At 48.6% G+C, this 120,415-nt stretch overlaps 2 protein-coding genes and 1 pseudogene across 3 annotated transcripts; 2 read left to right on the top strand and 1 right to left on the bottom strand.

Annotated features, from left to right (window-relative positions):
- Positions 1–21,209: 21,209 nt before the first annotated feature.
- LOC148505651 (uncharacterized) lies at positions 21,210–100,240 on the bottom strand (annotated as a pseudogene).
- LOC148505652 (uncharacterized) lies at positions 35,594–45,848 on the top strand. Of its 2 annotated transcripts, XM_088447918.1 has the most exons (5): positions 35,594–35,808; positions 36,534–36,642; positions 37,824–37,908; positions 38,516–38,639; positions 43,357–45,848. In XM_088447918.1, the coding sequence occupies exons 4-5, from the start codon at positions 38,555–38,557 to the stop codon at positions 45,459–45,461; spliced, it is 2,190 nt and encodes a 729-aa protein (XP_088304044.1). In that variant the 5' UTR covers positions 35,594–35,808; positions 36,534–36,642; positions 37,824–37,908; positions 38,516–38,554; the 3' UTR covers positions 45,462–45,848. The 2 variants fall into 2 exon arrangements, with proteins under 2 accessions (XP_088304044.1, XP_088304043.1); XM_088447917.1 differs by lacking the exon at positions 36,534–36,642.
- Positions 100,241–100,445: 205 nt separating the features above from the next.
- On the top strand, positions 100,446–115,942 carry CLP1 (cleavage factor polyribonucleotide kinase subunit 1). The gene is made up of 3 exons (XM_088447946.1): positions 100,446–100,628; positions 106,902–107,561; positions 115,174–115,942. Exons 2-3 carry the CDS (start codon positions 106,911–106,913, stop codon positions 115,846–115,848), a joined length of 1,326 nt encoding a protein of 441 aa, XP_088304072.1. The 5' UTR covers positions 100,446–100,628; positions 106,902–106,910; the 3' UTR covers positions 115,849–115,942.
- The last annotated feature ends 4,473 nt before the right edge of the window (positions 115,943–120,415 follow it).

Below are 120,415 nucleotides of genomic sequence, written 5' to 3'. Positions count from 1 at the left end.
AAGGCAGTGCTCCCCAAACACGTTCTAAGGCAGTGCTTCCCAAACACGTTCTAAGGCTGTGCATCCCAAACACGTTCTAAGGCAGTGCATCCCAAACACGTTCTAAGGCAGTGCATCCCAAACACGTTCTAAGGCAGTGCATCCCAAACACGTTCTAAGGCAGTGCACCCCAAACACGTTCTAAGGCAGTGCATCCCAAACACGTTCTAAGGCAGTGCATCCCAAACACGTTCTAAGGCAGTGCACCCCAAACACGTTCTAAGGCAGTGCTTCCCAAACATGTTCTAAGGCTGTGCTCCCCAAACACGCTCTAAGGCAGTGCTCCCCAAACACGTTCTAAGACAGTGCTCCCAAAACACGCTCTAAGGCAGTTCTCCCCAAACACGTTCTAAGGCAGTGCTTCCCAAACACGTTCTAAGGCAGTGCTTCCCAAACACGTTCTAAGGCTGTGCTTCCCAAACACGTTCTAAGGCAGTGCTTCCCAAACACGTTCTAAGGCTGTGCTTCCCAAACACGTTCTAAGGCAGTGCTTCCCAAACACGTTCTAAGGCTGTGCATCCCAAACACGTTCTAAGGCAGTGCTTCCCAAACACGTTCTAAGACAGTGCTCCCCAAACACGCTCTAAGGCAGTGCTCCCCAAACACGTTCTAAGACAGTGCTCCCAAAACACGCTCTAAGGCAGTTCTCCCCAAACACGTTCTAAGACAGTGCTCCCCAAACACGTTCTAAGACAGTGCTCCCCAAACACGTTCTAAGGCAGTGCTTCCCAAACACGTTCTAAGGCAGTGCTTCCCAAACACGTTCTAAGGCTGTGCTTCCCAAACACGTTCTAAGGCAGTGCTTCCCAAACATGTTCTAAGGCTGTGCTTCCCAAACACGTTCTAAGGCAGTGCTTCCCAAATATGTTCTAAGACAGTGCTTCCCAAACACGTTCTAAGGCAGTGCTCCCCAAACATGTTCTAAGACAGTGCTCCCCAAACACGCTCTAAGGCAGTGCTCCCCAAACATGTTCTAAGACAGTGCTCCCAAAATACGCTCTAAGGCAGTTCTCCCCAAACATGTTCTAAGGCAGTGCTTCCCAAACATGTTCTAAGGTATTTCTTCCCAAACATGTTCTAAGGCAGTGCTTCCCAAACATGTTCTAAGGCAGTGCTTCCCAAACATGTTCTAAGGCAGTGCATCCCAAACATGTTCTAAGGCAGTGCACCCCAAACATGTTCTAAGGCAGTGCACCCCAAACATGTTCTAAGGCAGTGCTTCCCAAACACGTTCTAAGGCAGTGCACCCCAAACATGTTCTAAGACAGTGCATCCCAAACATTTTCTAAGGCAGTGCACCCCAAACACGTTCTAAGGCAGTGCATCCCAAACACGTTCTAAGGCAGTGCACCCCAAACATGTTCCAAGGCAGTGCTTCCCAAACACGTTCTAAGGCAGTGCACCCCAAACATGTTCTAAGGCAGTGCACCCCAAACATGTTCTAAGGCAGTGCACCCCAAACATGTTCTAAGGCAGTGCTTCCCAAACACGTTCTAAGGCAGTGCACCCCAAACACGTTCTAAGGCAGTGCATCCCAAACACGTTCTAAGGCAGTGCTTCCCAAACACGTTCTAAGGCAGTGCATCCCAAACACGTTCTAAGGCAGTGCTTCCCAAACACGTTCTAAGGCAGTGCACCCCAAACACGTTCTAAGGCTGTGCTTCCCAAACACGTTCTAAGGCAGTGCTTCCCAAACACGTTCTAAGGCTGTGCATCCCAATCACGTTCTAAGGCAGTGCTTCCCAAACACGTTCTACGGCAGTGCATCCCAAACACGTTCTAAGGCAGTGCTTCCCAAACACGTTCTAAGGCAGTGCTCCCCAAACACGTTCTAAGGCAGTGCTTCCCAAACACGTTCTAAGGCAGTGCTTCCCAAACACGTTCTAAGGCTGTGCTTCCCAAACACGTTCTAAGGCAGTGTTTCCCAAACACGTTCTAAGGCAGTGCTTCCCAAACACGTTCTAAGGCAGTGCATCCCAAACATGTTCTAAGACAGTGCTTCCCAAATATGTTCTAAGACAGTGCTTCCCAAATATGTTCTAAGACAGTGCTTCCCAAACATGTTCTAAGACAGTGCTCCCCAAACATGTTCTAAGGCAGTGCTCCCCAAACACGCTCTAAGGCAGTGCTCCCCAAACATGTTCTAAGACAGTGCTCCCAAAACACGCTCTAAGGCAGTGCATCCCAAACACGTTCTAAGGTATTTCTTCCCAAACATGTTCTAAGGCAGTGCTTCCCAAACACGTTCTAAGGCAGTGCTTCCCAAACACGTTCTAAGGTATTGATTCCCAAACACGTTCTAAGGCAGTGCTTCCCAAACACGTTCTAAGGCAGTGCTTCCCAAACATGTTCTAAGGCAGTGCATCCCAAACATGTTCTAAGGCAGTGCACCCCAAACACGTTCTAAGGCAGTGCTTCCCAAACACGTTCTAAGGCAGTGCTTCCCAAACACGTTCTAAGGCAGTGCATCCCAAACACGTTCTAAGGCAGTGCACCCCAAACACGTTCAAAGGCAGTGCATCCCAAACACGTTCTAAGGCAGTGCACCCCAAACACGGTCAAAGGCAGTGCACCCCACTCTAAGGCAGTGCTTCCCAAACACGTTCTAAGGCAGTGTTTCCCAAACACGTTCTAAGGCAGTGCTTCCCAAACACGTTCTAAGGCAGTGCATCCCAAACATGTTCTAAGACAGTGCTTCCCAAATATGTTCTAAGACAGTGCTTCCCAAATATGTTCTAAGACAGTGCTTCCCAAACATGTTCTAAGACAGTGCTCCCCAAACATGTTCTAAGGCAGTGCTCCCCAAACACGCTCTAAGGCAGTGCTCCCCAAACATGTTCTAAGACAGTGCTCCCAAAACACGCTCTAAGGCAGTGCATCCCAAACACGTTCTAAGGCAGTGCTTCCCAAACATTTTCTAAGGCAGTGCTTCCCAAACACGTTCTAAGGCAGTGCTTCTCAAACACGTTCTAAGGCTGTGCTTCCCAAACACGTTCTAAGGCAGTGCTTCCCAAATATGTTCTAAGACAGTGCTTCCCAAACACGTTCTAAGGCAGTGCTCCCCAAACATGTTCTAAGACAGTGCTCCCCAAACACGCTCTAAGGCAGTGCTCCCAAAATACGCTCTAAGGCAGTTCTCCCCAAACATGTTCTAAGGCAGTGCTTCCCAAACATGTTCTAAGGTATTTCTTCCCAAACATGTTCTAAGGCAGTGCTTCCCAAACACGTTCTAAGGCAGTGCTTCCCAAACATGTTCTAAGGCAGTGCATCCCAAACATGTTCTAAGGCAGTGCACCCCAAACATGTTCTAAGGCAGTGCACCCCAAACATGTTCTAAGGCAGTGCTTCCCAAACACGTCCTAAGGCAGTGCTCCCCAAACACGTTCTAAGGCAGTGCTCCCCAAACACGCTCTAAGGCAGTGCTCCCCATACATGTTCAAAGACAGTGCTTCCCAAACACGCTCTAAGGCAGTGCTTCCCAAACACGTTCTAAGGCAGTGCTTCCCAAACACGTTCTAAGGCAGTGCATCCCAAACACTTTCTAAGGCAGTGCATCCCAATCACGTTCTAAGGCAGTGCTCCCCAAACACGCTCTAAGGCAGTGCTTCCCAAACATGTTCTAACTTCTAAGGCAGTGCATCCCAAACACGTTCTAAGGCAGTGCTCCCCAACACGCTCTAAGGCAGTGCTTCCCAAACACGTCCTAAGGCAGTGCACCCCAAACACGTCCTAAGGCAGTGCACCCCAAACACGTCCTAAGGCAGTGCACCCCAAACACGTTCTAAGGCAGTGCTTCCCAAACATGTTCTAAAGCTATGTTTCCCAAACATGTTCTAAGGCTGTGCTTCCCAAACATGTTCTAAGGCTGTGCTTCCCAAACATGTTCTAAGGCAGTGCTTCCCAAATATGTTCTAAGGCAGTGCTACCCAAATATGTTCTAAGACAGTGCATCCCAAATATGTTCTAAGGCAGTGCATCCCAAACACGTTCTAAGGCAGTGCTTCCCAAACACGTTCTAAGGCAGTGCATCCCAAACACGTTCTAAGGCAGTGCATCCCAAACACGTTCTAAGGCATTGCTTCCCAAACACGTTCTAAGGCAGTGCTTCCCAAACACGTTCTAAGGCAGTGCTTCCCAAACACGTTCTAAGGCAGTGCTTCCCAAACACGTTCTAAGGCAGTGCTCCCCAAACACGCTCTAAGGCAGTGCTTCCCAAACACGTTCTAAGGCAGTGTTTCCCAAACACGTTCTAAGGCAGTGCTTCCCAAACACGTTCTAAGGCAGTGCATCCCAAACATGTTCTAAGACAGTGCTTCCCAAATATGTTCTAAGACAGTGCTTCCCAAATATGTTCTAAGACAGTGCTTCCCAAACATGTTCTAAGACAGTGCTCCCCAAACACGTTCTAAGGCAGTGCTCCCCAAACACGCTCTAAGGCAGTGCTCCCCAAACACGTTCTAAGACAGTGCTCCCAAAACACGCTCTAAGGCAGTTCTCCCCAAACACGTTCTAAGGCAGTGCTTCCCAAACATGTTCTAAGGCAGTGCTTCCCAAACACGTTCTAAGGCAGTGCTTCCCAAACACGTTCTAAGGCTGTGCTTCCCAAACACGTTCTAAGGCAGTGCTTCCCAAATATGTTCTAAGGCAGTGTTTCCCAAACACGTTCTAAGGCAGTGCTCCCCAAACATGTTCTAAGACAGTGCTCCCCAATCACGCTCTAAGGCAGTGCTCCCAAAATACGCTCTAAGGCAGTTCTCCCCAAACATGTTCTAAGGCAGTGCTTCCCAAACATGTTCTAAGGTATTTCTTCCCAAACATGTTCTAAGGCAGTGCTTCCCAAACACGTTCTAAGGCAGTGCTTCCCAAACATGTTCTAAGGCAGTGCATCCCAAACATATGCTAAGGCAGTGCACCCCAAACATGTTCTAAGGCAGTGCACCCCAAACATGTTCTAAGGCAGTGCTTCCCAAACATGTTCTAAGGCAGTGCACCCCAAACATGTTCTAAGGCAGTGCATCCCAAACATTTTCTAAAGCAGTGCACCCCAAACCCGTTCTAAGGCAGTGCATCCCAAACACGTTCTAAGGCAGTGCTTCCCAAGCACATTCTAAGGCTTTGCATCCCAAACACGTTCTAAGGCAGTGCTTCCCAAACACGTTCTAAGGCAGTGCATCCCAAACACGTTCTACGGCAGTGCTTCCCAAACACGTTCTAAGGCAGTGCACCCCAAACACGTTCTAAGGCTGTGCTTCCCAAACACGTTCTAAGGCTGTGCTTCCCAAGCACGTTCTAAGGCAGTGCTTCCCAAACACGTTCTAAGGCTGTGCATCCCAAACACGTTCCAAGGCAGTGCTTCCCAAACACGTTCTAAGGCAGTGTTTGGTAAGGCAGTGCTTCCCAAACACGTTCTAAGGCAGTGCATCCCAAACACGTTCTAAGGCAGTGCTTCCCAAACACGTTCTAAGGCAGTGCACCCCAAACACGTTCTAAGGCTGTGCTTCCCAAACACGTTCTAAGGCTGTGCTTCCCAAACACGTTCTAAGGCAGTGCTTCCCAAACACGTTCTAAGGCAGTGCTTCCCAAACACGTTCTAAGGCTGTGCATCCCAAACACGTTCTAAGGCAGTGCTTCCCAAACACGTTCTAAGGCAGTGCTTCCCAAACATGTTCTAAGGCAGTGCATCCCAAACATGTTCTAAGGCAGTGCTTCCCAAACATGTTCTAAGGCAGTGCATCCCAAACATGTTCTAAGGCAGTGCATCCCAAACATGTTCTAAGGCTGTGTTTCCCAAACATGTGCTAAGGCTGTGCTTTCCAAACATGTTCTAAGGCTGTGCTTTCCAAACATGTTCTAAGGCTGTGCTTCCCAAACATGTTCTAAGGCAGTGCTTCCCAAATATGTTCTAAGGCAGTGCTTCCCAAACATGTTCTAAGGCAGTGCTTCCCAAATATGTTCTAAGGCAGTGCATCCCAAATATGTTCTAAGGCAGTGCATCCCAAATATGTTCTAATGCAGTGCTTCCCAAACACGTTCTAAGGCAGTGCATCCCAAACACGTTCTAAGGCAGTGCATCCCAAACACGTTCTAAGGCATTGCTTCCCAAACACGTTCTAAGGCAGTGCTTCCCAAACACGTTCTAAGGCAGTGCTTCCCAAACACGTTCTAAGGCAGTGCTTCCCAAACACGTTCTAACGCAGTGCTCCCCAAACACGCTCTAAGGCAGTGCTTCCCAAACACGTTCTAAGGCAGTGTTTCCCAAACACGTTCTAAGGCAGTGCTTCCCAAACACGTTCTAAGGCAGTGCTCCCAAACACGTTCTAAGACAGTGCACCCCAAACACGTTCTAAGGCTGTGCTTCCCAAACACGTTCTAAGGCAGTGCTCCCAAACACGTTCTAAGACAGTGCACCCCAAACACGTTCTAAGGCTGTACTTCCCAAACACGTTCTAAGGCTGTGCTTCCCAAACACGTTCTAAGACAGTGCTCCCCAAACACGTTCTAAGGCAGTGCTCCCCAAACATGTTCTAAGGCAGTGCTCCCCAAACACGCTCTAAGGCAGTGCTCCCCAAACATGTTCTAAGGCTGTGCTCCCAAAACACGCTCTAAGGCAGTTCTCCTCAAACATGTTCTAAGGCAGTGCTTCCCAAACATGTTCTAAGGTATTGCTTCCCAAACATGTTCTAAGGCAGTGCTTCCCAAACACGTTCTAAGGCTGTGCTTCCCAAACACGTTCTAATGCAGTGCTTCCCAAATATGTTCTAAGACAGTGCTTCCCAAACACGTTCTAAGGCAGTGCTCCCCAAACATGTTCTAAGACAGTGCTCCCCAAACACGCTCTAAGGCAGTGCTCCCCAAACAGGTTCTAAGACAGTGCTCCCAAAACACGCTCTAAGGCAGTTCTCCCCAAACATGTTCTAAGACAGTGCTCCCCAAACACGCTCTAAGGCAGTGCTCCCCAAACATGTTCTAAGGCTGTGCTCCCAAAACACGCTCTAAGGCAGTTCTCCTCAAACATGTTCTAAGGCAGTGCTTCCCAAACATGTTCTAAGGTATTGCTTCCCAAACATGTTCTAAGGCAGTGCTTCCCAAACACGTTCTAAGGCTGTGCTTCCCAAACACGTTCTAATGCAGTGCTTCCCAAATATGTTCTAAGACAGTGCTTCCCAAACACGTTCTAAGGCAGTGCTCCCCAAACATGTTCTAAGACAGTGCTCCCCAAACACGCTCTAAGGCAGTGCTCCCCAAACATGTTCTAAGACAGTGCTCCCAAAACACGCTCTAAGGCAGTTCTCCCCAAACATGTTCTAAGGCAGTGCTTCCCAAACACGTTCTAAGGTATTTCTTCCCAAACACGTTCTAAGGCAGTGCTTCCCAAACACGTTCTAAGGCAGTGCTTCCCAAACATGTTCTAAGGCAGTGCATCCCAAACATGTTCTAAGGCAGTGCATCCCAAACATGTTCTAAGGCTGTGTTTCCCAAACATGTTCTAAGGCTGTGCTTTCCAAACATGTTCTAAGGATGTGCTTCCCAAACATGTTCTAAGGCAGTGCTTCCCAAATATGTTCTAAGGCAGTGCTTCCCAAACATGTTCTAAGGCAGTGCTTCCCAAATATGTTCTAAGGCAGTGCATCCCAAACACAATCTAAGGCAGTGCTTCCCAAACATGTTCTAAGGCAGTGCTTCCCAAACACGTTCTAAGGCAGTGCTTCCCAAACACGTTCTAAGGCAGTGCTCCCAAACACGTTCTAAGACAGTGCACCCCAAACACGTTCTAAGGCTGTGCTTCCCAAACACGTTCTAAGGCTGTGCTTCCCAAACACGTTCTAAGACAGTGCTCCCCAAACACGTTCTAAGGCAGTGCTCCCCAAACATGTTCTAAGGCAGTGCTCCCCAAACACGCTCTAAGGCAGTGCTCCCCAAACATGTTCTAAGGCTGTGCTCCCAAAACACGCTCTAAGGCAGTTCTCCTCAAACATGTTCTAAGGCAGTGCTTCCCAAACATGTTCTAAGGTATTGCTTCCCAAACATGTTCTAAGGCAGTGCTTCCCAAACACGTTCTAAGGCTGTGCTTCCCAAACACGTTCTAATGCAGTGCTTCCCAAATATGTTCTAAGACAGTGCTTCCCAAACACGTTCTAAGGCAGTGCTCCCCAAACATGTTCTAAGACAGTGCTCCCCAAACACGCTCTAAGGCAGTGCTCCCCAAACATGTTCTAAGACAGTGCTCCCAAAACACGCTCTAAGGCAGTTCTCCCCAAACATGTTCTAAGACAGTGCTCCCCAAACACGCTCTAAGGCAGTGCTCCCCAAACATGTTCTAAGGCTGTGCTCCCAAAACACGCTCTAAGGCAGTTCTCCTCAAACATGTTCTAAGGCAGTGCTTCCCAAACATGTTCTAAGGTATTGCTTCCCAAACATGTTCTAAGGCAGTGCTTCCCAAACACGTTCTAAGGCTGTGCTTCCCAAACACGTTCTAATGCAGTGCTTCCCAAATATGTTCTAAGACAGTGCTTCCCAAACACGTTCTAAGGCAGTGCTCCCCAAACATGTTCTAAGACAGTGCTCCCCAAACACGCTCTAAGGCAGTGCTCCCCAAACATGTTCTAAGACAGTGCTCCCAAAACACGCTCTAAGGCAGTTCTCCCCAAACATGTTCTAAGGCAGTGCTTCCCAAACACGTTCTAAGGTATTTCTTCCCAAACACGTTCTAAGGCAGTGCTTCCCAAACACGTTCTAAGGCAGTGCTTCCCAAACATGTTCTAAGGCAGTGCATCCCAAACATGTTCTAAGGCAGTGCATCCCAAACATGTTCTAAGGCTGTGTTTCCCAAACATGTTCTAAGGCTGTGCTTTCCAAACATGTTCTAAGGATGTGCTTCCCAAACATGTTCTAAGGCAGTGCTTCCCAAATATGTTCTAAGGCAGTGCTTCCCAAACATGTTCTAAGGCAGTGCTTCCCAAATATGTTCTAAGGCAGTGCATCCCAAACACAATCTAAGGCAGTGCTTCCCAAACATGTTCTAAGGCAGTGCTTCCCAAACATGTTCTAAGGCAGTGCTTCCCAAACACGTTCTAAGGCAGTGCTTCCCAAACACGTTCTAAGGCTGTGCTTCCCAAACACGTTCTAAGGCAGTGCTTCCCAAATATGTTCTAAGACAGTGCTTCGAAAACACATTCTAAGGCAGTGCTCCCCAAACATTTTCTAAGACAGTGCTCCCCAAACACGCTCTAAGGCAGTGCTCCCAAAATATGCTCTAAGGCAGATCTCCCCAAACATGTTCTAAGGCAGTGCTTCCCAAACATGTTCTAAGGTATTTCTTCCCAAACATGTTCTAAGGCAGTGCTTTCCAAACACGTTCTAAGGCAGTGCTTCCCAAACATGTTCTAAGGCAGTGCATCCCAAACATGTTCTAAGGCAGTGCACCCCAAACATGTTCTAAGGCAGTGCACCCCAAACATGTTCTAAGGCAGTGCTTCCCAAACACTTTCTAAGGCAGTGCACCCCAAACATGTTCTAAGGCAGTGCACTCCAAACCCGTTCTAAGGCAGTGCATCCCAAACACGTTCTATGGCAGTGCTTCCCAAACACGTTCTAAGGCTGTGCATCCCAAACACGTTCTAAGGCAGTGCTTCCCAAACACGTTCTAAGGCAGTGCACCCCAAACACATTCTAAGGCTGTGCTTCCCAAACACGTTCTAAGGCTGTGCTTCCCAAACACGTTCTAAGGCAGTGCTTCCCAAACACGTTCTAAGGCTGTGCATCCCAAACACGTTCTAAGGCAGTGCTTCCCAAACACGTTCTAAGGCAGTGCATCCCAAACACGTTCTAAGGCAGTGCTTCCCAAACACGTTCTAAGGCAGTGCACCCCAAACACGTTCTAAGGCAGTGCTTCCCAAACACGTTCTAAGGCTGTGCATCCCAAACACGTTCTAAGGCAGTGCTTCCCAAACACGTTCTAAGGCAGTGCATCCCAAACACGTTCTAAGGCAGTGCATCCCAAACACGTTCTAAGGCAGTGCTTCCCAAACACGTTCTAAGGCTGTGCATCCCAAACACGTTCTAAGGCTGTGCTTCCCAAACACGTTCTAAGGCAGTGCATCCCAAACACGTTCTAAGGCAGTGCTTCCCAAACACGTTCTAAGGCAGTGCACCCCAAACACGCTCTAAGGCAGTGCTCCCCAACATGTTCTAATGCAGTGCTCCCAAAACACGCTCTAAGGCAGTTCTCCCCAAACATGTTCTAAGGCAGTGCTTCCCAAACATGTTCTAAGGTAGTGCTTCCCAAACACGTTCTAAGGCAGTGCTTCCCAAATACGTTCTAAGGCTGTGCTTCCCAAACACGTTCTAAGGCAGTGCTTCCCAAATATGTTCTAAGACAGTGCTTCCCAAACACGTTCTAAGGCAGTGCTCCCCAAACATGTTCTAAGACAGTGCTCCCCAAACACGCTCTAAGGCAGTGCTCCCCAAACATGTTCTAAGACAGTGCTCCCAAAACACGCTCTAAGGCAGTTCTCCCCAAACATGTTCTAAGACAGTGCTTCCCAACCATGTTCTAAGGTATTTCTTCCCAAACACGTTCTAAGGCAGTGCATCCCAAACACGTTCTAAGGCAGTGCACCCCAAACATGTTCTAAGGCAGTGCACCCCAAACACGTTCTAAGGCAGTGCTTCCCAAACACGTTCTAAGGCTGTGCATCCCAAACACAATCTAAGGCAGTGCATCCCAAACATGTTCTAAGGCAGTGCACCCCAAACATGTTCTAAGGCAGTGCATCCCAAACACGTTCTAAGGCAGTGCTTCCCAAACACGTTCTAAGGCTGTGCATCCCAAACACGTTCTAAGGCAGTGCTTCCCAAACATGTTCTAAGACAGTGCTCCCCAAACACGCTCTAAGGCAGTGCTCCCCAAACATGTTCTAAGACAGTGCTCCCCAAACACGCTCTAAGGCAGTTCTCCCCAAACACGTTCTAAGGCAGTGCTTCCCAAACACGTTCTAAGGCAGTGCTTCCCAAACACGTTCTAAGGCTGTGCTTCCCAAACACGTTCTAAGGCAGTGCTTCCCAAACACGTTCTAAGGCTGTGCTTCCCAAACACGTTCTAAGGCAGTGCTTCCCAAATATGTTCTAAGGCAGTGCTTCCCAAACACGTTCTAAGGCAGTGCTCCCCAAACATGTTCTAAGACAGTGCTCCCCAAACACGCTCTAAGGCAGTGCTCCTCAAACATGTTCTAAGACAGTGCTCCCAAAATACGCTCTAAGGCAGTTCTCCCCAAACATGTTCTAAGGCAGTGCTTCCCAAACATGTTCTAAGGTATTTCTTCCCAAACATGTTCTAAGGCAGTGCTTCCCAAACACGTTCTAAGGCAGTGCTTCCCAAACATGTTCTAAGGCAGTGCATCCCAAACATGTTCTAAGGCAGTGCACCCCAAACATGTTCTAAGGCAGTGCACCCCAAACATGTTCTAAGGCAGTGCTTCCCAAACACGTTCTAAGGCAGTGCACCCCAAACATGTTCTAAGGCAGTGCATCCCAAACATTTGCTAAGGCAGTGCACCCCAAACACGTTCTAAGGCAGTGCATCCCAAACACGTTCTAAGGCAGTGCTTCCCAAACACGTTCTAAGGCTGTGCATCCCAAACACGTTCTAAGGCAGTGCTTCCCAAACACGTTCTAAGGCAGTGCATCCCAAACACGTTCTAAGGCAGTGCTTCCCAAACACGTTCTAAGGCAGTGCACCCCAAACACGTTCTAAGGCTGTGCTTCCCAAACACGTTCTAAGGCTGTGCTTCCCAAACACGTTCTAAGGCAGTGCTTCCCAAACACGTTCTAAGGCTGTGCATCCCAATCACGTTCTAAGGCAGTGCTTCCCAAACACGTTCTAAGGCAGTGCACCCCAAACACGTTCTAAGGCAGTGCTTCCCAAACACGTTCTAAGGCTGTGCATCCCAAACACGTTCTAAGGCAGTGCTTCCCAAACATGTTCTAAGGCAGTGCTCCCCAAACACGCTCTAAGGCAGTGCTCCCCAAACACGTTCTAAGACAGTGCTCCCCAAACACGCTCTAAGGCAGTTCTCCCCAAACACGTTCTAAGGCAGTGCTTCCCAAACACGTTCTAAGGCAGTGCTTCCCAAACACGTTCTAAGGCTGTGCTTCCCAAACACGTTCTAAGGCAGTGCTTCCCAAACACGTTCTAAGGCTGTGCTTCCCAAACACGTTCTAAGGCAGTGCTTCCCAAATATGTTCTAAGACAGTGCTTCCCAAACACGTTCTAAGGCAGTGCTCCCCAAACATTGTCTAAGACAGTGCTCCCCAAACACGTTCTAAGGCAGTGCTCCCCAAACATGTTCTAAGACAGTGCTCCCCAAACACGCTCTAAGGCAGTGCTCCCCAAACATGTTCTAAGACAGTGCTCCCAAAATACGCTCTAAGGCAGTTCTCCCCAAACATGTTCTAAGGCAGTGCTTCCCAAATATGTTCTAAGGTATTTCTTCCCAAACACGTTCTAAGGCAGTGCTTCCCAAACACGTTCTAAGGCAGTGCTTCCCAAACACGTTCTAAGGCAGTGCACCCCAAACATGTTCTAAGGCAGTGCACCCCAAACATGTTCTAAGGCAGTGCACCCCAAACATGTTCCAAGGCAGTGCTTCCCAAACACGTTCTAAGGCAGTGCACCCCAAACATGTTCTAAGGCAGTGCACCCCAAACATGTTCTAAGGCAGTGCACCCCAAACATGTTCTAAGGCAGTGCTTCCCAAACACGTTCTAAGGCAGTGCACCCCAAACACGTTCTAAGGCAGTGCATCCCAAACACGTTCTAAGGCAGTGCTTCCCAAACACGTTCTAAGGCAGTGCATCCCAAACACGTTCTAAGGCAGTGCTTCCCAAACACGTTCTAAGGCAGTGCACCCCAAACACGTTCTAAGGCTGTGCTTCCCAAACACGTTCTAAGGCAGTGCTTCCCAAACACGTTCTAAGGCTGTGCATCCCAATCACGTTCTAAGGCAGTGCTTCCCAAACACGTTCTACGGCAGTGCATCCCAAACACGTTCTAAGACAGTGCTTCCCAAACACGTTCTAAGGCAGTGCTCCCCAAACACGTTCTAAGGCAGTGCTTCCCAAACACGTTCTAAGGCTGTGCATCCCAAACACGTTCTAAGGCAGTGCATCCCAAACACGTTCTAAGGCAGTGCATCCCAAACACGTTCTAAGGCAGTGCATCCCAAACACGTTCTAAGGCAGTGCACCCCAAACACGTTCTAAGGCAGTGCATCCCAAACACGTTCTAAGGCAGTGCATCCCAAACACGTTCTAAGGCAGTGCACCCCAAACACGTTCTAAGGCAGTGCTTCCCAAACATGTTCTAAGGCTGTGCTCCCCAAACACGCTCTAAGGCAGTGCTCCCCAAACACGTTCTAAGACAGTGCTCCCAAAACACGCTCTAAGGCAGTTCTCCCCAAACACGTTCTAAGGCAGTGCTTCCCAAACACGTTCTAAGGCAGTGCTTCCCAAACACGTTCTAAGGCTGTGCTTCCCAAACACGTTCTAAGGCAGTGCTTCCCAAACACGTTCTAAGGCTGTGCTTCCCAAACACGTTCTAAGGCAGTGCTTCCCAAACACGTTCTAAGGCTGTGCATCCCAAACACGTTCTAAGGCAGTGCTTCCCAAACACGTTCTAAGACAGTGCTCCCCAAACACGCTCTAAGGCAGTGCTCCCCAAACACGTTCTAAGACAGTGCTCCCAAAACACGCTCTAAGGCAGTTCTCCCCAAACACGTTCTAAGACAGTGCTCCCCAAACACGTTCTAAGACAGTGCTCCCCAAACACGTTCTAAGGCAGTGCTTCCCAAACACGTTCTAAGGCAGTGCTTCCCAAACACGTTCTAAGGCTGTGCTTCCCAAACACGTTCTAAGGCAGTGCTTCCCAAACATGTTCTAAGGCTGTGCTTCCCAAACACGTTCTAAGGCAGTGCTTCCCAAATATGTTCTAAGACAGTGCTTCCCAAACACGTTCTAAGGCAGTGCTCCCCAAACATGTTCTAAGACAGTGCTCCCCAAACACGCTCTAAGGCAGTGCTCCCCAAACATGTTCTAAGACAGTGCTCCCAAAATACGCTCTAAGGCAGTTCTCCCCAAACATGTTCTAAGGCAGTGCTTCCCAAACATGTTCTAAGGTATTTCTTCCCAAACATGTTCTAAGGCAGTGCTTCCCAAACATGTTCTAAGGCAGTGCTTCCCAAACATGTTCTAAGGCAGTGCATCCCAAACATGTTCTAAGGCAGTGCACCCCAAACATGTTCTAAGGCAGTGCACCCCAAACATGTTCTAAGGCAGTGCTTCCCAAACACGTTCTAAGGCAGTGCACCCCAAACATGTTCTAAGACAGTGCATCCCAAACATTTTCTAAGGCAGTGCACCCCAAACACGTTCTAAGGCAGTGCATCCCAAACACGTTCTAAGGCAGTGCACCCCAAACATGTTCCAAGGCAGTGCTTCCCAAACACGTTCTAAGGCAGTGCACCCCAAACATGTTCTAAGGCAGTGCACCCCAAACATGTTCTAAGGCAGTGCACCCCAAACATGTTCTAAGGCAGTGCTTCCCAAACACGTTCTAAGGCAGTGCACCCCAAACACGTTCTAAGGCAGTGCATCCCAAACACGTTCTAAGGCAGTGCTTCCCAAACACGTTCTAAGGCAGTGCATCCCAAACACGTTCTAAGGCAGTGCTTCCCAAACACGTTCTAAGGCAGTGCACCCCAAACACGTTCTAAGGCTGTGCTTCCCAAACACGTTCTAAGGCAGTGCTTCCCAAACACGTTCTAAGGCTGTGCATCCCAATCACGTTCTAAGGCAGTGCTTCCCAAACACGTTCTACGGCAGTGCATCCCAAACACGTTCTAAGGCAGTGCTTCCCAAACACGTTCTAAGGCAGTGCTCCCCAAACACGTTCTAAGGCAGTGCTTCCCAAACACGTTCTAAGGCTGTGCATCCCAAACACGTTCTAAGGCAGTGCATCCCAAACACGTTCTAAGGCAGTGCATCCCAAACACGTTCTAAGGCAGTGCATCCCAAACACGTTCTAAGGCAGTGCACCCCAAACACGTTCTAAGGCAGTGCATCCCAAACACGTTCTAAGGCAGTGCATCCCAAACACGTTCTAAGGCAGTGCACCCCAAACACGTTCTAAGGCAGTGCTTCCCAAACACGTTCTAAGGCTGTGCTCCCCAAACACGCTCTAAGGCAGTGCTCCCCAAACACGTTCTAAGACAGTGCTCCCAAAACACGCTCTAAGGCAGTTCTCCCCAAACACGTTCTAAGGCAGTGCTTCCCAAACACGTTCTAAGGCAGTGCTTCCCAAACACGTTCTAAGGCTGTGCTTCCCAAACACGTTCTAAGGCAGTGCTTCCCAAACACGTTCTAAGGCTGTGCTTCCCAAACACGTTCTAAGGCAGTGCTTCCCAAACACGTTCTAAGGCTGTGCATCCCAAACACGTTCTAAGGCAGTGCTTCCCAAACACGTTCTAAGGCAGTGCTCCCCAAACACGCTCTAAGGCAGTGCTCCCCAAACACGTTCTAAGACAGTGCTCCCAAAACACGCTCTAAGGCAGTTCTCCCCAAACACGTTCTAAGACAGTGCTCCCCAAACACGTTCTAAGACAGTGCTCCCCAAACACGTTCTAAGGCAGTGCTTCCCAAACACGTTCTAAGGCAGTGCTTCCCAAACACGTTCTAAGGCTGTGCTTCCCAAACACGTTCTAAGGCAGTGCTTCCCAAACACGTTCTAAGGCTGTGCTTCCCAAACACGTTCTAAGGCAGTGCTTCCCAAATATGTTCTAAGACAGTGCTTCCCAAACACGTTCTAAGGCAGTGCTCCCCAAACACGTTCTAAGACAGTGCTCCCCAAACACGCTCTAAGGCAGTGCTCCCCAAACATGTTCTAAGACAGTGCTCCCAAAATACGCTCTAAGGCAGTTCTCCCCAAACATGTTCTAAGGCAGTGCTTCCCAAACATGTTCTAAGGTATTTCTTCCCAAACATGTTCTAAGGCAGTGCTTCCCAAACACGTTCTAAGGCAGTGCTTCCCAAACATGTTCTAAGGCAGTGCATCCCAAACATGTTCTAAGGCAGTGCACCCCAAACATGTTCTAAGGCAGTGCACCCCAAACATGTTCTAAGGCAGTGCTTCCCAAACACGTTCTAAGGCAGTGCACCCCAAACATGTTCTAAGACAGTGCATCCCAAACATTTTCTAAGGCAGTGCACCCCAAACACGTTCTAAGGCAGTGCATCCCAAACACGTTCTAAGGCAGTGCTTCCCAAACACGTTCTAAGGCTGTGCATCCCAAACACGTTCTAAGGCAGTGCTTCCCAAACACGTTCTAAGGCAGTGCATCCCAAACACGTTCTAAGGCAGTGCTTCCCAAACACGTTCTAAGGCAGTGCACCCCAAACACGTTCTAAGGCTGTGCTTCCCAAACACGTTCTTAGGCTGTGCTTCCCAAACACGTTCTAAGGCAGTGCTTCCCAAACACGTTCTAAGGCTGTGCATCCCAATCACGTTCTAAGGCAGTGCTTCCCAAACACGTTCTAAGGCAGTGCATCCCAAACACGTTCTAAGGTAGTGCTTCCCAAACACGTTCTAAGGCAGTGCACCCCAAACACGTTCTAAGGCAGTGCTTCCCAAACACGTTCTAAGGCTGTGCATCCCAAACACGTTCTAAGGCAGTGCTTCCCAAACACGTTCTAAGGCAGTGCATCCCAAACACGTTCTAAGGCAGTGCATCCCAAACACGTTCTAAGGCAGTGCTTCCCAAACACGTTCTAAGGCAGTGCTTCCCCAACACGTTCTAAGGCAGTGCTTCCCCAACACGTTCTAAGGCAGTGCATCCCAAACACGTTCTAAGGCAGTGCTTCCCAAACACGTTCTAAGGCAGTGCACCCCAAACACGTTCTAAGGCTGTGCTTCCCAAACACGTTCTAAGGCTGTGCTTCCCAAACACGTTCTAAGGCAGTGCTTCCCAAACACGTTCTAAGGCTGTGCATCCCAAACACGTTCTAAGGCAGTGCTTCCCAAACACGTTCTAAGGCAGTGCACCCCAAACACGTTCTAAGGCTGTGCACCCCAAACACTTTCTAAGGCAGTGCTTCCCAAACACGTTCTAAGGCTGTGCTTCCCAAACAAGTTCTAAGGCAGTGCTTCCCAAACACGTTCTAAGGCTGTGCATCCCAAACACGTTCTAAGGCAGTGCTTCCCAAACACGTTCTAAGGCAGTACATCCCAAACACGTTCTAAGGCAGTGCTTCCCAAACACGTTCTAAGGCAGTGCACCCCAAACACGTTCTAAGGCAGTGCTTCCCAAACACGTTCTAAGGCTGTGCATCCCAAACACGTTCTAAGGCAGTGCTTCCCAAACACGTTCTAAGGCAGTGCATCCCAAACACGTTCTAAGGCAGTGCATCCCAAACACGTTCTAAGGCTGTGCTTCCCAAACACGTTCTAAGGCAGTGCTTCCCAAACACGTCCTAAGGTAGTGCTTCCCAAACACGTTCTAAGGCAGTGCTTCCCAAACACGTTCTAAGGCTGTGCTTCCCAAACACGTTCTAAGGCAGTGCATCCCAAACACGTTCTAAGGCAGTGCTTCCCAAACACGTTCTAAGGCAGTGCACCCCAAACACGTTCTAAGGCTGTGCTTCCCAAACACGTTCTAAGGCTGTGCTTCCCAAACACGTTCTAAGGCAGTGCTTCCCAAACACGTTCTAAGGCTGTGCATCCCAAACACGTTCTAAGGCAGTGCTTCCCAAACACGTTCTAAGGCAGTGCATCCCAAACACGTTCTAAGGCAGTGCATCCCAAACACGTTCTAAGGCTGTGCTTCCCAAACACGTTCTAAGGCAGTGCTTCCCAAACACGTCCTAAGGTAGTGCTTCCCAAACACGTTCTAAGGCTGTGCTTCCCAAACAAGTTCTAAGGCAGTGCTTCCCAAACACGTTCTAATGCTGTGCATCCCAAACACGTTCTAAGGCAGTGCTTCCCAAACACGTTCTAAGGCTGTGCATCCCAAACACGTTCTAAGGCAGTGCTTCCCAAACACGTTCTAAGGCAGTGCATCCCAAACACGTTCTAAGGCAGTGCATCCCAAACACGTTCTAAGGCTGTGCTTCCCAAACACGTTCTAAGGCAGTGCTTCCCAAACACGTCCTAAGGTAGTGCTTCCCAAACACGTTCTAAGGCAGTGCTTCCCAAACACGTTCTAAGGCTGTGCTTCCCAAACACGTTCTAAGGCAGTGCATCCCAAACACGTTCTAAGGCAGTGCTTCCCAAACACGTTCTAAGGCAGTGCACCCCAAACACGTTCTAAGGCAGTGCACCCCAAACACGTTCTAAGGCAGTGCACCCCAAACACGTTCTAAGGCAGTGCACCCCAAACACGTTCTAAGGCAGTGGTTTCAAAAACTTTCTCGAAGCACGGCGCCCCAGAGTTTCAGCATTTGTGTCACAGCACCCCCAGGCCAATAGTTTCTTATTGATAAATTCAGCAAACATTATTAAATTGTGCTTATATTTCTCCCTTAGGTCCAGTTATGTGGTGGCCTCCTCACACTCAATGTCATCTCCCTGGCATCTTTCTTGCATGTAAAGTTGGTCAGGGCTACACCCTTTGTATTACAGCCACGGTCTCTATATTCCTTGCAAAGCTAAACCCCCTTCTTCAGTTTCTATTTGGTTTTTGAATATGTAATCCTCTGTATCATGTTCGTACTACCTGTTGAGCGCCTTGATTCCTTTAGCAGAAATAGCGCTATAAAAATAAAAATTATTATTATTATTATAATAAATTCATGGTTGAATTTATTTCCAATCCTTCTAGTGCAGGCACTTGGCCTATATAGTCTTTTTGTGAGGTTAACAAACTTCCATTTTATGAAAAACTGCTTTTGCCTTTTAATATTTGCTTTTTGTATATTAATGTGGTCACCCCGACAAGCCCTTGGGAATCTGATCCATAGTATTTTTTGCTATAAAATACACATACGTAATTATATAGTCTGTAGTAGAACTTTTTTTTTTTATATATATATATATATATATATATATATTTTATAAAAATTACATACACCTTATTGTACACAAATGTATCTATATTTATTACGGAGTTGGATGCACTTTTATAATATGAAGAATTATTGTACACAAATGACATTATACAGATTGCAGAACTGTTTATTATGGAAATGTCTTACAATTTCAGAATAAATTAATGACATTTATAATATAATAATATATAAATTAAAATTCCAAACAATGTAATGTCATATAATTGTTAAATGATGAATTACAATTGATGCAAGGTCTATATATTCACCTGTAGCTTGTAGTTACAAAGCACCTGATGGATAGGCCCCTCTTTCTCCACCTTTCTGCTTTATACTATCCTGGTATAAATAATAATAATAATGTTATGTGCAGCCTTTGAAGTGCTTTTTGATAGGAGCCACTGAGGGATCCGCGGGGGCGGTCTCTTTATAGCTATTTATGTTGCCACTTTTGGCAACTGGATAAAGTTTCTCCATCTGTCAAAAATAGCCCATCTTATTTATGATCGCAGTGATTTTTTAATGAAATGCCATCAAATTAGGTTTATCTTCTACACTAGCATATCTGATTATCTGGGATGTATCACATTTATATGCATTTACTATGCATAAAGCAGCATTTTGGACTCACTGTCTTTGTAGATACGAGCTCCGAATATACCCCATTGCAGATATGAAGAAAGGTTGTTCCTTTTACTGTACACACAGAAGGAGCTCCTGCTACATAGAAATTTGTAGCTCACCTGAAGTTTATGGTCACTGACCATGTAAGTACACTCTGGAAAGATGGTCACCGCTATGGATGGCATCGACCATCGATAGTTAGCCATAATCAATGGTTAACTGTCAATGGATTTGCCATCAATGGCAGACAGCCAATGGTTCTCCGCCATCGATGGATGCGTGGGAGCCGATAGATTATTTTTTTCTTGACGGACGGTGCCCCACCTCCGGCACCCACTAAGCCCCACCCCCATTTTTGATTGTCCCTGCTGTGCCTCCAGGGGTGGTGGCCATCTAGGCGTGCAAACCATCAATAGTTCACCATAGATGGTTTTGTTGCCATCAATGGTAATCCCTGATGGACCCATCATTGGACACCCAACAGATGGTCATCCCTAGTCATCGGACATTGGCCAGAGGATCTTAATCATGATTACCAATGGTTATAAATTTCTGTTTTGTTAATGTTATGTCTCAACAGATGTTCAGATAACTAACTTTTTTCCGACCAAGTAGGTACTATACCAGTGTGTGCAGACTGTTCACATCCCTATGGTTACATCACAATAACTCTGCGTTCATCCTGTGGTTGTATTCTTCATATTGGAGCCGGTGTGGTGGCACCACACAAAAATATACAAGTAATTTTTGACCCTCCTGTTTATAATATATACAGTGCAGTGCAGAGTATCCGTGTAGCATATGCGACAAGAGTAATTTCTCAATAACGCTATACAGGGAACAGATCACATCACTTACCACACACATTGATCACAAGGTTGTTTAAAGAAGGAATAGGGGATGCTCTAAATAGGTTGTTCTAAAAGATCTGGAGAAGCAGTAGTACTTGTTCATGACATGGTCACCACTTTAACTTGCCAGAGAAACTTCAGCTACTATGAAATCTGCCTGGCTCAAGTGAGTAAATAAAATATTGTGTCCACCAGGAGATTAGAAAACAGCTGCAGTGCTGACTGTAACTCAACCACGCCAATTCTCATTAAAAATGTACTGACACTTTTGCTGTCGGTAATCCAAGAAAGTGCCCAAGTCCTCTGAAAAGCTCTGAACTCAGCCTAAAGCTTACAAAAGACCAAGGAGTCAGACACGATTATCAAATCTCCCTGCTGCCTGGTTGGCATAATTTATTCACCAACTACAGCCAAGCAGCGGAGATATGAAAAAGTGGTTCAAGAGGAAGTGTTGCAATGTTGGCAAGTTACAGTGGCACCCATGTAATTCTAAATAACCAAAAAATTTTATCGATTGTCGATCTTTGCAGATTCCTTCTGCTAAACTGCTTAAGTTGCAAACTTGGCGTAACTGGCAAAAAAAATACAGTTCTCCCACACAAGTTACGATTTATTCTGGGAGTGACTCAACTGGTGTTTCGGTAGATTCGACTTCCAGGCAAAACTTTTCTTGCAAACGGCGCACAAAAACTGCTTCACTCCCATGTGAACTCTCTGATGTCTATTGAGTGATGACTTCATAGTAAAACATTTCCCACTAACAGAGCACAAGCAAAACATTTTCCACACTCAAAGCAGCAATGTGGCTTCTCTCCAGTGTGGTTTTTCTGGTGGCTGACGAGTGCCCAAGCTACAGATAAAACACTTGCCACACTCCGTACAAGGGTACGATTTCTCTCCGGTGTGAATTCTCTGGTGTCTGACTAAAACTGACCTAGAGACAAGGCACTTCCCACATTCATAGCACATATATGGCTTCTCACCAGTGTGAACTCTCTGGTGCTGGACCAGACTAATGTTACTTATGAAACACTTTCCACATTCGGTGCAACAGTGCGGCTTCTCTCCTTTGTGAATTTTCTGGTGACTGACAAGATTAGATGTCCTCTTAAAACATTTCCCACATTCGGGCAAGAATATGGCTTCTCTCTAATATGTATTTTCTGGTGAGTAAGGAGGGATGAGTTATTGGTGAAACATTTACCGCACTCGGAGCACGAATAGGGCTTCTCCCCCCTGTGAATTCTCTGGTGTTTAACGAGCTCTGACCTTCAGACAAAAGACTTCCCGCACTCAGAGCAAGGATACAGACACTCTCTGGTGTGAATCCTCTGATGTACCACAAGTTCTGAGTTACTGATAAAGCATTTGCCACACTCTGAGCAGGAATAGGGCCTCTCGCCTGTGTGGATTCTTTGGTGGCAAACGAGATTCGCCTTTTTCATAAAACACTTGCCGCATTCCTTGCAGGCGTACGGTTTTTCTCCCCCGTGAATTTTCTTATGACCAATGAAGGTGGAGTTACTGGCGAAAGCTTTCCCACACTCGAGACAGGAGTAGGGTTTCTCACCAGTATGGATTTTATTATGCTTCATGAGATTGGTCTTCCACGTAAATCGCTTCCCACAGACAGAGCAGGAAAATGGCTTCTCTCCTGTGTGTACCAGCTGATGTGTATTGAGCACTGACTTCTGGGTAAAACATTTCCCACATACTGCACACAAAAATTTCTTCTCTCTCATAAGGCTTTTCCTGTTGTCAGAGCCGGCAATGGCTATATTCTGTCTGTGAATTTCCTGATGCTTAGTAAAGTTGTATTTGTCAGCAAAAACCATTTGGCACTCAGAGCAAATATAAATCCTGCCTGTAATAATACTGGTTTGATTCAGGGGCACTGATATATTATGTATCTTTTCATCACAGCTTCCACCATTTTTAAAGTCTTCCTTGTTTCTTGTTGGTGTATTATGGTCTAGTATACTATGTTCCAAAGTATGGGCAAATTCAGAGTGAACACTTCCTTCACATGAGATGGATTCCTCCTTAGTATGAGTAGATGTATACTGTGTATGCTATGTGGGTGTATACATGTCAGTGTGTGTGAGGTCTCCTCCATCACATGAGACTGATTCCTCCTTAATATGATTAGATGTATACTGTGTATGATATGTGGGTGTATAAGTGTCAGTGTGTGTGAGGTCTCCTCCATCACATGAGACTGATTCCTCCTTAATATGAGTAGATGTATACTGTGTATGATCTGTGGGTGTATACATGTCAGTGTGTGTGAGGTCTCCTCCATCACATGAGACTGATTCCTCCTTAGTATGAGTAGATGTATACTGTGTATGATATGTGGGTGTATACATGTCAGTATGTGTGAGGTCTCCTCCATCACATGAGACTGATTCCTCCTTAGTATGAGTAGATGTATACTGTGTATGATATGTGGGTGTATACATGTCAGTATGTGTGAGGTCTCCTCCATCACATGAGACTGATTCCTCCTTAGTATGAGTAGATGTATACTGTGTATGATCTGTGGGTGTATACATGTCAGTGTGTGTGAGGTCTCCTCCATCACATGAGACTGATTCCTCCTTAGTATGAGTAGATGTATACTGTGTATGATCTGTGGGTGTATACATGTCAGTGTGTTTGAGTTCTCCTCCATCACATGAGACTGATTCCTCCTTAGTATGAGTAGATGTATACTGTGTATGATATGTGGGTGTATACATGTCAGTGTGTGTGAGGTCTCCTCCATCACATGAGACTGATTCCTCCTTAGTATGAGTAGATGTATATTGTGTATGATATGTGGGTGTATACATGTCAGTGTGTATGATGTCTCCTCCATCACATGAGACTGATTCCTCCTTAGTATGAGTAGATGTATACTGTGTATGATATGTGGGTGCATAAATGTCAGTGTGTGTGAGGTCTCCTCCATCACATGAGACTGATTCCTCCTTAGTATGAGTAGATGTATACTGTGTATGATATGTGGGTGTATACATGTCAGTGTGTGTGAGGTCTTCTCCATCACGTGAGGCTGATTCCTCCTTAGTATGAGTAGATGTATACTGTGTATGATATGTGGGAGTATAATTGTCAGTGTGTGTGAGGTCTTCTCCATCACGTGAGGCTGATTCCTCCTTAGTATGAGTAGATGTATACGGTGTATGATATGTGGGTGTATACATGTCAGTGTGTGTGAGGTTTCCTCCATCACGTGAGGCTGATTCCTCCTTAGTATGAGTAGATGTATACTGTGTTTGATATGTGGATGTATAAATGTCAGTGTGTGTGAGGTCTCCTCCATCACATGATACTGATTCCTCCTTAATATACGTAGATGTATACTGTGTATGATATAAGGGTGTAGAGATGTCAGTGAGATTTCCTCTCACGCATGAAGTCGGTTTCTCAGTAACATTCCCTATCTCTATACCACTGTGAGCCTCAGTCTTACTGTCCAGTGAAGAAATAGGAGTGCGGGATCCTCCAGGTAGTTTTGTATCCTCAGTGAGAGCTGTTGAAAATAAATACATTGTGGTTAGAGGATAAAGGCATGGGAATAATAAAGTGAAGAAAAGGGTCCTCTGAGTGACATTTATTTGCAGAGAACAGAGGGCCTGATTCACACCCGCTCGCGAGCGCTGTGCGCTCGCAAGTGGGTCGATGGTAGCCCAGTGCGCATGACGGAGCCGGTTCCGTCGTGCGCATGCGCGAGACCCGGATAGCGATGGGGAAGCCGTCGGTCCGGGTCTCGCTACAAAGGGGGCGTGCTGTTGATGTTGAGTGACAGCACACCCCCTTTGAGGGGTGGGCCGGGGGTGTGTCTGCCCAGACGGAGGCGTTCCCATGGGAACGCCTACTGTCTGGGGCTGGCCCCACTGACATCACAAGTGATGTCAGTGGGAGTGCTCTGAGCTCTGATAGAGCCAAAAGCACTGTTGGGCTTGCGGAAACGAGACCCTACCGCAAGGGTCTCATCGCAAACCCGATGGTCGCGACGGCCTTGACCATCGCGACCATCATCATGGACGCTCGCATAAGCTGTGGGTGGTAACCCTCAGCTATGCGAGCGGCCAAGAGGCCGCACCATTAAAAAAAAAAAAAAACGCCCTGATTCACGGCGGGCGCTCGTTCAGAGCGTCCGGCTCTGAATCAGGCCCTCTGTAGTTACACACAGTGATGGTGTCTCCCGCATACACACAGACAGGACTGTGATTACCCCTCCTCTTACCCAGTGATGTGAGGGCCCAGAGATTCTCCATCATCACGTCCTTGTACAGACCCCCCCAATGTCCTCCCACTCCGCTGTGGAGAATTGACAGTGAGAGTGTTGCACCTGGTAATTCACATAACATGTTGTGTAACATTGAAATACACTTAGAACACAGATCATCAATATCCTTGCAGACAATGGTTAAACCTACACAAGTACTAATGGTTCTTTTTAACTGCTTTTGCCTTTAACCAAATTAGCCATACTCTCCTTCTCTGACCGTGTCTTAGTGCATATCCTAGGAAAGCATAGTCACTTCTTTTAAAGAAAGAACCCTTTAACAGACAGAAAAGGGTCTACTGTGATAATATAATCCCTAGGCTACCTGTAACCATTTGCTATAAGTACTATCTAGCAGGATGTACAGTATATCAACACTTTGTGCAATTCCAGTTACTCAGTGTAATTATGGGGTGTGTTTCATTAGATCAACAGTAAATAGACAATGTCTAGTTAGTCAATGGGTCGACAGGTACAAAAAGTCAACAAACACAAGGTTTACATGGGGGTAGGTCAACAGGTACAAAGGTCGACAGGGTCAAAAAGGTCAACCTTGGAATGGTCAACACAAAAATGGTTGGCTCTTTTTTAGTTTTGTAACCCTAATCTTTATCCTAACCCTGCCCTTGGTACCGACCCCTAACCGTCCCTCCTAGTGCCTAAGCCTAATCAATGGTGTAAGTGCTTAACCCTAACCGTACTTTCTAGTGCCTAACCCTCCAGTAAGTTCCTGACCCTCCCTCTTAGTGCCTAACCCTAACCATCCCTCCTAGTGCCTAACCCTCCAGTAAGTTCCTGACCCTCCCTCTTAGTGCCTAACCCTAACCATCCCTCCTAGTGCCTAACCCTCCAGTAAGTTCCTGACCCTCCCTCTTAGTGCCTAACCCTAACCTTCCCTCCTAGTGCCTAACCCTAACCATCCCTCCAAGTGCCTAACCCTAACCGTCCCTCCTAGAGCCTAACCCTAACCGTCCCTCCTAGTGCCTAACCCTAACCGTCCCTCCTAGTGCCTAACCCTAACCATCTCTCTTAGTGCCTAACCCTAACCATCCCTCCTAGTGCCTAACCCTAACCGTCCCTCCTAGTGCCTATCCATAACCATCAATCCTAGTGCCTAACCCTAACCATCCCTCCTAGTGCCTAACCCTAACCGTCCCTCCTAATGCCTAACCATAACCATCAATCCTAGTGCCTAACCCTAACCGTCCCTCCTAGTGCCTAACCCTAACCGTCCCTCCTAGTGCCTAACCCTAACCGTCCCTCCTAGTGCCTAACCATAACCATCCCTCCTAGTGCCTAACCCTAACCGTCCCTCCTAGTGCCTAACCATAACCATCCCTCCTAGTGGCTAACCCTCCCTTCTAATGCCTAACTCTAACCCTTAAGTAAGAGCATAGCCCTAACCGTCCTTCTTAGTGCCTAACCTTAATCCTCCTTCTTAGTGCCTAACCGTCCCTCTTAGAGTCTAACCCTAACCCACCGACAAGTGCCTAATCCTAAAAAAAACAAGTGTCGACCAATCCAAAGGCGGCTTTTTTGTATCTGTTGACCTACATTCATGTCAACCTTTTGAGAGTCGACCTTTTGTACATATCGACCCACCCACTATCGACCATCTGGTATCGACCTATTGGTTGTCGACCAATTTTACTGTCGATCTTTCAACCAGGACCCTTAATTATAAAGGCAGAATTGCTCAATAAAAAAGGCCCCTTATGGGTTCTTCCATCAAAAACTGAAAATTCAGATTTGAGTGGAATATGGTAAATGAATCACAGTCCCCAAGGAACACGTATGTGGGGTCCAGTGTTCACAATCTCTGGTGAGTCCAGACAACCTCACATACACATTCACTGCTGCTCAGGGGTAGCATGAAAAGTCAGCATTCAGAATGCCGGCACGGACATTAGGTAGAATGCCGGCATGGACATTAGGTAGAATGCCGGCATGGACATTAGGGCGACAAGCAATATATGGACGTTCACAAATGGTGACATGGTTCAAATGTCGACACCAACGTACAGATTTTTTTTTTCCCCCCATATTTTTGCCTAACCCCCCCAAAAAATGTGCTGTCGACATTCTGGTGTCGACACCTAAACTGACAACATTATGAACACGTAAGCATTTTAACCATGTGGACATTTGTGAATGTCATCTTTTTTTTGTTGACTTTATGCCTATGTTGACATTCTGACCGGTTACCCCGCTGCACGGCCCACTCCTGCTGATCATTGGGCAGTGAAAGTCCTGTGGTGTCTTCCGCAATCCCCTCACTTCTGGCAACATTATCTTGTTTTCCAGAGAACACCCACTGGTTGTAGGATGGCAGCGGAAGTTATGGATATTCCGAACGCTGGATCCTTTGGGGACCCGGCTCCACTCAGAACAGCCCACACAAACCCGATTTGGTTTTACGGACTGAATTAACCTTTAATGCAGTAGAAGCTTTATTGTTTTTTCTTATATAATCCAGAGTATTAAAAACGTCACTAGTTTACTGCAAACCTGACTGGGGTGGGACAGTCATCACAGAATATAGCGTATGGTGCTGAGAACACAGACAGCTATTATACAGCACCAAGGCGTCTATTTACTAAGCAGTGTTAGGAGACAGAGTGAAAAGTGATAAGGTACCAGCCAATCAGCTCCTAACTGTCATCGCACAGGCTGTGTTTGAAAAATGACAGTTAGGAGCTGATTGGCTGATACCTTATCACTTTTCACTCTGGGCCTGATTCAGAGCCGAACGCTCTGACCAGAGCGCTCACTCTGAATCAGGGCCCTCCTACCTGTTCTTGGAGCGGCCTCATGGACGCTCACATAGCTGTGGGTTACCACCCACAGCTGTAGCAAGCGTCCATGATGATGGTCGCGATGGTCAAGACCATCGCGACCATCGGACTTGCGATGAGACCCTGCGGTAGGGTCTCGCTGCCGCAAGCCCTGGAGTGATTTTGGCTCTATCAGAGCCAAAATCACTCCCACTGACATCACTACTGATGTCAGTGGGGCCGGACTCAGACGGTAGGCGTTCCCATGGGAACGCCTCCGTCTGGCAGCCATGCCCCCGGCACGCCCACCAAAGGGGGCGTGCTGTCAGTCACCATCGACAGCACGCCCCCTTTGGTGCGAGACCCCGAGCGACGGATTCCTCGTCGCTCGCCGGGTCTCGCGCATGCGCACGACGGAGCTCTCTCCGTCGTGCGCATGCGCATTCGGGCACCATCGACCCGCTTGCGAGCGTCCTGCGCTCGTGAGCGGGTCCGAATCAGGCCCTCTGTCTCCTAACACTGCTTAGTAAATAGACCCCTCAGTTATATACATATATAAACTGCACAATCGTTACATTTGATATAAGAGACGGCGGCATCATTACTGATGTTACCGTATTCACAGAACGTCCTGTAGCATTTATATGATTCTCTATTCACCTCTACTAATTATTCTGTAACTAGAGAGCTGTAATGTAATGTGACTGTGCAGCCCCCTGCGTACCAATTACAGGTGTATAAGGGAAATTCATGCTGCCACAAAGGAGACGGACAAGGCCCCATAGAGCAGGCCTGACCAACCTGTGGCTCTCCAGCTGTTGTGAAACTACAAGTCCCAACATGCCTTGCCACAGTTTTGCTGTTAGGGAATGCTAAAACTCTGGCAAGGCATGCTGGGACTTGTAGTTTCACAACAGCTGGAGAGCCACAACTTGGCCAGGACTGTCATAGAGCTTACAATCAAGCATGGGAACCACAGAGCAGCCAGCATTAGATCTGCATTGTTATACATTATGCCATGAAAAAGTTCTCTCCCCAACGCCACAGTGTTCATAAAGGAATAGAAATTAATGTATAATGCTATTTAGGTATAGGAATATTTTAGACAGGTGCTCCGTCGTGCGCATGCGCCAGACGCGACGAGCGAAGGAAAGTCCTTCGCTCGTTGTGTCCGATCAAAGGGGGCGTGCTGTCAATGTTGATTGACAGCACGCCCCCTTTGGTGGGCGTGCCGGGGGCGTGCCTCCCTGACGGGGGCGTTCCCACGGGAACGCCTCCCGTCAGAAGCCGGCCCACTGACATCACTAGTGATGTCAGTGGGAGTGATTTGGGCTCTGATAGAGCCAAAATCACTCCGGAGCTTGCGGTTGAAAACCTCAACCGCAGGCTCCGGCTCGCAAATTCGATGGTCGCGATACCATCACAATGCACGCTCGTATAGCCTGTGGGTGGTGACCCACAGCTATACGAGCGTCCAGGAGGACGCTCCATGAAAATGGAGCCCGGCCCTCATTCAGAGCGTGCGCTCTGCTCAGAGCGTACGGCTCTGAATGAGGGCCTTAGTCCCCAGGTTGCAGCACACATCGTTGCCCATGCATCCGCAGGAGCTGAGAGGCACACGCTGCCCCTAGAGGGGACATTTGGAGATACAACTGGACATCTGGAGGACATAGTTTAACTGTGCCTGATACCAGATAAACTGTCCATAAAATAGAAATTATACCTCCTGCTAGGAGTGGGATCTATAATGATTTCCAGGAGCCTCTGATTTATATGGGATGTAGTTGGCATCCCGGCACCAGTATCCCTACCGCCGGAATCTCGAAGGTAAGTATTGGGGTATTAGGGGGTGGTTAGCGTTAGGTAGCGGGGTTAGGGTTAGGCACCCCAAAGGGGGAGGTTAGGATTAGGGTGCAGGGAGGGGGAGGTTAGTCTTAGGCACTAGGGGAGAGGTTAGGTTTAGGCATCGGGGAGGGATTGTTAGGTTTAGGGTGCGGGGAGGGGGGAGGTTAGATTTAGGCACTAGGGGAGGAGGTCAGGTTTAGGCATTGGGGAGGGAGTGTTAGGTTTAGGCACTAGGGGAGGAGGTTAGGTTTAGGGATCAGGGAGGTAGTGTTAGGATTAGGGTGCGGGGAGGGGGAGGTTAGGGTTAGGCCCTAGGGGGTGGTTAGGGTTAGGCACGCCGGAGGGTGTGTTAGGATTAGGGTGCAGGGAGGGGGAGGTTAGTCTTAGGCACTAGGGGAGAGGTTAGGTTTAGGCATCGGGGAGGGAGTATTAGGTTTAGGCACTAGGGGGGAGGTTAGGTTTAGGCATCGGGGAGGTAGTGTTAGGATTAGGGTGCGGGGAGGGGTAGGTTAGGCTTAGGCACTAGGGGGAGGTTAGGTTTAGGCATTGGGGAGGGAGTGTTAGTTTAGGCACTAGGGGGGAGGTTAGGTTTAGGCATCGGGGAGGTAGTGTTAGGATTAGGGTGCGGGGAGGGGGAGGTTAGGCTTAGGCACTAGAAGGGGAGGTTAGGTTTAGGCATCAGGGAGGTAGTGTTAGGTTTAGGGTGTGGGGAGGGGGAGGTTAGGTTTAGGCATTGGGGAGGGGGAGGTTAGATTTAGGCACTGGAGAGGAGGTTAGGTTTAGGCATCAGGGAGGGATTGTTAGGTTTAGGGTGTGGGGAGGGGGAGGTTAGATTTAGGCACTAGGGGAGGAGGTTAGGTTTAGGCATTGGGGAGGGAGTGTTAGGTTTAGGCACTAGGGGAGGAGGTTAGGTTTAGGGATCGGGGAGGTAGTGTTAGGATTAGGGTGCGGGGAGAGGGAGGTTAGGGTTAGGACCTAGGGGGTGGTTAGGGTTAGGCACCCTGGAGGGTGTGTTAGGATTAGGGTGCAGGGAGGGGGAGGTTAGTCTTAGGCACTAGGGGGGGAGGTTAGGTTTAGGCATCGGGGAGGGAGTGTTAGGTTTAGGGTGCGGGGAGGGGGAGGTTAGATTTAGGCACTACAGGGGGAGGTTAGGTTTAGGCATCGGGGAGGGATTGTTTGGTTTAGGGTGCGGGGAGGGGGAGGTTAGATTTAGGCACTAGGGGAGGAGGTTAGGTTTAGGCATTGGGGAGGGAGTGTTAGGTTTAGGCACTAGGGGGGGAGGTTAGGTTTAGGCATCGGGGAGGTAGTGTTAGGATTAGGGTGCGGGGAGGGGGAGGTTAGGGTTAGGCACCTGGGAGGGAGGATTAGGGCAGGGGTTAAGGTTAGGAATCACTTACCTTTCTTCAATATGGGTGTCAGGATGCCGCTGTCGGTATTCTGATCAGAGGCATCCCGACAGCCAGGATTTCATACCCAACCCGATTTATATAAATATGTTATTAGTTAATAAAATTTGTAAAACTTTTAATATAGAATCTGCATCTTATGGTCTCTCTGCAGCCAGGCCTATTTGCAGCAGGCTTCCATTGCGGAAACTGGACTAGTCTCCCAGCCTGTTGTCACATTTTTTAAGCAGTTTATTGGAAAGTTCCAACATACAATATAACAGTATAAACATAATGAAACAGAAAATAAATGGGGTTACAATAAAACGTGTTAAAACACATAAAAGAGACAAGCGAGCAGAAAACTCCCACGCCAGTTACACGCATATAAGTTATGGTAGAAAATGGATCAATCCCTTTTTGTAGATAATGGGATGAGGAAGGAAGAGGTGGGGGAGACTAGGGCGACGAGGGGCGGATAAAGCTATGGGGGAAATCAGAGGGAAGGGAATAACAGAGAAAAGGTAAGGCGGAGTAAGCCCCACCACATTATCTGTTCAATACATCCTTAGACTGCAGGGGATACATCCAACATGGCGTCGGGGGTCTCAGTTCATAGCTGGAAATTACATTGTAATATGTCTTGGAGTGGTTTTGAGTTCTTTCCCCGCACATCTTTCCCAATCTAATGGTCAGACTGAAAGGGTCAGCCGATCTCTAGAGCAATACCTTGGATGTTACATTTGCCATTCCCATAACAATGAGTTACTTCCATGGCCAAGTTACGTCCATTGGCAGAGGTTACTTATCTCAATGTCCCATAATCTACATCAGGTATATCTGCTTCTTTTGGTGCATGGCCAACATCCCAAAGCCACGTCTTTTCCAGGTATGTTACAGTGTGTGACCCCGCAAATTAGGAATGTGTGGACTACAGTAGGTAAAAATAAATTTGGGAGGGGATCGGTATGAAATACCGCCGGACGCATGGAAGACCGGCAGAGAAGATCCCGACAGGTAAGTATTTTCCTATTTACTAACCTAACCCCCCCCCTAAGGGATGCCTAACCCTAAACTCCCCCCAAGTGTCTAACCCCCCTGTAAGTGCCTAAACCTAACCCTCCCTTCTCCGCAGCCTAAACCTAAGTCTCCCGGGGGGGTGCCTAACCTCCCACCGGGGGTGCCTAACCCCGGCTTCCCCTAGCCTAACCCTCCCGGGTAAGTGCCTAAGTCCCCCCCAGGAGCCCCTAACCTAACTCTCCCCCCCGCGTGGCTATACGCGCCTGGCTTACCTTTGATCGGTATGCCGGGTGTCGGGCTCCCGGCGTAATTAAAATGACAGGCGTCGGGATTTCGACGTCTGTCATTAGACCCTTGCCGGGATTAGACAATCAGGATGCCAATGGTTGGCATTTAGACCATCGGCATCTCAACTGCATACCGTCGGGAGGGCTCTCTCAGGTAGAATTACAAGTCATATGTTTTTTTTGTTGACCGCAACAAAAGAATATTTGCATTCAAAGTTGGCAACAGAGTGTTAGAGGTATAATTACTAAAGTGCGGGTTTATAGAACTGGAGGTAATAGCTAGAATCTGAATGGCTTTGCAGGAAGCGAGCACAGGAAGCATAGCAATAGACGCCGGGAGAGGCGCCGAGGGGTCCTATCGAGGGACCCATCAAGCACACTGGCTGTGCTGTTCAGCTGACTGATGTAAAGGGACTGGGAACATGATGATGATGTATGGAGAGTAAGCACAGATAGCAGGGCAGAGGAGGAGGTGGTGCACCCACCTAGTCATAGAGACACACCACATCTAGTTTTCAGGATTACAGTGACCCAATTGCATTTTTATGAAAGCTCCTGACACATCGGTCACCATCAGTGGATTCAGTTTCAGGTGCTGACAGCTGCATCCTTGTTACTAGTCTCTCACCATTGAATTGATTCAGTGAGTGCATTTATTCCCTCTGATAACATCCTGGATAATAGGCATGGATCTTATACAAGAAAGGAGCACAAGTGCCGTGTACATGGTGGGACGATAATCCATTTAACTCTTGAGGACCTGGGCAATTCCAGGCTAAATGGACTCCTAATCCAAAGTCCTGGCAGCTTAAGTATCAGCAGTTGGTAACAAGCATCTTTGAATGTATGAGACCGTTTGCCATCTCAGTGGTCTCAGCACCCCGGGGTGGTTACAACTCTTATAAGTATACATATGCAAGTTTAACAGTAAATACAAAATATATCCAGATATTCCACAGGTCAGTATTTAAGAACCTGTGTGGAAGCGGGTGGCATTTCCATGCTATCTTTGATGAGAATGGTTGGCTGTAAATCTAAAGCTGGGCACACACTGGGCGATAAGTGGGCCGTTCCATCGAACGGTCGATATATAGCGAGCGCGTCGGCAGGTGTGTACTCCATTATGTCTGTGAACGACGTCGTCGACTGCGCAGCACAGCAGATGGCCGATATATCGGGATGCGGTCAGGATCCCACCGGGCGCTATCCCACCCGCAGATTTCCCGACGCTCACATCCCGATATAGGACTAAAGATAGGCGTTGAAATCCCGACGCCTATCATTAGCCCCACTACTAAATCCCGATACCCGGCTTACCGAACGAAGGTAAGCCGGGTGTCTTAGCTTGTAGCCGCGCGGGGGGTAGGGTTAGTTTTAGGGACCACCGGGGGGACTTAGCGTTAGGCACCCCCCTGGGAGGGCTAGAGTAGGGAAAGGGGGGTTTAGGGTTAGGCACCACCCGGGAAATTTAAGGTGCAGGGGTTAGGTTTAGGCACTAACAGGGGGAGGTTAGGGTTAGGCACTAGGGGGGGAGGTTAGGGTTAGGCACTAAGGGGGGGGGTTAGGGTTAGGCACTAGGGGGGGAGGTTAGGGTTAGGCACCACTAAGGGAGGGTTAGGGTAGGGAGAGGGGAGGGTTAGAGTACTTACCGGCTGTAGTCGGGATTTCGACCCATCGGGCTGCCGCTGTCGGTATTTGATCCGCCGGCATTACATACCGATTCCGATATATCTGCAGATATATCAGTGGATCTGCTGGTGTGTATGGGGACCTGCCAATTGCCCGTACATATGCAGCAGGGACCCGGCGGTGAGTGATATGCAATTACCAATCATCAAATAAGTCGTCCGTCGACCTAGTCTGTACCCAGCAATACATTTGCTCCAGGACTCCGGCCCTCATTCAGAGTCGATCGCAAGCACTCTGAATGAGGGCGGGCACTTCTTGTTTTGAAGTGCTGCCTCCAGGTCGCAAGCTAAGCTGTGGGTTACCACCCACAGCTTAGCTTGAGATCAGGGTGATGGTCGCGATGGTCATCACCATCGTGACCATCAGGGCTTACGACCAGACCCTAAGGTTGGGTCTGGGCTCTCGTAAGCCCCAGGGAACTTCCTGCTCTGTTTGAGCAGGAAGTTCCCCACTGACATCTTCAATGATGTCAGTGGAGCCGCCCCAAACGGCAAGCGTTCCGACTGGAACGCCTCCGTTTGGCCGGGCACGCCCCCGGCCCGCCCAGCAAAAGGGGCGAGCTGTCACTCAACATCGACAGCTCGCCCCGTCTGCTACGAGACCCCTAGCAACGGAGCGCCCGTCGCTAGCCGGGTCTCGCGCATGCGCACGACGGAGCCGGCTCCGTCGTGCGCATGCTCTGTGGGGATCATCGGCGCTTGCGACTGGGTCTGAATGAGACCCTCCTTCCGGGAACAGTCAATTTGTCATCTATGTGGGTTTTTTATTGTTGTTATTTAATGCTGGGAATGCAATAAATGAAGACAGAAGAGGGCACCTAGGTGAGGAATAGAGGGGTGAAAGAAGGTTGGTCTTAGGGAGTGTTTATTTACATAAAATATATCACCAGTATCTGTGTCGATTTATTCGCCAGCGTTTTTTTTTTTCTAAGGTGATCTACAGGCTCTGGATAGCAGGGCACGTCGGCACTTTTAGCAGTTCTAGAAAGTAAATAACGAGGGGAAGGGATTGTGGAAATAAAGTCGAGGTGCCGGCGTGCTCTGGCAGCCATGGGTTACAGCTCTACACAAAATCGGGACTGGCTCGCCAGGGTAATTGGTGGGATCCGCTGCCAGCCCCGGTTTATTCCAGCAACAACGTATAGAGGCGCCCTGCTGACACCGATACGCTGACACCGCCAGCGTATCTCTTTCCTCTATCGCCTCACGATCCGGATCACAAGCTAGATCAAGTGCCGTTATGAAAAAGACGCAGCCCTTGTCAGCAATTACTGTCATCCACCACGGGCGCCAGTGCCAGGGGCGGCTAGTTGTGACACGGGCCGAGGCTCAACCCCGGCGGCCTTAGCAGTGTCGCGGGCTGGTATTACCTGTCCTGTTAGCCATTCAATGTGTTTAATAAATGTGTTTCATTCCAAATAGTTTTCCAAATTATATTCAAAGTGCTGCTTATGACATCTCTGTCCTGGTGGTTACCTTTCCCAGGACTCAGTCTGCTTCCCTACCCCATACAATGTGATTGTTCACATATACAATAATCAGCATCCACTCTACTTTCTACTACTTCTGTCTGAGCAGGAAGTTGTTAATAAGGAATGGTCTGTGCGTTCCACGCTGACTTCCGGCCTGTGCGTTCCACGCTGACTTCTGGACGCGGTTACCAGCTAGGATCCGGGCCAGACAACAGCGGGCTGCGAACGGGGAACTCACACCTGGGCCTACGTAATTAGCTCCTCTGTGGCTGGACCGTATAAGGGAGCGGAGCACGCCAGCCGAAAGTCCGTTGGAACGCACAGGCAGGTGGAACGCATAACCAGGAAGTGCTTTGTTGACAACTTCCGGTTCAGGCTCACATGGAATCAAGGCGATGCATATGAGGCTGCATGTCACTGCACTGCTGATATAAACTGTAAGTAACGCCAGGTAATGACCTGTATTACAGGCTGTCACTATGGGTCTGGGTTCCACACAGTGCAGGTGGAGCAGACTCTGGTGTCTCAGGACAGGGTGGGATTTACTCTCTCTGATTATATAACTTACTGGAATAATGCCCAGCAGTCCAGGTTGCCCACAAAGTAGCTGCTGTCTTTTTAAACTAGCACCAAAGTGGGCATTCCTAGCTGAAGTAACCCTTGTTTATGAGTGAAATAATCTGGTCATGGCTATCACCCTATTAGGGCGTGGCCGTCCACCTTTTCTCAAGTGCATCAGGGTCCTGTATTTACCAAGACAGGACGGTATTATTTACCTGGGCGTGTTGAAGTTGTGCTGGGAAAAAAAGCCCCCCCACCCTTAGTCCATAGAACTCGCATACTAGTTTTCATTAGGGATGTGCAGGCTCGGATAGGTTTGAGTTTGTACGTTGAGTTGGGATTTTTCCCTCCAAAAAAACGGAACTCAGAAAGAGGCAAAACGTCATCTTGCATGGACGAACATCATCATTCCTGGACAAGAGTTCGTTCATGCAAGATGACAAAAGTCCGGGAATGATGATGTTCGTCCATGCAAGATGACGTTTTGCCTCTTTCTGAGTTCCGTTTTTTTGGAGGGAAAAATCCCAACTCAACGTGCAAACTCGAACCTATCCGAGCCTGCACATCCCTAGTTTTCATACATTTATTTGGATTAAAACAGGCATGGCCACGCACCCAGGATTTGACCACGTCTCCTCCAATACCCAGGCCCATCATTGCTCTCTACAGCCCTGGACAGAGGCACCTAGAAGAGAGGAAAGGGCCAGAAGGTGTGTAGACCTATGCGCCAGCCCCTGATTGTTTGGCAAAAGCTCTTGTCCTATCACACAGATGTACACAGACTTATTTCACACTTTCAGGGGAGTCCGTAAAACGTGTAAGGGGGGAAATTAATTTTCAGGATGCTTGGAGTCTGCTAGGAAGAAGTTGGCGGAAGCTGAGGGCAGTTACAGCAGGGCAGCTGGTGTTAAAGCAGAAGAAGTGCAATAAAAACATAGAGGTCTATGTACTAAGCCTTGGAATGTGATAAAGTGGAGAGAAAGTACCAACCAAACAGCTCCTAATTGTCACCTTATAGGCTGTGTTTGAAAATTGACAGGAGTTGATTGGTTGGTACTTTATCCCCATCCACACAGGGGCGTATCTATAATGGGTGCAGGGTGTGCGGGGAACACGGGCCCCTGGGTCCAGGGGGGCCCCGCACCGCACACCCTGCACCCATAGAATTACTTACCTCTACGGAGTCCCACGTCGGCGCGGGGGCCCGGCGCTATAAAGGCGACTGGAAAATGGCCACCACGGCCATTTTCCCATCGTTTGCGCATGCGCAGTACAGGGTAAATGGCCGTCGCGGTGACCAGGCGTTCCTCTATAGACTCTAGGCGCACTCTAGTGCCCAGAGTATATAACTTCGGCGCTGGCTGCGCACAGCTCAGTGCACTGCCAGCCGCCGTCCAGAGAGGAGGGGTCCCGTGTCGGAGACTGCACACAGGCCCCCTCCTCTCTAGAAACACCCCTGCATCCACATTAACTCTCTTCAAGGGACGAACCTAAATTAACAACAGAGGTGCTGGGTTTACAAATATACTGGTGGATGTGATGAGTCGAATTTTAAAATCTGGGGTTAGATTTAAGGGAGTAAGTTTTAGGAAAAGAGGAGCAGAAGTAAGGGGGACCTTATTGCTAGCCAAAAAATATAATTGTCGGTGGTGGATGTTAGTGAAAGTGGAATAATTCTGCATCCTTAGAGATTATCAGCTGTGTCCTGACTGGATGGTATATTTGGGTTTAGTTGATGACAAAATGGTCTTTAGTTCCCGGGTTTTGACCCAATGGCCACGAACTTTGGTAAGTCTAGTGTAGGATGCATTCCACATGGCCAAATATAAATAATCAGTGCTGCCTTTAGCTTCTGTTACTGTTTCCTTATCAAGTTTTATTCTATCTCTAGATTGAGCTGTGAGGTCCCATGAAGGTGGAAACTGTCTACAAGAAAGAGTCCTGGGTACACCAGCATTCAGCTGCTGACTGGAGAGGTGACTGTTGGGAATGGGACATTATACAGTAATACCGGGGGATGTGTCTGGGTGATGACTGGAGAGGTGACTGCTGGGAATGGGACATTATACAGTAACACCAGGGGATGTGTCTGGGTGATGACTGGAGAGGTGACTGCTGGGAATGGGACATTATACAGTAACACCAGGGGATGTGTCTGGGTGATGACTGGGGAGGTGACTGCTGGGAATGGGACATTATACAGTAACACCAGGGGATGTGTCTGGGTGATGACTGGAGAGGTGACTGCTGGGAATGGGACATTATACAGTAACACCAGGGGATGTGTCTGGGTGATGACTGGGGAGGTAACTGCTGGGAATGGGACATTATACAGTAACACCAGGGGATGTGTCTGGGTGATGACTGGAGAGGTGACTGCTGGGAATGGGACATTATACAGTAACACCGGGGGACGCGTCTGGGTGATGACTGGAGAGGTGACTGCTGGGAATGGGACATTATACAGTAACACAAGGTGATGCGTCTGGGTGATGACTGGAGAGGTGACTGCTGGGAATGGGACATTATACAGTAACACCAGGGGATGTGTCTGGATGATGACTGTATCATTGTGTGTGTCAGGTTCCTATAAGGTGTGAGGACGTTGCTGTCTATTTCTCCATGGAGGAGTGGGAGTATATAGAAGGACACAGGGGTCTGTACAAGGACGTGATGATGGAGAATCACCAGCCCCTCACATCACTGGGTAAGTAGAGCTTTACTACAATTGACAATGTTGAAAATGTATTGTGTATGCCCTGAATCGCAGGTGTTTCCTTATTTTATTGTCTGAAATTTGGATTTGTTTAAATTGATGTTCTTTGTATTTTTTCAAACTAGTTTTATTTATAGTCACAGGTAAAATACAATTACAGTCAAATATGACATCTAAATCTAAACAATGATGCAGAAGATGATGATAAAGTGAAGAGTGATGGGCCTGTGAAAAAGGTTACATAGGATGGGGTTCGACCTATGTGTTCATATTTAGATTGTTAGAGATGCCCCTGTCATTGGAGTTTGGGATTCACTTTGTATGTGAGAGAGTAGTTAGTGCCAGATTGAGGCCTTGATAATTCTCCTCATCAGACCTCGACTAGGAGGCTTTGAATGGGTGCTTGAACAAACAGATATGATATAGTCTTTAGGACTATACAGGACAGAGTGCTGGAATCTCAACAGGTATAATCTATTGATGCTACTGTAGTAGGTGGTAGAGTTAGTATGCACTAGAATACATGACACTGGAAGCTGAGTCAGATGCAGACGCACTTTGTAACGTAGGACACTGGAAGCTTGGTGAAATGGGATGCTCTTTGTAAACACAAGGTATTGGAACAGAGTGGAGTTAAATGCCGATATTAGAACAGAACTAGGAGCCACTGCAGCCAGGAGACTGTTCTCAGGGAGAAGAGAGCTGTTATGACAATGAACTGGACACAGGAGATGGTTTAAATAAGTCACTCCTGGTGCCTATTTGCAGACCAGGTCATGTGAGCGCAGCTGCTGGAATCTGACTGGCAGATAGTCATGTGGACAAATCCAAGATGGCCACGCCCATGCTCCGCCACGGGAACTGACAGGAGGGTAAACAGCAGGCACACAACCGTAGTTCCAGCGCAGGTCTCAGAAATGCTAGAAGCAAACAGGATTGACAAAGAGGGCAGTGATGTATCACTGCCGGACCCTGTATATGGGGCTTAGACCCCGATGTGTGACAGTACTCCCCCTCTTACGAGTGGCCACCGGAAACTGTGGGTGAAGTTTAGCTGGAAACTTCTGATGACATTTTTTAACCAATCCTGGAGCATGAACATTGGAGTCATTGATCCTAGACCTCTCCTCTGGAACTTAGCCCTTCCAATCGACCAAATGCTGGAGATAACCGTGTCTAAATGTGTCCTTGACTTCATATTCTTCTCCGTGTTGGGTCTGGAGCTTTGGGGAACCTTGCATTACAGATTAGAACCAGTTCAGAACTGAGGGTTTTAGAAGAGAAGTGTGGACTAATTTTGGTACCTGGAGATATGGCAGCAACTCTTAACTTATCGTATACTGGGTTAATTACTTTAATGATACTGAATGGTCCAATGAAGTGGGCTGAAAACTTCATGGATGGTACCCTCAGTCGTAGATTATGAGAAGACAGCCAGACTGTCTCCTGGTCATAGAGTAGGAAAAGCTCGTTATTTATTTTGGCATGTATCTTATAACATTGGGAAGCCTGTGCCAATTTTTTTTTTATCAGAACTGACTCGGGAGCTGGAACAGTTGTTCCTGGCAATGGAGTGAATGCTGGTACCCTGAGGTGTAGACTATACACAATGTTAAACGGAGTTGAAGCAGAGGATGGTGATTGTTATGTGCAAATTCGGCCTAAAGAAGTAAATTTGACTAATCATCTTGAGATGAAGAGACCTATAACCGAAGATAGGTCAAGTTTTAATTAACTAATTTGGTCTTGGAGAAGTTGAGTTTAATCTGCAGAGCTTTTACACAACGATTCCCAAAATCTGGCTACAAACTGGACAATTTGATCTGATACAATTTTTTCTGGGCACCCATTAAGATGGAATATATATACGTGACAAAGAGTTGGGCTAATACTGGTGCTGATGGAAGACCATGAAGAGGAACACAGTGGGCCATCTTTGAGAATTAATCCACTATGCCCCTAATAGTGGTAAATTTATTTAGAGGCAGGTAAGCCAGTAACAAAATCCATTGATATTTGAGACCAGGGGGTACGGAACTGGCAGAGGTAGACGTTGATATACTGGAACTTGTATGGAACTTTTGTGCCGAGCACATCTTGAGTAAGTGTGGGCCACCAGTAATTCCGGAGAATAAATACTAAAATACTGAGCCCACTGAAGTAACTTCTTGCACATATTCTCAAGAATTAATCCTTCCCCTGAGGAAGGATGATGACCTGGACCGTAGCAGCAATTCATAAAGGATTGATTATTATGGGATGCTGCTTGAATACTGCAGAATTGTCTTCCTCCATCATAGAACACCACAAGGGGTCAGCTTTTCGATTCTTGGATCCCAGATGGAATGTCACTTGGATATCAAATCATGAGAAGAATAATTACCATCGGGCTTGACGCAGATTCATGCAAAAATTGTGCTGATTTGAGATAGAGTGGATTTTTATGGTCTGTGTAACGTGTCATTGGATGTCGGGCGAATGCCTTCACTCTTTGAGTGTCAGTTTCATAGCAAGCAATTATTTGTCTCCGGTGGCATAGTTTTTCTCGCAGTAATTTTATGCGAAAAGAGCCCACAGGGATGCAACTGCCCAACTAGTGGTCTTTGAGAGAGGACCGCCCTTGCTCCACTGAGGATGTGTTTGCCATTCCGTTCTTTCTGTAGGTAATGTCTGGCTGATTGAGAATAGGAGCTGAAATAAAAGTCTGTTTCATTTGATGGAAGGTGGTCTGGACTTCTTTGGACTATTTTGCTGGATTTGGCCCCTTGAGATGATGTGTCCAGACAGGCTACAGTTTAAAAAAGCCTGCAGGCGAAACGCGCGTCCCACACTTGGCGGTCTCGGCGGTTCACTACAGGACCTCCAGTCTGCATTTGAAGCCAATGGGTCGCATGCTTATATGGCACTTCCGGTCTGGTACCTCCTCTCTCCACTGCACATGATTTGTGTGGGACCAGCAAAAGCCGCGCTGCAAAGTCTCCGACAAAAGCACTCGGACTGCAGAGATGGGTGGCGTAGTGCTCACAGGGAGTCTTCAGTGCAGCACATACACCAGATGCAGATGACTGATGATCGGAACAGTCAGAGATTTTTCATGTCAGACCATCCAATCATCGCTGATTGGTCGCGGCCATACACTATCTGCCATTAATTACATCATGTATGCCCGGCTTAAGGAAGAGCTAATAATCATGTAGAATTGGTACAATAATGAAGCATAATGGATGGTATATTGAGGATTGCTGCAGGGATTCATGATGAAGAATTGAGGTACATTATAATGCTGGAAGGAGCGTTTTTAATATTGATGCAGAATGAAAGGGTTAACAAGGATTGATGCAGCGATTAGTGATGCAGGATTGGAGGGGTTACTAATGATGAAGCATAGAGGGGTTAATGACGATTGTTGCATGAGATAATGATAAAGACCCGGGGTACATGATAGTGCGTGAAGGATAGGTTACTTTGTTTGGGAGTTAATGATGACTAGTGTTCTGTGACTGTGTACACTCTGGTCTGTATCTTTGTTGCGTCAGCTGAGTGTGCTAGAAGCACCAGAACAGAGTGACACCCCAGGCATAAAAGAGGAACTGCACGGGCGTTGACAGGTGCAGGGTGCTAGAATGAACACTAGATAGATGACTATGTAGGTTATTTATTATGGTTATAATAACGTTGGAGGTAGTTTAATGACCAGATGTCGATTTTAGGGGACATAGTAATTGGGGGATGATGAGGTGGAGAATAGGGTTTGAGTGGGCAATGATTATGCTGAGCAGGCTGCTGACATTGTGTGATAATGGGGCACACCGTGATAACCGGAAATAAGAGAGAAGGAAGCTATGTGAAAAGTAAGGTAATTCTCTGTATGTGCAGGAATATATGTGGCTCTCTGTGGTTCCAGTTTCCATTTTAATGCCATGGCAGTCATGATATATGTATGAACTCCCTGGGCAGTAGCAAGGATGTCCGTGTTCAGGCTCGCAAGGGTAAGCGGATGTGTGTTGCCAGAAGTAACAAAGGAACATTGTACAAGTGACGACCTCCTAGAAAACCAGGCTTCAGCAGGCACCTCCTGCAAGTCGTCAGGGGCGTCATCTTTTCATAACTGTACCAGAAGTTATCTCCTGGATGTGACCTCTGCTGATGCTCAGTATGGAAGCAAAATCTTTCCAACAGCTATTCAATAAAAAAAAACTTTGTTTTCTTGTCTCTATTCCGTTGACTAGGGAGTTAGCTATGGCTACCGTGGAGTATTTCAAGGAAATTAAAATAATGGTAACATTTTGACTATTTCTTTTGCATGATGTACTTGCCTTCGGCAGGAAAATACTCCATAGCCATTTGAGAGTTACACAGCATTGGACTGCACTGTTTTAGTTTACACAGGGGACAGTCTATACGGGTCTGTGTATTGTGCTGCGGTAGTGAGGAAACTGGTTGGGGGTGAGATAGGAAAGTAGACCAAGATGGCAGCTGTCCGTGTCTTGCCATAGACGACACCTCCTCCTGCTTCAGCCAATAGCACCTGTAGCTGGTGGTACCACAGACTACAACCTGTCCTATCATAGACTACACCTCCCTCAGCCTATAGCAGATACCACAAACTACAAGAAGCCTTGGGCAGCAATGTCACTTCCAGGAGTCTTTGCTCCTCTTTTATTCCCATGTTTGTATCATCTAACCATAATGTATTTATCTCCTACAGGTCTGACAGAAAATACAGAAATACCTGGAGGATCCCACACCCCAATTTCTTCCCTGGATTGTATGACTGACGATCACAGTGTTGTTGTAGATATCCAGACTTCAAAATCCTCATCAGCAGATGAACAGAACATGATCAACTGTCTGGAGAATGTTACTGAAAAACCAACTTCATGTGATGGAGGAGACCTCACTGACACTTATACACCCACAGATCATACACAGTATACATCTACTCCTACTAAGGAGGAACCAGTCTCACGTGATGGAGGAGACCTCACAGATCATACACAGTATACATCTACTCATATTAAGGAGGAATCTGTCTCATGTGATGGAGGAGACCTCACAGATCATACACAGTATACATCTACTCATATTAAGGAGGAATCTGTCTCATGTGATGGAGGAGACCTTACAGACACTGACAGTTATACACCCACAGATCATACACAGTATACATCTACTCATACTAAGGATGAATCAGTCTCATGTGATGGAGGTGACCTCACAGACACTGACAATTATACACCCACATATACACAGTATACATTTACTCATATTAAGGAGGAATCGGTCTCATGTGATGGAGGAGACCTCATAGACACAGTAATTTATACACCCACAGATCATACACAGTATACATCTACTCATATTAAGGAGGAATCTGTCTCATCTGAGGAAGAAACTCATCATGAAATTGATGGACAAAATACACTGAATTCCTGTTCTGATCTTGGAAATGGCTACAATCTAGGAAAATCATTTGCATGTGCCGTATGTGGGAAAAGTTTCACCCAGAGCTCAGTACTCAAAAGACACCAGAGAATTCACACAGGGGAGAAGCCATTTTCCTGTTCTGTATGTAAGAAAAGTTTTACTTGGAAGGCCACTCTCAGTGAACATATGAAATGTCACACGGGGGTGAAACCATATTCTTGTCCAGATTGTGGGACTTCCTTTTACAAGAAATCAGATCTTGTGCGGCACGAGAGAAGTCACACGGGAGAGAAGCCGTATTCTTGCCCCGAATGCGGCAAGTGCTTCATCCGTAACTCAAACCTAATGAATCATCGGAGAATTCACACATGTGATCAGTCCTATGCTTGCTCTATATGTGGGAAAATGTTCAAAAGCCACTCCTATCTGGTGCTACATGAGCGGTTTCACACTGGCGAGACGCCATATTCCTGTACGGAGTGCGGCAGATGCTTTACCCGTAACTCCAATCTAATGAAACACCAGCGAATTCACACCAGTCCGAAATCCTATTCTTGCGCCCTGTGCGGGAAATGTTTTGACAGTAACTCCTATCTTGTTGTTCACATGCGATTTCACACGGGGGAAAAGCCGTATTCCTGCTCTGAGTGCGGCAAGTGCTGTTTCACCAGCTCCGAACTCGTCGTACACCAGAGAAGTCACACTGGCGAGAAACCCTACTCCTGCCCGGAGTGCGGGAAATGCTTCAGTAGTAGCTCGAGACTCCTTACGCACGAGAGGGTTCACAGGGGAGAGAAACCCTACTCCTGTCCCGACTGTGGTAAATGCTTCAGCAGTTACTCCTATCTCGTCACCCATCAGGTAATTCACACAGGAGAGAAGCCGTTCTCCTGCTCCGAGTGCGGGAAGTGCTTTACGCGCAAGTCTGCCATGGTTAAACACCAGAGAATTCACACAGGGGTGAAACCCTACTCGTGTGAAGACTGCGAAAAATGTTTCAGCAGGAGGTCGAATCTTGTTAGACATCAGCTGGTTCACGTTGGGGTGAGGCCATTTTCTTGCTACGAATGCGGGAAATGCTTTATTAACGACTCAGAGTTTGTTAAACACCAGGAAATTCACTCCGGGAAGGGATCCTATTCTTGCTCCGAGTGCGGGAAGAGCTTCAACAGCAGCACCTACCTCGTCCGGCACCAGAGAATTCACACCGGAGAAAACACGTTCCCTTGCTCCGAGTGCGGAAAGTATTTTATCAACAACTCTGATCTCATTTCGCACCAGAGAAGTCACACAGGGGAGAGGCCATACTGCTGCGCCGAGTGCGGGAAATGTTTTTCGCGTAAGACGTCTCTCGTCAGACATCAGAACGTTCATGTCCCGAAATAGCTCGAATGTTTTTGGAACCATGACTAACCCACATCGGAAGGGAGTGTGAGAAATATTTTTGGCAAAAAGAATGGTTTAAATGAAGGGGTGTTTTATTTATATGGTCCTATCCAGTGAAGTGGAAAATGTAAAATAAATGGAATGTGACAACTTTTTGGAATCGAAGTGGCGGTGTTGCGTACCACCGTCTACCAGGCCACGCCGGCCACTGGTCTCACCCACGAAACTTTTGGAAGCTGTTTGTATTTGCTGTTTTACGGTAAAGCTTTTTTGCCACTTTATAGAATCCAAAATCATTACTGCTGTAGAATGGTTCTGTGCAATAACGATTTTATTTTTGATATCAACAAAACTTGTACATATACACCGTCTGGAGGTAATAATAAAACAGAGGGTTATCGTGTGCATTTTACATTTATTTTTGTTTTACAAAGGATTACAGTACTTTGGCTTTGATTCCGATACGTACGCAATGGCGATATTTACACAGTTGAGGCACTATCGGTAAACGGCCCATGCATCCGAGTTGCACAGCGCATGCGTCGAGGTGCTTTACCGTAGTCACTCGCATCCTCTATTTACTGGCAGTGCGATTGACAGTCCGAGAGCGTTTCGGGGAGGTAACAGGAAGTGGAGGCTCAAAACGCAGGCGTGTCGCTACTGTTTCATGCAAGTGTTAGCCTGCGTCTGCGATCTCGTACGCAATAAAAATGGCTCCGGCGTCTCAGTTCCTGCAGACATTCTGCGCGACCACCAGGTCACTCAGAAGGCCGATAATTGATCTACGATTGATGTTGCAGCTGCTCGGAATTGCATACACGCAGGTGGGGCGTCTCAATACATTTCTCCGCCTCTGCGACGTTCGCATATTTGTGCCCAGTCGCTGCGTAGGGGATTGCAGCTGTAATGGCATTAACGTGTATCTTTGAATCAGGCCCTTTATTAAGATCTATGTGTCCTGCCAACACTGCAGTAAGGTGTCCAGGATTCATGTGATCCGGTCTCTGCATCGGGGCTATGAGAAGAAAATATTTTACTTGGCTTCGATGATAAAAAGGTGCAGGACTCCCCTCAGTGGACATCTCTGGTATAACACACATCATGTATCCTGCAATTATTGCAAAATGCCTGATTATAGGATGTGGGTATTGTGTGTCCGAAATGTGAAATCCAGTGGTTATGGCTATGGGTCTGTGCTTCCCACAAATACAGCTACTTTGCCTGTGCTTTGAATCAGCCACTGTGTGTTAGTGTTTATATTAACAGATAATGCAGAATGTGAATTTGTCTGGGGTGCATTTCAACTAAAGACTGCACTGGACTTGGTTATTCTTTTATGGGAATGTCCTTTTACGGGTACCATATCAAACGGACATTCCCATATCAACGTCACTATTGATAATTATTATATTTTATTTTAATATATCGCTATTATTTTGCATATTTTCTTTTTTTTTTACATTTGTAATTATACCTGTCTATATGCTCTTCCCCCTGATGAAGTTCTATGCTGTGTAGAATGAAACGCATTGGAGCTTGTATGCTTTTATTTTGCCCTGCTTCTCTGGATCTGCTTCTGGACCTTAAGACCTTTGGACTTGTCTTCCTCATATTGGGAGTCAAATCTGGATATCCATAGAGATTTAGATAAGTCAGATATCAACTGATATTATGCACACGGGTATAATAGCCTGTATTGCTAACGTGTAGGCTTTAGATGGCAAATCAGGATACTGCAATCGCCTGGAGAAAACTTAACTGTGAATGCACCCTACTTTCCATAAATTAGGATTTCTCATTCGATTCTCATAATCCCCATTTTTCGTTTTGGTTTGTTTTAAAAAGGAGCCGGAAGACATTCAACGATTTGTTGACTTTTGGCCACCTGGTTGCCCCATACGTGAATCAAGTAGGTGAGGCCCCACTCCTTCTATTCACTGAAAAGAATAGTGAGATGTCCTCAAAGCGTATTGCCCTGGCAGATTCTATTTATCCAGTCCTCATTAGTAGATCTCCATAGACCTTTATTGAATAGGTTTGCAGTACAGATTAGTTGGCTGTAGTATGGCTCTGCTTCAGGAGATGGGAGGTGGTTCCGGCAGGAAGAACTGCTTGGGGTAACATACTCTTTTTCAGAGCCTACGCGGTATTTTTGCTAAAGTGAGAGTTTTTAGAAGTGAAGCTGTTGCCCATAGCAACCAATCAGATTCTAGCTATTGTCTTGTAGAAGGTGCTAGTTACATGTTTAGAAGAATCTGGTTGCTATGGGCAACATCTCCACTTCTAAAAACTCTTCTCTTTAGTAAATATACCCCAAGGTGTCCATCTTCGGAGGGGAGCTTTTTAATTTGTTTTATTTAAGAGTAAATGTGTGATTTAGCCCCCAAAAACATAACATCGATGTTGATCAATGTAGATCAATTTAAAATCATCCTTTAGTATATATAATTACCCCTGGGGGTGTTATATCAAAGCTTGGAGAGAGACAAGGTACCAACCAATAAGCTTCTAGCTGTAATTTTACAGTCTGTGTTTGAAAAATGACAGGAGAGTATTGGTTGATACTTTCCACTTTCTCTCCAAACTTTGATACATCTCCCCCATTATTCTTAATGTAGAATTAGACGGACATAGTCAAGACACGAAACGCACATGAAAAAGTGGAGATAGCGTAGTGATGTGGCTTGATGCTGTTAGTAGTATATGCTAAAGTGACATTACCCTATTTGTAAGCAATAAAACACTAATGATATTTTTAGATAAGGGACAATAGCATCTGGATACTGTTAAAACCTTGATTAGTTTGCCATTAGTTTTGAAGCCAAAGCCAGGCCTATGGTTTGATTTACTCTAGGCTTTGGATATAGCTTGGAGCAGATTGCATTTTATGGCTTAGACAAATTTTAGGAAGTTTTAAGGGGTAAAAGTTAAAAGGCTAAAGGATTTTTCCAGCACCAGTCTAAATTTTTAGGCACCGGCACCCTTAGGCTTAATCGGCAGAACTCTGGGTGTCCACGGCAATGGAATATTCCCCCCCAATATCGGTGCAGAAGATTCTCTCCCCATGTCACACAGTGCATTGTGGGAAATCAGAAAGCTAAACTGATGTTACCTTTGTTAACGGAGTCTCTGGATAGAAGTTCCTTCGCTCAATCGGGGTATCTTGTCTTTTTTTTTTTTTTACTATTTATTAAAACCGATTGGTCTCCAATAACACAACCTTTTTAAACGTCAAACTGTCCGGCCGCGCCTTCACTCTTTTATTTGTACAAGGAATGTTAATTACGGAATTAAATGAAACTCACCCTATCCCGTGTTGTTATAGATAAATGGTGATGCGATTGAGCGCTACACCTATGTATGTGCTGTGTATTGTTATTGTGATATCTATGGTATGTGTCGCAAATGATAACGTTGATGACGTATATATATGGTGAAATCAATCCAAATTTATTGGGTCACAGTGCCCTAAGAACTTATCGACCAAAGTGATAAAATGTCAGTCACGTTGGTATAACGATGTGTTGCGATCACTAAGTCATAGGGAAACAAATGATGACTTGTAGTATAACTGTCTTGAGTGAGTGAGTCAGGGGGCTTAGAGCTGCCTACTGTTGATATGTGTCAACTTGGAGGGCGGGGGTCTTCTTTAGCCACTTAACTGACAAATGTTTTCATCAAAACTGCACATAAGTTGTCCGTTTAAAAAAATAATAATTAAATTAAGTTTAAAAACTTTTTAAAAAAAATTTATTTAAATATTTTATTTAAAAAAAAAAAATACCTAAGGGGGTGTTTTTGCACAAACCCCTCCCTCAACTCCCGTGTCCTTAGACCCCCATTGAAATTTCACTTCCCACCCAACATGCAAAATAGTCCCCCCAGTGTAAAAAAAATCACAAGCAATATATCCGCCCCCTAGTGGTAATAAGTCCACTGGCAGAGCCCCTAACCTTACCCCAGGTTAGCACCCACCATGTATCCTTATATATGGTTATACATTTTTTATATATTTATATCTCCCCCCCCCCAGGCAAAAAAATATATTTTACCATTAATCATAACCCTCCCCCTCCTTGATGCAGAGTGCAAAAGAGCATGGTGCAGGGGGATTGATTAGCCCCCACCTGCTGCGGCTGATCGGTGCTCGTAGCAGAACAGTGTTCCCCTCCTCGCACTTTAACTGTAGGCGAATGCGCCCCCGGGTGCAGTTCTGGGTGCGATTCTGGAAGTGATGTTGGTGGTCACAGACTGCCACGTCCTTGCCAGATGAAGCACTTCTGGCTCCGGTTGCATTACATACAACCACGCCAACTAAGTGGCTAGGGAGCACCTAATCCATACAGATTCGCTCAACATCTGCCGTACGTCCCCCTTTGAATGCTGCTATGTAGCTTGGGTGAGGGCTTCCCTGCTCAGGGTGGATGCTGTGGCGTCCTGCAGTTTCTAAGTACTTATTGCCAAGAGCACGGCGGTTGATTGTCGACAGTTGATGGTACTGGAGCTATAGTGCTCTGTATGTCCAGCGTTGCCCTTGTATATCTAGTGATGGGAGAATACAGCCAGTGGGGGATATATCTCGCCATAAGTCTGTGTTGCTGACATGGTACTTGATTCTCTTATGTGAGGATCAATACAGATGATTGTATAGAGTTCAGTATATGTCCAGTTATGGTTGAGGTGTGCCCCGTTCTGGGGGAATATGCAGCCAGAGTGGAGCAGGGAGAGCGCTGATGTGCTCTCTATACAATGTCCATCAGAGCTGCATTATCTCCCAGTGTGGTCTCTAGTGGTAAAACAAATGCTGCATAGCTGCTGGTGGGTCCAGCTACCATGACCTGCTCTTCTTCATCAGGATGTGGTCTATTCCGTCTAGGGTAAAGTGCTGTAATGCAGCGATGCGAGCACTGGTCCACTCACTACCCAGTTCCCATCTGAGGTAAAATGTTGTAGTGCAGCAGGGAGAGCTCTGGTTCACTGTCTAACAGCTTCCCCCAATGTATTGTCAGCTCACATAATGGAGTCTCTGGCAGGTAGTCAAGGGGTGTAATGCTGCTGGTGGGTCCAGCCACTGTGTCTACATAATCTCATCTTCACTCCAAAATTCTTTGAATTTAGGCAATTGTATTGTAGTTACTTGGTATCCTGTGTCAGCAAGAGCCAGATGGCCACTCCGTTGACTTTAATTTTAAGGATAGGGCTTCTGTCAACATAACTAGACCACCACTCTATTATCAAGACCTACTGTAGACGGGACCCCTGAGGGGCATTCCTCAGCCTCTGGGTCTTGGCGTTTAAAGGCTTGGATCTCTGGCACATCTTTTGCACATTGGCCGGCCTTGTGTAGCAAATTGGTCATCTTACCTGCGTAGTATGGATAGCTAGCTTTGGATTCTGAAATCCTGTTTGTGACGCCAAAATCGATTGCGTACCACGGGGTGTTGGCGTGGGCACATATAAGTTAGGAATAGATTGTACCTTACAGTAGAGATGGGAACTCCACTGGATCTTTATTTCTCCTGGCAACAACTCCACTGGCTTGTCCTTCTCCGACTGTAGCTGAAAGGCCCTTACAGTAAAATGCCTTAAGCCATGTATCCACTAGCCGATATAATGAATGATATCGTTCAATCGGTCATTATAGTGGCCAGTGGATATGCCATCAACGACCAGCGATGTGCGCTCCCGTTGGTCGTTGATGTCGCTCATCGCCCGAACCTGCTGTCCAGCCTGATGATAGTCAGGTTGTGCAGGTCCGGGGATGAGGGAGGGAGCCGGCACTGAACAATATCGTTAATGATATCGTTCAGTGTGTGTTCTCAATGTCGATAAGGACATTGAGCACACCACTGCTGGGGACACACTACACGATATCGCTTATGGAGCGATATGTAGTGGAAATGGGACATAAACGTGACAACCTTGATAAGCAGAATAATCTGGCAAATTGATTAAATGGTATAAGAGAGCGTGGGGCCGGGTAAAAGGTATGCACAAAAATAATAATCAGCATACAAATTATGTGGGACTTCACAAAATATAGATTTGTAATTAAGTAGAAAATAAGTACCACTATGCAATTAAACCCACAAACATGAGATAATGATATGTGGCAGTTTCTTAGCAATACTAAGATGAATAACCAATAATCCAAGCTGCTTGCGGCATCTTTATAATGAAAATATGAGATATGGTAAGAACTTACCTTTGTTATCTCTATTTCTACGAAGTCCATAGGGTTCCACAGGATACCTTGGGGTATAGGTGATGATGTCAGGCATCTGGCACCATAGAGTTAAGTTTTCAGCCTCCCAGGATGCATCAGGGTCCCCCTCCTATACCCCGCCCCCGAGCCAGGGCATCTCAGTTACGTACCAAGCCATAGGCCAGGGGAGGAGAAGGAAGAGAGAGAAGAAAGATCTGGACACACACAAGAATCACATTCTCACCAGAGGGAGACGGAAACACCGGTGACCAGAGTAAAGCCCATCTGCAGCACAGGTGCGACAGGGCGGGAGTCCTGTGGAACCCTATGGACTTCGTAGAAACAGAGATAACAAAGGTAAGTTCTTACCATAGCTCATATTTTCTACATCAGGGTCCATAGGGTATCCACAGGATACGTTGGGGATGTACCAAAGCAGTATCCTTTAAGGGTGGGGACGCTCCTGTGCTGACCGGAGAATCCGCCGCCCGAACGGAAGCATCCTGAAAGGCAAAGGTGTCAAAAGTGTAATACCTTACAAATTTATGGACAGAGGACCACGTGGCAGCCTTGCAGATCTGGACTGCAGAGGCACCACGTCGAGCTGCCCACGAAGGACCCACAGACCTAGTGGAATGAGCCCTCACAGAGGATGGAACCAGAAGGCCTTCATGAAGATAAGCTTCTGAAATTGCCATACGAATCCAACCTGCCAAAGTCTGCTTTGAAGCAGGCCAACCCTTTTTACGGAAGCCATAGAGGACAAACAAGGCGTCCGACTTCCTAAACGAAGAAGTGTGGTCAACATAAATCCTTAAGGCCCGCACAACATCCAAAGTAGCCTCACCCACTGAAAGATCAGGTGAATTAAAAGCCGGCACAATGATTTCCTCGTTGATGTGAAAACTTGAAACCACTTTAGGAAGGAAACCAGGACGAGTGCGAAGCACCACCCTGTTCCTATAAAAAATCAGTCATAAACACGTCTGGCCGAAGCAATGGCCAGAAGGAATATCGTTTTAGCTGTAAGCCATTTAAGGTCCACTGAGCCCAGTGGTTCAAACGGCGGTCCCTGGAGAGCTCTCAGGACCACAGCCAAATCCCAAGGAGCCACTGGTGGAACAAAAGGTGGCTGAATGCAAAGAACACCTTGCATAAAGGTGCGCACATCAGGGAGCGCAGCAATCCTACGATGGGACCAGACTGACAGGGCAGACACCTCTACCTTCAGGGAAGCAAGGTGAAGCCCATGGTCTAGACCAGCCTGTAGGAAAGCCAACACTCTAGACAGGCGGAACTCCCGAGGGGCATAACCTCTAGGTCGACACCACTGGAAGAACGTATGCCACAGACGATGGTAGATTCTTGCAGAGGATGGCTTCCGAGCTCTTGGCATGGTTTGCACCACAGAGCCGGAAAAACCGTCTGGACCTTAACATGGCCGTCTCAACAGCCACGCCATCAAAGACAGTCGAGTCAGGTCCGGGTGAAGACAAGGACCCTGTGACAGCAGGTCCGGCCGCAGTGGAACGTCCACTGACAGACTCTGGAGGTCCGAGAACCAGTGCCGCCTGGGCCCCTCGGGAGCTATCAACAGGAGCGTACCTCCTTCCTGTTTGAATTTCCGGATTACCCGCGGAAGAAGGGAAAACGGAGGAAAGAGTTAGGCAAACTGGAACGTCCACTGGACGGACAGAGCATCCACCAGAGACGCCTTTCGTCTCTTGTTCGAGACCCGTACACCGGCAACTTGTTGTTGTGCCGGGACGCCATGATGTCTATCTCTGGAAAACACCACCTGTCCACCAGAAGTTGAAAGACGTCCTGGTGCAAAGACCATTCTCCCGGATGAACGTCCTGCCGGCTGAGAAAATCCGCTTCCCAGTTGAGGACTCCCGGGATGAACACCGCTGATATAGCCGGGAGATTGCGCTCCGCCCAGACCAGGATGCGGGACACTTCTGCGAGTGCCACCCGACTTCGGGTTCCTCCTTGTCGATTTATGTAGGCCACAGTGGTGGTGTTGTCCGACTGGACCTGCACGGGGTGACCTTGGAGAACCCGATGTGCCTGCTGGAGAGCATTGAACACCGCGCGGAGTTCCAAGATGTTTATTGGAAGCTCCTTTTCTGCCTGAGCCCACCTGCCCTGGAACAAGTGTGGACCCTTGACAGCTCCCCAGCCCCGGAGACTGGCGTCTGTTGTTAACAGGACCCAGTTCGCCACCCAAAATGGGCGACCCTTGTTGAGGTGGGTCGTCTGCAACCACCAGGCTAGAGACAGGCGAACCTCCGGAGTGAGCACCATCGTCTGGGACTATAGACTCTGAGGCAGTCCATTCCATTTGGACAGGATCAATTGCTGCAGAGGTCTGGAGTGAAACTGGGCATATTCCACCATGTCGAATACTGACACCATGGAGCCCAGCAACCGCACAGACACTCGGCGACACTGCAGACAACTGCGCACCCTCAACTGCAAAGCAGAGATCTTTTCCTCCGTCACAAAGATCCGCTGCTGCCTGGACTCCAACAAGGCCCCGAGGTGCAGGATCCTCTGAGACGGGGTCAGGGTGGACTTTTGCCAGTTTATCAACCAGCCGTGACGCTGCAGCACTGCAATCGTCAGGTCCAGATGGCGTAGAAGGAGCTCTGGAGACCCTGCCAACAACAGAAGGTCGTCCAGATACGGTAACAGTCGGACTCCCTGTATCCGTAGGTGAGTCGCCATGACCTTGGTGAACACTCGTGGAGCTGTCGCCAGGCCAAAAGGCAGCATCTGGAACTGGAAATGTTCTTTGCGGATTGCAAACCTGAGGAATTGCTGATGACGCAAAAGAATAGGGACATGCAGGTAAGTGTCCTGGATGTCCAATGACAACATGTAATCCCCAGGTTCCAGCGCCAGAATAATGGACCGAAGGGTCTCCATCCGAAACCGAGGCACCCTCAAGGACTTGTTGAGGGCCTTGAGGTTGAGTATTGGATGGTAAGACCCATTGGATTTCTGCACCAAAAACAGATTGGAATAGAAACCCCTGCCCCTCTGGGAGAATGGAACAGGCACTATAACTCCAGCCTGGAGCATAGTGTGCAAAACCTTCCGCAGCTCCAAGGCTTTGTTCCGGTCTAGTGGAAGGCCTGTGGTGAAGAACCGGGATGGAAGCCTGTGCCGAAAGGAGAGGGCATACCCGTGAGAAACCACCTAGTGAACCCAGGTGTCCGTCGTAGTTATTGACCAACACTGGGCGAACTGAAGCAGGCGGCCTCCCACTTTGGGATCCCCCAAAGGGAGGCCCAGACCACCAGGCCGCAGGTTTGTCATCTGACTTAGGGGCCGAACGTCTGGTACTCCAGGCCTGTTTCCTGGGCTTGGCCGATTTCTTGGGCCCAGCCTGTCGTGGAAAAGACTGTGCTTTAGGCCTACCCTGGGCCCTGTAAGGCCGACGTACCAGAACTTGAACGGACCGTAGCAGACGGGAGACATGCAGATTTGGCTGCTGCCAGCGTAGCTACAATTTTGTCCAGATCCGGACCAAATAGTACTTCTAAATTAAAAGTCAAACCTTCTAAGCCCTTTTTGGAATCAGCGTCCGCTTTCCAAGATCGCAACCATAAGGTGCGACGAGCAGCAACAGCTGCAGAAGAAATCCTAGAGATGACACTGATATCCAAGGCCGCTTCATTGATGTAAGTGGCCGAGTCCCGGAGATTGCCCACCAACTCGGCCTGTTCAGCCGAACAGTCAGAGTCCAAAGACACCTCCAAACTATCAGCCCAACGCTCCATAGCTCTGGCTACCCAACACACGGCCATAGCCGGTCTGGACGCCCTTCCGCAAGGGAATAAATGGACTTCAGGCAGATTTCCACCTTGCGGTCCGTAGCATCCTTCAAGGAGGACATGGAAGGCATGGGCAGAGTGGCACTTCTGACTAGGCATGTCACATGAGAATCCACCTGCGGAGGGGATTCCCACTTAGAAAAATAATTGTCTGCAAACGGATAAGCCACGGCTAAGCGCCTCTGAGGCTGATACCGTTTTCCGGGATGTTTCCACGCCTCCTCTAAATGATCTACTAACTGACCAGAAAGAGGAAACACTGTGGCGTCACCCTTAATATCCTTAAAAAAGGCCTATTTGGATTTGGACACCGGAGGATCATCATCCTCAATAACTAAAGCCGTGCGGACTGCCCGAATAAGTCCAGGGATATACACCTTTGACTTAGCGTCCGACTCTTTAGTACGGAGAGGTTCCTGGTCAGATAGATCCAGAATCTCCCCATCATCTGACGTCACGTCGTCATCCTCATAAGGAGCAGACAGAGACGCCACAGGACGCTTATGTGGCCGCAACACAGACTCCCCTTGTAAAACATCCGACAAATGCTGTACTGAAGTTGTCAGAGAATTAACCCACGCAGGCTTCTGTGAAACCTGGGAAGAGGAAATAGGGAGACTGGGGTACCATCAGTTGTCTCGGGAAACCCTGCATGGGTGACGACACCACTGACTGCTGGGCAAATCCCATCTGGGAAAACGCAGGTGGCGGAGCTAACTGGCCCACCAGGGTTGTAAGCGCCTTAGTGAAACAAGCCCAGGGAGGTTCCTGTACCGGAGCCGTGACAGTAATTGGCCGCGCCAATAAATTGCCGACTGCCCACGCATTACCCTCTCCCTCCGCTATTGGTACATTGCACTTAGTACACATAAGCTGGAGAGGAGATTCACTCTCAGACATGAAGGAAAGTATGTGACCCCTCTCACTGATACTTGTTAGTATAGTGGGAGAAACACCCTGCAATCACCGCACCGCAAGGGCTTTAGCAGAGTAAGAGCAGGGACAGTGAAATGGCTGACAGAAGAAAATGAAAGTACAGGCAGCAGTGCTAGCAGAAGTCACATACAATGCAAAGAAATCAATTACTGCACTATCAGCGCTGTTTCTCAACTACACAGACACAGAGTCTGGTAGGACACAGCGCTGCATACACTGACCTGTATTCAACGGAGGAGAGGTATGCCGGGGGACCCAGACCGCGATGCCACTGATCAGCAGCTCCAGCAGCGTTCACCATACAAAGATGGCCACCGAGGAGCAGAGAGGAGGCCGGCCTGGGGGAGGAGCGCTGCCACAGGACCAATCGGCAGCGCAGAGAGGCTGTGTGCAGCGGGGGAGGCGCCGGCTGTGATACAGGGAAGGTGCACTCCCCTGGCATGCAATTAACCCCTGGGACGCCGCAGCACTTGCCGGCCCGCTGTCCCAGGGGGATAGTGAAAGCGCAGGTTAGTACCTGGCTCCACGCTGCAGCCAGTCCCCAGGGAGCCCCCTGCCTGGGGACTGTGGACCATATTCTCAGCAGGGACCCCCGCTTCTTACCTGCTCCCCTTAGATCCGGCCATGGTCTGAAGCATCTGGGGTCACTGCTAGCCGTGACCCCAGACACTTACCAGCATCCCCGGATCAGTACCGGCGTGGTGTAGGGGAGACCACATGGACGTCAGCAGTGACTGTCCATGTTGTACTCCCAGATGTGCAGCCACCGCTGCCTTGAAAGAACTTCAGGGGCTATTCTTAGCCCCCCTCTAAACAGGTGCTCCGACTCCGAGTCGGGCACCAACGAAACTGAGATGCCTTGGCTCGGGGGCGGGGTATAGGAGGGGGACCTTGATGCATCCTGGGAGGCTGAAAACTTAACTCTATGGTGCCCGATGCCTGACGTCATCACCTATACCGCAAGGTATCCTGTGGATACCCTATGGACCCTGATGTAGAAATAGATCTTGCAATTCCTCAACTACTTCAACACATTATACTATGAATATTTGCTGTACTGAAGTTTGCACATAAGCACATATAATGAAATAGTAGAATATATTATTATGCAACAGATCATAAATACCCCAGACTGATCGCTTATAACCCCTTTACACCAGAGCTCAAACCTGGGTTATTGCAGGGTTAACCCGGGTAGCTCCTTGGTGTGAAAGGGGACAGGGGCCCTGATTCAGAGCCGCTCGCTCTGAATCAGGGCCGGGCTTTTTTTTTTTTTTTTGGATCGGCCTCTTGGTCGCTCGCATTGCTGTGGGTGACGTACAGGCTTTGGAGGGGGTCTATCATTCTTGTGGCTGATGTACAGTACAGACATCCCCAATCCTTGCAACAGGTAAACCGTACTGCCCCATATTCCCATCAGCGGGACTCTTCTCCTGGAGATTGCAGCAGGGCATTACACTGGCCAAGTCAGAGATTAACATCAAGGTAAATGGCAGTAACCATAGTGTAGGCTGGGTTTACCATGGCAGGTGCTCATCCATTTAATCCAGGGGTTCCCAACCACGGCCCTCAAGGCACACTAAAAGTCCAGGTTTTAAGGATACCCATACTTAAGCACAGGTGACTTAATTAGTACCTCAGTTATTTTGATTTAACCATCTGTGCTTAAGCATGGATATCACTAAAACCAGGACTGTTGGTGTGCCTTGAGGATCGAGGTTGGGAATCACTGATTTAATCAGTCCCCAACTCCTGTATTTCTACTGAATGCTTTTGAACACTGTAATATGAAAATCTTCCCCCAATCTATAACACACTAGTAGATAAGTATTGCACACTTTAACTCCTTGTGGCTAGTATACAAAACAGACACCACATTTCTGCTCACTCCTGCACAAATGGTGGCAGTTTGTTACAAAATATCTGAGGGGCAGCCATTTTGGTTGACTATTAACTCCCATTTTAGGTGAGACGGTCCCTATTTTCGGACCTTGAAAGGGGTAGAGTTAAGTCCTAAAGTGAGCCTATCTGGGTGGTTAGGGGCCGCGTCTGTGCTCGGAGAGGTGGATTGATGGCATTTAACGGGCAAGTACAGGCAGACACAAGCACTGTACGTCCCTCTTAGATGCTTCTTGTTTTGAGAGTGTCACAGGATCGATTGAGCAGCGCAGTTGGGCGTTCCAGGACTGTGACTGGAAAGTGATATGCATGGATCCTAAAGACTAAGGGGTATATTAAATTCACTGCGTAAATAGCAAAAATCCTGCACCTGCGAGGTTTTACCTGCAGGTGCGGGATTTTTGCTATTCATTTATGTACGTGTTTTTTATTTAATTTTTGTGCCCAGGGAGGTTTTTTTTCATGCACCTCCAGAGCAAGTGTGATTTTTCCCCAAATCGTTATTTTTCTCAAAAATCACTGGGACTTGCTCTGGGACCCCGGCAGCACCCCCCCCCCCCCCCCCTGAAGACTAATTATGCAAGTTTCCAATTTGCTTAATTAAGTCCTTAATTACTTACCTTCGGCAGCAGTGTTCTGCACCCAGCGTCGGAAGCCGTGTTCTCTGCTGCAGGGTGTGTATGTCAGTTTGTAAGAGTGTGTGTGTGTGTGGCCCCCCCAGTGTTAATGTGGCCCCCCAGAATGGGCGCTGGGAGAACTACATATCCCAGAAGCCCTTGCCCCTCCCACCAGCCCCTGGTGCCTATCAGCAGCCTTTGGGACTCCCAGCAGACCCCTCTCCAGTGAGGAGATAGAGGGGAGGCCAACGGGAGCCGCGGAGACCCCGGGCAGGTAAGTGAAGAAGTTTTTAAATTTTATTTTTTTTACGTGGCGCAGGGTTTTCAGAGCTGAAAACCCTGTGACCACTTTTTTTTATTGGATACCGCAGGTATCGGGAGCGCACATATCCGCGGTATTCCAAAATTGGGCATGAGGGGCGCAAGGTTTTTTTACCTCGCGCCCAATTGAATATGCCCCTAAAATGTAGATTGGCCAAAGAAGGTCAGAGATTTGAAGGATTTGCCAATTTCTCGAAGCGTCTCACTAATGACTCTACAGAGTCCACCTCTCCGAGCACAGACGCTTTCTCTCTAATGAAATCAGTTTATATCTGCCCTTATCTAGACTCGTCCCAATCCAGAGCTTCCATTATTGCTAAAGCTGATTTTTTTCACAAGTGCCAATATGGACGTTACCATAAAATCAGTGGGCGACCCGGCTTTCTCCTTGTAGATCCATGGATCCTCGCTTTAGCTTGACACAATCTCGCATTAGCAGAAGACAGTGAAGCAGGCTGCCTCGGCTGCCCGCCTCTACAGCCACTTTGCTTTCCGAATCAGCTCGAATGTGTTCCATTTAATACATACCAAGGTGATGGAAGGTGGCAGAGGCTGGTATCTGACATGCAGAAAAGGCCCAAGTTGACTGTAATTCCTCAAGCAGGCATCCGAAGCACCAGGATAGATGTCACTAAGGTGGGGGGGTGGGGGGGGGCACATAATACCAGCAATACAGCAATTTGTAAGAGTTTTATTCAATGGAGACATTGACAGAAGATCTGGCATCTTTAAAGTTGTCTGCCCGGTCTTCCTGGGATGCGGTGAGGATCCCGACAAGCGGGATGCCGTCTGGTGTAACCCCGACATCGGAATCCCGAACGGCAAGACAACACCGGCGCTGACATCTCAACATGACTCGGGATGCCGACGTCGGGATCCCAACAGACGGCATCCTGATTGTAAGGACACCACAGAGAGGTAAGTATCAGCCACGGGGGAGGGGCTTAGGTTTAGGTAGGTTTTAGCGTTAGGCTCGGGGCAGGGGGGAGGTTAGGCTCTGGGCAAGGGGATTAGGCGCTTACCGGGTTAAGGTGCGGGGTAGGGAGGGTATTAGGGTACAGGAAAGGAGGGTTATGGGGTAAATATGACAGGGGAACATTACTTACCATTCCCGTCGGGATTTTAACCATCAGGATGCCGCTGTCAGTGTACTGGCATCCTGTCCATCGGTATTCTCATACTGATTCCGTCTTCCTCATCTAGTGTTCCCCCAAGTCAGATACTCATTTGGTTAGAAGAGGTCCATCTCCACACCAGTGGTGGGAAACAGGGCATTGTAGCAGGTATATAAAATAACATTGGAGGGGGGGCGTGTCCTGACTGAGAAACTGAGAGGACGTGCTTCACCTCGGCTCCTGAAGGCTACCTATTTTGGGGGTATTTCTTGGGGGTTCCCCACACTCAATCCCTGCATAGGGGCCCATAATAGAAGGCTCCCCTTCGTCCACATATACCCACAGGCTCCAAGTAGCTCCAGAACCTGTTGCAGGGTTGCGGCCTACCTCTGGCAAGAAGCCGCGGCCTCAATTAGTGGACCCGGCCGCACATACATCCAGCATCTACCGCTGAGCCGCTGCCACCGCTGCCTGCTCCCCACTGGGGAATACTGATGCCGCTACCTCGTACCTCCAGGTGCCCTTGGGAGGGTGGACAGTGAAGCCGGAAAACGGAGCCCCAGTCCGGTGATTACACCCGGCCGCCATCTTGAATTTTGCTCCCGGCGCGGCGCTCCCGCCCCTCCTAAACCTGCCGAACCTACCCATACCTCCGGAGCCTTACCTGATCCCTCCGTTGCCGCAGGTGTACCCTGAGTGGCCGACAGAGACCCGGCTTCTCCTCCCGCGGCCGTGGTGCTGGGGACGCCCGCTCTGCATCCCGCTGTATTGTTGGTGTCAGCTGTCCGGTCCTTTGGGCCCCCTGCCTGGACCATCGCTGCTACAATCCTCCTGGGACCAAGTGGTGAGGTTCCTGCTTCTTCTCCCCCCTGTTGTCCTGCTTAGAGGGGGTGAGCTGCTGAGGTTCCCTCCTGACATTTTTCTCTTCAGTGCTTCATATGTAGACCTTGCTCCCCCCTGTGGCAACCTCCTCTAATTACACTACTGTAAAGGTGACACCAAGCTGCTTTCCCTGGTCTAACTCTAGTTAACATGTGAAACCAAGGTTACCAACTCAGGTAGCTCTATGTAGGCGCTCTATGCTATACATGCCGTCCCACTAACAGGGGAATGTGACCTCTGCCATCCGCTCATATACCTATTAAATTATATACCTATGTAGCTCCTCTCCACATGTGTTCCTGATGGGCATAAGCAAGAAAGATACACAGAAGAAGGATTCTCGGACGCCAAGGATCTCCGTCACTCAACCGAATCTGCGTTCCTACCTCTCTATCTCAGATACTGCAAATTCTCCTGTGCCTGTATCTGAGAACATTTCAGCGACTCCGTCTGCTATGGCCCTCTCTCCTTCGACAGGGGATACCCATACCCAAATGAACCAACTAAGAGGCGAAATCATGGAGATACTTACACAGGTTAGGTCGCTTCCTTCTAAACAAGACATGCAGGCCCTCGAATCACGGATTCAAGAGTCTCTCCAGACCCAGATTTCTTTGGTCCAGGCCGATGTTAAACATTTGGGCTCCCGTATTGTCACTCTAGAAGAAGACAGAGTCTCTGTCGACGATCAGTTATCTCAACTTCGCGATGTGGTCTCTCAACAATCTTTAGATATGAGGGCTATGCAAACCAGATTAGACGACCTTGACAACAGGGGTCGCAGGAACAACATAAGGATCCGGGGGCTTCCAGAAGATGTCTCTCCATCCGAACTGATCAATGCCCTCAATAAAATCTTTGGGGAAATCTTAGATTTAGACCCTAATGACATTATCGAATTTGACCGTGCACACAGAGCTCTCCGTCCAAAGGGCCTGGCAACTGACCGCCCAAGGGATGTTATTTGTCGGCTGCACTATTTCTCGCAGAAAGAGGAGATAGTCCGAAAAGTACGCAATTTAGAAGGAGTGGAATTCAATGGAACCAAGTTGCAGATTTTCCAAGACCTCTCCTGGCGAACTCTCCAGCAGCGACGATTACTACAACCCTTGACACATTCCTTGCGCAAACATGACTTTAAATATAGATGGGGCTTCCCGCTCTCCCTATAGGTCACTCATGCTGGCAAACATTTGTCTCTCCAGTCCCCCGCAGACTTACCAGATTTCTGCTCTGCTTTAGGTCTGGAGAATATTACCCTACCCGACTGGCAGGCCTTCTCACTTCCAATTGTTGCTCCTTCTGGTCGCCCGAGGAGGGACCAGTGGCATCAAGTACAACATGACAGAAAGAAACCTACAGGAGATAACTCTCCAAAAATACCGGATCCTACTTGATTTAGGACGGTCCTACTCTTGGCTTTCTCTTATCGTTCCTGATTTCTACAGATCATTGAAGCCGTGTTATTATTCTGTTGAATCTTTTGTAGTTGAGATTTTAGTTCTGTACAGTTATCGAAGTCTATTTGCAAGAATATATATGTATATGTTTCGCTGATCTCTTTTGTATACAGGTATCCTAGATATATTTACTTTTGATATAGGAGCTATATGGTATTGATACTACTATTTGATGTTATTTGTTTTGATGTGCTACCATAATTTTTGGATGGCGTGGTTACTACCCCCCTGTGTGCCCCCCACCGCTCAATTTTTCCCGTGACACGGGTTCCCTAGTGGTTCCCTTTTTGTCCGGTAGCGGTACTCCATTTTTATTTTTTTCTTTATAATGCTGTTTTATTATATTACAGTTGTTTATTTTTTTTCTTGTGTGTCTTGCCCCCCTCTCCTCTTGTTTTTTCCTTTCCCTTTTCCTCTTTGTTTCTACCTCCACTTCCTGTTCTCACTTGGTCTAATGCTCCTCCAATTTTGGTGTAAATTGTTCTGTTGCTCTGTCTATTCCTTTTATTTATGGCCACTTCACTCCGTATAGTGTCTACCAATGCTAGAGGGTTGAACGTCCCCGAGAAAAGGGCTCAGGCTCTCCGCTCTTTTCATGCTGACGGTGCGGATATTGTTTTAGTTCAAGAGACCCATTTTCGTCACTCTGCCTCTGCACCACGATTAAGTAACCAATTCTATCCCACCGCTTACGATAGTAATTTTTCCCAATCGAAATCCAAGGGTGTTGCGATTTTATTTGCTAAATGTCTGTCTGTTTTGAGCCCTGAGGTCCACTGTCTGGAGGAGGGGAGATGTCTGCTTATTAAATGCTCCATTTTTAATAATCTTTTCACAATAGTCAATATATATGCCCCTAATCAAGGTCAGCCGGTTTTTTTTGAGGGGGTTCTGGACAAGGTGGATCTGCTTCAACAGGGAACTCTGGTGGTAGGTGGGGATTTCAACTGGACCTTGGACCACCTTCAGGATACTTCCTCAGGCTCCTCAACGACTCCTGGCCGTACGTCAAGACGGGTGAGACGTTTGCTTCAGCTGTCCGATGTTTGGCGCATATTTCACCCCACAGAGAGAGACTATACCCATTACTCTAGTCCCCATAAATCATATTCCAGAATAGACTATATATTGTTAGGACACAGACATCTACACCTAGTCCGGGCATCTTCTATAGGATTAACGACTTGGTCAGACCATGCACCTGTTAGTATAGACCTGTCACTTGGGCCTTCTGATCCCACTTTTAGAACATGGCGTTTTAATGAGTCCCTATTATCCGACCCTCTCTGTAAATCTCAGGTGGCGGAGGCTCTTGATGTTTACCTAGACTGTAATGTTACTCCTGACGTCTCGAGCCTTACTGTTTGGGAAGCTCACAAATGCGTTATAAGGGGCAATTGCATTCAATTAGGCTCCTATTTAAAAAAAACAAAGGGTGAGCCAAATAGAGGGGCTACTGCAGCAGATACAGACCTTGGAGATGGCACACAAATCTTCGCTCTCATCTGCTGTCTACGTTGACCTAGTCAAAACTCGAACGACACTAAATAAGCTCCTTTTGGAGAAAGTTATACACTCATTTAGGAAGTGCCGTAGTAAGTACTATAGGTGGGGTAACAAACCCGGCAAAATGCTGGCTAGAGCCCTGAGGACTCAAAGAGCTCGTTCTTTTATCTCCTCTATTAAGGACGGGGGGGTCGGGTCTTCCACGAAACTGATCAGATTGCAGGAGCTTTCTGCTCCTATTACTCCTCACTGTATAATCTTCCATCCCCCTTGACCTACCCTGACATTAATGAGAAGCAACGAGCCATCGAGGTGTACCTTTCTAGAATTGGGTTCCCTAAACTTGCTGACCTTGCCAGGGAAGAACTAGAAAAGCCTTTCACTCTACTTGAATTGGAGGAGGTAATAAAATCCACCCCACCAGGAAAAAGCCCGGGCCCAGATGGCTTTACCATTAATTATTATAAGGCCTTCAGAGATAAAATAGCTCCTATACTTCTGCAGGCCTTCAATACTGTCTCGTCTGAGACCCCCTTTTCTCGCCAATCCCTAGAGGCTCACATAATGGTTATCCCTAAAGATGACAAGGACCCCTCTGCCCCAGCTACCGCCCAATCTCCCTGCTTAATGTCGATGTTAAATTATTTGCCAAGCTTCTTGCCAATAGATTGAAACATTTCCTACCTTCTCTAATTCATGATGACCAAGTAGGATTTGTTCCTGGCCGTGAAGCTAGGGACAATACCTCCAAAATTATAGCCCTAATTCACCACATCTCAAACATGGATGCCCCAGCTATTTTGCTGTCTACAGATGCTGAGAAGGCGTTTGACAGAATAGACTGGGGCTTCATGTCCGGAGTGTTGGGCCATCTGGGACTGGGTCCTGTCTGCTTTCAGCGCAATCTTGCCCTATACCACTTCTCCTCTGCTCGGGTCAGAGTCAATGGCTCTCTTTCTGACTCTTTTTCTATTAATAATGGAACTAGACAGGGCTGTCCTCTTTCTCCCCTAATTTTCATTCTTTGTATGGAAGCCCTGGCAAGGTCAATCAGGTTGAATCCAGATATATCAGGTTTTCGACTAAGTAATGGCGAATATAAACTAGCTCTCTTCGCCGATGATTTATTGGCCACAATTACAAATCCCGTTATCTCGCTACCAAACTTAGTTGATGAATTTAAGATTTTTGGAAACCTCTCTAATTTTAAGGTCAACTACTCTAAGTCGGTTGCCTTGAATATTACGGCACCCCCTCAGATGGTAGCAGGCCTTAAATCGGCATTTCCATTTGCCTGGCTTACTTCTCAATTGAAATATCTCAGTGTCATTACTAGGGACCTTTCTCGTTTATTTGAGACCAACTTCACTCCCCTTTTAAATAAAATACGTTCTGATCTATATTCGTGGAGGTCCAGGCCCTTCTCGTGGTTCGGGAGGTTAGGGGTTCTAAAAATGAACTCTCTCCCCAGGATTCTGTACCTGTTGCAGACCCTACCTATTAAGCTGCCATCTAGTTGGTTTCTTGAGGTCCAAACGCTGATTAGGCAATTTGTTTGGGGAGGTAGAAGGCCTCGTTTGAAATTGGATATCCTGTTCCGTCATAAAGACAGAGGAGGTCTACGTCTCCCTAATATTCGAGGTTACTACCGGGCCTGTCTTCTGCATAGAATTTTGGAGTGGTCCAGGACAGACTCCACTAAGCAATGGGTGCAAATTGAAAACCAGGCGTTAGGGATTCCTATATCAATAGCTCCATGGCTTCCCTCCCTCCCCAGTTCTTCCCACCCTACTATTGGTCCCACTCTAAATTGCTGGAAAACTTTGAGACGTTCTCCCTCGATTTCATCACCTCATTCTCCATTCATGTCATTTCTATTTAACAAACAATTCCCCCCTGGTACTGATGGTAAAACCTTTCATTTATGGTTTGAGGTGGGACTCTTTAGATTCGGACAGCTGATGAGGGATGGCAGTTTTATTCCCTTTGATGAAATTCGGGAGAAATGGAACCTCCCATTACGGGAACATTGGCGCTATCTTCAGGTGCACCATTTTATAGGCTCACTTGCTCCTTTTTCAGTTTTTCGCCTACGTCTTACTCCCTTTAAACAGCTTTGTGCTGGCTCAGCCCCCCCGACACATACTATTTCTCTAATATATAATTTTCTATCAGCAGACTCTAGTTTGCCCTTACCTAATTTCACAAAAGTCTGGGACCGTGAAATTGGAGAGGATCGAGGCGAAGCTAAATGGGAAAAAATATTTAAATTAGCCCATGCATGTTCTTCCAATGTTAGTGTTGTAGAGACCCAATACAAGCTTCTTTCCCGTTGGTACAGATGTCCAGACACTCTCTCTAAGATGGGAATAGGTGTGCCTAATGTCTGTTGGAAGTGCTCCGGTGCCCCAGGCAACCCTCTCCATATTTGGTGGCAATGCCCCACCCTACAACCTTTTTGGAAGGATGTTCTTACTCTTTCTGCCAAAATTTTGGGAGCAGTCCCTACAGACCCCTTGTTTTGGTTGTTCCATTTGTCGTACAGACCCCTCTCAAGATATAAGAAATATCTGCTGTGCCATTTGAATAATGCTGCGAAAGCAGTTATCCCAGTAAGATGGCGTTCCTCCTCTCCTCCAGCGGTGATGGATTGGTTCAACAGGATAGATTTCTATATGGATATGGATGACATATTGATGTCTGCTGACGGGGGTTATGAGACCTTTAGAGACACCTGGTGTTGGTTAGATTCTAAGGATTCTGCGACCTTTAAGGCTATTCTTTCCTGTTCTCCCTCCTATATTTTATGGATATATTTTCCAGTGTGTCGGATTATGGCCTTTGATGGCTTCTCTTTTGGCTGTTCTGTAATTTCACTCTATATCTATTTTAGGTTTAATAGGTTTATGTAAATATGAATTTACACCATTGGATCGAAAGTGAGTACTTATCCCCTCTTCTTTTCCTCCCCTTCCCTTAACTTTCCTTCCTTTCTTCCCTTTGTCCTGATGTCTTTGTGTCTTTTTGTTTGTTTGTTTTTTATTTTCCTCATAACGAGTTGGAAAGTACTATTGTTTTTGTATGTATGTTTTTTGTGGTCTATCATCTACCGAAAATAGGTAATATGTTAGATCGTTTGCAGATCCACTGGAAAAAACGTCTGAGTTTCTCCCCTCTTTCTTATCTAGTGATAGATTTGCCACTTTTTTGAAAGTCTGTATTATCTATATTTTGTTGAATTTAATAAAAACAATTTGCACTAAAATAACATTGGAGAACTGACCAATAAGACAAAGATGCTCGATCTCCGCTGATAAAAAGAAAGTCACATCACTCCAATATGGTAATAAATGAATAACCTTGGTACTAAAAAGTATTTATCACAATTTAATATATCAAATCATGAATAACAATACAGTAGAACCATAAAAATTAATTCACCTAACAAAAAAAATGAAATAAGTGAACTTACATTGCCACAATAATTTAGGTTATAATAATTCCGAAATTACGGCTTTCACCAATGTACGTGCCAAAAATCATAGGATAGCAGTATGTAAAGATAATGGTAGGTAGAGTCACCATACTGTGATGTCTTGGAAAGGGCCAGATCTCCATCAGTTGTAATCTGACATCTCGTGGTTCAGTTATGGCAAGGCTACATGAATTATCGGATTTCAAATGGGGCATGATAGTGGGTGCCCGACAGATGGGACATTCCATTTCCAAAGTTGATCTAGGGTGTCACGTGTGTACCTCATAGTAGGCATTACCACCCACTGTGGACAGTGCAGTGGCCGGCCACGGGTGCTTAATGATCATGACCAACGGCATCTGGCCACAATTGCCCGTGGTAACAGACAAGCTTCACTGGCTCAAATCACATCCACATTAAATGTAGGAGGTACCAGCTGCATATCCAGAAGGTCAGTGCAGCGTTTTTTAGCTTCCATGGGATAAGGGAGCAGAAGACCCACCAGAGTGCCCCTGTTAACACTATGACACCAGACACAGCTAATTGGACCCTGGAGAACTGGCAACATGTGGCGTGGTCTGATGAGTCACAGTTACAGTTGTTTTAGGCTAATAGGAGGGTACGGGTGTGGCACAATCCCCATTAGACTATGGACCCCAGTTGTCAACAAGGCACCGTACAGGCTGATGGTAGTTCCATAATGGTGTGGGTCGGGCCCGCTTGAACACGTCATTGACCAGTAACCACTACTTTGTGTTGTTTGATGACCATTTGCAGCCCTTCATGGACTTTGTGTACCGCCACAATGATGGAATATTCCAGCAGGATAATGCACTATGTGATCGATCCCAAGTTGTCCAGAATTGGTTGGAGGAGCATTATGGAGAGATCCGACGAATGGTATAGTCACCAGACACTAACCCAATCGAGCATTTACAGGACATGGTGGAAAGGTCGATTTGCACCCAAAATCCTGCACCTACAAATATCAGGGAGCTGTGGGAAGCTATCCAGTTGGCATGAGTCAACATCTCTCCAGAGGTCTTCTGTCCACTTGTGGAATCAATGTCACGTCGAGTTGCTGAACTTTGCCGAGCTAGAGGGGGTCCTACATGATACTAGGCACCAATCCCATGACTTTTGGCACTTCAGTAGCAAAGTTTTAAATGTCCAAGATGTAGCCAGCACTTGTTTCAGCTGTGTAGATAGAACTCCTGTAGATATTATGGGACCGAAAAACGTCAGAGCTGAAACAAATATGTGCTAACATATATATATATTCCAGTAAATGAATTATATTTGCGACTTTATAGACACCAGTTGTTAGCTCCCTTTGAATTAAGATGGAAGATATCTGGGCTTTAGACCCTACAAGCTCCATCTTCATGGAAAACTTTATTTTTTCTTTTAACCGTTCTCTGGTAATCACCAGTTAGTAACTACTAAGAAGGCACGTCATTTGAAATGGGGGACTACCCTCTTTCAAACAGAGGTGCCCCATGTGTGTTTGGGTCTGTGCATGGGCGATAGGACACAATATTCTCTCCCCCATACATTACAAATGAAATCACAAATGAAGGAAAAACAGTACAACAACAGGAAGGGCATACATATATACAAGGTTGGTTCAATAAGTAAGGTAAGAAGACCTCTCATGTGCGTAATGTTCTCTACTTCATTCTAATTTCCCACCAGGCCAGAGCCAATAGACCACTGCTTCCCCTCACGGCCATTAGACTGCGCCTCATATGAGTCATACTATCCCAACATTAGTTGTAAGATGGCAGGGTTGGCAGACACGTGGTCAAACATGAGATGTGTAGTGTGATCAGATTTCTGTGTCTAAATGGCACATCAGCAGCTGAAATTCAACGACAACGTGTTGGGGTGTACCGTGCGGTTTTGGGTTTGGTGCACTGCCTTTGGTGGCGGCAGGACAGACATTCAAGATGAGTGATCCGACTGGCCAAGCACATCCAACAGAGATGACAATTTTTGCCGCAGTGAAGGTCTGATTCAGGAGGACAGATATATTCAACATGGTGATATTGCTGATGAATTGAACATCTCCATGGGTACTGCGCACAACGTCGTTCATGAGCAACTGGGGTACAGGAAAAAGTGTTCACGCTGGGTTCCAAAGCAACTTACAGATCACAAAACCAATAGGATGGGATTGTCTCTCGTGTACTTGACTGGGTCACAAGGGGAAGGCGCACAATTCCTGCAGCGTATGGTTACAAGCGATGAAACATGAGTGTTTCATGCGAGACCGGAGATGAAGGAAGCATCCATGACATGGAAACACGCATCGTCTCCACCTTCAAAGAAATTCAAAACAACTCCATCAGCAAAGAGGGTCATGGTGACCATGTTTTGGGACCACAAGGGCGTGCTTCTTGGTTTCCTCAACAAGAAAGATACAGTGAATGCTGTCCGCTATTGTGACACATTGGGGCATATCCAATTGACCATGGGGTTTTGCCCACAAAACACTACGCGGACCTCGCAACCAAATTTTGGATTACCACGGGTATGTACGCTCCCGATACCTGCGGTGTCCAATAAAAAAAATTGGTTGCAGCGTTTTCTGGCACTCCTCGGCTGCTGCAGAATGTGCCACATACATGCAGGGAACCACACACACAAACACTGACATGGGTCACACGCTGCTGGAAGCAGAAGACTTCAGCCGGGGAAGCAGAGGAGGAGGACAGCGTTGCAGAAGGTGAGTTATTGTCCACTAATTAAGCTAAATTGGAAACTTCCAATTACTTAGTCATTAGGAGGGGGTGTCCTAGGGATTCTAGAGCGAGTGCTGATCATTTGCTCTGGAGGTGCTCCAAAAAAAACAAAAAAAAACCCTGCACCCAATTGAATACAGAAAATCTCACACCTGTGGAAAAAACCCGCAGGTGGGAGATCTTGGGTAAATTCGCACTAATTGTATATGCCCCATTGAGCCGTTTCGAGGGCAATTCATCGAAAACAATCTGGGTTGCTGCGAACGGGCATCGTATTGCTGCACGGTAACACCAGGCCACATTCGGCCAACGACAGCACGTGAGTTGTTATGGTGCTACCATTGGGAGTTACCGGACCATCCTCCCTACAGCCCTGACCTGGCATTGAGTTATTTCCATCTCGTTGGTCCATTGAAGAAGCACCTGGAGGGAAGGAGATTCGCAACCAACTGTGAAGTTCAGCAAGCCGTCATGTCCTGGCCATAGGCACTTGACACTGATTTCTTCTATGCCAGGATGAATGCCTTGGCGTACCATTGGCACAAATGCTTAGACAAGTATGGGGACTATGCGGAAAAAAAACTGTACCAAAGCCATACTATTGATTACACGTATATGTACCAGTTGAATTAAGTTATGCAATGAGAGGTTTTGTTACCTTATTTATTGAACCACCCTGGTATATTTAAAAAAAAAAACATCATCTGGCCTGGAGATCGCTTTTAAGTAGTTATGTGGCATTGAATATCTGGAGAACGCAAAATGCAAACATGGCAGAGAACTAGAAAACTTTTTAGGGTAAAACTCATTACAATAAATATCATTATAACAGAACATTTCCTCCAATGCGAGTTTGCAGATGTCAACTATTCGTGTGACTGCTCCGATGTCTACCGAGAGAGGATTTGCAGGCAAAACATTTCCCGCACTCAGAGCAGGAATACGGTTTTTCTCCCGTGTGACATCTCTGGTGAACGGTAAGTTCTGACTTACATCTAAAGCATTTCCCGCAGTACGGGCAGGAATGCGGCTTCTCCCCCGTGTGACTGCGCAGATGCGATATCCGGTGGGAGTTGCTGACGAAACATCTCCCACAGAAGGAGCAGGGGTAGGGTTTCTCTCCGGTGTGAAGCCTCTGGTGAATCACACAGTCTGAATTGCTGATAAAACTCTTCCCACACACCGAGCAAGAGTAGGGTTTCTCTCCTGTGTGGATTCTCCGGTGGGTCACGAGGTTGGAGTTCCTTTTAAAAGACTTGCCACATTCTGAGCATGGGTAACGTTTCTCACCTGCGTGACTCCTCTGTGGTCTGACGTGTCTTGGTCTCTGGTTAAAACAATTCCCATAAACAGAGAAGGAAAACGGTTTATCTCCAGCGAAGCGTTTACCGTATTCTGAAAATGTAATCAATTTGTTTTGTATCCGACTTTCCTGAAGTTTAAGGAAATGGCCAGCAGAAATAGATGGACAGTCATAGCTGTTATAGTCTACACTGGTGCTCTGCACCTTCTGGTGGCTCAAGGAGGTTTTCGGATGATACAGTTCTTCATTATGTCCTGCACAATCTACCTCAAAGCTCTGGCTTTGTTTCCGTGTATTTAAGTCCTCTTCACCTAAAGTATTACTAGATGTGTACTGTGACATTGTATAATATAAGGGTGCATAAATGTCAGTGTCTGTGAGGGTTCCTCCATCACATGAGACTGATTCCTCCTTAATATGTGTAGATGTATACTGTGTATGATATGTGGGTGTATAATTGTCAGTGAGTGTGAGGTTTCCTCCATCACATGAGATTGATTCCTCCTTAATATGTGTAGATGTATACTGTGTATGATCTGTGGGTGTATAATTGTCAGTGAGGTTTCCTCCATCACATGAGACTGATTCCTCCTTAGTATGAGTAGATGTATACTGTGTATGATCTGTGGGTGTATACATGTCAGTGTCTGGGAGGTCTCCTCCATCACATGAGACTGATTCCACCTTAGTATGAGTAGGTGTATACTGTGTATGATCTGTGGGGGTATAAATGTCAGTATGTGTGAGGTCTCCTCCATCACATGAGGCTGATTCCGCCTTCGTATGAGTAGATGTATACTGTGTATGATCTGTGGGTGTATATTTGTCATTGTCTGTGAGGTCTCCTCCATCACATGATACTGATTCCTTAGTATGAGTAGATGTATACTGTGTATGATCTGTGGGTGTATAAGTATCATTGTCTGTGAGGTCTCCTCCATCACATGATACTGATTCCTTAGTATGAGTAGATGTATACTTTGCATGATCTGTGGGTGTATAAATGTCATTGTCTGTGAGGGTTCCTCTATCACATGAGACTGATTCCTTAGTATGAGTAGATGTATACTGTGTATGATATGTGGGTGTATAAGTGTCAGTGTGTGTGAGGTCTCCTACATCACATGAGACTGATTCCTCCTTAGTAGGAGTAGATGTATACTGTGTATGATCTATGTGTGTAGAGAAGTCAGTGTCGGAGAGGTTTCCTTCCTTGCATGAAGTTGGTTTCTCAGTAACATTCTCAAGACAGTTGATCATGTTCAGTTCATCTGCTGATGGGGATTTTGCAGTCTGTATCTCTGTAATAAATTTGTGATCCTCAGTCTCACAATCCGGTGAAGAAATAGAGGAACGGGATCCTCTAGATATTTTTGTATCCTCAGTGATCCCTGTTGGTGAGAAATACATTGTGGTTAGATAATATGAGCGCCGGGATAACAAAGAAGAGAAAAGGTCCCTAGGAGTGACATTGCTGCACAGGACAGGGTTTAGTCTGTGGCACCACCGGCTACAGGGAGGTGGTGTAGTCTATGGCAGGACAGGGTGTAGTTTGTGATTATCAAATTAAGTAAATACTAATTTTCTAGCTTAAAGTTGCAATATATTTTGACACAACAAGATGGTACTTGGGGACGTCATATAAGTACAGTAAATGATGTTAAAAAGGAATGTGCCTTATACACTGCAGTGCTAAAGCCATGGTTTATGTGCCTAGTATCATGTAGGACCCCCTCTAGCCCGGCAAAGTGTAGCAACTCGACATGGCATCTAGTAGACGGAAGACCTCTTGAGAGATATTGATCCATGCCATCTGGATAGCTTCCCACAGCTCCCTGATACATGTAGGTGCAAGATCTTGAGTTCGAATGGGCCTCTCCAGCATTTCCCATAAATGCTCGATGTTGGCAAACGTAATGGTCACAACATTCGTTGGAACTCTCCAGAATGTCCCTAGAACCAATTCTGGACATCTTGGGACTGACGGCATCGTGCATTATCCTGCTGGAATATTCTATCGTTGTGGGGGTACATCAAGTCCATGAAGGGCTACGAATGGTCATTAAGCAACGCAACATAACGGTTACCAGTCAATGACATGTTCAGGTGAACCAGCGGACCCAACCCATGCCAGGTGAACACACCCCACACCATTACTGAACCACCACCAGACTGAACATACCTTGTTGCCACTGGGGTCCATGGCCTCATGGTGTCTGCGCCACACCAGAACTCCACCATCAGCCTAAAACAACTGAAACTGTGACTTAACGGACCACGTCACATCTTGCAAGTCCTCCGGGGTCCAATTAGCGACAAGCCCGGGTGAGGCACTATGTCCGGTGTCGTAGTGTTAACAGGGGCACGCTGGTGGGTCTTCTGTTCCCATCTCCCATGAAAGCTAAAGAGCACTGCACCGAACTGCTGGATATGCTTCTGGTACCTCCTGCATTGGCTGTGGATGGGATTTGAGCCAGTGTCGTTTATCTGTTTCCACGGGCAATTCTGGCCAGATGCCGCTAGTCACGATCATTAAGCATGGTCGGTCACTGCGCTGTCCACGTGGGCAGTAATGCCTTCCATGAGGTATTCCCGGTACACACGTGACACCGTAGATTTAGGAATGTTGAATGTCTGCACAACTTTGGAAATGGAATGTCCCATCCGCCTGGCACCCACTATCATGCCCTATTCGAACTCTAACCTGATAATTCACATTGCCTTGCCATTAGCAGCCTATCCGATGTTCAACCTGACTCATGAGATTTCACATTACAACTGATGCAGGTCTGGGCATTTGCAAGATATCACAGTACAGTGGCACCACCTACCATTACCTTTGCATACTGCTAGCTCATGAATTTTGGCACTTTAGTGTATGGTAGAGTTTTATTTCTATGAATGTAATTGGCTAGAGACAAGGATGCCACATGCTGGAAATTTATAGCTCACTTGACGCCATGGTGCCTGCAGGCTATGGGATTAGCCAATAAGTATCAATTTGTTTTGCAAAAAATCCAACTAGGAGGGTGGAGAGCCTTCTGGGCAGTGGCTATAATATGATCAGTGACCAGAAATTGAATTAGTCCTTTCCAGGTGTGGTACAAAATGTGGACATTCAAACGGTTGCCGCGGTCTGAATGTCGGCACAAACATGGCATGTTGACATACTAAGAATGTCGATATTGTGCATCTCGACAGTCGACATGTCGACATAACATTTTCTATTGCAATAGCCCTAACCCTACCCTAAAAACGCAGCCTAATCCTAACCCTAAATCTGTGAAGTCGACATTATGTCCGTGTTGTCATTCTGAATGAGAACATTTGGACTACAACCCGTTCTTTCCAGTGCTTCCATGCCCAATGTTAGCTCCAGTTTCTCTGTAGCCCAGTCCAGACTAAGGACTTATCTGAACATCACACCTGCTTCCCATGCAGCTATGGTGGCACATCCAGAGAAATTGCCCAAAGAGCTGGTGCCCTTCTCCAGGAGTAAAATCCATCATGTCCACAGTGGCTTTCCAACACAGTGACCAATGCGCTTCCATAATATGACCAGGAATCGGGGGGCAATGAAACTGGACTGTCCACATGAAGTGAAAGTTCTAACGAGGTTTCAGTCGGTGAAATGGTGGAAGAACGCCAAGGCAAAGTTGCCGCAGAAGTCGGGAGAGGAACAGCAAGAAACATGTGCGCAAATTTTCATCTTGAGTGTGTGTGAAAAAAAAAAAGGAGAGAGACTCAGGTACTCTGGCGCTTTGAATGCTTTGGTTCCCTTGACTTTTGGTCTAAAAGTCTCAAGTGCTCTGAAACTAGATGATCTTGATTGCAATAATCAGGAAGGAGATTTCCATGACCCTTATTATATGCTGGTTTAGATTCACAATCAGGGCTCTGTGGAGGTGTGAATCCTGGAAGGTCTACCCACACGTGATTCTGGGGAACGACCTGGGTCCTGGTATAGCCATTGTTGTCAATGCAGCAACTTGCAGCCAGACCGACCAAGAAGCACTGGTCACTGAATCATCAACCATTGATGATTCATAATCATCGATAGTATATGGCCGATGTTGAATGCTTGTACGATCAATGTGGGAGAAGCAGATGGTTTCCCTCCATCGATGGCATAGCATAGCCCAATGTGTTTTTTTTTTTACAAGGTGCCGGACACTGAGTATAGCTCCGCACCTAACACTCCCGAAGCCATGCCCCCATGTTCTGATTGGCCCAAAGGCCAGTCAGTCAAAGAACAGGGATGACCATCGGTTGGTGAAATCATCGATGGTCATCCAGTGCATAGTTGGAAACCATCGATGGCCAATAGCTATATCGTCTTTGAAGGTAACCACACCGATGGCCACCCCTACTGATCACTGTTTCTCAGACAACTTCCTCTGCAGTTCCAGCACAGGTACTTTAAACCTCAAGTGACAACCTTGTAGCGGGTAGCTCTCATACCAACACTGGGGTAGTTTCAAAGAAAGTGGTACAAGCTGAATTCATGGATGCCCAACGGAGCAACCCTACTCTAGAATACATGGATCCCCAACAGAACAACCCTACCCTAGAATAAATGGACGCCCAATGGACCAAACCTACCCTAGAATACATGGACGCCCAATGGACCAAACCTACCCTAGAATACATGGACGCCCAACGGACCAAACCTACCCTAGAATACATGGACGCCCAACGGACCAAACCTACCCTAGAATACATGGACGCCCAATGGACCAAACCTACCCTAGAATAAATGGACGCCCAACGGACCAAACCTACCCTAGAATACATGGACGCCCAACGGACCAAACCTACCCTAGAATACATGGACGTCCAACGGACCAAACCTACCCTAGAATACATGGACGCCCAACGGACCAACCCTACCCTAGAATAGTCTCCTCCACAGTAAAGTGGACTGGTCAGACCCAATTACCACAAAGCCTGGATAATATGGGAGAAACGTCCCTATTTTACCTAGACACATGGTTAGTGATATCCTGGTAGAAGGTCACCCAGGCATATGAAAGACAAGTGCCCATCTGCAGCAGAGCATTTTTCTGTCCTTAAATAACCCAACATGTAAAGCTTTTTAGGGCAGATTGGGGTGGGTGTTAAAAGGACAGTGGTCTTCACTGCAAGGTTCTTCCCTAACCTATGGTCATCATACATGAGCCTTTTCAGAGAGCTCTGTAATCCAGCCTAGCCATAGGGAAGACGTTCATCCATACCACGGTAGATTTTGCCACCCAATACAGAGACGGTGCAGTACTGTCATCTATAGAAATCAAACACACAGAACAAGTCCTTAAGGATGTGTTTAGCCAAGTGGGATTACACCAGGAAGTGGTAATTGACCAATATTCCCCAAAGATAAGGGAAATGAATGCAAACCCTCTGTGAAAAATAGGATATACGTAGCCTCTGTAGGGACAAATGGACTCTGAGTGGGCCAATAGTACAAAAAGTCCTGTGTTTACTTTCTATTCGCATCAACATACTACAGGCAACTTGGTCTGGAAAATACATCCAATAACAAGGGGAAATCCATTCTACATTGACACTAGATGCTTTGAAGCTACCACATCCATAGTCTAGAAGCCTAACTTGGCAGGAAAGTGGGACTGATGGGTGTAGGTTGTCCCCCATATTGAAGCCTCTGGAGCAAATTAGCTCCCATATTTGCTGGCATATGAAGGACTTTGTGCAGGTACAGATTCATCTCCAAATGACCAATCTACAGAATGGGCTACTGGAGGCTCCATATTTCCACTTCATCTGGTCCATTCAGCATCCCATATACGGGGCAGTGCCACGAGTGCCCATCATGATCTAAAAGGAGGATGAAGAAATGCTAGAGGTGGGGATAATTTCCTACCTGGCCGTCAAGGATTTCCAAAAACTAGCAAAGTCTGAGGCCAAAGGAGACTATAGAACATCAACATACCACATATCGGGGCTACACACCCACCGACCCGCTGGCGATATATCGGCATTTGAATGAACGCCCAATATATCGCTCAGTCTGTGCCCAGTTTATAAATCAAAAACAAAAAAAAGACACTCTGGTCTGTATCTCAGCAGTTTGTTGGACCAGCTGAGTGTGCTAGAAGCACCAGAGCAGAGAGCGACACCCCAGGCAGGAAAGAGGAACTGCACGGGTGGTGACAGGTGCAGGGTGCTAGAATGAACACTATATTAATACCAGGAGAAACCAAGTCAACCATCTGTGGTGCTGCCCAGAACACCCCCAGCCCCAAAATAAGGGCAACTTATATATAATATTTCAGGGAGCCGGGTAAAGGGCACTATGAACAAAATGAAACTCGCCCAGGGCCCTCTCATGTCAATAACTGGAGATCTAATCTCTATGGTGTTAATACGCATATACAATTTCTTAAATGTTTTCCTAGCTAATGAGACTGACAGGGTGAGGTTCCCGGTGTGCAATCCACTGCCTAATAAAGCCCAATGCCAGACGTGCGGAAGTTGGTTCCAGCTTTTATGGAGAGGTTGGCAGGCAGTACCCATCTGCAGGAGCAGTACCCTAGAAATAACACCCACCACCTGGTTTGATATCCAGAGGATCCCCAGAACCCTGCACAAAGGCCATGACATCTGGGCCGGGCTTTAGCGATCCGAAGCTGCTGCCAATGACCTTTATACTCCTATCTGTTCCCATTCTCACCCCCCTAATGGCAGAAGCCTGGCATCTAACCCGACCTAGCTCGTTCCTGGCTCTACTATGGGTCTTTCGGTAGTTTGCCTGTACCGCATCTGTGTTTGTTTTTGTTTTTTTTGCGTTCTGGTTGCCTGTGTCCCATTTGCATTGCTGTATTAGTTGGTGCCTTATTGTAATGGTATTCAGCATTCCCTTGGTTTGTTTTCTGTTACTGTATACCTCTTTATTGTAAAATTTCAACCCAGGATAATTGATCCTGGGGTGCTACTGCCCAGACTGAGGGGGCAGAGCTTTGGTCTGTAGGTGCAGTTAGCACTGGGGTGGAGAGAGTGGGCCCAGCCTATTGTGTTATATGGGCAGCATTACAACCCAACATGCAACCTCGACCAGTTACTGCCCCAACATACCTCCATATATAACCACCAAATTCCAACACAGTACCATAATGACAAAGTACATCCCCTTAATGATACCGTATAGCCTCCTAATTGTTTTATTTGTTCAAATTATTTTATGATGGACCAATATTTACCATCCCGATCTATCTCCAACTAACCGGACACAAACTGTGGATATGCTGCTCAGCAAAGTCGTTCCTGACAGATCCATCACACTCACAATGTGCATATATATATAACAATGTATTTACAGACATCTCCTATATACACAGACAGGACTGTCATTAATTCTCCACTTACCCAGTGATGTGAGGGGCCAGTGATTCTCCATCATCACGTCCTTGTACAGACCCCTGTGTCCCTCTATATACTCCCACTCCTCCATGGAGAAATAGATAGTGACGTCCTCACACCTTATAGGAACCTGACAGACACAATGATACAGTCATCACCCAGACACATCCCCTGGTGTTACTATATAATGTCCCATTCCCAGCAGTTACCTCTCCAGTCATCACCCAAACACATCCCCTGGTGTTACTGTATAATGTCCCATTCCCAGCAGTTACCTCTCCAGTTATCACCCAGACACATCCCCTGGTGTTACTGTATAATGTCCCACTCCTAGCAGTCACCTCTCCAGTCATCACCCAGACACATCCCCTGGTGTTACTGTATAGTGTCCCATTCCCAGCAGTCACCTCTCCAGTCATCACCCAGACACATTCCCTGGTGTTACTGTATAATGTCCCATTCCCAGCAGTTACCTCTCCAGGCATCACCCAGACACAGCCCCTGGTGTTACTGTATAATGTCCCATTCCCAGCAGTTACCTCTCCAGTTATCACCCAGACACATCCCCCGGTGTTACTGTATAATGTCCCATTCCCAGCAGTCACCTCTCCAGTCATCACCCAGACACATCCCCTGGTGTTACTGTATAATGTCCCATTCCCAGCAGTCACCTCTCCAGTCATCACCCAGACACAGCCCCTGGTGTTACTGTATAATGTCCCATTCCCAGCAGTCATCTCTCCAGTCATCACCCAGACACATCCCCTGGTGTTACTGTATAATATCCCATTCCCAGCAGTCACCTCTCCAGTCACCACCCAGACACATCCCCTGGTGTTCTGTATAATGTCCCATTCCCAGCAGTCACCTCTCCAGTCATCACCCAGACACATCCCCTGGTGTTACTGTATAATGTCCCATTCCCAGCAGTCACCTCTCCAGTCATCACCCAGACACATCCCCTGGTGTTACTGTATAATGTCCCATTCCCAGCAGTCACCTCTCCAGTCAGCAGCTGAATGATCTTGTTGGTGAGTTCCAGGATCTTCTGGTCATTGTGTCTCTCATGTATCAGTGAGTGAGGTGGAGGCACCGTGATGGGGCACTGGGTCCTGCTCAGTCCTCCTGACACACAGGGATGGCTGCTGGGTGTCACTTGCTCTCCAGTTGTCTTCACTACTATGTAATCCTGCACATAATAATATTCTAATGATCAGTAAAAAAGGGGGACAGCCGTCATCGGTAAAATATCACAAAATTTCATAGAACAGAGCTGCTAGATCATCTTCAGGATCCAGATGCGATATGTACCCTTATGATTAGTGTTTTGACGTGGCTAAGTAGCAAAGTCCGTGGCACACTAAACAGGGCTATTTGGCGCGATTTGCGTATGTTTGAATGTGGGGACACATCTGTAGCTCCTGCCATGTTAAATCTGAATAATATTGACATAAGAGCGATCCTCCCCAGTCAGGTCCCTGTGTTAGTAATAGAGATAATAGCGATGTCACTGTGACACTCCCAGACTCCCTCACATCCCCAGTCAGGTCCCTGTGTTAGTAATAGAGATAATAGTGACGTCACTGTGACACTCCCAGACTCCCTCACCTCCCCAGTCAGGTCCCTGTGTTAGTAATAGAGATAATAGTGACGTCACTGTGACACCCCCAGACTCCCTCACCTCCCCAGTCAGGTCCCTGTGTTAGTGATAGAGATAATAGCGATGTCACTGTGACACTCCCAGACTCCCTCACCTCCCCAGTCAGGTCCCTGTGTTAGTGATAGAGATAATAGCGATGTCACTGTGACACTCCCACACTCCCTCACCTCCCCAGTCAGGTCCCTGTGTTAGTAATAGAGATAAGAGCGATGTCACTGTGACACACCTCCCAAGTCATATCCCTGTGTTAGTAATAGAGATAAGAGCGATGTCACTGTGACACTCCCAGACTCCCTCACCTCCCCAGTCAGGTCCCTGTGTTAGTAATAGAGATAATAGCGATGTCACTGTGACACTCCCAGACTCCCTCACCTCCCCAGTCAGGTCCCTGTGTTAGTGATAGAGATAATAGCGATGTCACTGTGACACTCCCACACTCCCTCACCTCCCCAGTCAGGTCCCTGTGTTAGTAATAGAGATAAGAGCGATGTCACTGTGACACACCTCCCAAGTCATATCCCTGTGTTAGTAATAGAGATAAGAGCGATGTCACTGTGACACTCCCAGACTCCCTCACCTCCCCAGTCAGGTCCCTGTGTTAGTAATAGAGATAATAGCGATGTCACTGTGACACTCCCAGACTCCCTCACCTCCCCAGTCAGGTCCCTGTGTTAGTAATAGAGATAATAGCGATGTCACTGTGACACTCCCAGACTCCCTCACATCCCCAGTCAGGTCCCTGTGTTAGTAATAGAGATAATAGTGACGTCACTGTGACACTCCCAGACTCCCTCACCTCCCCAGTCAGGTCCCTGTGTTAGTAATAGAGATAATAGTGACGTCACTGTGACACCCCCAGACTCCCTCACCCCCCCAGTCAGGTCCCTGTGTTAGTAATAGAGATAATAGTGATGTCACTGTGACACCCCCAGACTCCCTCACCCCCCCAGTCAGGTCCCTGTGTTAGTAATAGAGATAAGAGCGATGTCACTGTGACACTCCCAGACTCCCTCACCTCCCCAGTCAGGTCCCTGTGTTAGTAATAGAGATAATAGCGATGTCACTGTGACACTCCCAGACTCCCTCACCTCCCCAGTCAGGTCCCTGTGTTAGTAATAGAGATAATAGCGATGTCACTGTGACACTCCCAGACTCCCTCACATCCCCAGTCAGGTCCCTGTGTTAGTAATAGAGATAATAGTGACGTCACTGTGACACTCCCAGACTCCCTCACCTCCCCAGTCAGGTCCCTGTGTTAGTAATAGAGATAATAGTGACGTCACTGTGACACTCCCAGACTCCCTCACCTCCCCAGTCAGGTCCCTGTGTTAGTAATAGAGATAATAGTGATGTCACTGTGACACCCCCAGACTCCCTCACCCCCCCAGTCAGGTCCCTGTGTTAGTAATAGAGATAAGAGTGATGTCACTGTGACACTCCCAGACTCCCTCACCTCCCCAGTCAGGACCCTGTGTTAGTAATAGAGATAAGAGTGATGTCACTGTGACACTCCCAGACTCCCTCACATCCCCAGTCAGGTCCCTGTGTTAGTAATAGAGATAATAGTGACGTCACTGTGACACTCCCAGACTCCCTCACCTCCCCAGTCAGGTCCCTGTGTTAGTAATAGAGATAATAGTGATGTCACTGTGACACTCCCAGACTCCCTCACCTCCCCATTCAGGTCCCTGTGTTAGTAATAGAGATAATAGTGATGTCACTGTGACACCCCCAGACTCCCTCACCCCCCCAGTCAGGTCCCTGTGTTAGTAATAGAGATAAGAGTGATGTCACTGTGACACTCCCAGACTCCCTCACCTCCCCAGTCAGGTCCCTGTGTTAGTAATAGAGATAATAGCGATGTCACTGTGACACTCCCAGACTCCCTCACCTCCCCAGTCAGGTCCCTGTGTTAGTAATAGAGATAATAGCGATGTCACTGTGACACTCCCAGACTCCCTCACCTCCCCAGTCAGGTCCCTGTGTTAGTAATAGAGATAATAGTGATGTCACTGTGACACCCCCAGACTCCCTCACCCCCCCAGTCAGGTCCCTGTGTTAGTAATAGAGATAAGAGTGATGTCACTGTGACACTCCCAGACTCCCTCACCTCCCCAGTCAGGTCCCTGTGTTAGTAATAGAGATAAGAGTGATGTCACTGTGACACTCCCAGACTCCCTCACCTCCCCAGTCAGGTCCCTGTGTTAGTAATAGAGATAATAGCGATGTCACTGTGACACTCCCAGACTCCCTCACCTCCCCAGTCAGGTCCCTGTGTTAGTAATAGAGATAATAGCGATGTCACTGTGACACTCCCAGACTCCCTCACCTCCCCAGTCAGGTCCCTGTGTTAGTAATAGAGATAAGAGCGATGTCACTGTGACACACCTCCCAAGTCATATCCCTGTGTTAGTAATAGAGATAATAGTGATGTCACTGTGACACTCCCAGACTCCCTCACCTCCCCAGTCAGGTCCCTGTGTTAGTAATAGAGATAATAGCGATGTCACTGTGACACTCCCAGACTCCCTCACATCCCCAGTCAGGTCCCTGTGTTAGTAATAGAGATAATAGTGACGTCACTGTGACACTCCCAGACTCCCTCACCTCCCCAGTCAGGTCCCTGTGTTAGTAATAGAGATAATAGTGACGTCACTGTGACACTCCCAGACTCCCTCACCTCCCCAGTCAGGTCCCTGTGTTAGTAATAGAGATAATAGTGATGTCACTGTGACACCCCCAGACTCCCTCACCCCCCCAGTCAGGTCCCTGTGTTAGTAATAGAGATAATAGTGATGTCACTGTGACACCCCCAGACTCCCTCACCCCCCCAGTCAGGTCCCTGTGTTAGTAATAGAGATAAGAGTGATGTCACTGTGACACTCCCAGACTCCCTCACCTCCCCAGTCAGGACCCTGTGTTAGTAATAGAGATAATAGTGATGTCACTGTGACACTCCCAGACTCCCTCACCTCCCCAGTCAGGTCCCTGTGTTAGTAATAGAGATAATAGTGATGTCACTGTGACACCCCCAGACTCCCTCACCCCCCCAGTCAGGTCCCTGTGTTAGTAATAGAGATAAGAGTGATGTCACTGTGACACTCCCAGACTCCCTCACCTCCCCAGTCAGGTCCCTGTGTTAGTAATAGAGATAATAGCGATGTCACTGTGACACTCCCAGACTCCCTCATCTCCCCAGTCAGGTCCCTGTGTTAGTAATAGAGATAAGAGCGATGTCACTGTGACACTCCCAGACTCCCTCACCTCCCCAGTCAGGTCCCTGTGTTAGTAATAGAGATAAGAGCGATGTCACTGTGACACACCTCCCAAGTCATATCCCTGTGTTAGTAATAGAGATAATAGTGATGTCACTGTGACACTCCCAGACTCCCTCACCTCCCCAGTCAGGTCCCTGTGTTAGTAATAGAGATAATAGCGATGTCACTGTGACACTCCCAGACTCCCTCACCTCCCCAGTCAGGTCCCTGTGTTAGTAATAGAGATAAGAGTGATGTCACTGTGACACTCCCAGACTCCCTCACCTCCCCAGTCAGGTCCCTGTGTTAGTAATAGAGATAATAGTGATGTCACTGTGACACTCCCAGACTCCCTCACCTCCCCAGTCAGGTCCCTGTGTTAGTACTAGAGATAAGAGTGATGTCACTGTGACACTCCCAGACTCCCTCACCTCCCCAGTCAGGTCCCTGTGTTAGTACTAGAGATAAGAGTGATGTCACTGTGACACTCCCAGACTCCCTCACCTCCCCAGTCAGGTCCCTGTGTTAGTGATAGAGATAATAGCGATGTCACTGTGACACTCCCAGACTCCCTCACCTCCCCAGTCAGGTCCCTGTGTTAGTGATAGAGATAATAGCGATGTCACTGTGACACTCCCACACTCCCTCACCTCCCCAGTCAGGTCCCTGTGTTAGTAATAGAGATAAGAGCGATGTCACTGTGACACTCCCAGACTCCCTCACCTCCCCAGTCAGGTCCCTGTGTTAGTAATAGAGATAAGAGCGATGTCACTGTGACACTCCCAGACTCCCTCACCTCCCCAGTCAGGTCCCTGTGTTAGTAATAGAGATAAGAGCGATGTCACTGTGACACTCCCAGACTCCCTCACCTCCCCAGTCAGGTCCCTGTGTTAGTAATAGAGATAATAGCGATGTCACTGTGACACTCCCAGACTCCCTCACCTCCCCAGTCAGGTCCCTGTGTTAGTAATAGAGATAATAGCGATGTCACTGTGACACTCCCAGACTCCCTCACCTCCCCAGTCAGGTCCCTGTGTTAGTAATAGAGATAATAGTGATGTCACTGTGACACTCCCAGACTCCCTCACCTCCCCAGTAAGGTCCCTGTGTTAGTAATAGAGATTATAGTGATGTCACTGTGACACTCCCAGACTCCCTAACCTCCCCAGTGTTAGTAATAGAGATGAGTGATGTCACTGTGACACTCCCAGACTCCCTCACCTCCCCAGTCAGGTTCCTGTGTTAGTAATAGAGATTATAGTGATGTCACTGTGACACTCCCAGACTCCTTAACCTCCCCAGTGTTAGTAATAGAGATGAGTGATGTCACTGTGACACTCCCAGACTCCCTCACCTCCCCAGTCAGGTCCCTGTGTTAGTAATAGAGATTATAGCGATGTCACTGTGACACTCCCAGACTCCCTCACCTCCCCAGTCAGGTCCCTGTGTTAGTGATAGAGATAATAGTGATGTCACTGTGACACTCCCAGACTCCCTCACCTCCCCAGTCAGGTCCCTGTGTTAGTAATAGAGATAATAGTGATGTCACTGTGACACTCCCAGACTCCCTCACCTCCCCAGTCAGGTCCCTGTGTTAGTAATAGAGATAATAGTGATGTCACTGTGACACTCCCAGACTCCCTCACCTCCCCAGTCAGGTCCCTGTGTTAGTAATAGAGATAATAGTGATGTCACTGTGACAGTCCCAGACTCCCTCACCTCCCCAGTCAGGTCCCTGTGTTAGTAATAGAGATAATAGTGATGTCACTGTGACACTCCCAGACTCCCTCACCTCCCCAGTCAGGTCCCTGTCTTAGTAATAGAGATAATAGCGATGTAACTGTGACACTCCCAGACTCCCTCACCTCCCCAGTCAGGTCCCTGTGTTAGTAATAGAGATAATAGTGATGTCACTGTGACACTCCCAGACTCCCTCACCTCCCCAGTCAGGTCCCTGTGTTAGTAATAGAGATAATAGTGATGTCACTGCGACAGTCCCAGACTCCCTCACCTCCCCAGTCAGGTCCCTGTGTTAGTAATAGAGATAATAGTGATGTCACTGTGACAGTCCCAGACCCCCTCACCTCCCCAGTCAGGTCCCTGTGTTAGTAATAGAGATAATAGTGATGTCACTGCGACAGTCCCAGACTCCCTCACCTCCCCAGTCAGGTCCCTGTGTTAGTAATAGAGATAATAGTGATGTCACTGTGACAGTCCCAGACCCCCTCACCTCCCCAGTCAGGTCCCTGTGTTAGTAATAGAGATAATAGTGATGTCACTGTGGCACTCCCAGACCCCCTCACCTCCCCAGTCAGGTCCCTGTGTTAGTAATAGAGATAATAGTGATGTCACTGTGACACTCCCAGACTCCCTCACCTCCCCAGTCAGGTCCCTGTGTTAGTAATAGAGATTATAGTGATGTCACTGTGACACTCCCAGACTCCCTAACCTCCCCAGTGTTAGTAATAGAGATGAGTGATGTCACTGTGACACTCCCAGACTCCCTCACCACCCCAGTCAGGTCCCTGTGTTAGTAATAGAGATAATAGTGATGTCACTGTGACACTCCCAGACTCCCTCACCTCCCCAGTCAGGTCCCTGTGTTAGTAATAGAGATAATAGTGATGTCACTGTGACACTCCCAGACTCCCTCACCTCCCCAGTCAGGTCCCTGTGTTAGTAATAGAGATAATAGTGATGTCACTGTGACAGTCCCAGACTCCCTCACCTCCCCAGTCAGGTCCCTGTGTTAGTAATAGAGATAATAGTGATGTCACTGTGACAGTCCCAGACCCCCTCACCTCCCCAGTCAGGTCCCTGTGTTAGTAATAGAGATAATAGTGATGTCACTGTGACACTCCCAGACTCCCTCACCTCCCCAGTCAGGTCCCTGTGTTAGTAATAGAGATAATAGTGATGTCACTGTGACACTCCCAGACTCCCTCACCTCCCCAGTCAGGTCCCTGTGTTAGTAATAGAGATAATAGTGATGTCACTGTGACAGTCCCAGACCCCCTCACCTCCCCAGTCAGGTCCCTGTGTTAGTAATAGAGATAATAGTGATGTCACTGTGGCACTCCCAGACCCCCTCACCTCCCCAGTCAGGTCCCTGTGTTAGTAATAGAGATAATAGTGATGTCACTGTGACACTCCCAGACTCCCTCACCTCCCCAGTCAGGTCCCTGTGTTAGTAATAGAGATTATAGTGATGTCACTGTGACACTCCCAGACTCCCTAACCTCCCCAGTGTTAGTAATAGAGATGAGTGATGTCACTGTGACACTCCCAGACTCCCTCACCTCCCCAGTCAGGTTCCTGTGTTAGTAATAGAGATAATAGTGATGTCACTGTGACACTCCCAGACCCCCTCACCTCCCCAGTCAGGTCCCTGTGTTAGTAATAGAGATAATAGTGATGTCACTGTGACAGTCCCAGACTCCCTCACCTCCCCAGTCAGGTCCCTGTGTTAGTAATAGAGATAATAGTGATGTCACTGTGACAGTCCCAGACTCCCTCACCTCCCCAGTCAGGTCCCTGTGTTAGTAATAGAGATAACAGTGATGTCACTGTGACACTCCCAGACTCCCTCACCTCCCCAGTCAGGTCCCTGTGTTAGTAATAGAGATTATAGTGATGTCACTGTGACACTCCCAGACTCCCTAACCTCCCCAGTGTTAGTAATAGAGATGAGTGATGTCACTGTGACACTCCCAGACTCCCTCACCTCCCCAGTTAGGTCCCTGTGTTAGTAATAGAGATTATAGCGATGTCACTGTGACACTCCCAGACTCCCTCACCTCCCCAGTCAGGTCCCTGTGTTAGTGATAGAGAGAATAGTGATGTCACTGTGACACTCCCAGACTCCCTCACCTCCCCAGTCAGGTCCCTGTGTTAGTAATAGAGATAATAGTGATGTCACTGTGACACTCCCAGACTCCCTCACCTCCCCAGTCAGGTCCCTGTGTTAGTAATAGAGATAATAGTGATGTCACTGTGACACTCCCAGACTCCCTCACCTCCCCAGTCAGGTCCCTGTGTTAGTAATAGAGATAAGAGTGATGTCACTGTGACACTCCCAGACTCCCTCACCTCCCCAGTCAGGTCCCTGTGTTAGTAATAGAGATAATAGTGATGTCACTGTGACACTCCCAGACTCCCTCACCCCCCCAGTCAGGTCCCTGTGTTAGTAATAGAGATAATAGTAATGTCGCTGTGACACTCCCAGACCCCCTCACCTTCCCAGTCAGGTCCCTGTGTTAGTAATAGAGATAATAGTGATGTCACTGTGACACTCCCAGACTCCCTCACCTCCCCAGTCAGGTCCCTGTGTTAGTAATAGAGATTATAGTGATGTCACTGTGACACTCCCAGACTCCCTAACCTCCCCAGTGTTAGTAATAGAGATGAGTGATGTCACTGTGACACTCCCAGACTCCCTCACCTCCCCAGTCAGGTTCCTGTGTTAGTAATAGAGATTATAGTGATGTCACTGTGACACTCCCAGACTCCCTAACCTCCCCAGTGTTAGTAATAGAGATGAGTGATGTCACTGTGACACTCCCAGACTCCCTCACCTCCCCAGTCAGGTCCCTGTGTTAGTAATAGAGATTATAGCGATGTCACTGTGACACTCCCAGACTCCCTCACCTCCCCAGTCAGGTCCCTGTGTTAGTGATAGAGATAATAGTGATGTCACTGTGACACTCCCAGACTCCCTCACCTCCCCAGTCAGGTCCCTGTGTTAGTAATAGAGATAATAGTGATGTCACTGTGACACTCCCAGACTCCCTCACCTCCCCAGTCAGGTCCCTGTGTTAGTAATAGAGATAATAGTGATGTCACTGTGACACTCCCAGACTCCCTCACCTCCCCAGTCAGGTCCCTGTGTTAGTAATAGAGATAATAGTGATGTCACTGTGACAGTCCCAGACTCCCTCACCTCCCCAGTCAGGTCCCTGTGTTAGTAATAGAGATAATAGTGATGTCACTGTGACACTCCCAGACTCCCTCACCTCCCCAGTCAGGTCCCTGTGTTAGTAATAGAGATAATAGCGATGTCACTGTGACACTCCCAGACTCCCTCACCTCCCCAGTCAGGTCCCTGTGTTAGTAATAGAGATAATAGCGATGTCACTGTGACACTCCCAGACTCCCTCACCTCCCCAGTCAGGTCCCTGTGTTAGTAATAGAGATAATAGCGATGTCACTGCGACAGTCCCAGACTCCCTCACCTCCCCAGTCAGGTCCCTGTGTTAGTAATAGAGATAATAGTGATGTCACTGTGACAGTCCCAGACCCCCTCACCTCCCCAGTCAGGTCCCTGTGTTAGTAATAGAGATAATAGTGATGTCACTGCGACAGTCCCAGACTCCCTCACCTCCCCAGTCAGGTCCCTGTGTTAGTAATAGAGATAATAGTGATGTCACTGTGACAGTCCCAGACCCCCTCACCTCCCCAGTCAGGTCCCTGTGTTAGTAATAGAGATAATAGTGATGTCACTGTGGCACTCCCAGACCCCCTCACCTCCCCAGTCAGGTCCCTGTGTTAGTAATAGAGATAATAGTGATGTCACTGTGACACTCCCAGACTCCCTCACCTCCCCAGTCAGGTCCCTGTGTTAGTAATAGAGATTATAGTGATGTCACTGTGACACTCCCAGACTCCCTAACCTCCCCAGTGTTAGTAATAGAGATGAGTGATGTCACTGTGACACTCCCTCACCTCCCCAGTCAGGTCCCTGTGTTAGTAATAGAGATAATAGTGATGTCACTGTGACACTCCCAGACTCCCTCACCTCCCCAGTCAGGTCCCTGTGTTAGTAATAGAGATAATAGTGATGTCACTGTGACACTCCCAGACTCCCTCACCTCCCCAGTCAGGTCCCTGTGTTAGTAATAGAGATAATAGTGATGTCACTGTGACAGTCCCAGACTCCCTCACCTCCCCAGTCAGGTCCCTGTGTTAGTAATAGAGATAATAGTGATGTCACTGTGACAGTCCCAGACCCCCTCACCTCCCCAGTCAGGTCCCTGTGTTAGTAATAGAGATAATAGTGATGTCACTGTGACACTCCCAGACTCCCTCACCTCCCCAGTCAGGTCCCTGTGTTAGTAATAGAGATAATAGTGATGTCACTGTGACACTCCCAGACTCCCTCACCTCCCCAGTCAGGTCCCTGTGTTAGTAATAGAGATAATAGTGATGTCACTGTGACAGTCCCAGACCCCCTCACCTCCCCAGTCAGGTCCCTGTGTTTGTAATAGAGATAATAGTGATGTCACTGTGGCACTCCCAGACCCCCTCACCTCCCCAGTCAGGTCCCTGTGTTAGTAATAGAGATAATAGTGATGTCACTGTGACACTCCCAGACTCCCTCACCTCCCCAGTCAGGTCCCTGTGTTAGTAATAGAGATTATAGTGATGTCACTGTGACACTCCCAGACTCCCTAACCTCCCCAGTGTTAGTAATAGAGATGAGTGATGTCACTGTGACACTCCCAGACTCCCTCACCTCCCCAGTCAGGTTCCTGTGTTAGTAATAGAGATAATAGTGATGTCACTGTGACACTCCCAGACCCCCTCACCTCCCCAGTCAGGTCCCTGTGTTAGTAATAGAGATAATAGTGATGTCACTGTGACAGTCCCAGACTCCCTCACCTCCCCAGTCAGGTCCCTGTGTTAGTAATAGAGATAATAGTGATGTCACTGTGACAGTCCCAGACTCCCTCACCTCCCCAGTCAGGTCCCTGTGTTAGTAATAGAGATAAGAGTGATGTCACTGTGACAGTCCCAGACTCCCTCACCTCCCCAGTCAGGTCCCTGTGTTAGTAATAGAGATAATAGTGATGTCACTGTGACACTCCCAGACTCCCTCACCTCCCCAGTCAGGTCCCTGTGTTAGTAATAGAGATTATAGTGATGTCACTGTGACACTCCCAGACTCCCTAACCTCCCCAGTGTTAGTAATAGAGATGAGTGATGTCACTGTGACACTCCCAGACTCCCTCACCTCCCCAGTCAGGTCCCTGTGTTAGTAATAGAGATTATAGCGATGTCACTGTGACACTCCCAGACTCCCTCACCTCCCCAGTCAGGTCCCTGTGTTAGTGATAGAGATAATAGTGATGTCACTGTGACACTCCCAGACTCCCTCACCTCCCCAGTCAGGTCCCTGTGTTAGTAATAGAGATAATAGTGATGTCACTGTGACACTCCCAGACTCCCTCACCTCCCCAGTCAGGTCCCTGTGTTAGTAATAGAGATAATAGTGATGTCACTGTGACACTCCCAGACTCCCTCACCTCCCCAGTCAGGTCCCTGTGTTAGTAATAGAGATAAGAGTGATGTCACTGTGACACTCCCAGACTCCCTCACCTCCCCAGTCAGGTCCCTGTGTTAGTAATAGAGATAATAGTGATGTCACTGTGACACTCCCAGACTCCCTCACCCCCCCAGTCAGTTCCCTGTGTTAGTAATAGAGATAATAGTAATGTCGCTGTGACACTCCCAGACCCCCTCACCTTCCCAGTCAGGTCCCTGTGTTAGTAATAGAGATAATAGTGATGTCACTGTGACACTCCCAGACTCCCTCACCTCCCCAGTCAGGTCCCTGTGTTAGTAATAGAGATAATAGTGATGTCACTGTGACACTCCCAGACTCCCTCACCTCCCCAGTCAGGTCCCTGTGTTAGTAATAGAGATTATAGTGATGTCACTGTGACACTCCCAGACTCCCTCACCTCCCCAGTGTTAGTAATAGAGATGAGTGATGTCACTGTGACACTCCCAGACTCCCTCACCTCCCCAGTCAGGTCCCTGTGTTAGTAATAGAGATTATAGCGATGTCACTGTGACACTCCCAGACTCCCTAACCTCCCCAGTGTTAGTAATAGAGATGAGTGATGTCACTGTGACACTCCCAGACTCCCTCACCTCCCCAGTCAGGTTTCTGTGTTAGTAATAGAGATAATAGTGATGTCACTGTGACACTCCCAGACTCCCTCACCTCCCCAGTCAGGTCCCTGTGTTAGTGATAGAGATAATAGCGATGTCACTGTGACACTCCCAGACTCCCTCACCTCCCCAGTCAGGTCCCTGTGTTAGTAATAGAGATAATAGTGATGTCACTGTGACACTCCCAGACTCCCTCACCTCCCCAGTCAGGTCCCTGTGTTAGTAATAGAGATAATAGTGATGTCACTGTGACACTCCCAGACTCCCTCACCTCCCCAGTCAGGTCCCTGTGTTAGTAATAGAGATAATAGTGATGTCACTGTGACACTCCCAGACTCCCTCACCTCCCCAGTCAGGTCCCTGTGTTAGTAATAGAGATAATAGTGATGTCACTGTGACACTCCCAGACCCCCTCACCTTCCCAGTCAGGTCCCTGTGTTAGTAATAGAGATAATAGTGATGTCACTGTGACACTCCCAGACTCCCTCACCTCCCCAGTCAGGTCCCTGTGTTAGTAATAGAGATAATAGTGATGTCACTGTGACACTCCCAGACTCCCTCACCTCCCCAGTCAGGTCCCTGTGTTAGTAATAGAGATAATAGTGATGTCACTGTGACACTCCCAGACTCCCTCACCTCCCCAGTCAGGTCCCTGTGTTAGTAATAGAGATAATAGTGATGTCACTGTGACACTCCCAGACTCCCTCACCTCCCCAGTCAGGTCCCTGTGTTAGTAATAGAGATAAGAGTGATGTCACTGTGACACTCCCAGACTCCCTAACCTCCCCAGTGTTAGTAATAGAGATGAGTGATGTCACTGTGACACTCCCAGACTCCCTCACCTCCCCAGTCAGGTCCCTGTGTTAGTAATAGAGATTATAGCGATGTCACTGTGACACTCCCAGACTCCCTCACCTCCCCAGTCAGGTCCCTGTGTTAGTGATAGAGATAATAGTGATGTCACTGTGACACTCCCAGACTCCCTCACCTCCCCAGTCAGGTCCCTGTGTTAGTAATAGAGATAATAGTGATGTCACTGTGACACTCCCAGACTCCCTCACCTCCCCAGTCAGGTCCCTGTGTTAGTAATAGAGATAAGAGTGATGTCACTGTGACACTCCCAGACTCCCTCACCTCCCCAGTCAGGTCCCTGTGTTAGTAATAGAGATAAGAGTGATGTCACTGTGACACTCCCAGACTCCCTCACCTCCCCAGTCAGGTCCCTGTGTTAGTGATAGAGATAATAGTGATGTCACTGTGACACTCCCAGACTCCCTCACCTCCCCAGTCAGGTCCCTGTGTTAGTAATAGAGATAATAGTGATGTCACTGTGACACTCCCAGACTCCCTCACCTCCCCAGTCAGGTCCCTGTGTTAGTAATAGAGATAATAGTGATGTCACTGTGACACTCCCAGACTCCCTCACCTCCCCAGTCAGGTCCCTGTGTTAGTAATAGAGATAAGAGTGATGTCACTGTGACACTCCCAGACTCCCTCACCTCCCCAGTCAGGTCCCTGTGTTAGTAATAGAGATAATAGTGATGTCGCTGTGACACTCCCAGACTCCCTCACCCCCCCAGTCAGGTCCCCGTGTTAGTAATAGAGATAATAGTGATGTCGCTGTGACACTCCCAGACCCCCTCACCTTCCCAGTCAGGTCCCTGTGTTAGTAATAGAGATAATAGTGATGTCACTGTGACACTCCCAGACTCCCTCACCTCCCCAGTCAGGTCCCTGTGTTAGTAATAGAGATAATAGTGATGTCACTGTGACACTCCCAGACTCCCTCACCTCCCCAGTCATGTCCCTGTGTTAGTAATAGAGATAATAGTGATGTCACTGTGACACTCCCAGACTCCCTCACCTCCCCAGTCAGGTCCCTGTGTTAGTAATAGAGATAATAGTGGTGTCACTGTGACACTCCCAGACTCCCTCACCTCCCCAGTCAGGTCCCTGTGTTAGTAATAGAGATAAGAGTGATGTCACTGTGACACTCCCAGACTCCCTCACCTCCCCAGTCAGGTCCCTGTGTTAGTAATAGAGATAATAGTGATGTCACTGTGACAGTCCCAGACTCCCTCACCCCCCCAGTCAGGTCCCTGTGTTAGTAATAGAGATAATAGTAATGTCGCTGTGACACTCCCAGACCCCCTCACTTCCCCAGTCAGGTCCCTGTGTTAGTAATAGAGATAATAGTGATGTCACTGTGACATTCCCAGACTCCCTCACCTCCCCAGTCAGGTCCCTGTGTTAGTAATAGAGATTATAGTGATGTCACTGTGACACTCCCAGACTCCCTCACCTCCCCAGTGTTAGTAATAGAGATGAGTGATGTCACTGTGACACTCCCAGACTCCCTCACCTCCCCAGTCAGGTTTCTGTGTTAGTAATAGAGATAATAGTGATGTCACTGTGACACTCCCAGACCCCCTCACCTCCCCAGTCAGGTCCCTGTGTTAGTAATAGAGATAATAGTGATGTCACTGTGACAGTCCCAGACTCCCTCACCTCCCCAGTCAGGTCCCTGTGTTAGTAATAGAGATAATAGTGATGTCACTGTGACAGTCCCAGACTCCCTCACCTCCCCAGTCAGGTCCCTGTGTTAGTAATAGAGATAAGAGTGATGTCACTGTGACAGTCCCAGACTCCCTCACCTCCCCAGTCAGGTCCCTGTGTTAGTAATAGAGATAATAGTGATGTCACTGTGACACTCCCAGACTCCCTCACCTCCCCAGTCAGGTCCCTGTGTTAGTAATAGAGATTATAGTGATGTCACTGTGACACTCCCAGACTCCCTAACCTCCCCAGTGTTAGTAATAGAGATGAGTGATGTCACTGTGACACTCCCAGACTCCCTCACCTCCCCAGTCAGGTCCCTGTGTTAGTAATAGAGATTATAGCGATGTCACTGTGACACTCCCAGACTCCCTCACCTCCCCAGTCAGGTCCCTGTGTTAGTGATAGAGATAATAGTGATGTCACTGTGACACTCCCAGACTCCCTCACCTCCCCAGTCAGGTCCCTGTGTTAGTAATAGAGATAAGAGTGATGTCACTGTGACACTCCCAGACTCCCTCACCTCCCCAGTCAGGTCCCTGTGTTAGTAATAGAGATAATAGTGATGTCACTGTGACAGTCCCAGACTCCCTCACCCCCCCAGTCAGGTCCCTGTGTTAGTAATAGAGATAATAGTGATGTCGCTGTGACACTCCCAGACCCCCTCACCTCCCCAGTCAGGTCCCTGTGTTAGTAATAGAGATAAGAGTGATGTCACTGTGACACTCCCAGACTCCCTCACCTCCCCAGTCAGGTCCCTGTGTTAGTAATAGAGATAAGAGTGATGTCACTGTGACACTCCCAGACTCCCTCACCTCCCCAGTCAGGTCCCTGTGTTAGTAATAGAGATAAGAGTGATGTCACTGTGACACTCCCAGACTCCCTCACCTCCCCAGTCAGGTCCCTGTGTTAGTAATAGAGATAATAGTGATGTCACTGTGACACTCCCAGACTCCCTCACCTCCCCAGTCAGGTCCCTGTGTTAGTAATAGAGATAATAGTGATGTCACTGTGACACTCCCAGACTCCCTCACCTCCCCAGTCAGGTCCCTGTGTTAGTAATAGAGATAATAGTGATGTCACTGTGACACTCCCAGACTCCCTCACCTCCCCAGTCAGGTCCCTGTGTTAGTAATAGAGATAATAGTGATGTCACTGTGACACTCCCAGACTCCCTCACCTCCCCAGTCAGGTCCCTGTGTTAGTAATAGAGATAATAGTGATGTCACTGTGACACTCCCAGACTCCCTCACCTCCCCAGTCAGGTCCCTGTGTTAGTAATAGAGATAATAGTGATGTCACTGTGACACTCCCAGACTCCCTCACCTCCCCAGTCAGGACCCTGTGTTAGTAATAGAGATAATAGTGATGTCACTGTGACACTCCCAGACTCCCTCACCTCCCCAGTCAGGTCCCTGTGTTAGTAATAGAGATAATAGTGATGTCACTGTGACAGTCCCAGACTCCCTCACCTCCCCAGTCAGGTCCCTGTGTTAGTAATAGAGATAAGAGTGATGTCACTGTGACAGTCCCAGACTCCCTCACCTCCCCAGTCAGGTCCCTGTGTTAGTAATAGAGATAATAGTGATGTCACTGTGACACTCCCAGACTCCCTCACCTTCCCAGTCAGGTCCCTGTGTTAGTAATAGAGATTATAGTGATGTCACTGTGACACTCCCAGACTCCCTCACCTCCCCAGTCAGGTCCCTGTGTTAGTAATAGAGATTATAGTGATGTCACTGTGACACTCCCAGACTCCCTAACCTCCCCAGTGTTAGTAATAGAGATGAGTGATGTCACTGTGACACTCCCAGACTCCCTCACCTCCCCAGTCAGGTCCCTGTGTTAGTAATAGAGATTATAGCGATGTCACTGTGACACTCCCAGACTCCCTCACCTCCCCAGTCAGGTCCCTGTGTTAGTGATAGAGATAAGAGTGATGTCACTGTGACACTCCCAGACTCCCTCACCTCCCCAGTCAGGTCCCTGTGTTAGTAATAGAGATAAGAGTGATGTCACTGTGACACTCCCAGACTCCCTCACCTCCCCAGTCAGGTCCCTGTGTTAGTAATAGAGATAAGAGTGATGTCACTGTGACACTCCCAGACTCCCTCACCTCCCCAGTCAGGTCCCTGTGTTAGTAATAGAGATAATAGTGATGTCACTGTGACACTCCCAGACCCCCTCACCTTCCCAGTCAGGTCCCTGTGTTAGTAATAGAGATAATAGTGATGTCACTGTGACACTCCCAGACTCCCTCACCTCCCCAGTCAGGTCCCTGTGTTAGTAATAGAGATAATAGTGATGTCACTGTGACACTTCCAGACTCCCTCACCTCCCCAGTCATGTCCCTGTGTTAGTAATAGAGATAATAGCGATGTCACTGTGACACTCCCAGACTCCCTCACCTCCCCAGTCAGGTCCCTGTGTTAGTAATAGAGATAAGAGTGATGTCACTGTGACAGTCCCAGACTCCCTCACCTCCCCAGTCAGGTCCCTGTGTTAGTAATAGAGATAATAGTGATGTCACTGTGACACTCCCAGACTCCCTCACCTCCCCAGTCAGGTCCCTGTGTTAGTAATAGAGATTATAGTGATGTCACTGTGACACTCCCAGACTCCCTAACCTCCCCAGTGTTAGTAATAGAGATGAGTGATGTCACTGTGACACTCCCAGACTCCCTCACCTCCCCAGTCAGGTCCCTGTGTTAGTAATAGAGATTATAGCGATGTCACTGTGACACTCCCAGACTCCCTCACCTCCCCAGTCAGGTCCCTGTGTTAGTGATAGAGATAATAGTGATGTCACTGTGACACTCCCAGACTCCCTCACCTCCCCAGTCAGGTCCCTGTGTTAGTAATAGAGATAAGAGTGATGTCACTGTGACACTCCCAGACTCCCTCACCTCCCCAGTCAGGTCCCTGTGTTAGTAATAGAGATAATAGTGATGTCACTGTGACAGTCCCAGACTCCCTCACCCCCCCAGTCAGGTCCCTGTGTTAGTAATAGAGATAATAGTGATGTCGCTGTGACACTCCCAGACCCCCTCACCTCCCCAGTCAGGTCCCTGTGTTAGTAATAGAGATAAGAGTGATGTCACTGTGACACTCCCAGACTCCCTCACCTCCCCAGTCAGGTCCCTGTGTTAGTAATAGAGATAAGAGTGATGTCACTGTGACACTCCCAGACTCCCTCACCTCCCCAGTCAGGTCCCTGTGTTAGTAATAGAGATAAGAGTGATGTCACTGTGACACTCCCAGACTCCCTCACCTCCCCAGTCAGGTCCCTGTGTTAGTAATAGAGATAATAGTGATGTCACTGTGACACTCCCAGACTCCCTCACCTCCCCAGTCAGGTCCCTGTGTTAGTAATAGAGATAATAGTGATGTCACTGTGACACTCCCAGACTCCCTCACCTCCCCAGTCAGGTCCCTGTGTTAGTAATAGAGATAATAGTGATGTCACTGTGACACTCCCAGACTCCCTCACCTCCCCAGTCAGGTCCCTGTGTTAGTAATAGAGATAATAGTGATGTCACTGTGACACTCCCAGACTCCCTCACCTCCCCAGTCAGGTCCCTGTGTTAGTAATAGAGATAATAGTGATGTCACTGTGACACTCCCAGACTCCCTCACCTCCCCAGTCAGGTCCCTGTGTTAGTAATAGAGATAATAGTGATGTCACTGTGACACTCCCAGACTCCCTCACCTCCCCAGTCAGGACCCTGTGTTAGTAATAGAGATAATAGTGATGTCACTGTGACACTCCCAGACTCCCTCACCTCCCCAGTCAGGTCCCTGTGTTAGTAATAGAGATAATAGTGATGTCACTGTGACAGTCCCAGACTCCCTCACCTCCCCAGTCAGGTCCCTGTGTTAGTAATAGAGATAAGAGTGATGTCACTGTGACAGTCCCAGACTCCCTCACCTCCCCAGTCAGGTCCCTGTGTTAGTAATAGAGATAATAGTGATGTCACTGTGACACTCCCAGACTCCCTCACCTCCCCAGTCAGGTCCCTGTGTTAGTAATAGAGATTATAGTGATGTCACTGTGACACTCCCAGACTCCCTAACCTCCCCAGTGTTAGTAATAGAGATGAGTGATGTCACTGTGACACTCCCAGACTCCCTCACCTCCCCAGTCAGGTCCCTGTGTTAGTAATAGAGATAATAGCGATGTCACTGTGACACTCCCAGACCCCCTCACCTTCCCAGTCAGGTCCCTGTGTTAGTAATAGAGATAATAGTGATGTCACTGTGACACTCCCAGACTCCCTCACCTCCCCAGTCAGGTCCCTGTGTTAGTAATAGAGATAATAGCGATGTCACTGTTACACTCCCAGACTCCCTCACCTCCCCAGTCAGGTCCCTGTGTTAGTAATAGAGATAATAGTGATGTCACTGTGACACTCCCAGACTCCCTCACCTCCCCAGTCAGGTCCCTGTGTTAGTAATAGAGATTATAGTGATGTCACTGTGACACTCCCAGACTCCCTCACCTCCCCAGTCATGTCCCTGTGTTAGTAATAGAGATAATAGCGATGTCACTGTGACACTCCCAGACCCCCTCACCTTCCCAGTCAGGTCCCTGTGTTAGTAATAGAGATAATAGTGATGTCACTGTGACACTCCCAGACTCCCTCACCTCCCCAGTCAGGTCCCTGTGTTAGTAATAGAGATAATAGCGATGTCACTGTTACACTCCCAGACTCCCTCACCTCCCCAGTCAGGTCCCTGTGTTAGTAATAGAGATAATAGTGATGTCACTGTGACACTCCCAGACTCCCTCACCTCCCCAGTCAGGTCCCTGTGTTAGTAATAGAGATTATAGTGATGTCACTGTGACACTCCCAGACTCCCTCACCTCCCCAGTCATGTCCCTGTGTTAGTAATAGAGATAATAGCGATGTCACTGTGACACTCCCAGACTCCCTCACCTCCCCAGTCAGGTCCCTGTGTTAGTAATAGAGATAATAGCGATGTCACTGTGACACTCCCAGACTCCCTCACCTCCCCAGTCAGCAGGTAGATGATCTGCAGGGTGAGATTTATTATCCGCTCAGTCACGTATCTCCTGTCCTTGTCCATCCTCAGTCAGTCTGATGATCCGGTAGGTCACACTGGAAGACACAGGGTAGTGGGATAAAGTTGCAGGTAGTAATACAATATATTTATAGGATATATACAGTATATGGAATGATGCCTTTTGACTGTCTGTTATAAAACACTCGCTGTCCTATTACTATCTTGTTTCCAATTGTACAGCGCACTGGAATATATGGTGGCGCTATACAATTAGCTGTTAATAAATGTAGATAAATAATACATTTATGTCCTATTGTAGATTATCTGGGTATTAGAGGCCAGTGTAGATGTCTGGGAACCAGGTAAAGGAACGATTACAATGTTAAAGCGCCTTTATATTAAGTTCTAGTAGGGGCAGCATATTCCTTATAGATAGATAGATCATGAGTATTATTATACATGCACACTATAACAGCATATAGCATGGTGCACATATGATAAATAGCCTGTGATAGATGCCAGTACCTGGAATTACATGGACATTGGCAGCACGGCCTCCTCCTCCAGCACAGACAGAGTTATATATATTTATGTTGTTGTCGTGAGTTTCCAGTTATAGGATTTATTATTGCCATCAATCGTGTAAGGGGGATTCTCGGCGATCACCTAGCTCTGCCTAGTAGCAATGGTTGGCAGAAAAATGAGAGGTGGATTCTGGGAGCTGTAGTTCAAAGCGCTGCCGACTCACATCTCCAGGACTGGAAGTGAGACTACAATTCCCAGAATGGATCGCCGAATCCGCTACCTTTTGATTGAGAGGTACGGGATAGGTTCCCTTCAGTAGCTACCACGCGACGTCACCGGTCCGTGAGAGGGGAGGGCGGAGAGGACCCGTCACCCGGGATGGGGGCGTCACTGTGCCCCCGGCTGGGACCGGAAGTGGGGCCCTCGTGGCTTCCGGCTCTGCAACATCGGGGGGGGGGGGAGAGATAGAGAGAGCGAGAGAGAGAGATCGCTGCTGCTGCGTGTGAGAGGTGAGAGGCTCCTCATACATCTATGTACATATCACTGTCACATCCTCACTGCGGCTGTATGGCTATGTGTCATCTGTACCCATCCCCCTCACTGTGTCCTACCCACAGCTCATCTTCCCCAGTCACTGTCACATGTCCTCTGTAGTGTCACCCCATTCATCCCCCCACCTTCTGTGTGATCATCCCATTCATCCCCCCCCCACCTTCTGTGTGATCATCCCATTCATCCCCCCCCACCTTCTGTGTGATCACCCCATTCATCCCCCCCACCTTCTGTGTGATCATCCCATTCATCCCCCCCCACCTTCTGTGTGATCATCCCATTCATCCCCCCCCCACCTTCTGTGTGATCATCCCATTCATCCCCCCACCTTCTGTGTGATCATCCCATTCATCCCCCCCCCACCTTCTGTGTGATCATCCCATTCATCCCCCCCCCACCTTCTGTGTGATCATCCCATTCATCCCCCCCACCTTCTGTGTGATCACCCCATTCATCCCCCCCCACCTTCTGTGTGATCATCCCATTCATCCCCCCCCCACCTTCTGTGTGATCATCCCATTCATCCCCCCCCCACCTTCTGTGTGATCATCCCATTCATCCCCCCCCACCTTCTGTGTGATCACCCCATTCACCCCCCCCCCACCTTCTGTGTGATCACCCCATTCATCCCCCCACCTTCTGTGTGATCATCCCATTCATCCCCCCCCCACCTTCTGTGTGATCATCCCATTCATCCCCCCCCACCTTCTGTGTGATCACCCCATTCATCCCCCCCCACCTTCTGTGTGATCATCCCATTCATCCCCCCCCCACCTTCTGTGTGATCATCCCATTCATCCCCCCCCCACCTTCTGTGTGATCATCCCATTCATCCCCCCCACCTTCTGTGTGATCACCCCATTCATCCCCCCCCACCTTCTGTGTGATCACCCCATTCATCCCCCCCCACCTTCTGTGTGATCATCCCATTCATCCCCCCCCCACCTTCTGTGTGATCATCCCATTCATCCCCCCCCCACCTTCTGTGTGATCATCCCATTCATCCCCCCCCACCTTCTGTGTGATCACCCCATTCACCCCCCCCCCACCTTCTGTGTGATCATCCCATTCATCCCCCCCACCTTCTGTGTGATCATCCCATTCATCCCCCCCCACCTTCTGTGTGATCATCCCATTCATCCCCCCCCCACCTTCTGTGTGATCACCCCATTCATCCCCCCCCCACCTTCTGTGTGATCATCCCATTCATCCCCCCCCACCTTCTGTGTGATCACCCCATTCATCCCCCCCCACCTTCTGTGTGATCATCCCATTCATCCCCCCACCTTCTGTGTGATCATCCCATTCATCCCCCCCCCACCTTCTGTGTGATCATCCCATTCATCCCCCCCCCACCTTCTGTGTGATCATCCCATTCATCCCCCCCACCTTCTGTGTGATCACCCCATTCATCCCCCCCACCTTCTGTGTGATCATCCCATTCATCCCCCCCCCACCTTCTGTGTGATCATCCCATTCATCCCCCCCCACCTTCTGTGTGATCATCCCATTCATCCCCCCCCACCTTCTGTGTGATCACCCCATTCACCCCCCCCCCACCTTCTGTGTGATCACCCCATTCATCCCCCCACCTTCTGTGTGATCATCCCATTCATCCCCCCCCCACCTTCTGTGTGATCATCCCATTCATCCCCCCCCACCTTCTGTGTGATCACCCCATTCATCCCCCCCCACCTTCTGTGTGATCATCCCATTCATCCCCCCCCCACCTTCTGTGTGATCATCCCATTCATCCCCCCCCCACCTTCTGTGTGATCATCCCATTCATCCCCCCCACCTTCTGTGTGATCACCCCATTCATCCCCCCCCACCTTCTGTGTGATCACCCCATTCATCCCCCCCCACCTTCTGTGTGATCATCCCATTCATCCCCCCCCCCACCTTCTGTGTGATCATCCCATTCATCCCCCCCCCACCTTCTGTGTGATCATCCCATTCATCCCCCCCCACCTTCTGTGTGATCACCCCATTCACCCCCCCCCCACCTTCTGTGTGATCATCCCATTCATCCCCCCCACCTTCTGTGTGATCATCCCATTCATCCCCCCCCACCTTCTGTGTGATCATCCCATTCATCCCCCCCCCACCTTCTGTGTGATCACCCCATTCATCCCCCCCCCACCTTCTGTGTGATCATCCCATTCATCCCCCCCCACCTTCTGTGTGATCACCCCATTCATCCCCCCCCACCTTCTGTGTGATCATCCCATTCATCCCCCCCCACCTTCTGTGTGATCATCCCATTCATCCCCCCCCACCTGTGTGATCATCCCATTCATCCCCCCCCACCTTCTGTGTGATCACCCCATTCATCCCCCCCCCACCTTCTGTGTGATCACCCCATTCATCCCCCCCCACCTTCTGTGTGATCATCCCATTCATCCCCCCCCCCACCTTCTGTGTGATCATCCCATTCATCCCCCCCCCACCTTCTGTGTGATCATCCCATTCATCCCCCCCACCTTCTGTGTGATCACCCCATTCATCCCCCCCCACCTTCTGTGTGATCACCCCATTCATCCCCCCCACCTTCTGTGTGATCATCCCATTCACCCCCCCCCCACCTTCTGTGTGATCACCCCATTCATCCCCCCCACCTTCTGTGTGATCATCCCATTCATCCCCCCCACCTTCTGTGTGATCACCCCATTCATCCCCCCCCACCTTCTGTGTGATCACCCCATTCATCCCCCCCCACCTTCTGTGTGATCACCCCATTCATCCCCCCCCACCTTCTGTGTGATCACCCCATTCATCCCCCCCCACCTTCTGTGTGATCATCCCATTCATCCCCCCCCACCTTCTGTGTGATCACCCCATTCATCCCCCCCCACCTTCTGTGTGATCATCCCATTCATCCCCCCCACCTTCTGTGTGATCATCCCATTCATCCCCCCCCACCTTCTGTGTGATCATCCCATTCATCCCCCCCCACCTTCTGTGTGATCACCCCATTCATCCCCCCCCCACCTTCTGTGTGATCATCCCATTCATCCCCCCCCACCTTCTGTGTGATCATCCCATTCATCCCCCCCCCAACTTCTGTGTGATCATCCCATTCATCCCCCCCCCACCTTCTGTGTGATCACCCCATTCATCCCCCCCCCACCTTCTGTGTGATCATCCCATTCATCCCCCCCACCTTCTGTGTGATCACCCCATTCATCCCCCCCCACCTTCTGTGTGATCATCCCATTCATCCCCCCCCACCTTCTGTGTGATCATCCCATTCATCCCCCCCACCTTCTGTGTGATCATCCCATTCATCCCCCCCCCACCTTCTGTGTGATCACCCCATTCATCCCCCCCCCACCTTCTGTGTGATCACCCCATTCATCCCCCCCCACCTTCTGTGTGATCACCCCATTCATCCCCCCCCCACCTTCTGTGTGATCACCCCATTCATCCCCCCCACCTTCTGTGTGATCATCCCATTCACTCCCCCCCCCACCTTCTGTGTGATCACCCCATTCATCCCCCCCCACCTTCTGTGTGATCATCCCATTCATCCCCCCCCCACCTTCTGTGTGATCACCCCATTCATCCCCCCCCACCTTCTGTGTGATCACCCCATTCATCCCCCCCCCACCTTCTGTGTGATCACCCCATTCATCCCCCCCCCACCTTCTGTGTGATCATCCCATTCATCCCCCCCACCTTCTGTGTGATCATCCCATTCATCCCCCCCCACCTTCTGTGTGATCACCCCATTCATCCCCCCCCACCTTCTGTGTGATCACCCCATTCATCCCCCCCCACCTTCTGTGTGATCATCCCATTCATCCCCCCCACCTTCTGTGTGATCATCCCATTCATCCCCCCCCACCTTCTGTGTGATCACCCCATTCATCCCCCCCCACCTTCTGTGTGATCACCCCATTCATCCCCCCCCACCTTCTGTGTGATCATCCCATTCATCCCCCCCACCTTCTGTGTGATCACCCCATTCATCCCCCACCACCTTCTGTGTGATCATCCCATTCATCCCCCCCACCTTCTGTGTGATCATCCCATTCATCCCCCCCCACCTTCTGTGTGATCACCCCATTCATCCCCCCCCACCTTCTGTGTGATCATCCCATTCATCCCCCCCACCTTCTGTGTGATCACCCCATTCATCCCCCCCCCACCTTCTGTGTGATCACCCCATTCATCCCCCCCCCACCTTCTGTGTGATCACCCCATTCATCCCCCCCCACCTTCTGTGTGATCACCCCATTCATCCCCCCCCACCTTCTGTGTGATCACCCCATTCATCCCCCCCACCTTCTGTGTGATCATCCCATTCACCCCCCCCCACACCTTCTGTGTGATCACCCCATTCATCCCCCCCACCTTCTGTGTGATCATCCCATTCATCCCCCCCCCACCTTCTGTGTGATCACCCCATTCATCCCCCCCCACCTTCTGTGTGATCACCCCATTCATCCCCCCCCCACCTTCTGTGTGATCACCCCATTCATCCCCCCCCACCTTCTGTGTGATCATCCCATTCATCCCCCCCACCTTCTGTGTGATCATCCCATTCATCCCCCCCCACCTTCTGTGTGATCACCCCATTCATCCCCCCCACCTTCTGTGTGATCACCCCATTCATCCCCCCCCACCTTCTGTGTGATCATCCCATTCATCCCCCCCACCTTCTGTGTGATCATCCCATTCATCCCCCCCCACCTTCTGTGTGATCACCCCATTCATCCCCCCCCACCTTCTGTGTGATCACCCCATTCATCCCCCCCCACCTTCTGTGTGATCATCCCATTCATCCCCCCCACCTTCTGTGTGATCACCCCATTCATCCCCCCCCACCTTCTGTGTGATCATCCCATTCATCCCCCCCACCTTCTGTGTGATCATCCCATTCATCCCCCCCCACCTTCTGTGTGATCACCCCATTCATCCCCCCCCACCTTCTGTGTGATCATCCCATTCATCCCCCCCACCTTCTGCGTGATCACCCCATTCATCCCCCCCCACCTTCTGTGTGATCACCCCATTCATCCCCCCCCACCTTCTGTGTGATCACCCCATTCATCCCCCCCCACCTTCTGTGTGATCACCCCATTCATCCCCCCCCACCTTCTGTGTGATCACCCCATTCATCCCCCCCCACCTTCTGTGTGATCACCCCATTCATCCCCCCCCACCTTCTGTGTGATCACCCCATTCATCCCCCCCACCTTCTGTGTGATCATCCCATTCATCCCCCCCACCTTCTGTGTGATCATCCCATTCATCCCCCCCCACCTTCTGTGTGATCACCCCATTCATCCCCCCCACCTTCTGTGTGATCATCCCATTGATCACCCCCCACCTTCTGTGTGATCACCCCATTCATCCCCCCCCACCTTCTGTGTGATCACCCCATTCATCCCCCCCCACCTTCTGTGTGATCACCCCATTCATCCCCCCCCACCTTCTGTGTGATCACCCCATTCATCCCCCCCCACCTTCTGTGTGATCACCCCATTCATCCCCCCCACCTTCTGTGTGATCATCCCATTCATCCCCCCCACCTTCTGTGTGATCATCCCATTCATCCCCCCCCACCTTCTGTGTGATCACCCCATTCATCCCCCCCACCTTCTGTGTGATCATCCCATTGATCACCCCCCACCTTCTGTGTGATCATCCCATTCATCCCCCCCCACCGTCTGTGTGATCACCTCATTCATTCCTGCATCACCTTCATTCGTACTATATATATAGTATATATATCACTTATTTACTCCTACACCTTCTGTGTTATCCCATTCATTACTACACCTTCCATATGATCTCCCTATTTTCCAACGCCTTATATAAAAATCATTCCATTCATAAAAATCATTCCATTCATTCCGTCACCTTCTGCATTATCGTCCTTTGAGTTTCTATACCTTCCATAGTCTCTCCCCTACACATAGACGCATCTAGAGATGTGCTAACTAAAGTTCAATTACATGCGCTCATTGCAGAGTTTCCAGCACCGAGTACAATACTGCTAGTGAAATATTATTACCTTAGTCCAGTGTTTTATTCTGCTTCCTATAACCAGACATTGTCCTTCATTATACATCATCTGCCATCCGGATCGGCGTTCTGTCCTCCATAATGACTGCGTTAGTGTTATACAGGAGCATATGGTCGTTAGGGATGTGCCTTGCGTGGTCTGTGTACCTCTTGTTTCTAGGTCTATACTAACCCATGCTTCTCCTGTCTTATTTCAGTGTACCACCATGTCTTCAGACGACCCCCTCCCTGGCGGATCTTCTGAGGCTGGGGGCACCTGGCCAAATTCCTCCTCCAACATCCCCTCCACCAAGTTTGAGCTTGAGAAGGAGACGGAGCTCCGTTTGGAGGTAGAGGGCTCGACCACTGTGCAAGTGGAGCTGATCTCCGGACTGGCCGAGGTGTTTGGGACCGAGCTGACGAGGAACAAGAAGTACACGTTTCCGCCGGGGAGCAAGGCCGCTGTCTTCACATGGCATGGGTGCACCGTTCAGCTGTGGGGGAGCCCCGACGTGGCGTACGTGTCCAAGGACACCCCCATGCTGCTGTACCTCAACACCCACGTGGGACTTGAGCAGATGCGGGTGCAAGCAGAGCGCGAAGGGGAGCGGGGGCCCCGGGTGCTGGTGGCCGGGCCCTCGGACGTGGGTAAGTCCACCCTCTGCCGGCTGCTGTTGAACTATGCTGTGCGGAGGGGACGGCGCCCCACCCTGGTGGAGCTGGACGTGGGCCAGGGCTCAGTGTCGGTGCCCGGTACGGTCGGAGCCCTCTGCGTGGAGCGGCCGGCGGACGTAGAGGAAGGATTCTCAGCTCAGGCCCCACTTGTCTATCACTTTGGATCTACGACTCCAGGGACGAACATCAAGCTGTACAACAAGGTAAGAAGTTATGTGTTTGCTAGTGGTTATACCCATCATTACCCCATTTCTAACACGTTAAGCCACTAAACTACACATCCCAGCATGCCCTGTTTTCCTGTGACTATGTGGCAGGGCATGCTGGTATGTGCAACGCCACAGCAGCTGGAGGTGCCGGAGGTTGCCTGCCCCTGTAGTAACACATCCTCAGCTTTGTTTTGAATATTCTTATATTTATTTTTTATTTATTTTTTTTCAATTGAGGAATTTTTATTGAAAATTTTCAATTTTACAGAAAAAGAAAGAAAAAATCATAATAATACAGTATAAAAATCCTGAGCAAAATTTAAAAAAATAATAAAAAAAAGTGGTGAATTATTACATTGAGTACTCCATATAAAATTATTGTAGTATATACAAATAACAAAAATGAAACCCAATGACCATCAAAACATATTATCAATACAAATTATAAAATTGTTCAAATAATACTGTCATAAAGAAACTGCTGACAACAATATAAGTAGAATATAACAATACATCTGTCTACATTATTAAATCCGTTCCTTCTTCCAGAATATAATATATCCCATAAACATATTAATACCATAACAATATAATGGCATATACCTAAATAAATACACCTATAATAATATAAACCACACTACAAAGATATAAAGAGTCTACAAAATGTATTCATGAATAAGTAAAAAGATCAGTAGATCCACCTCTTCTCCATTAAAAAATACTATTCCAATTAGCGTACAACTGCCAATAGAATAACTTGCTAGAATATCCCAGGGGCTAGCGTAAATTAGGCCGTATAAATCAGTTCTGAGGTAATTTGAGTTAAGCCATCTACCCAATATAGGATCAAACTTCTTCTCAGCTGTATGACATATAAACACAATGCTTCTCATGTTCAACAGTGGTACGAACTAAGGAAAGCCAGGCATTAAAATCTGGACCTATAGAGGCCATCCACGTCCGTGCTATACGGACCATAGCTAACGTACACATGTTAACAGTATATTGCTTAGTATATCTGTCCAGTACTTCATCGTCTATTGAGCCCAAACAGCACAGCAGGGGCATAGCTAATGTGAGAGAGAAACCAGTCTTAGACAAAACATTCGAAACTCTGTTCCAGAATGCCCTAATCACTGGACCATCCCATAAAAGATACCAGAACGTTCCATTGAATATTCTTTGATCTTCATGATGAAGCTCTGGGTTTGGAAGTGTGTCAATTTCTCGCAGATGGGTAATTTCATCAGGGCTTGATGATTCAGATGCATCTTAAGTCTATATTAGCGAAGGGGCTGAATACATCTGTCAAAAATTACTGCTTTTTGATTTCTATAAAATAAGTTAGTTGAGTAATGTGGAGGGGTGTGAAAGCTTTTTGTGGCCCCTGTATTTGCCATGCTTTGGGTTCACCAGACTCAAATGGAACAAAAATGATGTTGGCGTTTTTCAATGGAAGTCCCAGGATTTCCCTTATCAGATGCAGGACATTCCGCGGCTGTGGTACAGAAATGTTGACACCAGAATGTTAACATGGTCCGAATGTCGACAATGCCATTTACTTATCAACTAATCCTTACCCTAACACCAGTCCGCATTGCGATCAAAAAGTTTTTGAGTGCTACAGTTGCGGTGCCAGGTACTGGACGAGGTGGCAGCGCAGTCCCGATTTTTTTTTTTTTTTTTTTAAAGAGATCGCAAAAAAATACACGCTGTAGACAGTGAAGGACTAACTGGGTCCTGCGGGACGTGTTGCGAGTCACTGAGGTTCTGTGTACGCTGCAGTAGCCAATAAAAATCATCAGTGTCTCCCCACTCTCCAGCCAATCACATACAGGCAGCGTCTCCTTGTCCAGTTCGCTCCGAAAGGAGCCCGCCCCTGGGATGTGCCCGGACAGCTGCCGGGCCTGGTGCGCATGCGCAGTCCCGCTGTCTGACCTGCACGGCCTCCATTGCCAAGGATCCCCCTCCCAGCTAATTATGCGGCTAACGCCATCTTCAGGTGACGTTAACTGCGGAGGCCAATGTCGGGAATGCATCGCAGCAGTTGGGACAGTGCTGGGGGCAAGTATTAGTTGGGGTAGAGCTGGGAGTATAGGCAGGGAGCAGTTGGGGTAGAGCTGGGGGTATAGGCAGGGAGCAGTTGGGGTAGAGCTGGGAGTATAGGCAGGGAGAAGTTGGGGTAGAGCTGGGAGTATAGGCAGGGAGCAGTTGGGGTAGAGCTGGGAGTATAGGCAGGGAGCAGTTGGGGTAGAGCTGGGAGTATAGGCAGGGTGCAGTTGGGGTAGAGCTGGGAGTATAGGCAGGGTGCAGTTGGGGTAGAGCTGGGAGTATAGGCAGGGAGCAGTTGGGGTAGAGCTGGGAGTATAGGCAGGGTGCAGTTGGGGTAGAGCTGGGAGTATAGGCAGGGAGAAGTTGGGGTAGAGCTGGGAGTATAGGCAGGGAGCAGTTGGGGTAGAGCTGGGAGTATAGGCAGGGAGCAGTTGGGGTAGAGCTGGGAGTATAGGCAGGGAGAAGTTGGGACAGTGCTGGGGGCAAGTATTAGTTGGGGTAGAGCTGGGGGTATAGGCAGGGAGCAGTTGGGGTAGAGCTGGGAGTATAGGCAGGGAGAAGTTGGGGTAGAGCTGGGAGTATAGGCAGGGAGAAGTTGGGGTAGAGCTGGGAGTATAGGCAGGGAGAAGTTGGGGTAGAGCTGGGAGTATAGGCAGGGAGAAGTTGGGGTAGAGCTGGGAGTATAGGCAGGGAGAAGTTGGGGTAGAGCTGGGAGTATAGGCGGGGCGCAAGTGGGGGTTGAGCTGGGGGTATAGGCGGGGAGCAGTTGGGGTAGAGCTGGGAGTATAGGCAGGGAGAAGTTGGGGTAGAGCTGGGAGTATAGGCAGGGAGAAGTTGGGGTAGAGCTGGGAGTATAGGCGGGGCGCAAGTGGGGGTTGAGCTGGGGGTATAGGCGGGGAGCAGTTGGGGTAGAGCTGGGAGTATAGGCGGGGAGCAGTTGGGGTAGAGCTGGGAGTATAGGCAGGGAGCAGTTGGGGTAGAGCTGGGAGTATAGGCAGGGAGCAGTTGGGGTAGAGCATGGCGGTATAGGCAGGGAGCAGTTGGGGTAGAGCTGGGGGTATAGGCAGGGAGCAGTTGGGGTAGAGCTGGGGGTATAGGCAGGGAGCAGTTGGGATAGAGCTGGGAGTATAGGCAGGGAGCAGTTGGGGTAGAGCTGGGAGTATAGGCAGGGAGCAGTTGGGGTAGAGCTGGGGGTATAGGCAGGGAGCAGTTGGGGTAGAGCTGGGGGTATAGGCAGGGAGCAGTTGGGGTAGAGCTGGGGGTATAGGCAGGGAGCAGTTGGGGTAGAGCTGGGAGTATAGGCAGGGAGCAGTTGGGGTAGAGCTGGGAGTATAGGCAGGGAGCAGTTGGGGTAGAGCTGGGGATATAGGCAGGGTGCAGTTGGGGTAGAGCTGGGAGTATAGGCAGGGTGCAGTTGGGGTAGAGCTGGGAGTATAGGCAGGGTGCAGTTGGGGTAGAGCTGGGAGTATAGGCAGGGAGAAGTTGGGGTAGAGCTGGGAGTATAGGCAGGGAGAAGTTGGGGTAGAGCTGGGAGTATAGGCAGGGAGCAGTTGGGGTAGAGCTGGGAGTATAGGCAGGGAGAAGTTGGGGTAGAGCTGGGAGTATAGGCGGGGCGCAAGTGGGGGTTGAGCTGCGGGTATAGGCGGGGAGCAGTTGGGGTAGAGCTGGGAGTATAGGCGGGGAGCAGTTGGGGTAGAGCTGGGAGTATAGGCAGGGAGCAGTTGGGGTAGAGCTGGGAGTATAGGCAGGGAGCAGTTGGGGTAGAGCATGGCGGTATAGGCAGGGAGCAGTTGGGGTAGAGCTGGGAGTATAGGCAGGGAGCAGTTGGGGTAGAGCTGGGAGTATAGGCAGGGAGAAGTTGGGACAGTGCTGGGGGCAAGTATTAGTTGGGGTAGAGCTGGGGGTATAGGCAGGGAGCAGTTGGGGTAGAGCTGGGAGTATAGGCAGGGAGAAGTTGGGGTAGAGCTGGGAGTATAGGCAGGGAGAAGTTGGGGTAGAGCTGGGAGTATAGGCAGGGTGCAGTTGGGGTAGAGCTGGGAGTATAGGCAGGGAGCAGTTGGGGTAGAGCTGGGAGTATAGGCAGGGAGCAGTTGGGGTAGAGCTGGGAGTATAGGCAGGGAGCAGTTGGGGGAGAGCTGGGGGTATAGGCAGGGTGCAGTTGGGGTAGAGCTGGGGGTATAGGCAGGGAGCAGTTGGGGTAGAGCTGGGAGTATAGGCAGGGAGCCGTTGGGGTAGAGCTGGGAGTATAGGCAGGGAGAAGTTGGGACAGTGCTGGGGGCAAGTATTAGTTGGGGTAGAGCTGGGGGTATAGGCAGGGAGCAGTTGGGGTAGAGCTGGGGATATAGGCTGGGAGCAGTTGGGGTAGAGCTGGGAGTATAGGCAGGGTGCAGTTGGGGTAGAGCTGGGAGTATAGGCAGGGAGAAGTTGGGGTAGAGCTGGGAGTATAGGCAGGGTGCAGTTGGGGTAGAGCTGGGAGTATAGGCAGGGAGAAGTTGGGGTAGAGCTGGGAGTATAGGCAGGGAGCAGTTGGGGTAGAGCTGGGAGTATAGGCAGGGTGCAGTTGGGGTAGAGCTGGGGGTATAGGCAGGGAGCAGTTGGGGTAGAGCTGGGGGTATAGGCAGGGAGCAGTTGGGGTAGAGCTGGGGGTATAGGCAGGGTGCAGTTGGGGTAGAGCTGGGAGTATAGGCAGGGAGAAGTTGCGGTAGAGCTGGGAGTATAGGCAGGGAGCAGTTGGGGTAGAGCTGGGAGTATAGGCAGGGTGCAGTTGGGGTAGAGCTGGGGGTATAGGCAGGGAGCAGTTGGGGTAGAGCTGGGGGTATAGGCAGGGAGCAGTTGGGGTAGAGCTGGGGGTATAGGCAGGGTGCAGTTGGGGTAGAGCTGGGAGTATAGGCAGGGAGCAGTTGGGGTAGAGCTGGGAGTATAGGCAGGGAGCAGTTGGGGTAGAGCTGGGAGTATAGGCAGGGAGAAGTTGGGACAGTGCTGGGGGCAAGTATTAGTTGGGGTAGAGCTGGGGGTATAGGCAGGGAGCAGTTGGGGTAGAGCTGGGGATATAGGCAGGGAGCAGTTGGGGTAGAGCTGGGAGTATAGGCAGGGTGCAGTTGGGGTAGAGCTGGGAGTATAGGCAGGGAGCAGTTGGGGTAGAGCTGGGAGTATAGGCAGGGTGCAGTTGGGGTAGAGCTGGGGGTATAGGCAGGGAGAAGTTGGGACAGTGCTGGGGGCAAGTATTAGTTGGGGTAGAGCTGGGAGTATAGGCAGGGTGCAGTTGGGGTAGAGCTGGGAGTATAGGCAGGGAGAAGTTGGGGTAGAGCTGGGAGTATAGGCAGGGAGAAGTTGGGGGAGAGCTGGGAGTATAGGCAGGGTGCAGTTGGGGTAGAGCTGGGGGTATAGGCAGGGAGCAGTTGGGGTAGAGCTGGGGGTATAGGCAGGGAGCAGTTGGGGTAGAGCTGGGAGTATAGGCAGGGTGCAGTTGGGGTAGAGCTGGGGGTATAGGCAGGGAGCAGTTGGGGTAGAGCTGGGGGTATAGGCAGGGAGCAGTTGGGGTAGAGCTGGGAGTATAGGCAGGGTGCAGTTGGGGTAGAGCTGGGGGTATAGGCAGGGAGCATTTGGGGTAGAGCTGGGAGTATAGGCAGGGAGAAGTTGGGACAGTGCTGGGGGCAAGTATTAGTTGGGGTAGAGCTGGGGGTATAGGCAGGGAGCAGTTGGGGTAGAGCTGGGGATATAGGCAGGGAGCAGTTGGGGTAGAGCTGGGGGTATAGGCAGGGAGCAGTTGGGGTAGAGCTGGGGGTATAGGCAGGGAGCAGTTGGGGTAGAGCTGGGGATATAGGCTGGGAGCAGTTGGGGTAGAGCTGGGAGTATAGGCAGGGTGCAGTTGGGGTAGAGCTGGGAGTATAGGCAGGGAGCAGTTGGGGTAGAGCTGGGGGTATAGGCAGGGAGCAGTTGGGGTAGAGCTGGGGGTATAGGCAGGGAGCAGTTGGGGTAGAGCTGGGGGTATAGGCAGGGTGCAGTTGGGGTAGAGCTGGGAGTATAGGCAGGGAGCCGTTGGGGTAGAGCTGGGAGTATAGGCAGGGAGAAGTTGGGACAGTGCTGGGGGCAAGTATTAGTTGGGGTAGAGCTGGGAGTATAGGCAGGGAGAAGTTGGGGGAGAGCTGGGAGTATAGGCAGGGAGCAGTTGGGGTAGAGCTGGGGGTATAGGCAGGGAGCAGTTGGGGTAGAGCTGGGAGTATAGGCAGGGAGCAGTTGGGGTAGAGCTGGGAGTATAGGCAGGGAGCAGTTGGGGTAGAGCTGGGGATATAGGCAGGGAGCAGTTGGGGTAGAGCTGGGAGTATAGGCAGGGAGAAGTTGGGGTAGAGCTGGGGTAGAGCTGGGAGTATAGGCAGGGAGCAGTTGGGGTAGAGCTGGGAGTATAGGCAGGGAGAAGTTGGGGTAGAGCTGGGAGTATAGGCAGGGAGCAGTTGGGGTAGAGCTGGGGGTATAGGCAGGGAGAAGTTGGGACAGTGCTGGGGGCAAGTATTAGTTGGGGTAGAGCTGGGAGTATAGGCAGGGAGAAGTTAGATAGATAGCAGCTAGGGCAGTACTGGGGGGCAAGCAGGGGGCTAGGGCCAGGCATTTCTGGGGGTAGGAAGGGAGCAAGGTGAGAAAGCAGTCAGAAAGTAAAGGAGAATTAGTGAGAGTGAGGAGTACTGTGTGACTGAATCAGAAAGAGGAGTGCTGTGCAGGAAGTTGTACTGAGCTTCCTACCATAGGTCTGTTCAACCATCTTCTCGGTGTGGGTAATGGCGTGGTGCCGCTACTATTGTGGCCCTGGGCTCCCAGGGGTGTGTTACCGGGACTTCCTGTGGTCACCATGCTGTGCTCTTTTCCCGGCTCTGGCCTGCCTCGAGTTCAGCCTGGGGGCAGGGTTGCAGAGCTAGAGGCGCTGCCTTGCTGCTGCTCCTGTGCAGGAGGCGGGGCTTGCCGGTCCACGGTCGTTGCTGCTCCTCCTGGGGAGTGGGCGGGGCCAGGACGGGGTGGTGGGCCGGCCGATGTCCATGGTTAAAGATGTCCGTGGTTAGAGCTGGAGGGGAGGGAACTAATTGAGACGCCAGCTGCTATTTGTTGAGAGGACGGTGGCGACAGAAATTGGCTGCTGCGGCTCTGCACATGATGGCGGGTCCTACTGGACCCGCTTAGTTTTTAAAGTCGGGTCCCCAAGTCCCCTCCAGAACGGTCAGCTACATGCTCGACGTGCTTCCTGCCAACATTCATGGTGACAAATTCTACTAGACCTCTATATGCATTTCTGACTAAACTCAACTGTACATAAATATTGATGCCTGCCCTGACCCTTTCTGTCCCAGCTTCTCCCTGCCTCTACCTCCTGCTCTACCCCAACTGGACCAGTTAATACGTGATTTAATTAGTTTGATTTGGTTACGTTGCTAACTTGCAGAATGATATAAAGAACTAGTGTTTTATAAAGCTAATTAAAATGGAACAAGTTTGGCAATGTAATATATCTCCTGCCTATTGGGTCTGTGCCTCATTCCTGACTCTCTCTCTGTCTGTTCATCCCCAGCTGACCTCCCGTCTGGCTCACGTCTTCAACTTGAGATGCGACGCTAACCGGCGAGCCTCCGTTAGCGGCTGCCTCATAAATAGCTGCGGCTGGGTGAAAGGATCCGGATACCAGGCGCTGATCCACGCGGCCTCTGCCTTCGAAGTGGACGTCGTGATAGTCCTGGACCAGGAACGTCTGTACAACGACCTGCGCCGCGACCTCCCCCACTTTGTCCATACGCTGCTCCTCCCCAAGTCCGGCGGGGCTTCCGAGCGTTCCAAAGAGTGTCGGAGAGAAGCCAGGGATCAGCGGGTGCGGGAGTACTTCTACGGCCCCCGGGGGTCGCTCTATCCCCATGCCTTCGAGGTGAAGTTCTCGGAGGTAAAAGTCTATAAGGTCGGGGCACCGTCTATTCCTGACTCGTGCCTCCCTCTGGGCATGTCACAAGAGGACAATCAGCTGAAGCTGGTGCCGGTTTCGCCGGGCAGGGACATGGCACATCACCTGCTAAGCGTGGTGCCCATTGACGGCGGGGAAGAAGAAGGGGTGGAGGAAAAAAACGTGGCTGGGTTTATTGTCACCACCGGAGTGGACAGCGAGAGAGAGACATTGACCGTGCTCTCCCCGGCTCCTAGACCACTGCCCAAATGTGTCCTGCTGATCATGGACATACGATTTATGGACCTGAAATGAGCTGCAGAAAAGACTCGCTGTCGAATAAGACTATATTTTATGGGTTAACAAAACAGAAAATGTCTGGCTGTTTTATTAAAGAGGTTTTATTTCATTTTTGCTTCCAAATGGTCACCCGAAATTGTTTTACTCACCTATAAGCCTTGGCCGCGGTCTGACGTCCAATTCTATAATGGACTGTACATAGCACTGAGAGTCATACCACTAATCATTTACTAGAGTTGGCCTGGCCAACCTGTGGCTCTCCGTCTGTTGCGAAGCTACAAGTCCCAGCATGCATCACCACCATATCGGTGGGAGGGCATGCTGGGACTTGTAGTTTCACAACAACTGGAGAGCCACAGGTTGACCAGACCTGAAGTCGGCCCTCAAAGCACCAGGCTTTAAGTATTCCATTCCTAAACACAGGAGACCTTAGTCATTTTTAACCACCTGTGCTCAAGCATGGATATCCCTAAAACCTGGACTGTTGGAGTGCCTTGAGGACTGAGGGCCTGATTCAGAGCTGGACGCTCTGAAAGAACGCTCGCTCTGAATCAGGGCGTTTTTTTTTTTTTTTTTTTTTGGAGCAGCCTCCTGGCCGCTCGCATAGCTGTGGGTGACCACCCACAGCTATAGCGAGCGGCCAGGATGATGGTCAAGACCATCGGGCTTGCGACGAGACCCTTGTGGTTGGGTCTCGTTCATCGCAAGCCCCAGAGAGCTTTCAGCTCTAAAAGAGCTGGAAGCTCTCCACTGACCTCACTCGTGAGGTCAATGGGGCCGCCCCCAAACGGCTCCGTTTGGGCAGCCCCCCCCCCCCGGCCCGCCCACCAAAAGGGGCGAGCTGTCACTCAACATCGACAGCTCGCCCCCTTTGGTGCGAGACCCGGAGCGTCGCTAGCTGGGTCTTGTGCATGCGCACTACGGAGCCTGCTCTGTCGTGCGAATGCGCTGTGGGCCACCATCGACCCGGTTGCGAGCGCCCAGCGCTTGTGACCGGGTCTGAATCAGGCCCTGAGTTTTGTAACGCGTGAAGTGGAGCGTAATTTAGGTCCTTTGACTGTGATGCTGGGTACACACTAGAAACTCCGACCTATCTGACGATATATCGCCCAGTGTGTATCCAGCTTTAGATACCGGGTCCAAAACTCATCCACAGACGCGTAATACGTTTCCTAATCTGAATGACTTTATATAATGCACAGGGAATTGGGGGGGATAATGAGTAAATGTCTTGTCATTATTTGAGAACACATAAAACCCACACACTGTAACAGCCTGCAATATCTGTAATGTACCCTCGTACAATCCAACTTTCTGCTTGCATGTCATGTCCTTCACATGACCCAACGATTGTTAGTCTGGCTAAGTAGACGAGAGACTGATGCAAGTTACAGAATGTTGATACATAGGGGTCTATTTACTAAGCAGTGTTAGGAGACAGAGTGAAAAGTGAGAAGGTACCAGCCAATCAGCTCCCAACTGTCATTTTTCAAACACAGCCTGTGAGATGACAGCTGATTGGCTGGCACCTTATCACTTTTCACTCTGTCTCTGTCTGAGGTTTCAGCAAGCCGGCCCGCATGACGGCACTTGGAGAACCACAAGATGCCACCGTGCCCGGACACTTAAGTGCCCCGCTGGCATGTACCCCCCCACTGTGAAGAAAATATATTAAAAAAAAGACGACACACACCGATTATGTTAACCCTTTATTACACGTTGACGTGCAATCGCAACACTTACCTACTCCATGGCGCTAGTCGGTCCCCTAACACATTTGAGGGTACCGGTTGAAAGGTCGACAGTATAAAGGTCAAAAAGCAATAGGGGCAAAAGGTTGATGGGTGCAGATGTAAACCTTTATGCACTGGATCTCTTTGTCCAGCTTATAATGTTACAGTGTATCGATTACGTTCCCATCCACTGATGAGGTTCTCATAGGAAACAGTATGATATCCTTGTTATTTAATTATAACTGTCCTCACTGTCTACCCCTTGTGTCACCCCATCTGTGTCACCCCTGTGTGTCTGCCCCTCCCCTTTAGAATGTAAGCTGTCACGAGCAGGGCCCTCGTCCCTCGTGCTCCTCCTTCCCTTATTCATACGATCATCTACTCCCAAACTCCCCACAAGGGCACCTAACACTTGGAGGTCAATCCAATTATAAGTGATGCATTTGCGGGTGCAAGTCATCGCGACGACGGCAGCCTGAACTCACTGAAAACTGCGCAAACCCCATAGGGCTGCGTACAAAATTGAGCTAGTCCAGCTTGAAAGAGGGCCGCGAGATGCGCGGCCGTTGCCGGCGTTTGAACGCCATAACAATGGCAAAAAGCTCCCGATTCGCACCCCTCACGGCTAATTGGATTGGCTGACGCTTTATAGCGTGTTCTGATCGCTATCGCAGCAATGTATGTATACCATGTCCTTGTCCTGTATGTCACTGGTTTCTTGTTCTGCTCAATTCTCTATGTACTTTGTGAGGCCCTATAAATAAAGGATAATTATAATAAATCAGGTGGTAATTACTAATCAGTTATACTATAAATTCTAATAAATAGTCCTCCTGATTGACATTTTAATTGTGAATATTAGTCATCTCTGGCAAAAGTAGTCACTGAAAATGATAATGGATACGCTCCTAAGTGACATTTAAATAATGGCTCATTCACTGTATCCTATTGTTAATACAGTATGTCTAATGGATAGCGCCCCTAAGTGGCATTTATATTTTAAACTATTTCCCAGCTGGTACCTGGATGTATTTCACTGGGTGTGAGAATATTATTTCTTATGTGCTGGACAGAATTTATACCATTAAGTATGAGCTCCTACAGGAACAAGAATATTCCGTAGCTATAGATTTGATTACTCAGCACGTACGCTTACATTAAATGTAATATATATAAGCTTATATTCTATATGGGTAGACTACGGCTACCTCACAGCGATGTGTAACAGCCACTACTCAGCAATAAACATCCCACTTCCAATAATAACCTGCACACCGCCTATTGCCTGCTGAGCTAACTCTCTAATCCAGAGTAATCCAACTCCGCCATTAAGGTGCGTACACACTAGATAATTTTTTTGCATGATTTGGTCGATTTCGACGCATCGGAACGACAAATTGTGCAGTGTGTACGAACTATGACAACGCACAGTCCCGCTGGTCGCATCCTCAGATCGGGCAATTTCGTTTTCAATTCGCCACAGATCGTTCAGTGTGTACGCACTACCGAACGACCAGGCGATATGGTTACATTATATAGATAATGATCTAACCACCAAACGACGCACGATATATCGTTAGGTCGTTTGTTAGGTGGCACAGTGTGTATGCACTAGATCAGTGGTTCTCAAACTCGGTCCTCAGGATCCCCAACAGTGCATGTTTTCCAAGTCTCCTCACAGAATCAAGTAAAATAATTAGCTCCAACTGGGGATCTTTTCAAATGTGTCAGTGAGTAATGACTACACCTGTGCTCCTGCTGGTGACCTGGAAAACGTGACCTGTGTGGGGTCCTGAGGACCGAGTTTGAGAACCTCTGGTCTAGATCGTTTGTCAGGAAGTTCAAGGGAAATTGTTGTCGACATCGCATTCATCTGCAGGTCGTCTAGGACCTTTACAGTCCAGGTTTTAAGGATATCCATGCTAGAGTCAGGATGGTTAAATTAAATTGACTGAGATGCTAATTAACTCATGCTCAAACATGGATATCCTTAAAACCTGTAATGTAAGGGCTGTAATGCTGGCTTTTGGGAACCTCTGCTCTAATCCATTCCCTGGCTGTCCTGCGTGTTGAACCCAGCGCTCTGAGCCATCACTCTGCCTGATACCCTGCGGTCCTGACCCTGAGTAAGCGGTGAGCGGGAATCAGCCACGGTGACCAGCAAAGAGGCGCTGCAGCAGTTATACCCACCACCCACAGATAAGCAGTGCTAGGTCCCGGAGGAGAAGACTGGTGGTGGCAGCGACTACTCCCCTACAACTAGTGGGCAGTTTGGCACTCACAGTCGGTGAGTGTCTGGTGGCTGATTGACACCAGTAGGAGTGGGCAGCGATGGCAGAGTAATGACACTAACGGAAGCCCCTAAACAAATCGGTAAGACCACTCCTCCCATAGGCAGGGTTGCAGCCAATCCAAGCTTCCAGCTGATTATGAATTATACCTATAACCTCAAATATGCAAAATGTTGTCTAAACTGGCTCATACATGTAACAGCAGTAGCATGGGTAACCCTAGTGATGACCATTAACAATATTCCACATTGTTGTCTCACTTAGTACCTCAGTAGTTTTCACATTATCACTAACAACGTTTTATGGACTTACAGTACCTTGTGAGATGCTTCTTGTAAACATCGGTAACATTTTTACCGGATGTAGTTGAGATCCCGGTGGCTGGGATGCAGGAGTTCAGAATCCAGACACCAGCATCCCGACGGTAATTATAATTGAGGTGAGGCTTAGGTTTAGGCTGCGGGAGGAGGGTTAGGTTTAGGCTGCGGGGGGGGGGTTAGGTTTAGGCTGTAGTGGGGGAGGATTAGGTTTAGGCTGCGGGAGGAGGGTTAGGTTTAG

The sequence above is a fragment of the Taudactylus pleione genome, unplaced genomic scaffold (genome assembly GCF_031769625.1).
Source record: "Taudactylus pleione unplaced genomic scaffold, aTauple2 ptg000445l, whole genome shotgun sequence".
Classification (NCBI taxonomy): Eukaryota; Metazoa; Chordata; class Amphibia; order Anura; family Myobatrachidae; genus Taudactylus; species Taudactylus pleione.
This window is presented reverse-complemented; position numbering and strand designations above follow the sequence as displayed.

Excerpts from the sequence above, each read along its gene's own strand:
- CLP1 (XM_088447946.1), top strand. The coding sequence starts at position 106,911 with ATGTCTTCAGACGACCCCCTCCCTGGCGGATCTTCTGAGGCTGGGGGC. Across the intron at positions 107,562-115,173 it reads ACATCAAGCTGTACAACAAG|CTGACCTCCCGTCTGGCTCA; the intron begins GTAAGAAGTTAT and ends GTTCATCCCCAG.
- LOC148505652 (XM_088447917.1), top strand. The coding sequence starts at position 38,555 with ATGGAGGAGTGGGAGTATATAGAAGGACACAGGGGTCTGTACAAGGAC. Across the intron at positions 38,640-43,356 it reads CCAGCCCCTCACATCACTGG|GTCTGACAGAAAATACAGAA; the intron begins GTAAGTAGAGCT and ends TATCTCCTACAG.